Here is a 144,179-nt window from a genome sequence, read left to right on the forward strand (position 1 = left end):
TCGTAACTCTACTCTTAATTGTTGAGGAACCTTGAAACTTTTTTTCTATTGTGACTGCTCCAATTTACATTCCCACCAGTAATGAATGAGGGTTCCTTTTTCTCCACAACCTCTTCGACACTTGTTATTACTTGTGGTCATTCTAACATGTACAAAAAGGTATCTTATTGTCTGCTTATTGCAGCATTATTAACAGTGGCAAGACATGGACACAGCTAAAGTGTCATTTGTATATGATTAGATAAAGCAGATTTGGTACATATATAATGGAATACTACTCAGTCATAAGAAAAGATGAAATACTTCCATTTGCAACAACACAGATGGATCCTGAGAATATCATGCTAAGCAAAGTAAGTCAGATGGCAAAAGTCAAGGACTATATGATTTCACTCACATGTGGGATATAAAACTGAAAGTAACAAATGCACAAATGAGACAAATACTCACAGACGCAGACAACTGTCTGGTAGTTACTAGAAAGACAGAATGTGGGATGAGGTGGTAAATGGTAAGGGGGGTCAAATATACTGTAACCAAAAGAGATTTGACTTTGAGTGGTGAATATACAATGCAATATGCAGATGATATATTATAGAATTGTACACTTGAAGCCTATATAATCTTATTAACGAATGTTACCCCAATGAATTCAACACAAACTTTTTTAAAAAATCACATTTTTTTTCTTGGAAAGGGTCATTGAAAATTATTACAGTGGGAGCAGTGGGGAAAAACACAAGGAGGGGGTCATTAGACCTAGTGTTAAACCTCAAGATAAAATGATTCTCCGTGGAACAAAAATTGACAGGAGTTGACTCCATTTAGGAGGGAAGGAGTAAGAGATATCAAAAGAAAACTCTGAGCTTGAGTTTCCTGCTTCTAAAACTAAGATTAAAAATTGCTCTCTACTTATGTCACAGGTTGTTGTGGAGAACAAATGAATGAGTGAGATAATTCAATGTTACACTGCTGTGCACCACCTGTCCACATACCACATACCTCATGGATTGATCTTTGCCCAAAGGTGTCTTGGAGGTAGGAGATCTAAAAACTAGACCATGGGACAGGCCTTGTAAGAATGCCTGATGAAGTACAGTACTGCGAAAATGGGATGTGCCATTGAAATGGTATTAAAAACTGTCTTTAAAAGTCTGATCCGAGAGTTTGAAAGCTGTTCTTACTCTTGGGTAATTATTTTCAATATTGAAATTATAATCAACTTTATCAATTTATGAAGAGCTGTGCTGGAATTAAGGTTATGACTCCAGTCAGTTGTAAGACCTTACACGTGTGCTTTACTTTCTTAAAATGTTTTTTATATTTTTTCAAATGTAAAATGTACATAATGACACAGTCTTTCTCATGTTGTATGATTAAATTAGAATGCATTTAAATATTTGGCACAGTACTTAGCACTTAGCAGACCATAAATAGAGTTATTAGAAGTACTATTACTATTAAAGTTACTATTTTTTAAACTGATTGTCCCAGTAAAGATGGTAACTAGTATGTGAAATCACCGTGGGCTGAATTAAATAATTTGATCCTACAAATAATATATAGAGAGAAATTTCTCATAAGTGAGTCTTCACTCTTGTTCCACATTAGTCTTGCATTTATTTCAAGGGCAGGCAGATATAGGGCACGACTTTCTTTTTCTTTTTCTCTTTTTTTGGTGTTTTTTGCTTTATTTTGTTTAAAAGTTTTTAAAAATTATATTTAAATAGAAAATACATGCCGTATACATTTGACCCCTGAACAACATGGGTTTGTACTGGGCAGTTCCACATATATGGTACTTTAAAAAATAATAAATATGCTCTGTACTATACATGTATTTTCTGTACCTTATTCTCTTCTTCTTTTTCCCTCAGTATTTTCTGGAATTTCTTTTAATGTATTTAATTTTATACTCTGGTTTCTGTTCAGACTGTATAAATTTTTTGCCTTTTTAATTTATTTAATTTAATTTATTTTTATTGTATTTTCTGCTACAATTTTTCTGCCTTATATGCTATGCCCTCCAGCAATCACCACAATGTTGTCCATGTCTATGAATCTTATTTCCTATTTGCTTGATCCCTCCAGCTCCAAACCCCCACCACTCCACAGCTGGCATCCAGCTCTCTATCTAGGAATCTGTCTTTATTTTGCTTATTAGTTCAGTTTGTTCATTAGATTCCACATACGAGTGAAATCATATATTTGTTTTTCTCTGACTGGCTTATTTAAATTATCATAATGTTCTCTAGGTCTCTACGCTGTCACAAAGGGGAATTTTTTTTATAGCTGAGTACTATTCCATTGTGTAAATGTCCAATAGATGTCTTATCCACTCATCTACTGATGGACACTTGGGCTGCTTCCAGATCTTGGGTATTGTAAATAATGCTGCAATGAACATACAGATGCATATGTTCTTTCAAATTAGTGTTTTGTGTTTCTTCAGATATATTCCCAGAAGTGGGACCACTGGGTCAAAAGGCAGATACATTTTTAATTAGTTAATTTATATTGTTTATTCTATTACAGTTGTCCCAATTTTCCCCCCTTTGGATTTCCCTGAAATGGGCAATCAGGAGCCTTAGGAGGTGTTAGGGGTGTGCCCTTGGTGTATGGCCAGTAAAAGGGCAAATTCTACTCCTTGGTCTTATGTCCGTTTTGTGCATGCAAGTACAGGCTGTCTTTCAATGTTTCGTTAAATCCTTCACCATTAAAAAACTTTTTTTTTTAGTTTTATGATGAAAATATTTGCTGCAAATTTATTTTTTTCTTTTTATCATAGACTGTCAGGCTTGGATGATAGCTTAGAGGCCCACTCTTCAAATCCTTTAACACACCAGGCTGAAAATAGATTTCATTAATAAGGGAAAATTAAAAGTCACAAAAGTAGGGAATATTGATAGCAGAATCCAGATGGTTCATGTCATATGAAAATGTTTTTTTAATGTACCTGTAGGTTCTTAAACAGACCCATTGATTGTTTCAGTGACTGCAGTCACAGAAACAAATGCACAAGGATCTCCTTAGTGTGCATATCTATTGTATCTAGCATCCCTGAGAGAGTGTGTATTTGCCATGCTGTAATATACTCACAAACACAGACAAGGTCTTATGAGAAAAATATAATCTATAGCCAGAGTTTCTGCTGCCATTCAGACTTCCAAGTCATTAAAAAGGTGCAGCAAGAATTTTCTGCAGTCTTCTGCCAAACTGGCATAAGACTAGAGTTGCTAGTTTAATACAAATGCCCTAACTCTAGATGCTGCTCCTCAGAGGAGCTGGGAAGAGATTGATGAGGTGAGATCTAATCTCCAGTCATATGAAACAAATAGTGGCAAAATCAGCCCATTAACAGAACTATCAGGCTCATGAGAAATACTGTCCAATTCACCAATCTAAATAACTGTGGCCATGGCTGGGCAGATTTATAAACAACTACTAAAATCTCTCTGTGTTGCGTACTCTATCCAGCAGAGTCAGCCTGTTGTGGTTGATGGCGAGAATCAATGCACAGGTGACAACAATCCTGTGTGGAAAAAGGGAACATACATGACTACTCTCTTAAGGGGAGAGTGCCTATGGTGCCTCAGCCACTCCCTCAAGAGGGAAGGGCCCCGACCCTTGCCTAGACAGGCTTTTATTTTTTTCCTTGGGTCTTACATCAAAGAAAGATTTATTATCTATCACATAGAACATTATTGTCTACATTTCAGGTACAATCCAGGAAATAAAAATAACATGCAGAGGGGGATGGCAATGAGCTGATTAGCTCTGTCCTTGGGAGAGCTCACACAGACTGTGGAAGTTACCTTGAAGATAAACAATACATATTTGTTGCTTTAGACCAGGGTAAGGGAGTTTTAGCAAGAGCAAGCCATAACAATCTTTAAGTATTTTCTAGGCCTGATTCCCATGGGAAAACTCGGTTTGAATATCTGGCTCCTTCCCACCACTTCACATCTGTAGGTTTTCCATACATAGCTTAGTCACATTTGCCAGGCCAAGACAAACCAGTCCCCTACATCTCTCCTCCATGAAATATTCACCTGTTGTCCATTGCCAAACCCAATAAATCATCTCTTTGGCTGAGTCATCTAAACGTTTCCTTGGACAGCAGCAGATTTCAAATCCAACTTCAAGGCCAAGTTACAGGACAAATGTATCATTGGACAAATGTACTTTGATATGAGTGATGTTTTGTTTTTTTACTAGCCTATTAAAAAACGCATGCCCTACTGTTATGAAGTGCCAATAGCCCTTGGAAAACACATTTAAAAGAAGAATGAATTGGTTTCCCATGGCTCTGAAACCTGTGGATGGATTTTGTTGAAAAGATTTAGTGTTTTAAAGGCATGAAATAAAACTTTCTTCTCTCTTCAATGACTGCCTCCTTTCCATTTGTGTGTACACACAGGCATACGCTATCTTATCTCTAAATTGTATGCTGGAGATGGGGTTGACTCCAACAGGATCTATCCCTCAGATGATTTTGAGGCCTGCTTGGTGCTTCCTTTTCTCTTAGGGTCCCTACACTAAAAATAACTCTACAATTTATAGACTATAAATTACCTAAAGTTCCCACGACATTTTCCAGATTCTCTCAGCAATGTCTCTATACAAGTCTGACAGATTTCCAAATCCATCCTCTGTGAATGAGGCACATCTGCATCTCAGCACAATTTTTTCACATATCTGAACTGTGCAGTGTGTCAAGTACAAATTCTCATAGTTAGCAAGACTAAGAGTGGTCATTGGTAATGCAGGCAACATAAAGATTCCAGGCACTAATCATAACATTTTAACTTCAAACACATTAATTGGACCAAGTCATTTCTTATCACCTTTCTTATATAAATCATATCTACAATTATATGCAGATATTTAGGTAGAACTTTTGCAAAGCAATCTAAGTGAAGAATTTTGCCAGACTTTTTTTTAAATAAAAAAATTCCAATACTTTACTATGTTTCTCCCATTCCCAATTTGGAAATAATTTTTTAATGACTTTATGGAGTCTCTTAAAAATATCGTTATTTTTATTATATTTAGTAGCTCTTTCTTTATACTGATTCATCAGTTTAATATTTAGTTATAGATATAAGTGATATAAATTTTAAAAGTACAGAAATATGTGTTTAGGTTAAAGAAAAATGAATAGTTCATTTTTTCAAGCCTTCTGAAAAGCAATGTATGTCATTCAATTAGACAATATGTTTAAAGAGAGAATGGGAGTATTGGTTAATTCAGCAAATTGATCTAACAATGAATAAGGTAACTTTTGTTGTATTTCTTTTTTTAAGAGACTGTAGTACACTTCATTATATTCAATTACTGCAATAGATTCATAAACTTTTAGAAATTCTCACTTATGTGTGACAAGCTAAATGTTTCAACATTGACAAATGTACATCCACAGCAATGATACTTCATTTATTTTGCAATATGGAATAAAACACATGTCTTTTTTATTGTTGATCAAGTACAGTTGTCTCCATTTCCCCCCCACCAATCTCCCCCACCTCATCCATCATCACCTCCCAACTTCAATCCTATCCTCCTTTGGCTTATAACACACTGCTAAACAAGACACTGGGGATCATGGGAATGCGAGAAGCTGAAAAAAAAAAGAAACATTGTCAATTCCACTACCTGTTCTTTTCAGAAATGATAGATCAAGCAGAAAGTCAATGAAGATGTGTGCTTGTTACATACCTTTGGATTGGCTCAAAACTGGAAACAACACAGATGTCTTTCAATGGGTGACTAGTTGAAGAAATGAGTGTGTCCATATCATATACTGCTACTCAACAATAAGGAGAATAATGAAACTTATAAAAGAGCAAAAGGAGTTTTGCAAATGTTCCTTTTAAAAATAAATTATTTGCTTTTAATTATAAATGCTGTATAAGACAGTTTCTTCTGTTTCAAAACCAAGAAATATAATAACAAATTTTAAGTATGTGATTTGTCCAAGATATTTGTAAAAAAAGACAGACTGATTTTTTCAGTGTTAAAAAATAGCATTCCCTAACCTTTTAAAAAAAGGTTTAAAGGTATGACACAATGAGACAGAGAGAGAGAGAGAGAGAGAGAGAGAGACTTATAGCTGCTTGAAATAGCCTCTGATAATTCTTCTGATGTACTTTTCCTTTCTGGTACTCATACCATCACAAAATAGTTGAAGGTTAAAATTCATAATGAACTCTTTAATGGAGGCAAAGAAAGTGTGTATTAAAAACATGCTAAGTGAAATAAGCCAGGTGGTGAAAGACAAATACCATATGATCTCACTTTTAAGTGGAACTTAATCAACAAAACAAATAAGCAAGCAAAATATAACCAGAGACACTGAAATTAAGAACAATCTGACAATAGCCAGAGGGGAGGGGAGAGGAAACAATGGGGAGATGGGTTTTCAGGAACTACTATAAAGGATACATGGATGAAACCAAAGGGGAGGGTGGAAGCAAGGGAGGGAGGTGGGTTTGGATGGGGTGGGGAGAAAATACAGACAACTGTAATTGAACAACTAAAAAATAATTTAAATAAATCTATTCAGAAAAAAAAGAAACTTACAGTAACCAGAGGGGAGGGGAGAGAGAGATAATGGGGAGGGAAATGGGGGAAGGTTTTCAGGAACAACTAAAAAGGACACATGGATAAAACCAAGAGGGGGTGGGATCAGGGGAGGCAGGTGGGGATGGCTTGGGTTTTGCGGGACTGGTCGGGGGTAAATGCAGATAACTGTACTTGAACAACAACACAAACATATATATAAACATTACCCTGAACAATTATGTATATCAAAATATACTAACTTTAAAAAGATACCAAAAGGAGAGGAAAAACCTGAATTACCAAAAAGAACATAAAAATTTTTATTAAAAAAATAGAATTAATAAAATTATCAATCACACACACAAAATATACACACACAGCAGAACTATGTATTGACTCACAAAGGGGAAAAACAATTGTAACACATACACACACATAATCTGTTGATACATGACATAACTTGAATGAATCTCCAGGAATTTATGCTGATAGAAAAGCTGATCCCACAGATTACATACTATATAATTGTATTTATATAATATTTGAAGTGAGAAAATTATAGAAATGGATAACAAATTAGTGGTTCTCAACATTCAGGATGTGAAGTGGGAAAGCACAAGGGAGGTTGATGTGGTTGTAAAAGAGCACAGGGGATCCTTTTAGAGAGATGTGTGTTTCATAGGTAAACTTGTGAGTACACAAACCTACACTTGTGATAATATTTCATAGAACTCAATGTACACACATACAAATGGCAAAATAAATACAATAAAATGGGAAATATTAAAAAGATTAGTAGATTTAATCACTGTCAATATTCTGGTTATCATATTGTACTATCAGGTAAAGAGTACCCAGGATGTCTCTGTCTTGCTTTTTACAACCACATGTAAAACTATAATTTAAAAATAAGAAGTTCATTACAATTATTTTGAGCTTTGTTTGGGATGAAGTTAAATTAGGTGAAAATAGGTTTATCATTCTTTTTTCTTTCTTTTTTATTACTGTTTAGTTATAGTTATCCAGCCTTTTTTCCTATTGCTCACCCCTATCCCACACCCCCTACTTCCACAGTCAATTCCCTTCCGTTATTGTTAATGCCCATGAGTCCTCTATTTATGTTCCTTTGATTTCCCCTTCTTTAAATTTTGTTTGGTGGATCTTTGGATCTAATTTTGCCCCATTATTTCTGAATATTCTGACTACTGCTTTGGGTATTACATGGGTTTTCCACTTTGACTAGTGGGAACATGCACTATTGTGGTCTCTGTGTGAGTTCTGGAGGTAGTTGTTCCTGTTCCCCTGAATGGTTTTATCTCTGGCCTCTGGTCATTTCTCACACATATGTTCTGATGATCCTCAAGTGAAGACTGAAGTGTTCCTCTGTGGTTGTAGTTCCTGCAAGCTAGCTGCCTTCTGAAGTAGCCTTTACCAAAAGTGGGGCACTGGGAAGGGTACCTCAGAGGGCAATACACTAAGCAGGGGTGTCCAAAATTTTGGCATCTCTGAGCAACACTGGTAGAAGAATAATTGTCTTGGGCCACACATTAAATACATTGCGACATGTCATCACAAAAAAATGTCATAGTGTTTTAAGTAAATTTACAGTTTTGTATTGAGCCACATTCAAAGCTATCCTAAGTTGCATTCAGCCTATGGGCCATAGGTTGGACACCCCCATAGGAGTTTAAGCATGAATAGTAGATATTCATGAATAGTCCCTGTTCTTAAAAGTCCTGAAGACATTTTCAACCCTGAGAATCTTTCAATAGTTGTCTCTTCTCCTGAGCCCTGCTTCTCATCATATTGTCAGCCCTGAACAATAAAAAAAGATAGAAACATTTCAAATAAACAACCTCACCTTACATATATAAGAACTGGAAGGAAAACAATGAACAAAATCCAGAGTGAGAATAAGGAAGGAAATAATCAAGATCAGAGAAGAATTAAATGACATAGGGACTAAAAGAACAATTTAAAGGATCATCAAATTTAGGAACTGGTTCTTTGAACAGATAAACAAAAAAAATGAGCCTTTATCAGATTCACCAAGAAAGAAGGGAGAGGACTCAAATAAATAAAATCGGAAGTGAAAGAAAAGAAATTACAACTGAAACAAAAAAATATAAAGCAGTTTAAGAAATTATATGAACAACTATATGCCAAGATTTAAAAACCTGGGTGAAATGGACAAATTTCCAAAAGCATATAATCTTCTAAAACTGAATCAAGAAGCAGAAAGCCTGAACAGGCAAATAACAGATGATGAAGTTGAAGGAGTAACGTCAAAAACGCCTGACACACAAAAGCCCTGGTTCAGATGGTTTCACAGGAGAATTCTATAAGGCATATAAAGGTGAGCTAACCCCTATCTTTCTCAGACTATTCCAAGAAATCCAATAAGAGGGAAGATTACCAATTATTTATTTAACTTTTGTTAAGTTTATACAAAAATTATTTATTTAGTTTTAGAGAGAGTGGAAGAGAAGGTGAGAGGGAGAGAAACATAAATGTGTGGTTGCCTCTTGCACAACCTCCACAGGGGACCCGGCCTGTAATCCACACGTATTCCCTGACTGGGAATCTAACCAGTGACTATTTGGATTGTAGGCCATCACTCAACCAACTGAGCCACACAAGCTGGGGTGACTAGTAAACTCTATTTATGATGCTAGGAACTTCATAAAGTTCATAGACATCATCCTAATCCCCAAACCAGACAAAGGCACAACAAGAAGGAAAACTATGGACCAATATCTCTTATGAACATAGATGCTAAAATCTGCAACAAAATATAGGCAAACCACATACAGCAATACATCAAAGAGATCATACACCATGATCAAGTGTGATGCATCCCAGAGATGCAAGGATGGTTCAATATTCACAAGTCAGTGAATGTAATATATCACATAAAAGCAAAGACAAAAATCATGTGATAACATTGAAAGATGCGAAATAAGCATTTGATAAAGTACAACACCCATTTATGATAAAAACACTCAGTACAGTGGGAATAGAGGAAGCATACCTAAACATAATAAAGGTCATGCATGAAAAACCTACAGCTAACATAGTTAACCTATAGTTAACAGGCAAAAACTAAAATCTTTCCCAGTAAGATTAGGAACCAGACAAGGATGTCTGCTTTTACCACTTCTATTCAACATAGTATTGGAAATCCTAGCCACAGTGATTGGACAAGAAGAAGAAACAAAAGGCATCCAAATTGGAAAAGAGGATGTAAAACTATTGTTGTTTGTAAATGATATGATAGTGCACATAGAAAACACTATAGACTCCACCAGAAGACTACTCAACCTAAGAAGTGAAATTGGCAGGTAGCAGGATACAGAGTCAATACTAAGAGATTGAAGGCAATTTTATACATAACAATGAAATATCAGAAAAAGAAATCAGGAAAAAAATCCCATTTGATATAGCAACAAGATAAATAAAGTATCCAGAAATAAACCTAACCAAGGAGGTCAAAGACCTAGATGCAAAAAATTACAGAACACTGTAGAAAGAATTTAAGAAAGACAAATAAATGGAAGCATATACTATGTTCATGCTTAGTATATGCTATGTTAATTACTGGTATTAACATACCAGTAATATTGTCACAGATGTACAACAAACATTTCAACATTTTTAAGGAATCATAAATGACCCCAAATAGCTGCAGTAATTTTTAGAAAGAAGAACAAAATAGGAGGGATCACTATACCTGACATCAAACTATACTACTAGGCCATGGTAATTGAAACAGTCTGCTACTGGCATATGAACACACACATAGATCAATGGAACAGAACAGAGAGCAACATCAGAATAGAGAACAAGTTTCTATTGTCAATTAATATTTGACAAAAGGAGCAGAAGAAGATGGAGATGAAATAGTCTCTTCAACAAATGGTGTTGGGAGCTCTGGACAGCTCCATGATTACTTTCAGTTTTTTCTGTATTTCAAAGTCTCTGGTTCTATTGTGCTGGCTTGTTTGTTGTGTTGATTAGATTCCACTTATATATAGGTCAGACCATATGGTATTTGTCTTTCACTGCCTGGCATTTAACTTAGCATAATTTTGTGTCAAGATTCTTAGGGCATAATTCCAACCATAGAATAGTAGTCAAAATGCTGTTCCATTTTCAGTTTTCTAAAGACTGTTCCGTTTTCAATTTTCTGAGGAAATTCCATACTGTTTTCCACAGTGGCTGCACCAGTGTGTTCCAACCAACAGTGTAGTAGGGTTACCTTTTCTTCCTAGCCTCATCAACACATGTTGTTTGTTGATTTGGTTATGATGGCCACTCTGACCAGTGTGAAGTGGTATCTCATTGTGGTTTTAATTTACATCTCTCTGATGGCTATTGATGCTGAGCATCCTTTCATATGTTTTGAGCCATTTGTATGTCCTCCTTGGAGAAGTCTCTTTTCTAGCCCTTTGTCCATTTTTTTTAGATTGGGTTTTGTGTCTTTCCAGAGCAGATTCATGCCAAGTCTGTTGTCAATTAATATTAAAACAGGGTCCAGAAGCATAAAATGGAATAAAAATAGCTTCTTCAATAAATGGTGTTGGGAGATCTGGACAGCTCCATGAGTGACAATGAAACTTGACCAACAAATTACACCATACACAAAAAATAAACTTAAGGAGGTAGAAAGACTTATATATAGGTTGTTACATCATAAAGGTCCTAGTGGAGAACATATTCCAGAAAATCTCAGATATTCTACTCATAAATATTTTTCATAGATGTGTCCCCTAGAGCAAGGGACATAAAGAAAGAATAAACAAATGAACTTCATCAAAATCAAAGTTTTCTGCATGGCTAAAGAAAACATCAGCCCTGGCTTGTGTAGCTCAGTGGATTGAGTACAGGTCTGGGAACCAAACAACCATGGTTTGATTCCCAGTGAGGGCACATGCCTAGGTTGCAGGCCAATTCCGAGAAGGGGACACACAAGAGGCAACCATACATTGATGTTTCACTCTCTCTCTCTCCCTCCCTTCCCCTCTAAAGAAAAATAAATAAAATCTTGTTAAAAATCTATCAAAATTATTTTTTAAAAAGGAAAGAAACATCAGCAAATTTGAGAACTAAACCAATCTTATAGGAAACTGCATTTGCAAATGTTACCTCAGACCAGGGCTTGATTTCCAAATATATAAAAGAACTGCCTTTTGACTTCATAATTCCACTGCTTTGCTTATATCTAAGAATCCTGAAACACCTATTCAAAAGAACTGATACATCTCAATGTTTGTAGCAATACAATTTATAATAGCAAAGTGCTGGACACAGCCTAAATGCCCATTAGTAAGTGAGTGGATCAAAAAAGTTTGGTACATTTACACAATGGAATGCTACACAGCAGAAAGAAGGAATTTATATCCTTCCATATGACATTGATGCAACTGGAGAGCATTATGATAAGTGAAGTAAGCCTGTTGGTGAGACAAATACCGTATGATCACCCCTATAAGTGGAACCTAATCAACAAAACAAAAAAAAGCCAGCAAAATAGAACCAGAGATATAGAAATAAAGAGCGAACTGACAGTGACACAAGAGGTGGGGAATGGGGATAATGGTGCACACACGGGGGAGGATTATCAAGAAACATATATAAAGGACCCACGGACAAAGTCCACTAGGGGTGGTTGGATTGAATGTTGGTGATAGAAGTGAATAGTGTGGTGGAGAGTAATGAGGACTTAATGGGGACAACTGTACTTAAACAGCAATGAAAAAAATCCTGTACAATGACTGTATTTCTGCCAATCTCTCTTTTTATGTCAATCAAGATTTGCTTTACATATTTAGGTGGTCCTGTGTTGAGTGCATAAATGTTTACTAGAGTTATATCCTCTTGGTTTGTCCCCTTTATCATTATGTAGTGTCCTTCTTTGTCTTTTAATAAAGCCTTGCTGTTGTTTTTTTTTTCAGAAAATGTGGAAGAAGTTTAATGTAATTATTTTTAAATTACTCCTCATTAGGCAACTTTTATTTTATTTTTTAAAAATATATTTTATTGATTATGTCATTACAGTTGTTCTATTGCCCACTTCATTCTCCTCCACCCTGCACATCCCCTCCCCCATCATTCCCCCCTTTAGTTTATGACCACGTGTCTCAAGTTCTTTAGATTCTATATTTCCCATACTATTCTTGCCTTCCCTTCTATCTATTTTCTACCTACTGCCTATGCTACTTGTTTTCTGTACCTTCCCCCATCTTCTCTTCCTCCCACTCCCCTGTTGCTAACCTTCCATGCACTCTTCATTTCTATGGTTCCACTCCTGATGTAGCTGTCCTCTTAGTTTGCTTTTGTTTTAAGTGTGGTTGTTAATAACTGTGACTTTGCTGTCCTTTCACTGTTCATATTTTTTATCTTCTTTTTCTTGGATAAGTCCATTTAACATTTCACATAATAAGGGCTTGGTGATGATGAACTCCTTGAACTTGATCTTATCTGAGAAGCACTTTATCTGTCCTTCCATTCTAAATGAATGCTTCACTGGATAGAGCAATCTTGGATGTAGGTCTTTGGATACTTCTTTCCAGCCCCTTCTTGCCTGTAAGGTCTCTTTTGAGAAATGCATTAACAGTCTGATGGGAACTCCTTTGTAGGTGACTGTCCCTTTATCTCTTGCTGCTTCTAGAATTCTCTCCTTCATTTTAACCTTGGCTAGTGTAACGATGATGTGTCTTGGTGTGTTCCTTCTTAGGTCCAACTTCTTTGGGACTCTCTGAGCTTCCTGGATTTCCTGGAAGTCTATTTCCTTTGTCAGACTGGGGGAGTTCTCCTTTATTATTTGTTCAAATAAATTTTTCCACTCATGGCTGTTCTTCTTCCCCTTCTGGTACTCCTATAATTCGGATATTGGAACGTTTAAAGATGTCCCGGAGGTTCCTAAGCCTCTCCTCATTTTTTGAATTCTTGTTTCTTCATATTTTTCTGTTTGGTCATTTTTTTTCTTCTGTCTGGTCCACTCCCTTGTTACATAAAAGAGAAAAGGAAAATTTTACAGAACAAATGCTTAAGCAAAAAAAAATATTCAATAATGAGAATATATTTGAAAAAAGATTTCTGTAAACTATTAACCATGTTTTAATGAAATAAATATGCATTTAAATAAGATATCTTATTTTTGTTAAATTTAATTCTAGTGCTGCTGAGATGTATGAACTTGGCATTGTTGTAGAGGTTAGCTAGTGACAATCAAAACTCATGATATTTTTGAAATGTAAACTAGTCATGCAGTTTATTTGTATTGTTGTTCAAGTACAGTTGTCTCCGTTTTCCCTCTACCACTCCCCACCCCTTATAACCTTGGTTTTAAAGTCTATTTTGTCAGATGTAAGTATTGGTACCCCAGCTTCTTTTTTTGCCATTTTCATGAAATATCTTTTCCAAACCTGTATTTACAGTTTGTGTATATCTTTTGATCTGAGTCGGGTCTCTTTGGGACAGCATATATATAGATTTTCTTATCCATTCAGCTACCTGATGTATTTTGGTAGTAGCATTTCATTCATTTACATTAAGGTGATTATTGATATGTATTTATTGCCATCTTATTTTTAAACTATGTTCCTCTGTTTTTCTTCATCTTTTTCTTCTTATTAAATCAGGCCCTTTAACATTTGTTGCATCACTAAATTGATATTAACAAACTTCTTTAACTTTTTCTTGTCTGGGAATCTATTTCTCTTTCAATTTTAAATGATCATCTTGTTTTTAAATTTTTTAAATTTAATTATTGTTCAAGTACAGTTTTCTGTTTTTTACTCCCATCCAAGCCACCCCCCTCCCAGTGCTCTCCACCTCCCTTCCATTTCCACCCATTAGTTTTTGTCCATGTGTCCTTTATACTTGTTCCTGTGAATCCTTCCCATTTTCCCATGAAATTCCCTCCCCTCTCCCCTCTGGTCCGTCACCTTGCTTTTTAAAGCAGCCTTGGTTGTAGGTCCTTGCTTTTCATTTCTTCAATATTCCATGTCAATATCTTTTTGCCTTAAATGTTTCTGTTGAGAAATCAGATGACATTCTAATTGCAGCTCAGTTGTGGATAACTACCTTTTCTCTTGTAGCTTTTAGGATTTCTTCTTGTCTTTAAGATTTGGCATTTTACTTATGATGTGTCTTATGTTAACCTCTTTGGGTGCTTCCTGTTTGGGATTCTCTGAGCTATCTGGACTTGTTTATCTTTTTCGTTAACAAAGCTAGGAAAGTTTTCAGTTGTTATTTCTTCAAATAGATTTTTGATTCTTGCTCACTCTCTTTTCCTTCTGTTATACCCATAGTGAGGATGTTATGATTCATGTTTTCCCAAATGCTTCTCAAGTTGTCTTAATTCTTTTTAATTCCTTTTTCTTTTTGCTGTTCTGATTGAGTGTTATGATTTTTTTACCTTGTCTTCCAAATTGCTGATGCAATCCTCTGCTTTATCTAACCTTCTGTTTATTCCTTTCATTGTTTATTTAAGATACTGCATTTTTTATTTCTGACTGATCCTTTTTATTGTTTTTATGGTTTTTCATGCTGTTCAGTATCCTTATTTATTATTCTAACCTCTGTATCTTATGAATTGCTTGTTCCCCTTTCATTTAGTTCTTCCAAAGGATTATTTTCTTTTATGTTTTTTTTTTTAATTTGGGGTCTGTGTATCTCTCTTTTCATTTGCCTGCCTCTTTGTATCTGGTCCTATGTATTAGATCTGCAAAAGCTCTGGTGCAACCCTGTCAGACACTGCCTTTGACTGGTCCTGTGCAACCTGTTTGGAACTATCAGTGATCCACAGCTTTCACCTCCCTCTTCTAGGTCCAGGTATATATAGAAAGAACCAAGATGCATACCAGGGCCTACTTTTACCAATACCTGGCCAGGGAGGGTCGGCTAAAGTCTCAGAGCTCCCAGAAATCACCTTAGCTGTTAAACTTAATCATTGATTTCAACCTCCGTGTGTTCTTCTCAGCCACTGGGCTCAAGGTCCACAGGATTGGGCAGAGTAATTCCTGCAGGCAGGGCTATTGTTTCTCAGGCTGATGCATTTTGGAGGGGGGGTGTTTCCCCTGAGAAAGATGGCTAGTGCAGTGTGGGGAATGAGTTAGCACAGGGGTCCTGGCAGCCGTTCCTTCAGATATCTCCTCAGGGCCATCAGCCCCAGACTTTCCTCAGACATCTCTAGTTCACCCTGTCATCCCTCCTCCCCAGTCTGGGGTAAGTGGCTGAAAATGAGATTTCATGCATTGGCTTTTAAAGAAGTTCTCTGCATCTCCAGTCACCCTTTCCTGGTGGACAGAAACCCTGCTGCTTTATGCAGCTTGTTGTTTGGGTTTCTTTCCTGACCCTGGTGCTGTAGGTGGAGCAGCTCAGCTTGGGGTTTAGAGCCTACGGTTTTCAGGATGGACTCTACCAGCCACTGAAATATCCCTCCAGAACTCGTGCCATCAGTGGGAGCCCAGCCAACCCTTTTGTGCCTTGATCATACTTCCTACCAGTGTCAGTGTGGTGAAGTAGTTTCTTCTGTCTCTTTTTGGTTATGAGTCTTCTCTCCAGCTAGTGTTCAGTTGGTCATTCAGGTTGACTTTTCTACAGTTTAGTTGTCATTCCAATCTTGTCCTTAAAGAAGGTTTGTGCAGTTTCCACTTACTCCTTTTCCATTTTAGATCCTCTATATCTGTTTTTATGCCAATGCCTTGCTATTCCAATTAGTATGGCCTCATAATATAGTTTGATATTAGGTAACATGACTACAACTTTGTTCTTTATTCTCTTTTTTTTATATATATCTTCTTTAATTTTTCTTACTAACGCTTAATAGGTTTTTCTTTTTTATATATAATTTTTATTTAACTCTTGTTCAAGTACAGGTTTCTGTCTTATATTCCCAACCCTGCCCGCCCCCCACCCCATGCTCCCCGCCTCCCTCCCCTTTCCACTCCCCACCCTTAGTTATTGTCCATGTGTCTTTTATACTTGTTCATGTGAGTCTATTCCCTTTTCCCCTATGATTCTCTCCCCTCTCCCCTCTGGGCCCTGACAGCCTGTTCCATATTTGAGTGTCATTGGTCGTATTTTGCTTGCTTGTTTGGTTTGTTTAGATTCCTGTTAACGGTGAGATCATATGATATTTGTCTTTCACCGCCTGGCTTATTTCGCTCAGCATAATGCTTTCCAGTTCCATCCATGATGTTGCAAAGGGTAGTAGTTCCTTCTTCCTTTCTGCAGCATAGAATTCCATTGTGTAAATGTACCATAGTTTTTTGATCCAGTCATTTACCGATGGGCATCTAGGTTGCTTCCAACTCTTGGCTATCGTAAATTGTGCTGCTATGAACATCGGGGTGCATAGGTTCTTTTGGATTGGTGTTTCAGGGTTCNTGCGATCGTCTGGTTCGCAGGCCCGCGCTCAATCCACTGAGCTACGCCAGCCAGGGCTTGTAGTTACATATAAATTTTTGAAATATTTGTTTTAGTTCTATGAAATATATCTTTGATATCTTGATATGAATTGCATTGAATCTATAGATTACTTTAGGTAGTATGGACATTTTAATTATGTTAATTCTTCCTATGCACAAAAACAGCATATGCTTACAATACTGTATTTTCTTCTATTTATTTATTTAGTGTCTTACAATTTTTCATGTACAATTCTTTTACATCCTTGTTCAACTTTATTCCTAGATATTTTATTTTATTTTTTAAATATCATATTAAATGGACTGTCCTCTAAGTTTCCTTTCCGAAAGTTCATTATTAATGTATAAAATGCAACTGATTTCCTGGTATTTATTTTGTGTTCTGCTACTTTACTAAATTCACTTATCAGTTGCAGTAGTTTTATGGTGGAATCTTTAGGGTTCTCTATGTACAGTATCAGATCATTTGCAAGTAATGACAGTTTTACTTCTTCCTTTTTAATTAGATTCCTTTTATTTCTTCTTCTTTTCTGATTGCCGTAGCTAGGGCTTCTAGCAGTGTTTTGAATATAAGTGGTACAATCTGATATCCCTCTCTTGTTATAGATCTTGGGAAACATTCTTAATTTTTGTGCATTGAATATCATGTGGGTTGTAGGTTTGTCATATTGGCCTTTATTACATTGAAGTATGATCCCTCTATTCCCACTTTGCTGATATTTTTATCATTATTTGTGCTGGATTTTAATAAATGCTTTTTCTGCTTCTATTGAAATGGTCATGTGATTTTTATTCATTTTTTATCGTCACCAGAGGACATTTTCTCATTGCTTTTGAAGAGTGAGGGGAAGGAAAGGAGGAAGGGTATATCGATATCTATATGTTTATATATAGAGAGATATGTATAGATGTGCCCATAAATAGAGATAGATAGATAGAGAGAGAGATAGATATAGAGATAGCAATAGAGATTGAGAGGGAAAGAGAGGCAGAGAGAGAAAGAGAGAGAGAGAGAGAGAGGGAGGAGAGAGATGATGTGTGAAATATCAATTTGTTGCCTTTTCATATGCACCGTAACTGGGGATTGAGCCTGAAATCTGGGTATGTGTCCTGTCTGAGAATTGAACCTGTGACCCTTCTATGAGACAACAGTCCAACCCCCAGAGCCATACCAATCAAGGCTAACTTCACTTTTTTATGTGATGTATCACATATGTTAATTTGTGGACATTGTATCAACATTGCAACCCACTTGATCATGGTGTATAATCTTTTTAATGTACTGCTGGATTTTAGCATTCATGTTCATCAAGGATATTGACCTATAATTTTCTTTCTTTGTAGTGTCTTTATCTGGTCTTGGAATTAAAATAATGCTGGCCTAATAAAGTGAGCTTGGGAAACTTTTCCTTTCTTGAAATTTTTCCAATAGTTTGAGAAAGATATGTGTTAGTTTTTCTTAGAATGTTTTGTAACATTCACCTGTGAAGCCATCTAATGCAGGACTGTGTTTTGGGGGAGTTTGTTTATTACCCCTTCAATGACATTATTTCTAATCTGTTATTCAGATTCTCTAATTCTTCCTGATTTAGTTTTGGAAAGATATGTGTTTTTATGAGTTCATTTTATCCAGATTGTTGAATTTGTTGGCCTGTAGGTGTTTGTAATATTTTCTTCAATTCTTTGTATTACTTTTGTATTAATTGTTATCTCTATTTAATTTCTGATTTTAATTATTTGTGTCCTCTCTCTTTCTCTTTTGATGAGTGTGGTTAAAGTTTTGTCAACCTTGTTTTTCAAAAGAAGCAGCTCTTGGTTTTTTTATCTTGTTTTGTTTTCTAGACACTATTTCATTTAATTGTTTTCTGATTTTATGATTTCTTCTTGTACTCTGGATTTTCTTTTCTTTGATTCTTTCATTGTAAAGTTAGATAGTTTATTTAAAATTATTCTTGTTAATTGAGATAGGCTTGTAATGATAAGAATTTCCCCCTGAGACTGCTTTTGCTCTGTCAAATAGATTTTGGGTTATTGGGTTCTCATTTCTCTCATTTTATTTTCTTTGAAACTATTTTATTTTACTTTTTTAGTCTCATTGCTAACCAATTCATTGTTTAGTAACATGCAATTTGGCCTCTATGTCTTCCTTATGTCTAAGGAAGTTTTTCATTCAAATACGTTCTCAATCTCTTGCTCTCTCTCTTCTCCTTCTGGTGCCTCTATGATGTGGATGTTGTTACACTTCATGTTGTCCCAAAGAACCATTAACCTATATTTTTTAAAAATATTTTTTTATTTCAGTGTCTTTGGTCATATTTTGCTTGCTTGTTTGTTTTGTCATTTATATTCCTGTTAACGGTGATATCATATGGTATTTGTCTTTCACTGTCTGGCTTATTTTGCTCAGCATAATGTTTTTCATAGTGGTTGTACCAGTTGGAAATCCCACCAACAGTGAACTAGAGTTCCCTTTTCCCTACAACCTCTCCAGCACTTGCTGTAGAGGGGAGAGAATCACAGGTGAAAGGGGGAAGGACTCACATGAACCAGTATAAAGGACACATGGACAATAACTAAGGTGGGGGGGGCGGAAATGGGAGGGAGATGGGGAGCACTGGGAGGGCAGGGCTGGGAATACAAGACAGAAAACTGTACTTGAACAATAATTTTTAAAAAAGAATAAAAAGAACAAGTTATTAAATTTTCCAGATTTTTGCAAGCCAGTTAGTTGTTAAACACAGCCATTGTTAAAAAATTAAATTATATAAACTCAGTTAAATATATTAGGTTAGAGACAAATGTAATAAATACTCAAACTCATCAAAAAATAAAATATAATACTTTTTTATTTTACTGCTTGATTGGGTATTTTCTGGTACTTTGTCTTCCAAATTTTTTTTTTATTTTATTTATTGTTGTTCAGTTACAGTTGTCCAGTCTTTTCCCCCATTGCCATCCCCTGCTCCTTTCTCCCCACTACCACAGTCAATCACCCCCATTGTCCATGCCCATTAGTTTTCTATTTTTATTCCTTTGTCCCTTCATTTTTTGATCCTCTGTTTCATTCAGCCTGTCATTTATTCTTTTAAATATATTCTTCATTTCTAGCATTTTATTTTTCATTTCTGACTGGTTCTTTTTTATGGTTTCTGTGCCCTTTCCCATGCTGTTGTAATTCTAAGTTCCTTGTACATTTCTATAGCCATTTTTGAACTTGACGTCTGATACATCACTTGCCTCTATTTTATTTAGCTCATTTTTATGTGGAGATTTTTTTCTGTTTTTTTATTTGTTCTTTTATTTCCTGTTCTTTTATTTATTTCTTATATGTTTCTCTGTTTCACCATTTTGCCTGCCTCTTTGTGTATATTTTTATATATTATGTAGATCTGCTATGACTTCTAGTCTTTGAAAGTTTGTCTTATCTAATTGGTGCTTTGTGTAATCCAGTTTTTTAGTCTCCTTGATCACATGATCTGGGTTCTCTAGGAATTTTTTTTGGGGGGGGGTTATGTGGAACCATCTGCATGGGATCAACCCTCAGGCTGCTGACAGTGGTGATCAAAGTATACCATTGTGTTTGAGCTGCTGTGCAAGTTCTGGCCACATGAAGTAAAATTTGCCTCAAGAGGGTCTGGTGTCTGCCAAGATTTCCCTTTTGGATATGCCACTTTTGAAGCTAATTGGATCTTGTTCTATGTTTCTAAAGCATGCTACTGGGTGTTTTTCTGGGGATCTTGGGAGAGACCTTGGTTCAGGCCAGTATCAGAAGCTGCTTGTGACTGGTCTTGGGGAACCTGTTGGGAACTAAAAAGCCAAATACAGTTTGGGCTGTCTCTGCAGGTCCTGGGTATGCATGGGGAAGACCAAGCTGCACACCAAGTGTGGCTTTTCCTAACACTTGGTGGTGGATTACAGGAAGTATTTGATCACCTGCCAAATAAGCATTTGATCACCTGCCAAATAAGTTTTCCACTCGTGGCTGTTCCTCTTCCCCTTTGGTACTCCTATAATTTGAATGTTGGAATGTTTAAAGATGTCCTGGATGTTCCTTGGTGAATGATAGGTGATCACCAAGGAGTTTGGCAGGTGATCAAATGCTTATTTGGCAGGTGATCAAATGCTTCCTGTAATCCACCACTACCTGCATCACCTGCTGGTTACCAGTTAGGCTCAGTCATTGAAAGAACCTCTGATGGTACTCAAGTTACTTGAGATCAGTTATAAGTGAGTCACCAGGGAGTAGTTACCGGTGTCCACCAGATCCATACGGGTTCAAACTTGATGTTGATGCTGAGTCTGAAGCCACTCAGCAAAAGTACTAGGATGCACAAAGTCTAGTATACCTTTTTGGTTGTACAGTGTATAAGGGAGTCATCATGGTGAGGTCAGCAGGGTTTATCAGGCCTAAACAGACCAAGATTTGGGCTTATGAATTGAGAGCTCTTCACCCATTGGATATGAAAGGAAAAAAGTGGCCTGCATCTTAGAACCACCCAATTCAGTCTGTTCCATATTCTGTCTGTAGTCTAATCACAGCAGGGTGGGATTGCTGGAATTTGAGAGGATTGGGTTAGTGGATCTCTAGTGAAGGAGAGGTACCAGCCAGACTTGTGGATAGGGGTAATTGTTCTGTCACTTTAGAGCCACATGACTTAGTCTGTCCAGATTTTTCCCAGACCACGGTGGGCAGAACCAACAGGAGTCTGGAGGGTTAAGTCACAGGATCCTGGAGAGTGGGACTAGCAAATGTCTCTTGAGAGGAAGGCACCAGTCAGTTTCACAGTGTGGGGAATGACCCCTACTACAAAGCCACACAGCTTAGTCACTGACATCTCCAGAGTTTTCCAAGACCTCTGCACTTTGTCCCAGGCAGCTGACTACTTACCAGGGTGCAAGATCTGCAGGGTGGGGCAACAATTAAGTATAAAGGGTGGAGCTATTGCACTGACCCAAGCTGAAGCTTTGTTGAGGGAAGTGCTCCCTGCAAGAAAGATGGGGTCCATTGTATGGGAGAAGGATTCAGCATGGGCATCTTGGAAGTTGTACCTTCAGTTCTTTTAAAACAGTAAAAAACCCCAGTGGCTGGAAATGAAATTTTGTTCATTGTCCCTTTAAAGGGGCACCTGTGACTTTAGCAGACTTCTGACTGTCTTTGGAAGACATAATCTCAGGTGATTTTTCCATCCAAATGTTATGTAGGTGCCTCTTCATAACTCTGGTGTTCTGGACTGAGGAGCCTGTCTTGGGATAGAAACCCTACACTTCTCAACAGTGACTTTTACAGCTGAAATATACCCCTGGAATCTCAGCCACTGTGAATCCAGCCCTTTTTTCTGTCACTGCCATCCTTACCAAGCATGATGTGGCTTTTTCTATAAATCTTGGTTGTGGTACTTCAGTTGGTTATCCAGGTTAATTGTTCTATAATTTAATTATAATTATGGATTGGTTTTGGAAGGAGGTAGGTGTTGCATCCACTTATTTTACCAGCATTTACAGTCCACTTGTTCCTTATTTTTTGTTATTTCTTTTCTTTTATCTACTATGTATTGGATTTACTCTTTTTTTTCTAGTTTCCTCAGGTAGTAAGATAGAAAATTAAATTTAGAAGTTTATTTTTATCATTTTAAAAAATGCATTTATTTATTGATTTATTTACTTATTTAATTATTTATTGGTGTTCAAGTACAGTTGTCTCCATTTTCCCACAACACATAACACCCTGCCGGACACATCCCCACCTCCCACCTCATATCCCACATGCCTGTGGTCTTGTCCTTGTGTCTTTTATACATATTACTTGATGAACACTCTCACTCCCCGCCCTCATTATCCACTTCTGCCTCCCCTCTGCTTACTGTCATTTTGCTCTTTATTCAATGCCTCTAGTTATATATGCTAGCTTCTTTGTTTTGTTTATTAGGTTCCACTTAAAGGTTAGATCATACAGTATTTGTCTTTCATCTCCTGGCTTATTTTACTTAGCATATTGCTCTCCAGATCCATCCATGATGTCATGAAGGGTAGGACCTCCTTCTTTCTTTCTGCTGTATTTTATTCCATTGCGTAAATGTACTATAATTTTTGATCCATCCACTTACTGATGAGCACTTAGGTTGCTTCCAATACTTGGCTATTGTACATTATGCTACTATGGACATTGGGATGCATAGATTCTTTTGACTTGCTATTTCAGGACTTTTGGGACATAATCCCAGCAGTGGAATTTCCAGGTCAAAAGGCAGTTCTATTTTTAGTTGTCTGATCAAATTCCATAAAAAATGCTTCAGTTTTCCACAGTGGATGCACCAGTCTGTATCCCCACCAACAGTGTAGTAGGATTCCCTATTGTCCACAACCTTGCTAGCACTTCTAGTTTGTTGATTTATGATGGCTATTCTGGCTGGTGTGAAGTGGTATCTCATTGCAGTTTTAACTTACATCTCTCTGATGGCTAGTCATGCTGAGCATCTTTTCATATGTCTCTGGGCCCTCTGTATGTCCTCCTTAGAGAAATGTCTGTTCAAGTCCTTTGCCCATTTTAAATTTTTTTGGCTTCCTAGAGTGTAGCCCTGTGAGTTCTTTATATATTTTGGATATCAAACCCTTGTCTGAAGATTCATTGGCATACATGTTTTCCCATATGGTTGGTTATCTTTTCATTTTAATGCTGTTTTCTTTAGTCATGCAGAAGCTTTTTAATTTGATGAGGTACCATTTGTTTATTTGTTTCTTTATGTCCCTTGCTGTAGGGGACATATCAGTGAAGACGGTGCTGTGCAGAATGTCTGAATTGTTCCTGCTGATGTTTTCCTCTAGGACTTCTATGGTATCATGACTTATATCTAAGTTTTTTATTCATCATGAATTTATTTTGTGTATGGTGTAAGTAGATGACTGAGTTTCATTCTTTTCTATGTAGCTGTCCAGATCTCCCACACCATTTGTTGAAGAGGCTCTTTTTGCTCCATTTTATGTTTCTTCCCCCTTTGTCAAATATTAATTGACCAGAGAAGCTTGGGTTTATTTTGGGGCTCTCTATTCTGTTCCATTGGTCTACATGTCTGTTCTTATGGCAATAACAAGCTGTTTTGATTACAGTGGCCTTATAATGCAGTTTTATATCAGGTATTGTGATCCCTCCTATTTTATTCTTCTTTCTCAAAATTGCTGCAGCTATTTGGTGTTGTTTATAGATTCATATAAATTTGTGATGTTTGTTATACATCTTTGAAATTATGTCATTGGTACTTTAATAGGGATTGCTTTGAATCTATAAATCGCTTTGGGTAGTATGGACATTTTGATTATGTTAACTCTTCCAGCCCATGATCATAGTAAATGCTTCCATTTGTTTGTGTCTTCCTTAATTTCTTTCTTCACTGTTGTGTAGTTTTCTGAGTACAGGTATTTTACATCCTTGGTTAGGTTTATTCCTAGGTAAGTTATATTTTTTGTTGTTATATCAAATGGGATTTTTCTGGTTTTTGTTTCTGATATTTCATTGTTGGTGTACAAATATGCCTTCAATTTCTGAATATTGGCTTTGTATCTTACTGTTTTGCCAAATTCATTTATTAGGTTGAGTATTTTTCATGGAATCTATGGGATTTTTTATGTACCCTATCATGATGTCTGCAGACAATTACAGGTTTTCTTCCTCCTTTCCAATTGGATGCACTTTATTTCTTTTTCTTGTCTGACTGCTGTGGCTAGGACTTCCAATACTATGTTGAATAAGAGTGGTGAAAGTGGGCATTCTTGTCTTGTTCCTGATCTTAGTGGGAAAGGTCTAAGTTTTTGCCCGTTGAGTATGATGTTGGCTGTAGATCTCTGATATATGGACTCTATTATGTTGAAAAATGCTCCCTCTATTCCCAATTTGCTAAGAGTTTTTATCACAAATAGGTGCTGTACCTTATCAAATGCTTTTTCCTCATCTATTGATATGATCATGTGATTATTGTCTTTCATTTTGTTTATGTGGTGTATTATATTTATGAATATTGTGAATATTGTACCATCCTTGCATCCCTGGGATGAATCCAAGTTGATCATGTTGTGTGATCTTCTTAATGTATTGCTGGATGCAGTTTGTCAATATTTTGTTGAGGATTTTAGCATCTATGTCCGTCAACAATACTGGCCTGAAGTTTTCTTTCTTTGTTGTATCTTTATCTGTTTTGGGGATTAGGATATGCTGGCTTCACAAAAAGAGTTTGGGAGTCTCCCATAATTTTGGATTTTTTGGAATAGTCTGTGAAGAATAGGGGTTAGCTCGTCCTTAAATGCTTTGTAGAATTCTCCTGTGAAACCATCTGGTCCAGGGCTTATGTGCTTCAGGAGATTTTTGATTACTGCTTCAATTTCACTTGCTGTTATTGGTCTATTCAGGCTCTCTGCTTCTTCTTCATTGAGTTTTAGAAGATTATATTTTTGTAGAAACTTCTCCATCTCACCTAAGTTTTCAAATTTCTTGGCATACAGTTCTTTGTAATAATTTCACAATCTTTTGTATTTCTGTGGTGCCAGTCGTAATTTCTCTTCTTTCATTTCTGATTGTGTTTATTTGGGTTCTCTCTCTTTTTTTCTTGTTGAGCCTGCTTAAAGGCTTGTCTATTTTGTTTATCTTTTAAAAAAAGCAGCTTCTGGATTCATTGATTCTTAGAATTATGCTTTTAGTCTCTATGTAATTTAATTCGGCTCTGATTTGGGTTATTTACTTCTTTCCACTAACTCTGGTCTGTCTATTGTTTTTCCTCAAGTTCTTGTAGGTATAGGGTTAGGTTCGTTATTTGAAATGTTTTTATCTTTGTTAGGTAACCCTGTATTGCTATGATCTCCCCTCTCAGGACTGCCTTCAGTGTGTCCCATAAGTTTTGGGTTGTTGTGAGTTCATTTTCATTATTTTCTAAAAACTTACTGATTTCTTTCTTAATCTCATTATTGACCTATTAATTGTTTGATAGCATTCAATTCAATCTCCATGACTTTGAGTATTTTGTTTTTTTTCCATGAGATTGTTTTCTAGTTTCAGTTCTTTGCAGTCAGACAAAATGCTTGTTATGAATTCAATTTTCTTGAATTTGTTGAGGGTTATTTTGTGTTCTATCATATTGTCTATCTTTGAAAATATTCCATGTGCATTTGAAAGAATGTATATTTTGCTTCTTTGGTATGAAAGCCTCTCTCTATATATCTTTTAAGGCGATTTGACCTGGAGTTTATTCAATGCTGCAATCTCCTTTTTGATATTTTGTTTGAAGTGTCTATTCAGTTTTGTCTGTGGGGTGTTAAAATCTGCTACTATAATTGTGTTGCTCTCAATACCTCTCTTGAAGTCTTCCAAGATTTTCTGGATGTATTTGGTTGCTCCTATGTTGGGTGCATATATATTTCCAATGTTTAAGTTTTCTTTATGGATTTTTCCCTTGAGTATTATGAAATTACCTTCTGGGTCTTTTTATTAATGGATCTTCTTTTGAAGTCTACTTTGTCTGATGTGAGTGTTGCTACCCCAGCTTCTTTTTGGGGGGTCCATTTTCTTGGAATATCTTTTTCCAGCCCTTTACTTTCAGTCTGTGTAGGACTTTTGTCCTGAGGTGGATCCCTTATAGGTAGCATATGTGAGTGTCATGATTACTTATCCATTTAGCTATTGTATGTTTTTTTGATTGGGAATTTAATTCATATAGGTTTAAGGTTAGTTATTATTGATAGGTACTTATTAATTGTCATTTTTCATACCTGTGTTCCTCTCTTTCTCCCTTTATATTTCCTGTTCTTAAAGCAGACCCTTTAGCATCTCTTACAAAGTTGGTTTGGAGGAGGTATATTCTTTGAGGCTGCTTCCTTCTGGGAAACTCCTTATTTGGCTTTCCATTTTAATTGAGAGCCCTGCTGGATAAAGTGGTCTTTGTTTCAGGCCTCTGGTTATCATTACTTGGAATATTTCTGAACATTCCCTTCTGGCTTGGAGCATTTCCATTGAGAAGTCAGCTGCTAGTCTTACAGGGCTCCCTTGTATGGTTATTCCTGTTTCTCCCTTGCTGCCTTTAAGATTCTCTCTTTGTCTTGAAATTTTGCCATTTTAATTATGATGTTTCTTGAAGTGGGCCTTTGGATTCCTCTTCATTGGGACTTTCTGTGTTTCCTGGACTTGTGTGACTTTTTCTATCATTAAATTAGGGAAGTTTTCCATCATTATTTTTCAAACAGGTTTTCTATCCCTTGCTCTTCTTCTTCTCCTTCTGGTATCTTTATTATATGGATACTATTATGTTTTATATTGTTCTGCATTCCCCTTTATCCCTTTTTGTTTTTTCTGAGCTTTTTTTTTGCTGTTTCTCTCTGTGTTTTTTTACCTTTCCTTGAGCTTTATGGTTGAATTTTCTGCTTCATCTAATCTGCTTTTGATTCCTTGTACTGTTGTCTTCAATTCAGAAATTGTATTCTTGACTTCATATTTGCCCTTGTTTATAATTTCTATTTCCTTTTTCATGTTGATATAGTTTTCAGTGAGTTCATTGTAGTTTCCCTTTTATTTTCGGTAGTTCACACTGAGTTCATTGAGCTTCCTTATAAGCATTGCTTTGAACTCAATATCTGATAGTTTACTTGTGTTTATTTCATTAAGTATTCTTTCTGAGGCTTCCTCCTTTCCTTCAGATTAGGCTCTGTTTATTCGTCTTCATATTGTTTGTGAGACTCTCCTTGTAAGCCCCTGCTTCTTAAATTGATCTGTTCTGACTCCATTAGTTTATGGTGTGAATTTCTATGGTGGAAGACCTGTGAGATTTAGTGGTGCAGTCTCCTTGATTTCCTGAGCTCAGTGGTCTCAGGCTGTCATTTATGTTGGCTCTCTGTATGTCTTTGGGTTTTGATTGCTGTTGGGTCTTTCTTTGATGGGTTTTTTCTTCCAGCTGGTTAAGTGAGCATCACTCCATTTGCCACATCTTGTATTGTGTTGTGCAGGTGTGGACAGGTTTTGCTGAAGCTGGTCCTTCTGTCTGTAGAGGGTTTGAGGCTCTCTCTCTCATTCAGTTGTTTGTTCTAGGTAATTTCCCCACCATTTAGTTGTATGTCCAGATTGGTCCTGCATGGACCTGCATGGAGATTAGTGTGGCTTCCACTCTCTCCTTCTCCTTCTTCTGTTGTTATCTGTTGGTTCATTTGCTGGTGAGTTTCCCCTTCCAGCAGGTATGTTGGTGTTCAGAGCTCCCACCTACTCATTTTTTTTTGTTATCTGTTGTAGGGGGGAGGTAAAATGATTTAAGACCGAAGGAATGTATTCTATGATATTTAAACCACCAACCCATAGAGAAGAGATAGGAGATCCTTTGGATAGGTACAGAGTTAACTGTGATATTTCACCAAACTAGCCACTTTTTAGAAATGGTGCGAAAAATATAACACTCTTGCTAGGGATGGGGGAAGGATTGTGAGTTGGATCTAGAAAGCAGTAAGCTTATGGGAGGTCAGATTATAAGGTAAATTGAGAGTAAAGATAGAAAATTGGTGTAGTGTGTGATAGAGTTAGCCACAACAATAATAAAGTTCTGGAAACACTGAACGGGTGCTGTGCAGTGTTTACAATTGTATGGAATAGCAATTATTTACAATAGTAATGGAGCAACAATCGTATGACAGAATCTACATTATCTGAATACTAGGAAGTACAGGACTTAGAGCAGTGTGCTACTGGAATTCAAGTGAAATGAAAGATGGAAAATTAAAGTATGCTATGAAAGAGCGAACAAGGGAAGCCAGTCAAATAGTGCAATTTAACAGGCCAAGTGAAGAAGACTAAACAGAAAGAAGACAAATAGAAAAATACTAATAAAATAAAAGATGTAAGAATAATGAAAACTAATAATAGAAATATACAATAAAGTGCAAATTTTCTGGAGTAGCAGAGTGAAATTTGTCTCACTGTCTCAGTTGTTGGGATGAGTTCTCTTTGGGTCTATCTCTGGTAGTTTCACAGCTCCAGATTTTATTGTCTCATTTGTGTGAAGTTTTTTAAAAAAGGAAGGAAGGAAGAAGGAATAAAAAAAGACAGAAGGGAAGAAAGGAAGAAGAGATAAAATAGAGAAAGAAGAAAAAAAAGAAAGAAGAAATCAAAATAAAAAAGAAGCTTCTTGCTAGTTTTAAACAAGCCAAGCCAGTTCTTTTGGTCTTCCTGCTTGCATCAGGCTGAGGGAGAATTGGTTTAGTTTTTCTCCCTTTCTGTGATTTTGCAGGGATGAGGGTCAGTTCTGAGATGCACTCTTCAGAGTTGCCCAGCCTCTAGCCCAGTTCCTCAGTTTGCTACCAGGCCCACAGTACCCTTTTGTGCCCAGCCTACACCTTCATTCTACCAGTTGTGCTGTCTTTAAGGTTAGGGCCAACTCACACACCACTGTCTTGTTCTTTGCTGTCCTAGATGCTAGGGACTCTCAGAGTCTCTTCAGGGTAGCTCTGCACCCCCACTGAATTAAGTCTTTATGGAGATTGCTGACTTCCACAGTCCTGTTGCTCTCCTCTGGGGTGGCATCTCTGCCTTCCTCTTAGAGAGCCAATGGGTCCTGCAGGGCACGGGTGCCACGATGGATGCCACAGCGGATGCAGGCGCTCGTCTCCTCTGCTGCTGTGCCTGGGATAGTGGGGTTGGGTGTGAGGTGCCTCTAGGCAGCAGGGTGAGGTGCGCTTCATCTCAGTGCTGCAGGCATGAGTGCTAAGCCTCTGCTGCTGGGTGGGATTGGTAGTCACTGGCCCACAGTTTGGTTGCGCACCTTCCCAGGGCTTGGGTGTGAGTGCATGTCCTCTGCTGCTGTTGTTGCAGTGGCCTCAGAGGTGGGGTCAAGCACATCCCACCCTCAGGGCTGTGGGCACAAGCAATCATCCTCTGCTCCTGCAGGTGGAGTGCTGTTGCTGGGTGGTGGTGTTGGGTGAGCACCTGCTCCACTGCTGTGTTGGTGAGTTGGGGGTCAGCTGGGTCCCTGGGTCATCACTGAGTTGTGGGCAAGTTTGGGCACCCTCCACCACTGTGGCTAGGAGTAGGGGAGGGGCACAGTTGTGGTCCTGGCAGTAGAGGTGGGCTGTGGAGACTGCACAGGTGCCATTTGGGGAGTTGGGGGTGGCTGCTATGGGAGAATTCCCTAAACAGCTACTGAGTGCCTCTTTTTTTCCTCTTTTTCTTTTTGAAAAACTCCCATTCAAGCCTGCCTCTCCAAACAAGCGCCTGGCCTCTCACATAGCCCAACACTCCAACCAGACCTAGGACTACCTGGGTCAGGGTCTGTCATGGCCCAACTCTCCCCAGCCTGTGCCCACAGTCCCAGTGAGTGCACAGTGCCCCTGTGTGTTTGCCACTTCGTTCTTATTCCCCCTACCCAGCTCCCCACCCCCCAACTTCAAGCATCCAGGTCCCTCCTGGTGCTGCTCAAACCTTGTTTGGCAGGGAAGGGAGCCCTTGACCCGGCTTTCTCCCAAGAATCCTGCTACAGTGGGTGTGCTACAGACACAGTGGGTGCCAGGCCTTGGGGCTGCAGCCACCCTGGTCCCCAAGCTGGTCCCAGGAACCTTATTTTCCCAAAGCACTGTTCAGTCCTTTTGATCTAGGGCATTATTCAATGCCACAATATCCTTGTTGACATTTTGTTTGGAAAATCTATCTTGTTTTGACAGGGTGGTGTTAAAATCTCCTAGTATAAGTGTGCTGCTGTCTATATCTTTCTTGAAGATCCTCCTAGATTTTCCTTATATGTTTGGTTCCTCCTATGTGGGGTGCATATATACTTACAATGTTTATGTCTTCTTAATGGATTTTTCCTTTGAGTATTAATGAAGTGTCCTTCAGTGTCTCTTTTTATGTCTTTTGTTTCTGAGTGTGTTTTTTCAGATATAAGTATTGCCACTCAACTTTCTTTTACTGTCCATTTGTGTGAAATAATTTTATGAACCCTTCACTATCCATCTATGTAGATTTTGTTTCCCTGAGGTGGGTCTTTTGTAAGCAGCATATGTGCATGTCATGTTTTCTTATTCATTCAGCTACCCTATGTATTTTTGACTGGAGCATTTAATCCATTAACATTTAAGGTTATCATTGATAATACTTATTTATTTCACTTTATCTCCTTTGTACCTGTGTTACTCTTTCTCTCACTCTTTTTCTTCCTCTTCTTAAAGCAGTCCCTTTAGCATATCTCACAGTGCTGGTTTGGTGGAGGTATATACTTTCAGCCTTCTTTTGTCTGGGAAAATCCTTATTTCACTTTCCATTTTCATTGAGAACACTGTTGGGTAGAGTAATCTTGGTTGCAGGCTTTTGCTTTTTGTTACTTAGACTATTTCTTGATATTCTCTCCTGGCTCATAGTTTTTCTGTTGAGAAAACAACTGCTACCCTTATCAGATCTCCTTTTTGTATTACTTCTTGTTTCTCCTTTGTTGTGTTAATATTCTCTCTTAACTTTATATCTTGGCATTTTAATTATGATGTGTCTTGGAGTAGGCTTCTTTGGGTTCGTCTTGATTGCAACCCTCTGTGCTGTCTGAAGTTGCTCCTTGTTTTTTTTATGCAAGGTGTTTCCCCTCTCCAAGTTTTGAAAATTTTCTGTCATTTTTTTAAACAGGGTTTCTATCCCTTGTTCCTTTTCTTCTCCTTCTGGTATTCCTATGATTCAAATGTTGTGTTTCATGTTGTCTTGCAGTTCCCTTAAACTATCTGCATATTCTTGAGTCTTTTTTTGTACAACTGCTCTACCTGGGTATTTCTTTCTACCTTGTCTTACAGCTCTCTAATTCGGTCCTCTGCTTCATCTAGTCTGCTTGTAATTCTTTCTATTGTGTGTGTGTGTGTGTTTTAATTTCAGAGATTGTAGTCTTTATTTCTTTTTGGTTCTTTTTTTATAGTTCCTACTTCTTTTTTTCATAGTGTTGTAGTTCTCACTCAGTTCCTTGTAGTTGTCTGTGAGTTCCTTGAGCATCTTTATAACAATTCTTTTGAATTCTATGTCTGATAGCTTGCTTACCTCCATTCATTCATCTGTTTTAATGGAGAGTCTTCTATTCTTTTTAATTGCAGGTTCTTTCCTTGTCTCCCCATTTCAGGTGACCCTTTTTTGTTTGTTTCTACAATCCCCAATGCTTGACTTGGTCAACTGAGTTCATAGGGTGAACTTTTTGAGTGGTATGAGTTCTATGGAACTCAGTGGTGTGGTCTCTTTGATCTCCTGTCTGGATGCTCTAGATTTGCCTTTTCTTCCATTCGTGTGGGCTCTCTTGTTGTACTTGAGTTTTACCTGTTAGTTGCTTCATTGTTGGTGGGTTCTCTCCTCCAGTGGGTTTACTGGTATTCACAACTCCCGGTTCCTTGCACAATGTCTGAGAGCCTTTTTTTCTGAGCAAATTCCACTTGGTTACAGGTGGCCATTCTTATCAAGTGCCCAGATTTTTACACAGCTTTACTCTCTGACAATACCTAGACATTCTGGGCCAGGGTCAGCCATGATCCTTATCTTCTATGTAATCGGGGGCTGGGCTAAGGCAAAGGGGATTAAGATTCGTGGGAGCAAATTTTATGGGATTTAAAATACGTACAAGTACGAAAGGGATAGTAAATCCTTTGGAGAAGTACAGCAATAACTGTGGTATTTCACTCAACCAGCCACTTTTCATAAACAGTGAAAAAGAGATAAGATTCTTATTAGAGGGGCAAAAGAATATGAGCTGACTCCAAAAAGCAGATCATTTATGCAAGGCCAGTTAGTGAGATATAGTGAGAGTAAGGGATAGAAACTTGGCATAGTCTGCAAGAGAATAAAGTTAACCATAACAGTAATAAAGCTCAGGAAGATAATGAAATGGACCAAGACGAGAAAAGGGTGCTGTGTGGGCATTGGAACAACAGTAATATGACAAGAAATATATGATCTGAATAGAAAGAATAGAAAGTAAAAGACCAAGAATAGAATGTTATTTGGCATATGAGTGAAGTAAAAGAAATTAGAATGCAATATGAAAATGATAACAAAGAAAACCAAACAATGAAATCAAACAAAACAAAGTAAACTAAATGGAAGAGAAATAAAAATAGAATAACAATAAAAATAATTCTAATAACAAAAAGTAAAAATAAAAAGTAAAGAATAAAATGCAAGTTCTCTAGGATAGCAAAGTGAACTTTGTCTCAGTTGTTGGCATTGGCCTTCTGATCTCTGTCTCCATCTGCCTTGGTCTTTTTATAGTTGCAGGTCTTATTGTCTTAGATTTGGAAGAAAAAAAAAGCCTCTTGATGACTTTAAACCCACCAAGTGGATTCTTTTAGTCTTCCTGGATACTGCAGGTAGACAGGGGTTGAATTTGTGGTGTTTTTTTTTTTTTTAACCTTCCCTGGGGTTCTGCTTTGGTGGCTCAGTCTGGACTACAATATTCACAGGTGTCCATCCTCCAGCCCAAAACCTCAGAGTGCTGCACAGTCTGCACTGTCCATATGCACCAGGCCAGTGTCTTTACTCCACCTTATTGTGCCTCTCTTTAATTAGTTTGTGAGGTGCACTGAGTAGGAACAACTTACACCCTTCCTCCTTCTGCTTTACTGACCTGGGCTCTGATTGTGCTAAGTTCCTTCAGTGTAGTTAAGTTGTCTTATTAAATTAAGCCTCTCTGAGAACTGGTACATCTCTGAGCCTCAGCTGCACCTCTTTGTTTAGTCTATGAGACCCCCTGATTTGGAGAAAATAATGCCCCTCCTCCTCCCTCTTAGCAGATCTGGGCCTTGGCAATTGAAAATTCCTTGCACAGTGGCTGAGAGCCTTTTTTTCTGAGCAAATTCCACTTGGTTAAAGACGACCATTCTTATTAAGTGCCTGGCTTTTTACACAGTAAAAACTCTATGACAAATACCTAGACTATCTCAGCCAGGGTCAGTCATTATCCAACTCTTCTGCCATCTCCAGGTGTCACCCAGCTCCCCAATTTCTCTGGTACTGTCCCAGCCCTCGACAACAGTCCTAGCCAGGGAACACCACATCTGTGGGTATCCCATTGTGTCTTTATTTTCCCAGCAACTTCAAGCATCCAGGTCTTTCCTGGTACTGGACTGGCTTTCCTGCTCTACCAGAGGAGGGAGCTGTGAAGTTACAATCTCTGATCAGGCTCTCCTCTAAATTTCCTGCAGGACTCATGCAATCCCTGGCACCCAACCTGGGGGCCACAGCAGTAGTGAGTGGTCTTGGCATAGGTCCCAGGGACCTACCCATAGGCCTATGCAATCTTTTTACTATCTGTTTTTAATGTCCTCTTTAATCTTTGGCTTCCAAACTTTGTATAAACTGGGATTGTGTGGGCTATTCACTCTGTTCTTTAGAAGATTTGGCTAGCTGTACCAGTTGGGTGCACAAGCAAGTGGGTTCAGCTCCCACCTACTTCACTAACATCTTCTGTCACACCTGTTAACAGTGTTCTTGAAAGGGTGCAGCCCTTTTCTTTTTCATGACCTTGGTGGGAAAGTTTTACTGTTTGCCTATTGCATATGATGTTAGCAGTATGTTTCTTATATATGACCTTTATTATGTTGAGGTATGCTTCTTCTGCTCCCATTTTGCTTTTATCATAAATGAGTGTTGTACCTTATCAAATGCTTTTCTGCATCTATTGACATGATCATTTTATTTTTGTCTTTCCTCTTGTTTCTGTGATTTATTACATTTATTGATTTGCAAATATTGTATCATCCTTGCATCCTGGGGATGAATCTCATTTGATCATGGTGGATAATCTTTTTGACATATTGATGGATGCAGTTTGCCAATATTATGTTGAGCATTTTAATGTTTATGTACATCAGTGATGTTGGCCTGTAGCTTTCTTTCTTTGTTGAGTCTTTATCTGGTTTTGGGATTAAGATATCAGTCTCATAAAAAGAGTTTTGGAGTACTCTCTCTTCTTGCGTTTTTTGGCATAGCTTGATGAGGATAGGAGATAGCTCTTCCTTAAATGTTTTGTGAAATTTCCCTGTGAAATCGTCTGGTTTAGGGCTTTTGTGTGCTGGGAGTTTTTTGATTAGTGTGTCAATTTCATCAGTGTTATTGGTCTGTTCAGGCTTTCTGCCTCTTCATTCCATTTTGGAAGATTATATTTTTTTCTAGAAATTTGTCCACTTCACCTTGATTTTAAAGTTCTGTCATATGGTTTTTAGTAATAATATCTTACAATCTTTTGTATTTCTGTAGTTTTAGTTGTATTCTCTCCTCTTTCAATTCTATCTTTGTTCTGCCTTCTCTTTTTTCTTGATGAGTATGCTTAAAGGCTTGTCAGTTTTGTTTACCAAGAACCAGCTCCTGGATTTTTTGATCTTTAGAATTGTGCTTTTAGTCTCCATGTCATTTATTTCTGCTCTGATCTTGCTTATTTTTCTTCCTTCTACTTGCTCTGTGCTGTGTTCGTTGTTATTCCTCCAGTTCTTATATGTGTGGGGTTAGGTTATTTATTTGAAATGATTCTATCCTTTGGGGTAGGCCTGTATCACTATCAACTTCCCTCTCAGGACTGTCTTCACTGTCTCCTATAAGTTTTGCATTGTTGTGTATTCATTTTCATTTGTTTTCAGAAAATTTTTGATTTCTTCTTTGTTTTCATTATTAACCCATTCATTGTTTTATAGCACACTATTCAATATCCATGAATTTGAGTGTTTTTAGTTTTTTTTCCTTGAGGTTGGTTTCTAGTTGCAGGCCCTTATTGTCAGAGAAAATGTTTGACATGATTTCAAATTTCTTGAATTTATTAAGTTTTTTTTGTGTCCTATCATGTATTTTATCTTTGAAAATGTTCCGTGTGTATTTGAAAATAATGTGTGTTTTGCTTCTTTTGGATGAAAGTTGAGTCCATGTGATCTAGGGCATTGTTCAATGACACGATAATGTTGTTGATATTTTGTTTGGAAGATTTATCCATTTTGACAGTGGATATTAAAATCCTCTAGTTTGAGTGTCTTGCTGTCTATATCTTTTTTGAAGTTCTTCAAGGATTTCCTTATGTGTTTGGGTGCTCCTATGTTGGGTGCATATATATTTACAATGTTTATGTGTTCTTTGTGGATTGTTCCTTTGAATTATGAAACGACCTTTTCTACCTTTTTATGGCCTTTGTTTTTAAGTCTGTTTTGTTTGATATAAGTATTGCTACACTGGATTTTTTATTTCATTTTCCATTTGTGTATAATATTTTTTCCATCCTTTTGCTTTCATTTTTCCTACAAAAAGACCTGTGTAGGTCTTTTTCCCTGAAGTAAGTCTCTTGCAGGAAGCACATGTGTGGGTCATGTTTTCATATTCATTCAACTACTGTTTGTCTTCTGATTAGAGTATTTAATCTATTTATATTTAAGATTATTATTCATAGGTATGCATTCATTATCACTTTACTCCCTTTGTGCTTGTGTTCTGCTCATTGTTACTTTTTTTTCTTCTTAAAGAAGTTTTGTTAGCATCTATTGCTGTGCTGGTTTGGTGATGGTGTATTCTTTTAGTCTTATTTTCTCTGGGAAACTCCTTATTTCATGTTTATTTTAATTGAGAGCCTTACTAGTTAGAGTAGTCTTGATTCCTGGTCTTTGCTTTTCATTACTTGGAATATTTTTTGCCATTCCCTCTAGCTTGTAGTTTTCTGTTGAGAAGTCAGCTTGTAGCCTTATCAGGGCTCCCTTTTGTGTTATTTCCTGTTTCTCAGTTGTTGCCTTTAAGATATTATCCTTGTTTTTGAATTTTGCCATTTTAAGTATGATGTGTCTTGGCGTGGGACTCTTAATGTTCTTCTTGATTCAGACCTTTTCTTCTTCCTGTATATGTGTGACTTTTTCTCTCATCAAATTAGGGCTGCTTTCCTTCCTTCCTTTTTCAAACAGGTTTTCTATTCCTTGCTCCTCCTCTTCTCCTCTGGTATCCCTATTATATGTATAACATTTTGTTTCATATTGTTCTGTATTTCTCTTAACTACTGTTTGTTCCTTTTGAGTCTTTTTTCCTCTTCTTGCTCTTTCTGGGAGTTTTTTACTACCTTTGTCATCCAGCTAACTGATTTGATCTTCTGCTTCATGTAGGCTGCTTTTAATTCCTTCTACCATGTTCTTCAATTCAGAAATTGCATTCTGTATTTCCTCCTGGCTCTTGTTGATAGTTTCTTCATCTTTTTACATGCTGGTGTAATTCAGAATAAGTTCCTTGGAGCCTCCATGTAGTTTTTGGTAATTCTCACTGGGCTCATTGAGTTTCCTTATTACCATTGTTTATAGTCAATATCTGATAGTTACTTGCTTCTATTTCATTTAGCATTTTTCTGAAAATTACTCCTTTCCCTTCATTAGGGAGTTTCTTTGTCTTCCCATTATTTTTGAAACTCTTCTTGCTTTCCTCTGCTTCTTAAATTGATCTGCTTTGATTCCTTGAGTTTGTGGTATGAATTTTAATGGCAGGAGACATGTGAGATTCAGTGGTGCACTCTCCTTGACTTCCTGAATTTGATGTTCTTGGGATTCCCTTTATACTTTTTATGTTGGCTCTCTGAATGTAATTGTGTTTTGATTATTGTTGAGTCATTCTTTGGCAAATATTTCTCTTCAGCTGGTTGACCGAGGGTCACTCTACCCACCATCTCTTATATACTGTTGTGCAGGTACTCCCAGAACAAAACAACAAAGCTAAGGGACACACACAGTATCTGCAAAAATATCTGGCCCCCACAATCTCAGTATCAACAGAAAATGAATCTGTATTAATAAAAATGTAAAGAGAATAAGAATCTTACAAGAAAGGAGAGAATAAACTATAGTATAAATTCTAGTGTCTTAATATGTGCAAACTTGCCAGGCAATAAATGAATGTTAAAAAGCTATAGAGGACAGAAAATATTGCTAATCATGGAGAAGACCATAGTAAATTTTGTTTTTGTAGCCTCTAGTATTTAGCACTGTTTTTTTTTCTTTCTGCATTCACCTCTGGCTGTGGCAGATGTTGACCCTCTCTCACCTTAGGCAGCCTGCTCTGAGACTACCAGGGATCTATTGTCTGTGGCTGTGCCCTTCTGTGTCCTCAATTAAGTCATTAATTTAGTCACTCTGCACTCAGCAGTCAGGCTTAAGCCCCATATGGTAGGTTAGAATCCCTCCTGGTATTGGAGCTATTGTTTCCCTTCACGCTGCTGCTGCTTGGAGGGGAGTGATTTGCCTGAGCAGAATGGCTGCTGACATATGGGGGATGACTAAGCACCAGGATTTTAGTGGCTACTCTCAGTTTTCTCCCCAAAGTCTCTGTCCAGAGTCTCTCCCCAAATGTCTCTACTTGACACTGTCTTCCCTTTTACCAGGGACCTATTTTCTTTGGCTGTCTTCTTTAGTTGTTAATCTAGTCAGTCTGCACTCAGAAATCAGGCTTAAGCCCCATAGGATGGAGCAGAATCCCTTCTGGGGTTGGGACTCCTTTTGTTCCCTCAGGCTGCTGCTGTTGCTGAGAGGGGAGTAGTCTGCCTGAGCAGGATTGCTTCAGCCATGTGAGGGATGACTCAGCACCAGTATCCTAGTGGCTACTCTCTCAGTTCTTTCCCCAAAGTTTTGGTCCCCAATTCTCCTCAGGTGTCTCTAGCCCACTATTTCCCTGACTTTGACAGAGCCCAGGGTAACTGGCTGCAAAGGACAATTTGTGTGTTGGCCCTTTAAATGGCTCTGTGTATTTCTAGCTATCTGACTCTGGCAAAGAGCAATCCTGATGTTTTTTCCCACAGGCTGTTTTATGTGTACTTTTTGGTCTCCAGTGTTCCATGCTGGGAATCTCAGATTAGGGTTTAGACCCCACACTTCTTAGGGAGAGCCAATCATTTACTTAATCATCCCTGTGACACTGCCACTTGTGGGCACTCAGTCAGCCTTCTTAAGTCTCCACTACACTTCTCACCAGTAAGTTAGCGCTGACCATGATTCTTCTGTATGTCCGTGGTTATAAGGCTTCTGTCTAGCTATTTTTGAGTTGTGTGCTCTGGGTGATTTCTCCACAATTTAGTTGTAATTCCACATTGGTCCTGGGAAGAGGTTACTGTGGTTTCCATGTACTCCTTCATCTTCTTGCCTCTGCTCTGTTCATAGTGATTTGTTACAACTCTTTGTATTTCTGAGGTTTTCATTGTAACGTCTCCTGTTTTTTCCTGATTTTACTTATTTCAATTCTTTCTCTCTTTCTCTCTTTTCATGAGTCTGGTTAAAGGCTTGTCAATTTTGTTTATTTTTCAAAAAACAAGCTTCTAGATTTCTTGATCCTTTGAATTGTTCTTTTGGTCTCTATGTCACTTAATTCTGCCCTGATCTTGATTGCTTCCTTCCTTGTACTTGCTGTTCCTCTAGTTTTTGTAGATGTTGGGTTAGGTCATTTATTTGAAATGTTTCTATCTTTTTAGGTAGATCGGTAGGGCTATAAACTTCCCTTTCAGGTCTGCCTTTGCTGTATCCCATAGGCTTTGAGCTGTTGTGTGTTCATTTTCATTGTTTCGACAAACTTTGGTTTCTACATTGATGTCTTTTGTTAACCCATTCATTATTCAATAGCATGTTAATCAGTTGTCATAATTTTTAATGTTTCTGAGTTTTTTCCTTGAAGTTGGCTTCTAGTTCAAGACATTGTAATCTAAGAAGGTGGTTTATATGATTTTAATTTTCTTGATTTTGCCGAGGCTTGTTTTTTGATAGACTACAATGTGGTCTATCTTTAAAAATGTCCATGTGTGTTTGAGAAGAATGTATATTTTGCTTCTTTGGGGTGAAAGGTTCTATTTACCCCAAAGTGTGTATCAATTAAGTCCATTTGTCTAAAATGTTTTTAAATTTCATGATATCCTTGTTGAAGCTTTGCTTGGATGGTCTATCAATCATTGACAATGGGGAGTTAAAATCCTCTATTAAGAGTGTGTTGCAGGAGCTGGAAGAAAATGGTAGCGGAGTAGGGCAGAGCAACTCCAGTTCTCGTACCCTGGGAGAAAATCCTGGCAGATCTACTGAGGAATAGCGCAGTCAATTCCCCAACCAACAATTTCCCAGCATTTATGAAAATCAAAGACCAGAGATAGTGACGGACCAGACAGCTACAGGTCGGTGGGGTCTCAGGGACGTGAGTAAGGTCGGCGGCAGCCCTGTTGCTGGTGCATAATGGCCCTGGGCCATGGCTGCCACAGTGGTTGGGGCCCAGAGGCTTCCATGTGTGCCCAGCGACAAGGGTGTGTGCCATGGAGGACTTATCAGAAGCCCAGCACCCCTGAGTAAAGTCAAGGGTGGCGGCGGCGGGCCATCAACCCTTGGCCAGCTTGTAAAGACCTCAGAGCCATGGCTGCCGCAGCGGTCAGGGCCAAGAGGCATCCATCTACATACACCCAGCGACAGGCGCGTCTGCCACAGAGGACTCATTGGGAGTCTGGATCCTTTGAGTAAAGATAAAAGCGGCAACGGCAGGGCCGGCTGCCCTAGGCCAGCCCATAACACCTCGGAGCCGCCACTGCCACTACCTTAGGAGTGTAGAGGTTTCTGTCTGCGGCCAGTGCCATGGAGGACACATAGGGAGCCTGGCACCCAGTGGAGCCTTGGGTCGGCTGCAGGGTTTTGGAAGAGAGCTGGCTCCCTCCCTCCCCATCTAGGTGGGGCTGGGTGGCAGAGGCATGTCTGCTTAGGTTTGCAGGGAGGTGGCAAGGACAGGGGGGCCATGTTCAGTTGCGATCTCTGCAGTTGCCAGCCCACCAGCCCACCAGCCCAGGAATGGGTCAAGGAATGGGTCAAGATTGAAATTAGGGAAGGAATGAAAAAGTTTCTGGAAACAAATGAAAATGAACTCACAACAACCCATAACTTATGGGACACAGTGAAGGCAGTCCTGAGAGGGAAGTTCATAGCAATACAGGTTTAACTAAAGAAGATAGAAACATTTCAAACAAACAACCTAACCCTACACCTGCAAGAATTTGAAGAAAAACAACAAAGACAGCACACAGCAAGTAGAAGGAAGGAAATACCCAAGATCAGAGCAGAATTAAATGACATAGAGACTAAAAACACAATTCTAAGGATCAATGAATCCAAGAATTGGGTTTTTGAAAAGATAAACAAAATAGACAAGCCTTTAAGTAGGCTCATTAAGAAAAGAAGAGAGAGGACCCAAATAAACACAATAAGAAGTGAAAGTGGAGAAATTACAACTGATATCACAGAAATAGAAAGGATTGTAAGAAATTACTATAAACAACTGTATGCCAAGAAATTTGAAATGCTAGGTAAAATGGACAAATTTCTAGAAAAATAGAATCTTCCAAAACTCAATGAAGAAGAAGGAGAAAGCCTGGACAGACCAATAACAGCAGAGGAAATTGAAGCAGTGATCAAAAAACTCCCATCACACAAAAGCCCTGGACCAGATGGTTTCACAGGAGAATTCTACAAAGCATTTAAGGAAGAGCTAATCCCTATTCCTCACAGACTATTTCAAAGAATCCAAAATGAAGGAAAACTCCCAAACTCTTTTTATGAAGCCAGCATCATCCTAATTCCAAAACCAGATAGAGACACAACAAAGAAAGAAAACTTTAGGCCAATATCGCTGATGAACGTAGATCCTAAAATCCTCTACAAAATATTGGCAAATTGCATCCAACAATACATCAAAAAGATTATACACCATGACCAAGCGTGATTCATCCCAGGGATGCAAGGATGGTTCAGTATCTGCAAATCAGTAAATGTAATACACCACATAAACAAAAGCACACACAAAAACCACATGGTCATATCAATAGATGTGGGAAAAGGTTTTGTAAGGTCCAACACCCGTTTATGATAAAGGTACTCAGGAAAGTGGGAATAGAGGGAGCATTCCTCAATATAATAAAGGCCATATATGAAAGACCTACAGGCAACATCATACTCAATGGGCAAAAACTAAAATCTTTCCACTAAGATCAGGAACAAGACAATGTTGTCCACTTTCACCACTTCTATTTAATATAGTATTGGAAGTTTTAGTCTCAGTGATCAGGCAAGAAAAAGAAATAAAAGGCATTCAAATCGGAAAGGAGGAAAGAAAACTGTCATTGTTTGCAGATGACATGATAGTGTACATGGAAAATCCTATAGCCGCTACCAAAAAAACTGCTCAAGCTAATAAATGAATTTGGCAAAACAGCGGGATACAAAGTCAATATCCAGAAATTAAAGGAATTTTTTATACCAACAATGAATTAGCAGAAGCAGATATCAAGAAAAAATCCCATTCAATATAGCAAAAACAAAAATAAAATATCTGGGAATAAATCTAACCAAGGAGGTTAAAGACCTGTATGCAGAAAACTACACAACACTGAAGACAGAAATCAAGGAAGACACAAACAAATGGAAACATATACCGTGTTCATGGACTGGAAGAATTAACACCATCAAAATGTCCATACTACCCAAAGCAATTTACAGATTCAATGCAATTGCTTTTAAAATACCAATGGCATATTTCACAGACATAGATCAAACACTTCAAAAATTTATATGGAACCATAAACAACCCTGAATAGCAGCTGCAATGTTGAGAAAGAAGAACAAAGTAGGAGGGATCACAATACCTGATATCAAACTGTATTACAAGGCCACTGTAATCAAGACAGCCTGGTACTGGCATAAAAACCAGCGAATAGACTAATGGAACAGAACAGAGAGCCCAGAAATAAACCCAACTCTCAATAGTCAATTAATATTCGACAACGGGGGCAGGAACATAAAATGGAGTAATGATAGCCTCTTCAGCAAGTGGTGTTGGAAGAACTGGATAGCTACTTGCAAAAAAATGAAACTCATGCACAAATTTACACCATACACCAAAATCAATTCAAGGTGGATAAAAGCCTTAAATGTAAGCGGTGACACCATTAAAGTCCTAGAGGAGAACATTGGCAGGAAAATATCAGATATTTCATGCAGCAACATTTTTACTGATATGTCCCCCAGAGCAAGGAATATAAAGGAAAGAATAAACAAATGGGATCTCATCAAAATAAAAAGCTTCTGTGCAGCTAAAGAAAACAGCATTAAAATAAAAAGACAACTAACTGTATGGGAAAACATATTTGCCAATGATAGCTCAGACAAAGTTTTAATCTCCCAAATATACAAATAACTCACATGACTTCACTCTAAGAAGACAACTAACCCAATTAAAAAATGGGGAAAGGACTTGAACAGGCACTTGTCCAAGGAGGACATACAGAGGATCCAGAGACACATGAAAAGATGCTCAATATCACTTTGTCTCAGAGAGATGCAAATTAAAACCACAATGAGATACCACTTTACACAAGTGAGAATGGCTATCATAAACAAAGCAATAAAAAACAAATGTTGGAGAGAGTGTGGGGAAAAGGGGACTCTGGTCCACTTTTGGTGGGATTGCAGACTGGTACAACCATTATGGAAAATAATATGGAATTACCTCAGAAAAGTATAATTAGACCTGCCTTTTGACCCAGCAATTCCACTGCTAGGATTGTATCCTAAGAACCCTAAAACACCAATCCCAAAGAACCTATGCACCCCAATGTTCATAGCAGCACAATTTACAATAGCCAAGAGTTGGAAGCAACCTAAGTGCCTATCAGTAAATGAATGGATCACAAAACTATGTTACATTTGTACAATGGAATTCTATGCAGCAGAAAGAAAGAAGGAGCTCCTACCTTTTGCAACAGTATGGATGGAACTAGAAAGCATTGTGCTGAGTGAAATAAGCCAGGTGTTGAAGGACAAATACCATATGATCTCACCTTTAACAGGAAGCTAAACAAGAAAACAAACAAGCAAGCAAAATATAACCAAAGACACTGAAATAGAGAACAGGCTGACAGTGACCAGAGGTAAGAGGGCAGGGAATTTCAGGGGAAATAGGGAAGGGTTTTAGAGGAACAAGAATAAAGGATACATGGACAACAACTGAGAAGGGTGGAACTGGAAGGGAGGGGAGTAGCATGGGGGTTGGGATAGGATGGGAGTAATTGACAGAAAACTGTACTTGAAAAATGATTAAATAAATTAAAAAAAGAAAAAATATTTTCCTCAAGAGAAAAGAAATAAAATAAAATAAAAAATTGAAAAATCAAATAAAATATAATAACTGTACCATTAATCTAATTAAAAGTGCATACCCAGAATTGAGGTTGGGGTGAGAGTGTCTGAGTGTGCAGTTCCCAAATTGTATAGGGATAAAAATCATTGGAGCAATTCAAATCTCTTTGTGTAAAAAGCTAAGATATTTCCACTAATGCCACCCTCAAATAGTTAGGAGTTTTGCTGAGCAATTTGTATATATCAAAATATTCTGATTTTGTTAATTGTGATCTATATTTAATTTCTTTTGAACTTGTTTGTAATTTCAACCAATAGTGCAAGGGAAGAAATAACTTTTACTGTTTAGTATTCTTGTGCTTTTAGTAGAAATATAAGCAATACTCATGTGATGCTCATAACAACTGTTTTTTAATTATTTGGTATTGATTATGCTATTACAGTTTTCCCCTTTTTCCCCCCTTTATACCCCTTCCACCCTTCCCTCCCAACCCTCCAGCATTCACCCTCCCCCCTTAGTTCATGTCTTTGGGTTGTACATATAAGTTTTTTGAGTCCTCTGTTTCCTATACCATTTTTATCTTTCCCCATCTATTTTATGCATACTAATTATGCTTCTTATTCCCTGTACCTTTTACCCTCTATTCCTCCCTCTCTCCTTACCACTGAACTCCCTCTGTGTGATGTCCATTTCTCTGATTCTTTTCCTGTTCTGGTTGTTTGTTTAGTTTTTGATTTTCTTTTTCTTTCAGTTTCATTTGTTAATAGTTGTGAGTTTGTTGTCATTTTATTTATTATTATTATTTTTAAGATTTTATTTATTTATCTTAGAGGGGCAGGGAAGGAGGGAGAGAAATATCAATGTATGGTTGCCTCTCGTGCGCCCCCTGCTGGGCACTGGGAACTGGCCTGCAACCCAGTCATGTGCCCTGACTGGGAATTGAACCGCCATCCTGTGGTTCGTAGGCCCCCGCTTAATCCACTGAGCTACATCAGCCAGGGCTTGTTGTCATTTTATTGTTCATATTTTTTATCTTTTTTTCCTTAGATAAGTCTCTTTAATGTTTCATATAATAAGGGCTTGGCATAATGCCTTCTAGTTCCATCCATGCTATCTCAAAGGGTAGAAGCTCTTTCTTTCTTTCTGCCACATATAAAGCATTATGTTAAGCAAAATAAGCCAGGAAGTAAAAGACAGATACCATATGATCTCACCTTTAACAGAAACCTAAACAACAAAACAAACAAGCAAAATATAACCAAAGACACTGAAGTAGAGAATAGGCTGACAGTGACCAAAGGGGAGAAGGGAGGGAATTTCAGGGGAAATGGGGAAGGGTTTACAGGAACAAGTGTAAAGGACACATGGAAAATAACAAGGGGGGTTGGAAATGAGAGAGAAGTGGGGAGGGCTAAGGGGTGGGCTGAGATGGGGGTAAAAGACAACTGTACTTGAGCAACAATAAAAATAAAAATAAAATATATAAACATAAAAAATAAAATAAAACCAAGAAGATTAAAAATAATAAAAATAAAAATAAGGGTTTGGTGATAATAAACTCCTTTAACTTGACCTTATCTGGGAAGCACTTTATCTGCTCTTCCATTCTAAATGATAGCTTTGTGGGATAGTGTAATCTTGGATATAGGTCCTTGCCATTCATGACTTGGAATACTTCTTCCCAATCCCTTCTTGTCCATAAGGTTTCTTTTGAGAAATCAGCTTATCAGCCTTATGGGAACTCCTTTGAAGGTGACTGTCTCCTTTTCTCTTGCTGCTTTTAGGATTTTCTCTTTGTCTTTAATCTTGGGCAACTTCATGATGATGTGCCTTTGTGTGTTCCTCTTTGAGTCCAACTTCTTTGGGACTCTCTGGAATTCCTGGACTTCCTGGAAGTCTAGTTCCTTCACCAGATTGGGGACATTTTTCTTCATTATTTGTTTAAATAAGTTTACAATTTCTTGCTCTTGTTCTTTTCCTTCTTGAATCCCTATCATTTGGATATTGGAATGTTTCAGGTGGTCCCAGAGAATCCTCAGCCTCTCTTCATTTTTTTGGATTCTTCTTTCTTTGTTCTGATCCAGGTGCATGTTTATTTATTTCTTTTGTTCCAAATTGTTGTTTTGAATCCTGGTTTCCTTCTTGTCACTATTGGTTCCCTGAATATTTTGCTGTATTTCATTTTGGGTACCTTTCATTTGTTCTTTCATTTTTCTGACCAAGCTCAGTAAGTTCTGTGAGCATTTTGATTACCAGTGTTACTGAGCAGATACACACAGAGGGAAGGCAATATTTAGCCCACCCAGGGATGCCAAAAACTATTACTGAACAGAGGAGGCCGAGAACTGTATACTAATGCTGAAAGGACCTCCCAGGTTCGTTATGTCTGCTGCCCTATAGGAAAGACATCTCTCAATGCCAGAGATTTGTGAAAAGGAAAGGAAATATTTAGGGTTGGATGGGATGGGAGTAATAGACAGAAAACTGTACTTGAAAAATAATTAAATAAAAAAAATTGAAGAAAAAAAAAGAAAGGAAATATTTATTTAATGTTATACAGACTTAAAATAGTGACCCAATGTCCCCATTAAATATTAAAGTCCTTTTGAATATCCACAAATGCCCACAGTGCTTCCTTATCTCCCTGCCCTAATTTGGGGTACCATAACTCAGGAAAAGAAATACACATTTGTTTTTCCAGGTTGCTGGCACTGTCAGCTATGTCACCATCCAGGCAGAATCTCTAATTAATCCAAAGCCATGTGGCACATTCTCATGGCCTACTGGCAAAGAATTCTTTCACCCTTCTTCCAGGCAAAGTCTCTCATACTTCCTAGGTCACGTGGCCAAAGGAAGCACCCCAAAGCCATGTGATCCTCTTCTACCAGAGCTTCAGGGGTCTGCACTCTTGCCAAAACTGCATGGTTCTTTCCTCCACTAGAGCTGCAGGGAGGGCAGGGGTTCCCACTCTTCCAGAAGCATGGCTCTCTATCTTCATGCATGCCTGCAGAGGTCTCCACTCTGGCAAAGCCACATGGCTCTCTCCTCAATGGCTGCAAAGTCTGCGTTTAAATCCCCATGCCCATCTTTCTCTGCAGCCCCATTTCCAACTCCAACCACAATCGGCTACACTTGCCAGCATTCCCATATCCTTCCAGCTTTATTGGGTTGCCATAGTGAGTCTGAGCAGGTGTGTACCCATGTCGTGGAGCCAATCATCTCCAATCTCTCATACAGGCACTGCAACTTGGGGGACTTGCCCCTCAGTTACCTCTTTGGTGGAAGTCACTTCCATCCTTCTGGCTCAGAGCATGGCTGCAGCTATTTAACATATCTATGCAACCAGTTAAAAGTTATAGATATGTTAAATGACCATGCCAGAGGTTAGCTGCAAAGCCATTGCTGTATAAAACAACTCTCAATGGCCCTGCTTTATTTGTCCCTTCCCCAACTCACATCTGTTGGGGGGAAGAGGTGAGGACATCTTAGTATTTCCTGGACACCTTGAGTTCTGGACCCCATTCCAAATCCCTTTTTGCGCCACCCCCCCCCCCCCTTGGTTTCACCCTGTTACTCCAGGGCTTTAAATTCTCCACCGGATAGGTTGGCAATGTCTTCATTGGTTAGTTCTGAGGTTTTGCTGTGTTCTTCCATTTGGATCATATTTCTTTGTCTTGGAGCACCTGATGAGTTATAAGGGTTGGGGCCTCAGGTATTAACCCAGGCAAGGCAACCATCTTTGCCGTGCTGTCTGTATGGGAGGGGCCTGAGAGGGAACAATGAAGCTTGCCTGCTTGTCTCTAGTGCACTTTCCAACATACCCTCATGTCAGACTGGAAGTATCTCTCACCACAGCAACCCCAACCTTAGCGCACACTCAGCAAGCACTTAGTCTCAGTTTTCCCCTTAAGTCAGTCTCTCCTGTGCAGCTCGAAGTTCAGCAGTCAGCCCTGCCCCTCAGTCACCTTGCCTTGGTTTTCCTGAGTCAGCCCTGTAGTTCACCTTACCTGTCTGGTTGTTCTGATTGTGTTTTTCTTTAATTTCTTGGTTTTTGGAGTTCCACGCAGTTTCATTTTCTGGTGCTTTTGGTTGTTTATTGATTTTAGATTGGTATCCTTCTTTTGGTTGTGCTAGGAAGCAAAGGGTTTCTACCTATGCCTCCATCTTGGCCAGAACTCATAACAACTCTTTTTTTAATTGTTGTTTAAGTACAGTTGTCCCCATTTTCACCCCACCATGCCCACCCACCTCACTCATCCCCACCTTCCACTCTCGAATCTACCCCCTTTGGCTTTGTCCATGTGTCCTTCCTACATGTCCCTTGACAACCCTTCCTCTCCCCTCTGGTTACTGTCACTTTGTTCTGAATTTCAAGATCTCTGGTTACATTTTGCTTGTTTGTTTGTTTTGTTGATTAGGTTCCACTTATAGCTGAGATATTCATGCTTCTTGACTTTAAATCCTGTCAAGTTTCCATTTCACCTACACATTCTGCTAGAAATTATTACTCATAACAAATGTTCAGTTTCTCTTTAGTTCTCTTTCTCTTAGTTATATAAACAAGTTTTTCTTAGTTTTATTGTTTATTGGCTAACAAATATTTATCTCTTCAATGCATGCTTAAGCTGAGTTTCTCATTCCTCTTGTATTGTGCCTCCCTAAATCCAACATAATATCATGAGGACTTGAAGAATCATGCCCTGAGCCTGTCTTCCTTTGTCCCTTTACAGGGGTTTGAAATCAGGTGGCCTAGACTCAGAGCCAGCCTAGCTATGTACTAGCTGTATAACCTTGAGTCATCTACAAACTACTTCTTGTCTCAACTCGTTCAACTGCAAAGAATATGATAATGGTGGCTATCTACCAAGTTTTGGTGGAGAATCATTGAGATTTGTCGTGTAAAGCTCTTAGCACAGTATCCACAATGATACAGACTCTAAAAATTGCTGTCTCTTTTGTTACTATTATTGTTGTCATTAATGGAAATAAATATAACTTTTTATAAAAGTTCTTTCAGATTTTTACTCTGGTATAAGTAAATTCTAGAGAGATAGAAGTTTGCTGTGGACAAAGGGCTCAGAGAAGCTGAACCTGGGTCAGCCAGTATCCAATCACCAAGGTGACCAGTAATCCATCCCTTGAAATGTGCCATTTAAATTTAGGTGAATATGTGTAAATACAGTACAGAAAAAAGAATTCAAAGTATCTGTTGTTACTTATATGTTAATTACATGTTGAAGATGATAATATTTTAGATATTAGACCAAATAAAAATACATTATCACAATTAATTTTACTTGTTTATTTTTACTTTTTTAATATGACTACCAGTAAACTTAGAATTACATATGTGGTCTCCAGTTTTCATTACATATGAAAAGCACTAGTCTAGTGTTCATTTCCTCATTAAATGACTCTAATGCAGGGTCAATTTTGTGCTATACACTAGAGATAAAGACCTTACATTATTTTCAGAACTTCAAGTGAGTTTCTAGAAAATCATATGGTTTTTATGAGTATTTAATGAAACAACTTATATTTACCTACACAGGGATGAGAATATAAAATTCCATAAATATTAGCTAATATTATTACTATTACTATCTCTGTATAAAATACAAAGCTGTATAATTCTTTGTGCTTTAGAAGTAGTGGGGATCACTACTCATAGAACTGATGTGTTTTTGGACTGAGAGGTATGTGCTTTAGTTAAGGAGAATGGCTCTACAATTGGATGGTCCTGGAGGCAGCATGGGCTGCAGTAGGGCTGTGAAGAATCAGCCTGGTCCATGTATCCAGAATTCTCACCCTGTGTGATCCCATGTAATTTGGCAGTGTGGGGGCAAGTTTATGGATGAGAGATTTGTGGATTGCTGACTTGAGTAGCAGAGAGAATGGAGGTTTGTGTAAGGACTGATTTCCTTGAGAACTGCTTGGCTTCTCTGCCCTGTATCTCACTCCCCACTGAGGTTTCCAGGAACCAAAGTGTCTCCTTATGTAGTTCAGATCACTGTGATTTATTTGAGGTACTCCTGTCAAACACACTCAAGTTAACCAGCTTTCCACCATGGCTTCTTCCTTCCCTCCCCCTTCAGTTTCTTTTCATCTCAGTATTCAATGCTAAGTACTAGATTTGGAAGGGAAATTTGCTTGCTTTGCCTCTTCTTGGCCATTGTCTGTTAGTTCCCACAAATAAAGCCTAAACTTACAGCAGTGTAATTTGTGAAGACCAGTATAAAATGAGGTATGCAACTGAGGTGTCTATTTCCACGCCAACTGTACAAATGGTAGAACCCAGATTCTTGCAATTGCAAAGACCAAATATGCCAAAGCAATTCAAAGAAAATGGTTTATGAATCTCTGGAAAGCTAGAATTGGAAATGTGATGTGGGATTTATCTGTCCCTCACCTCCACACAGTCCCGGAATCCCCAATGACCACCAAGGCTGCCTATTCCTAGAGTTGGTTAATTATTCAAATGCCACTAAAAGTAACTAGATAAATCTTGAGCTCCAAACAGATTTCCAGATTTTCCCAAGATTTATTTGTGTGTTTTTTCTTCGGACAATGTAAACTTCATAACACTATCTGGATTTCTGAAAAACAGTTCCTATTCCCATTGCTCTGGGCAGTCTCCTTTCCCAGAATGGGAATGTGGGCACTGTATCCAGCCATGTGACAAAACTGCATGGAATTCACGCTTCACTGGTGGAACGTTGTGCCTTCTGATGTCAAAAGCACCTGACCCCAAGATGCTAGTATGCTTTCTCAATCTCACTCATTTGCCTCAGTTATATTTCATGACTGCACAAAGTTTTTTTGCACACGTGATTGGAAAAACATTCTTTCCAGCATTGAAATATGAAAGAAACAAATAAGTATACCAAACAAGCATTTGATTTATGTTTAATGTACACATACATTTAATATACACACACAAACATAGACATATGCATATATGTGCAAACATGCCTTTATAAGCACACACATCCACACATAGATACCAACATGTGTGTACTGTTTATGTATGCATACACACATGCATGTCCATATGCACACACACATGCACACACATGCCCTGATTATTTCAGAATCTCTACAGACACTGGCAATAGCTGAGGAATATTGAAACCTTTATGAAATGTAAATAAACTCCAACATCTATGATATGACCATTTGGCTTTGAGAGCTGGGCACTAACTATCCAACAACTTCAGAGTCAGCTTATCATACAGATATTTGTCACATTGAGTTAAGAATGTTCCCAGATAGAATGAAACACTGCCTCTTGCTGGTCCAGGTCCTTGGATGTTTGAGTGGAGGAGGCAAATTCCAACTCTTCTTGTGTCAGGTGCAGAGCTGACTCTCAAATAAACTTAGCCACTCTTTATTATTAAGTGCACTTTTATTTCAGACTTGCAATATATGGCTACTCAAATGCTACCCCTCAAAGTAAACACATTTGAGAAGAGATTGTCATGGAGGAAGAGGCAGAGATCTAAGAAAGTGTTCCCAGTTTCCTTCCTGTCTCAGATGTCAAAATGACAAGTCCCAAAATCAAAAACTTTGTGTTCAATGTAGAAAAATATTAATACTAAAAGTAAGTTCAAGGATAAGAAAAAAAGACATGTTCCAAACAAATGATATTTGGAAAAACTGGAAATGATAATTGGAGATAACTTAGAGTTTGTCCAGCTCACCAATCACTGCCGTCTGGAATGGATACCTTCCAATGGCTCAAACAACAAACAGTTGTTCATTGCTGCAGGAAGATTGTTATTCTCTTGCTGAGAGAGGCATCATGTTTATAAGTTTTATTTTTCCCTTCAGTCTTGCCCAAACAGTCATCCCATGGAGATTAGGTAAATGCAACTTTAATAATAATGGAAAAACAATGTTCCCTAAGAATTGACTGAGATTGCTGTGACTACATCCAGCTCTTCAAAGAGACAAACATGCTCCTAAATGAACAACTACTCTAGGGTTTCTGCAAAACTACTAATTTGTATGTCACAATCCAGTGACTGAGTTTAATACACAACAGTTCAGATTTTGGTCCACTGATAACTGCACTTTATAATGAAGTAGAGCAGACAGAGGTCTGACAGTCTTGGAATAGAGTATATACACTTCCCAGAGAACAATCAGCATCTGAATATAGACTTTTATTTGGGGCCAATTCTCTCTTTGGCAATTGCCCCTCTGAGTGTATTAGAGAAGACAGAACAACAGTGTCAGTATGACTTGCATAAATGTGTTGTGTGGGTACATACATTAAAAAGACTCAAGCTGAATCATTTGCCTGTCTCAGCTTAAAGCAGCCCAGTGCAAAACAAATGTTACAGATATGAAATCAACAAAAAATGTATGCATAATAACTGTCAGATTACTTCATTTCTCCTAAAGCAAATTCAGTTTTAGGCCAGGTGGAAGGAATTTCCATTTTTATTGTTATTGGCAGAGACATATTTTTCTCAATGATTGCACTTCCCTGACTCTTGAGATTAGGCCATATGACTAAATTTGGCCAATAAACAACAAGTAAAAGTGACATGCACCATTTACTAGCTGAAGCAGTGTAAAGTTTCATCTCCACCCTCCAGCTCTCTCTTCTCTGCTCAGCAAGTTTCAAAACCACATTTTCAAGGTGGTGTCACTCCACAGAGAAGCAGCTTACCAGATCCACAGCCAATTTTGTGTAAGCAATTCAGTGGAGGACAGACAAAATTTTCCATAATTGGTGCTGGTACAATTGGACATGTATCATCAACAAATGAATCTCAATCTAAACCTCATACTTTTTACATAAAAAGGGGTATCATGGACTTACACACAGAAGGTAAAACTATAAATACAAAAATTTTAGGAAAAAGACCTAGGAGAAACCTGGATCCCAGGCTAGTTTAAGAATTTTTAGACTTGACACTGAAACCACAACCCATGAAAGGAAAAAATGATAAAATGTGCATCATTTAAAAATTTGAAGTTTGCTCAGTGAAAGCTCCTGTGAAGATAATGAAAAGGAAAGTTTCTGACTGGGAGAAAATATTTGAAAACAATATATCTGACAAAAACCTAGGTTCTAAAACATATAAAACATATAAAGTTTCAAAATTTAACAGTAAAAAAAAACTTGTAGCTTGGTGCAGAAGTAGCCATCCTGAGTACATTGCTTTCAGGGAAAGCTGAACAGAAGCCCTTCAAGGCCTTCCAAGTAGGGCCATCTATCAGAAAGAAGCTAGATATAACCCTGGCCAGGAGGTTCAGTTGGTTGGAACATCCTCCAGTGCATCAAAAGGTTATGGGTTCTACCCCCTGTCAGACATGTGATCCTAGAACCTGGCGCATACAGGAGGCAGTGAATTGCAGCCTTAATGTTTATGTTTCCCTTTTCCCCTTTACTCTCCTTCTCCCTTCTTGTGGATGTATCCCTTGGGTGAGGATTAAGAGAAGAAAGAAAAGAAGAAAGAAGGAAAGATAGAAAGAGAGAGAGAGAGACAGAGAGAGAAAGAAAGAAAGAAAGAAAGAAAGAAAGAAAGAAAGAAAAGAAAGAAAGATAGAAAGAAAGAAAGAGAGAGAAAGAAAGAGAGAGAGAGAATGAAAGAGGCTAGATATATAGAGAGACTGGCTTTAAATGCAGCAGGATGGGGGCTGAGGCCAGAGAAAGTCCAAATGAAATGGTGGGAAACAGGACCTTGAAACAATTCCAGAGTCCAGAGGGGATAATAACAGTAACTCTTCATGGAGTGTTTAGCCATGAGTGGGGAATGGTCAGAGTTTAGCATGCTGGCATTAGACATCAATAGACCTGGCACAAGCACCAACATTCTGGCCTGCTGAGACCATTCCATTTACAACAGATGTTGCGTGTCTCACTAGTTATTGGTTTGATTAGTCAGCATCACTACAGTATGATGCTTGAGGACCCTCATTTTGGAATTACATAACTTGGTTTCCAGTTCTTGCTTTGCTAGTTACAAAAGAAAAGACTATTTTAAGTAAGTTACTGAATTTCTTATTCTTAGTTTTCTTGCTCATGCAATAAAGGTAATGTTAACCTACATTCCTATATTATAATATTGTTTTCAGGATTACACAGATCATGAGTAAAGGGCTTCTAAGAGTGTCAGGAACAGAGTAAGTAATAATTATTTATATTTATTACTACAATTACCACTATGTTGTTTTTGTTATTATTATTAATTATGCATGCTAATCCTCCAAATATAAGGCCTCTCTAGAGAGGTGAGCTTTCCCAGATCAGGTCAATAATCCTGCTCATCTCCCTGGATCACAGGTGGCAAATACAAGAGAGTGTTGAATCCGGATGAATCCAGCTGAATCTGGCCCTCCACCTTGTTTTATCTGGACTGGTACCTTGTTTCTACCCAGCAGTAGTGCCGAGCCCCTTGCTCCTAGTTAAGGAGTAGTTACATTTATACAGTCCTAAAATTACATTTCATCCTTTGAAGGCAACTATGAAGCTGATGTGCACCCCCCCCCCCCGCCTCGAAAATGAGTTTGACATCCCTGCCCTAGATAGATCAGGAATCTGGAAAGCCAGGCTTCAATTAACACATGTTTTAGAGCACTTTCCAAGCTCTCTAATGCAGGGTCAGGACAGCCAGATCTATGTGTTCCTAATGTAAACTATTCTTCAGCCTTTTTATGTGCCTTGGGACAAGTCAAGTCCTTCATCCCCCTTTCCTTCTTTTGCCCCTTCCTCATTCTTTGGAAGTGAGATGCCATAAAGAGAAATCCCCTAGGGTACACTGAGTCATGAAAGCAAGAAAAGGCATTTCATAGCCCTGAAGGATATTATTTGATTTTTTTCCAGGACCATATTTTTTTCTCCACTTTATTTTGTCTCCTGGTTAAAGGATTTTTAAAAATTACACAAAAGATTCCATGTATCTTTTGGAAGGTAAAATAAAACCAGCTGAGCCTAATCAACTCTCAGAGGTGCCATAAATACCTACCAGGCTATAAAAACACGCTCTCTGTGTTAGGGGAAAGAAGTGAGAGCTACAATGAGAATACAGCCACCAATCCTAGGATAAATACTTCTTAAACCTGCCTTGTGCTCATGCCTGTCAGAGCTTAGTGGCCAAGCTGAGGATTAAAAAAAGAATCTTAAATGAGGATTCTGCAGGAATCTGTGCCTTGATCCAGATGCTCCCTGTGGAATGGATCTGCCCAGCACACACAGTGAAGAGAAATGGACAGCCCATGGAAGGCAGATTGCCCAGCATAGGAGTGTTCAGATAATGATGTCATCTCCTTTTCTGATAAAACGATACAGGTCTTAACTATATATCTAGCTCTCTCTGCACTGAGTTCAGCCCATTGGGATGACTCACAGGTCCCTGTTTGTGCCATAAAGCTTTGCTCCTCAGGGTCTGCATGCAGGCTTCCTGCCTTTGGAGTGCTCCCGTAGCTGAGCACTCTGGCTCCTCAGATATCAGTGGATAACTAAGAGGAAATATCAGGCACACTGTAAATTTCCAGTGAAATCTGCATCCTCCCTCTCCTTCCAGAGGTGATTTCTACCCTCTCCTACCCTGTGGAAAGGGCCAGAATTTTATGTTTTTTCCATTTTTATTTCCTCTTTTACTTTGTTGTATTTAAATTGTATCTTCTTCTACTTGGATATTATGTATTACTGACATGGGGCTGGTGAGGATGTCAGAACAGTGAGGAGGGTAGATAAAAACTAGTCTGGTGACTTGGATTTTCTTAAAGAGGTGGACATACCTAAACAAACCTGAAGAGGCTTGGCTTCCCCCAGGGTACACTTGAAGTAAAATGTCTGTGCCTATACACTTTGTCCCTGCTGTGAGCCACAGCATATAGCCCTAGCCACATATGTTGTCAGCCGTTGTCAGAGAACAAAGAGGCATTTTTATATAGGGCTCATTTTTATATATAGTCTTATTTAGGCTCAAATTCATTCTCTTGCTATACTGATGATCTTGTTATCTGCTGTGACCCTACTCGCAATATGTCAGGGTGCTGTGAAATTCAACTCAGGAAACACCCTAGCTAACAGAAGTTCCAAGGGAAGAGACTCTTCCACACCTCTGCCTCAGTCCTGCGTGTGTCACTTCTCAGCTGTGTCACACCAGGCTAGTGGCTGGGATGTCAGAGGAGCTGTTGTTGCAATAGGGACATGATGACATACCTGGAGAAAGATAGAAAAGTGAAAATAGGTAACTTCCTCTGAGTAGCTTCCCTTCCTTCCTCCTTGGCCCTTGAAGTCAAAGCCATTTTTTTAAGTTACAGAGATTGATCTATGAAGTCACAGGTTAAATATGTCTGAATCAAAGCTGTGCGTATGTGTGTGGGTATTGAAGGTAAATACAGAATCCTAAGTTATCTTTTTACTCCTTTTCTAAAAATGCTCCCACAGACACTTTCATTTTAAGTGGTTTACTGTTAAATGACGTGAATAGATAGAAGTAGCAAAAATAACAGGATTGGGAAGGGACAAAGGATACTAACCTTCCAAGATCACTCTGGAACTCGCCTCATACTTTTACTCTCAGCTGTCATTCCTAACATTGGGGATCATCAAACCTCACTCCCACCCCCACTAATTTTTGTCCTGTTAATAGGTTTAACCCTTATACCAGGAACTTCAGAAGATGAGACAATGGAAGGCACTGCTTTCTTTGAGGGCTAACTCGTAGTTTGGAGGCCCTTGTTGTCAGTCATTGTGCATATCTCTGGGTTTAAGTGGCTCACAAGACTCCTCTTGGGAGTCTTTCCTCACACCCCTCATGCATTCCCACTCTACCTAGAGGCAGTCGTTCCCCAGTCCTACAACTCATCAGAGAATTTGATATAAAGTAGGATTTAGAGGCAAGAGTAGGAATCTGGCCAGGAAGCACAGAGTGATGGTTTCCATAAAGGGTTTGTCTTCAGAGCATCAGAGGGAAGAACACCTAGAGCTTCATCATACTTCCAACAAGAGGGACTCAGCTGGGTTGAGGATCCCTCAGAATCAGGACCAACAGTAACACAAATCTTGTTCCACTGTGGTCACAACAAAATAGGTGCTTTATATGCACAGGGAAGGGTTCTCAGCTGTTTCAGGGTTCTCTTAACTCACCTGTAAGTGTCTCAGCTTCCATGTCTATACAATGGCCAAAACAATCTGTTCATATTGTTGCCCCATCATCCATACCCTGGAATTGGGCCATGGTCAATTCCTTCAGCCCCACAAATTTTGTTGCCAGGTGCAGCATAGAGATAAGTGTGACAAAGAGCCATGTCAGAACATAATGACAGTGTAATAGTAATAATATTGAACAAAATATTAATAATCACATCTATAAAGATATGTAATTATTACTTTTGAGAGGTTACCACATATCAGCCACAGGAGTTTGTGCTTCATTTGCACTACCTTAGTACTTATAACAACCCTACAAGGAGTACTTACTATTACTTTAATCATTTTACAGATGAGAGAACTGATATTTTAGTGATGGGCACAATGAACAACAGCTATAAATATCATTATCTCATCATCATAATAACTCTCATCATTACCATTATATCCTCCTCCACCTTCTTTCTTCTCCTTCCTTCCCCATGCTTCCTATCTTCTTTTTATTTCCTGTTTCCAGTGTACCTTGAAAATATCCAAGCTGATTCAGATATTGAAGCCAGAGAAGTTGCTGATATCCTGCATGGTATATTTAGTGCAATAATGGAGCAAGAGTTAAAGGTGGAGATTTTAGCAGCTACAGAGTTAGAGAGAAACTTATCAAACTGGAAAGCATAAAGAACATGCCTGAAGTAAAGTGCCACACAATTAACCCTTTCCTCTTGGAGTGGCCCATTTAAAGGAGTAAACATGGAAGTGTGGTGGCTATAATAACTATGTCTTTTGAACAACTTAATTCAGATAACTGGATAGTTTTGAAATTTCTTTTTTTTTTTTTTGAAGGGAAGCCAAAGCCCAGTTCTGATTTCAGTTCAATGTGTGTTATTCTTTTAAAAAAAAAAAACATTTTATTTATTTTCTTTAGAGGGGAAGGGAAGGAGAGAGGAAGAGAAACATCAATGTATGGTTGCTTCTCGTGCATCCCCTGCAGGGAACTGGCCCCTGGGGGGAACTGGCCTGCAACCCAGGCATGTGCCCTGACTGGGAATCTAACCACAATCGTCTGGTTCGCAGGCTTGTGCTCAATCCACTGAGCTACACCAGCCAGGGCTCTGAAATTTCTTTGGAAAGAGTTAGTAGGGGGTGAGAGGTAGAGTGCAGGAGTCCCACCTTGATTGCTACTTGCTTTCATCTAATGTAATACATCCATACTGTTCATGTGATTCTGTGGGCTCGATCTCTCAATATACATTTGGGGTTGAATTTGGCCACACCCTGAGATGTTCTAACTGCCCCCTGCTGAAAGTTCTGTGGGCATCACTGGAAGATATATACATCTGTTAGTCAAGCATTCTTAGGTCTGCCATTTACCAGCAATGTGATCTTGGGCAGATAATCTTACCTCCCTAATTTCTAGATGGAAACATTAAGATAAGGTTATTTTAAATGAGCAGAGGAGAGGTGCCACTTTATTCCTCTTGTGTCTGAGGCTGTTGTCACTATTCACTGCAATTTTTTTTTCTATTGAGTTCTGCCAAGGCCTTAGGAGCCCCCCTCAATACAGCCATCCACTGGCAGTTTGAGTGAAGTTGGGAAACAAGATACAACTTCTGGGACATTCACTGTCTACCCCAGGCTTGGTAAGTTAAAAATAATTGGGAGTCTAACTGCTATGCCATAGCTTGCTAGTTGGGTGGTTTTTTCACATTAGGAAAAGCAATATTAGAAGATCAAGGGCTACTGTCCTTAACCAGTGACCACTCATATACCAGGTATATCACTTTGAGAGGAGCATACCATTGTTCCTGCCTACAGGAACAATGTTATATTCAGTGGCAAAGGGATACTGCACAAGGTGAAGCAGACCTTAAGGATGGATAGCTCCATATCTCTGCCCAAGGAAAACTGATTTTCAAAAGAGGGTAAAAAATTTCATAACTATAAATAGTTTTGAAAACAATGAAGATATTTGTGTAGATCCATTAAGATGAGGCTGGTAGTTCTGAGAAACTCATAGCAACAAGTGGAAAAACAGGGATTAACACAGGTAATCTGCAAAATACACCTTAGACAAATCTTTTTTTTATTTTTAAAGATTTTCTTTATTTATCTTTAGAGGGGAAGGGAAGGAGAGAAGAGAAGGAGAGAAATATCAGTGTATGGTTGCCTATCGTGAGTCCCCTAGCGGAGAACTGGCCTGCAACCCAGGCATGTGCCCTGACTTGGAATCGAACCGTGATCATGTGGTTCGCAGGCCTGCACTCAATCCACTGAGCTACACCAGCCAGGGCCACTTTAGACAAATCTTAACATTATGGTTAAACTTAGGTGTCAGTAAGGGGTTCACAGATGCTAGAATGCTAGGCTGTGCCCAGCCAGGTTCCTCAAAGTAGCACATGGAACAGACTTATAAACATAACCCAAGTCATATACAGATACATCAGAAAGTTGAAGAAGCTTCGCTGGCACAAGAAACTTAAGCACAACCACTTACTAATTTCCAATTCAACAATAAGCAATGCAGATACAGGAGAGACTCCTGTAAAGTCAAGCTTGAAAATAGTCTCATTTATTTTTGGTAGTCTGGAAGACCATGTGCATCTTGGAGGCTATGTCCTCTCAGCAGTAACTGAAGATGAAAATTTCACTGTCTCTGCCAGCCTTTGGAGCAAGATTGTAAATTCCTTGCACCATGAAAGCAAACCAAATCAAGCATATACCCATGGATAAAGGTGAAAAGTTAATAGCTAAATGAGCTTAAACATGATTTTGGAGACTAAGTGGATTATGCTGACCCAGGAGTGACCTGGGTGGCTAGGCTAAGTTATTAGAAACTAGAGGGAAAATGTGAGGAAAGACAACATAAGCTGTATACTGTGGGGACTGAGAGCAGAATAGCTATTTCAGATTTAATTCAGACACGAAATGAATAAACAAATGACAAAGAAAAGAAAAACAAGACCAAGGATGTGTAAGCTGAAAGAGGAATCTGTTGGAGTTCCCACAATATATTATATAAAATGTCAAGCTGGATACAAAAATTATGAGACATGCAGAGAAACTAGAACATGTGACTCATACACAGTAGAAAACATAGGCAGGATAGATTATCTTGTAAGGAACATAAATGTTGAACTTAAGATAGGAAACAATAAAGCACGTATTATAATGTGTTTAAAGAACTAAAAGGAGTCATGTTGAAATAAACAAAGAAAGTATAATTAAAATGAAAATTTACCAGAGAAGCTCATTGATACTTTTGAGCTAGGACAATAAAAGTAAGTGAATTAAAGTGTAGATTAATAAAAAATTATGTAGTCTAAGGAACAGAGAGGAAAAGAGTAAAGAAAAATAAACAAATTCTTGACACATGACACCATTATGTACATCTTATGTGTATAATAGAATTATCAGAAAGAAGGAAAAGAAAAAATTGTAATCATGACAAAAAATTTGCCAAATTTTTAAAAACATTTTATTTATTTACTTTTATTTATTTTTATTCATGCATGAGTTTTTAAAATTATTTTATTGTTGTTCAATTACAGTTTTACTTATTTTTTAAAAAATTTTATTGATTTATTTTTAGATAGAGGAGAAAGGGAGGGAGAAAGAGAAGAAGAGAAATATCAATGTGTGGTTGCCTGTCATGCATCCCCCTACAGGGGTTCTGGCCCACAAGCCAGGCATGTGCCCTGATTGGGAACTGAACCAGTGAGCCTTTGGTTCATAGGCCAGTGCTCAATTTACTGAGCCACACTAGCCAGGGCTAAACTCCCCAAATTTGATGAAAAATATTAACACACCCAAGAAAATCAACAAACATCAAGTTGGATAAACATAGACATAGCAGACATACTCAGACATATCCTAGTTGAGATTTTGAAAGCCAAAGATAAAGAAAAAAACCCTCAAGGGCAGTAAGAGAGAAATGATTCATCATGTACAATGATACCCAAGTAGTAATAACAGCTGATTCCTTATCAGAAATGATGGAAGGCATATAACCATGGAATGACCTATTTGAAGTGTGGAAAGCACAAAAGAAATTGTCAACCAAGAATTTGATATTCAACAAAACTAAGAACTATCATTGAAAAATGATTTCAAAATAAAGATATTTCCAAGTGAACAACAATAACAACAAAAAACAGTTAATCATTGCTAGAAGAATTGCCTTAAATGTAATATTATAGTAATTCTTCTTCTTCCAAAAAGTGACACTGGACACTCAATAGATTCCATATTGTAAAAAACAACAATAAAATCAATGCTGGTAAAGATAACTATAAAGACACTACAATGACACATTTTCTTAATTGATTTTTTAAATAAGCATAAAACAGTTCATATAAAGTGTGTCCAGAAGGTATCCAGCCACATACTATGAAAAATAGAGACATTTATTGAAGAAGATACAAGATACAAGAAACATTGTACATAGGACAATGATGCCTCAGTCCTCTTCAAAGTAGCCATCTTGGGACCTCACAGAATCCCCCAAGTTGCCATCAGCTGCCTTGTCATATTATCCTGGATCTCATTGATGGTCTTAAATATCTTCCCTTTGAAAGATGATTTTAGTTTTTGGAAAAGCCAGAAGTAGCAGGGCACAAAATCTGGGCTGTAGGAGGTAACCTGGGTGATTTAGTGTTTTGCCCAAAACTCTGCATGAGATGTGATGCATATGTAGGAGCATTGCCATAAAGAATTCGCAAATCATTAGTTGCCCATAGCTGTGGCCTTCTGAATCATCCAGATAGCTTCCAAAGAGTAATGTTCAAGCTTACTGTGATATTTGATGTAGATTTGTTGCTCTACTTGCTCAATCATTTTGAATGTGACAGCCACACAGTACACATGCTCACTCCACATCACCTACTATCCCCACTGACTAGTACAGTGACTTTGTCATTGTTGACACATACACATTCCAGGCCACTCTCGTTTGCTGCCAAGCTATATTGATATTTCACAAACCATTCTTGTTATATTAACAATGGCTGGACTTTTTCTGGATATAACTCATTGTATATGTTGTGCCTATACTATAGAAAAATGTAATATACTAACAAAAATAGCACAAAGAAGACAGGCAGGAAAAATATTGGAGTAAGAAAATTATACCAAATGGTAATTCAAATTCACAGAAACAATGAAAGAGAACCAGAAATAATTTTTTTTAATTAATAGAACAAAGTTTATAAATATACATGCTTTCCTTTTCTTCTCTCAGCTGCTTTAAATGCATAGCATTATATATAGTACTAAGATAGAAGATTATTGTTGTATTTGTCACCTATGTATACGTGAGATGCATAATAATCATAGCACAAAAATATAGAAGGAAATGCTATTTAGAAATAAAGTTGGAATTCAGTTAGTCTATTTTTCAAAGTGGATTATGATAAGATATACACTGCAAATCCTATATCAACAATTAAGAAAATAACTCAAAGATAAAGTAAAATATTTTCAAGGAATTAAATAGTTATACTAAATAATACCAAAAAAGGCATTAAATGACAAACAGATAAACTAAAAAACCATGAACATATATAAAATAAAAAGGGGATAATGGGGGTAAAGGGGAAGGGTTTTCAGGAACATCTGTAAAGGATACATGAACAAAACCAAAGGGGGTAGGATTGAGGGTGGGAGGTGGGGATAGCTGGTGTGGGGGCAGTTCTGTGTGGGAGAAATGGAGACAATTGTACTTGAACAACAATAAAAAATTAAAATTAAAATTAAAAAATAAAAGGCACCCATGCAAAAAAAGCAAAATAGCATAGGTGAATCCAACATATCATTAATATAATATTAAAAGATATCAGATAAACAATCCAATAAAAAGGAAGAGATTGGCCCTGGCTGGTGTAGCTCAGTGGATTGAATGCTGGCCTGTAAACCAAAGGGTTGCTGGTTCCATTCCTAGTCAAGGCACATGACTGGGTTGTGGGCTGGATCCCCAGTTGGGGGCATATGAGAGGCAACCACATGTTGATGTTTCTCTCCCTCTCTCTTTCCCTTCCCCTTTCTCTAAAAATAAATTAAAATCTTAAAAAAAAGCAAAGAGATTATCAGGATGGATTTTTATTTTGTTATTTTATTCAGTTATTGTTATTGAATATATTGGAGTAGTAGTTCTTAATAAAATCACACAGTTTTCAAGCATACAACTCAGTAAAACTCCATCTTCATACTGTATCATGTATTTATCATCCAAACTAAAGTCTCTTTCTGTCATTTGTATCCCCTTTGCCCTCTTCCACACCCCCCCTCCCTTCTCTCTGGCTATCATCATACTGTTGTCCGTGACTATGACTTCATATTTTGGAAATTAACCCCTTATCTGATATATCATTCATGAATATGTTCTCCCATTCCGTGGGTTGCCTTTTCATTTTATTGATGGTTTCTTTTGCTGTGTAAAAGCTTTTTGGTTTGATGTAGTCCCATTTGTTTATTTTTCCCTTTGTTTCCCTTGCCCAAGGAGATATCTTGCTATGAGAGATTGGTCTGAGATTTTATTGCCTGTTTTCTTCTAGGATTGTTATGCTTTTAAAATTGCTTTTTGGTTACATTTGCCCCATCTTTTCCCCCATTAATCACCCCTACCCCATTTCTCCACTCATATTGTCAATCCCCCAGCATTATTTATGCCCATGAGTCCTCTATTCATGTTACTTTGCTTGCCCCTTACCCTTCTCTCTCCCATTTTCCACCTGCTTCCTCCCCTTCTGTAACTGTCAGGTCAAAAGCAAAGCAAAACAAAACAAAATCCATCCAGCCTCACTCACAACATCATGGATTTTTTTGACCTACATTTAAGTCTCTTATCCATTTTGAGTTTAATCTTGTGTATGGTGAAATTTGCTGGTCTAGTTCTATTTTTTTAATGTACCTGTCCAATTTTCCCATCACCATTTATTGAAGAAACTTCTTACTCCATTATGCGTTCTTGCATTCTTTGTCAAATATTAAATGACCACAAAGAAGTGTCATTATTTATTGGCTTTCTGTTCTATTGATGCATATGTCTATTCTTATGACAGCACCAGGCTGTTCTGATTACAATGTCACTTCAGTATATAGTTTTATATTAGATAGTGTGATACCTCCACTTGTTCTTCTTTCTCAAGTTTGCTGAGGCTATTCGGGGTCCTTTGTAGTTCCATGTAACTTAAAATCTTTTTTTTTTACCATGTAACTTTTTAAAATTGCCACGACTGGTGGCTAAATCAGTTGGTTCCTGAGGGAAAGTGACTGGGGACTGAGAAATAAAGAGACAGAGTCAAAGTGGGGTCCAGTGGAGTCCCTTCTCTGGGATGCAGAGGGTTTATTGGTGAAGTCAAGCTGTGTATATTGAGCCAGCTTTGAAGCAGGGAGTGACAAAGACAAACTGTGAGGCTAGGTACATTTATTTTTAAGAACATTTGCTGCTCCTTCTTGGTACAGTGACACAGTAAGCAGCCAAATCATTCTTTTCTTACAACAATCTATCAGGCAGTCTTGTGTGGCCTAGGGCAGCTGTGCTGAACCGAGGCCTGCTTCCAACTTCCTTGGCACACATTATCCTGCTTTGCTCTCCACATCTCTCCCTTTTCTTTTTTCTAATTGCACCTGATGCAGCTTACTTGTATACGGAATAGTTGAGCTTGCAGTTTTGTGCAGACTAGGGAAGCAATGACAGCTAACATGGCTACAAACAGGATGCCATGTAGCACGGCTACATAAAGATACCATGAGGAGCAGCTTGCTGATTGACCAAGCCTTGTGCTTGCTTGGTCAGTTTCTTCAATTGTCCCCCTGTCAGAGGTTCAGCCCCACAGGTGCTATGGGCCAGCAGCCTCTACATCCTCCCCCCTCGGTTGACTGGGGCTTATCCTGAGCCATTTCATCTTTCTCTCCAGGGTATCCAGGAGTGAAGGCTCCTGGGTTCCATCACAGATGCAGACCAGCCTCTCTGGGACCCAAACAGGTCAGGATAGAGATCTAGGGAATAAACACACATATCCCCTTCCCCTTGTTAATATAGGGTCAGGACCCTGCCACTGACTTGTGACAAGATCCTTCCAATTGGAAGAAACTAGATCCTTGGTAGCTGGAAATGACTGGTGTTTTTCTGAAGGAGTAATCCCTTGCTCATCACAATTAAAAAAAATTAAGAGTCTATAAGGCTAGTCCTAGCTGTCTAGACTATTAGTATAGTCTCCACCTTTTTGTTTTTCAACATAGGTTTTAAGGGATCTGTTAACTCGCTCTACAATGGCTTGTCCCTGAGAATTGTGATGCCAGTGACATAAGTGATCTGAAAGTATGTACAAAACTGTTGAAACACCCTGCTGCAATACCCAGGTGCATTATCAGTTTTGAGCTGTGTAGAGCATCCCTTAACAAAGAACATCTGGAGACAGTGAGAGATGACATTTTTAACACTTTCTCCAGTGTGACAGGAAGCCCATGTGAAATGAGAAAAGGTATAGATGGTTATGTGAACTCATGCCAATTGGCCAAATGCAGGGATTCATGTAATGTCCATTTGCCACAGATGGTTGGGTCAGTCCATGAGGACTGACCCTGACGACAGATGAGAGGAAGTACACAATGCAGTGAGGGCACTTTTTGATAATTTGTCAAGTCTATTCCCTAGTAATAGAGAACATTTTTTGAAGGGTTGTGGCATTGACATAAAATTGGACATGCATATCTGTGGCTTGTTGCAAAGGGGTATGCACCACAGTGGAGACTAACAGGTCAGCATTATGATTGCCCTCTTCTAAGGGTCCAGGTAATTGACTATGAGAGCAAATATGTTCAATAAAAAAAAGAAGAAAGGCTTTCTTGTGGACTGAAAGATGGGACAATTCTTCATAGAAAATGTGTCCAAGGATTGCTGACTCTATATGTCATACAGTCAAGGACTGCTGACTCTATATGTCATACAGTATGGATGACATAGTGACTGTCACTATAAATATTCATGGGTTCTGCAACAAAATGAGTTAAGGCCATACAGACAGCATAGAGTTCAACACACTGAGCAGATGAATAGGGGGTAGTTTCAATCCAAGTTTGCTGAGGGCTATAAACCCCAGCTTTTCCTGAACTTGACCCATCAATGAATACTACCATTGCCCCTGAAATAACAGTCAAAATTACAATCCTTGGAAAGATAAAGGGGTGTCTCTGAGAAAACTGAAGGAGTTTATCAGCAGGGTAATAACTATGTATTTGACAAGGATAAGCAGCTAGGGCTATTTGCCAATAATCTGTGGTTTTCCATAGCTGTAGTTGTTGGGCAGCAGAATAAGGGACTACAATTTTATTTGGCTCCAGCCCTTACAATTGTTTGCATCATTGTCATCCTTTACTGATTAACCAGCAGACAGCTTCAGGGTAAGGGGGTAAAGATTTTGTGGGAAGGTGGGAGGCATAGAGCCATTCTAGAACACCCTGGGTTTGCCAAATAGCCCCAGTGGGAAGATAAAGTGTGGGTAAGATAAGGACCTAAACTTCTTGAGTCAGGTAAATCTTGGTGACGTGAGAGTCTTGAATAGCTTGCTCTACTAATTGTAGAGCCTGTAGGGCAGTTTTGTCAAATTGCCGTGGGGAGGAAGGGTCAGGGCTTCCTTTAAGAACATCAAGCAGTGGATTGAGGTGTCCTGTAGTTAATTTTAATGTTGGTCAGATTCAATTAATATCACCTGGTAATTTTTTGAAGTCATTGAGGTTTTTGAGAGAATCTCATCTGATTTGTAGCTTTTGGGGATGAATGTATCATCGTTCAATAATATAACCTGTATGGGACAATGGGTATTGTTTCTGCACCTTTTCCAGGGCTATCTTTAAGACCCACTTTTCTAGATGTAGAACTACTTCTTGGAACAAGGAGAGGAGTTAACTCCTCACTTTGATGAGACAGTAAAATATCATCCATATAGTGGATAATATAAGCCTTGGGGTATTTGTCATGAATAGGTTGGAGGGCTCATGCCACAAACTTTTGGCAAAGAGCTGGACCGCTGGCCATGCCTTGGGGTAGTACCCTCCAACAGTAATGCTGCATGGGCACCTGTTGATCGATGGGAGGAACAGAAAAGGCAAACCACTGACAGTCTTCAGGTGGAAGCAGGAGAGTAAAAAACACATCCTGGTGATCAATGATTAAAAGACGATAGTCCCAAGGGATTGCTGTAGAAGAGGGTAAACCAGGCTGTAAAGGGCCCATAATTTGCATGGTGTCACTGACCTTGCACAAATCCTGCAACAGTAACCACTTTCTTGATTTCTTTTTTATGACAAACATAGGAGTATCCCAAGGACTCACAGTAGGCTGAATATGGTGGGCTTTTAGTTGTGCTTGTACTAATTGTTGAGCTGCTATTAATTTCTCCCCCATGAGGGGCCACTTGTCCACCCACACACAGGTGTCTGACAAGCAGGTAATAGGGTCAGCCATGGTTGCTAGAGGAGGAGCTTTTACCAGGGCCCCTACCCTAAATTTGAATGTTGAGTTTGCATCCCTAGTCCCAGATGTTTTGGGTGAGTGGCTGCCTCAATAGACATTGTCCTACCTTGGTTGTTAACTCCAAGCCCTTGATGAGGCAGCAATCCTTGATTAAACATAATCTGTACACAAAATTGCTGCAGCTATTCAGGGTTGTTTGTGGCTCCATATAAATTTTTGAAATGTTTGTTTTATATCTGTAAAATATGTAGTTGATATTCTAATAGGTATTGCATTGAATCTATACATTTCTTTGAGTACTATAGACTTTTTGATGATGTTAATTCTTCAAATCCTTGAACATAGTACATGTTTCCATTTGTTTGTGTCTTCCTTAATTTCTTTTTTTTTTGTGTAGTTTTCTAAGTACAGGTTTTTTACTTTCTTGGCTAAGTTTATTCCTAGGAATTTTATTTTTCTTTTTGCTAGAGCTAATGGGATTTTTTTCCTGATTTCTGTTTCTGATATTTCATTGTTGGTATACCAAAATGCCTTCAATTTCTGAACATTGACTTTCTATCCTTCTGTTTTGCCAAATTCACTTATTAGGTTGAGCGGGTTTTTTTGGTGGAGTTTATAGGACTTTCTATTACACTATCATGTCATCTGCAAACAACAATTTTACTTCCTCTTTTCCAATTTGGATGGTTTTTATTTCTTTTCATTGTCAGATTGCTGTGGATAGAACTTCCAAACTATGTTGAATAGGAGTGGTGAAAGTGGGCATCTTTGTCTTGTTCCTGATTTTAGTGGGAAAGATTTTTGTTATTGCCCATTGAGTATAATGTTGGCTGTAGGTCTCTCATATATGGCCTTTATTATGTTGAGTTATGCTCCTTCTATTCCCGATTTGCTGAGTGTTTTTATCATAAGTGGGTGCTATACCTTATCAAATGCTTTTTCCTGCATCTATTGATATGATCATGTGATTATTGTTTTCATTTTTATGTGATGTATTATCTTTATTGATTTGAGAATATTGTACCATCCTTGCATCCCTGGTATGAATCACACTTGGTCGTGGTGTATGATCTTTTTGGTGTATTGTTGGTTGCAGTTTGCCAATATTTTGTTGAGTATTTTACCATTTATTTCCATCACCAATATTGGCCTGAAGTTTTCTTTGTTGTGTCTTTATCTGATTTTGTGATTAGGAAGAGTGCAGGTGTCTTCCCTCTTCTTGTATTTTTTGGAATAATCTGGGAAGAATAAGGGTTAGCTCTTCCTTAAATATTTTGTGAAATTTTCCTGTGACACTGTTTTGACCAGGGCTTTTGTGTGCTGGGAACTTTTGATTATTGCTTCAATTTCCCCAAGTGTTATTCATCTGTTAAGGCTTTTTGCTTCTGTTTCATTGAGCTTTGGAAGATTATGTTTTTCTAGAAAAGTTCCCATTTCTCCTAGGTTTATTAAATTTTTTGGCATGTACTTGTTCATAGTAATTTCTTACAGTATTTTGTATTTCTGTGGTGTTAGTTGTAACCTCTCCAATTTCATTTCTGGTTTTACCTAATCCCTTTTTTCTTCATAAGTCTGCTTAAAACGTGTTTTATATCGTTCATGTTTTCAAAGAACCAGCTCCTGGGTTTACTAATCCTTTGAATTGTTCTTTTAGAGTCCATGCCATTTAATTCTGCTCTGATCTTGGTTATTTTCTTTTTTCTACTTGCTTTGGGCTTTCTTGTTGTTCCTCCAGTTCTTGTAGATGTATGGTTAGGTTTTTTATTTGAAATCTTTCTATCTTATTTAGGTAGGCCTGTATTGATAAGAACTTCCCTCTCAGGACTGTCTTCATTGTCTCTGATAAGTTTTGGACTGTTCTATGTTCATTTTAATTTTTTTCTGGAAAGTTTTTTATTTCTTCCTTGATCTCACTATTGACCCATTAATTTTTTAATAGCATGTTATCCAATATACATGAATTTAAGTGTATTTGACTTTTTTCCTTCAGGTTGGTTTCCAGTTTCGGTCCCTGTGGTCAGAGAAAATGCTTGATATAATTTCACCTTTTTTGAATTTGTTGAGGCTTGTTTTGTGTCCTATCATGTGGTCTATAATTTAAAAAGTTCCATGTGCTTTTGAAAAGAATGTGTATTTTGCTTCTTTCAAATGAAAGGTTCTGTATATATCAGTTAAGTCCATTTCATCTAGGGCATTGTTCAATGCCACAATATCCTTGCTGATATTTTGTTTGCAAGATTTTTGACAGTGGGCTTTAAAAATCTCCTATCATAAGGGTGTGACTGCCTGTCTTTTTTGAAGTTCTCCAAGATTTTTCTTAAATGTTTGGGTGCTCCTATGTTGGGTGCATATATATTTGTAATGTTTATGACTTCTTGATGGATTCTTCCCTTGAGTATTATGAAGTAACTTTCTGGGTCTCTTTTTATGGCCTTTGTTTTGAAGTCTCTTTTGTCTGATATAAGTATAGCTACAGTAGCTTTTTTTCATGTCCACTTGCTTGGAATATGTTTTTCCAATCCTTCATTTTCAGCCTGGGTAGGTCTTTTGTTCTGAGGTGGGTCTCTCGTAGGTAGCATGTGTGTGGGTCATGTTTTCTTATCCATTCAACTATTCTATGTCTTTTGATTGGAGCATTTAATTCATTTACATTTAAGGTGATATTGATAGGTCATTATGTATTGCCATTTTATCCCCTTTCTACCTGTATTCCTCTCTCTCTCTCTGTCTCTCACTCTTTTTCTTCCTCTTGTTAAAATAGTCTCTAGCATATCTGGCAGAGCTGGTTTGGAGGAGGCATATTCTTTCAGCCTTCTTTTGTCTGGAGAACTCATTTATTTCACCTTCCATTTTAGTTGAGAATCTTGCTGCATAGAGCAGTCTTGGTTGCAGGCCTTTGCTCTTTATTACTTGGAATATTTCTTGCCATTCCCTCTGGCTTGTAGTGTTTCCATTGAGAAGTCAGCTGGTAGTCTTATTGGGGCTCTCCATATGTTACTTTGTATTTATCCCTTGCTGCTTTTAATATTCTTTATTTGTCTTTAAATTTTGCCATTTTAATTATGATATCTCATGGAGTGGGCCTCTTTGGGTTCCTTTTGATTGGGACCCTCTGTATTTTCTGGATTTATATGACTCTTTCTCTGATCAAATTAAGGAAGTTTTCTGTCATTATTTCTTCAAACAGGTTTTTTATCCCTTGCTCCTCTTCTTCTCTTTCTGGTATCTCTATTATATGGAAATTTTTACATTTCATGTTGTGCTGCAGTTCCCTTAATGCTTGTTCATTGTTTTGGGTTTTTTTTCCTCCTGTTGCTCAGTCAGGGAGGTTTTTTAAATTTATTTTTCACCCTGTCCTCCTGATTGCTGATTCAGTCCTCTTTTTTATCTAGCCTGATTTTGATTCCTTCTACTGCATTCTTCAATTCAGAAATTGTATTCTTCATTTCTTCTTGGCTCTTGTTTAATAACTTCTATGCTTATTTTCATACTGATATAGTTTGCATTGAGTTCTTCCTTGTTTCCTTGTAGTTTGGGGGAATTCTCTCTGAGTTCATTGAGCTTCCTAATAATCACTGTTTTAAACTCAATATCTGATAGTTGACTTGCTTCTATTTCACTTAGCCCTCTTTCTGAGGATTCCTCATTTTCTTCTTATTGGGTGTTGTTTCTTAGTCTTACTATTATTTGTGACACTCTTCATGTTTGTTTCTGGTTCTTAAACTGATCTGTTTTGAGTCCCTAAGTTTGTGGTTTGAACTTTTCTAGTAGGAGATCTTTGAGATTCAGTGGCGCAGTGTGCTCCATATCCTGAACTTGACGGCAGGATGCCATTTATGGCATCTATGTTGGCTTTCTGAATGTAATTGGTTTTTAACTGTGGTTGGGTCATTCTTTGGTGGGTCCTTTTGTCAATGTGGTTTACTGAGGTCCATTCCTCCTACCATGTCTTGTATGTTGTTGTTGCAGGTTCAGTCAGGCTGCGCTGAAGGTGATTCTACTGTTTGTCTGAGGTTATAAGTTTTGTCTCTCGCTATTTTTTCGTTGTTTTTTTTCTGGGTGGTTTGTTCTCAATTTAATTGTAACTCTAGATTAACCCTGGGAGGAGGTTACTGTTCCTTCCATGAACTCCTCTGCCATCTTGCCTCCTTTTGTTACCATTTTAAAAGTATCATTCATTAAAGAGGACCCTGGTTCACTGTTGGTGGGATTGCAGACTGGTACAACCACTATGGAAAGCAGTATGGAATTTTCTAAGAAAACTAAAAGTGAACAGGCCTTTTGACCCAGCAATTCCACTGTTAGGAGTATATCCTACGAACCCTGAAACACCAATCCAAAAGAACATATGCACCCCAATGTTCATAGCAGCACAATTTACAATAGGCAAGAGTTGGAAGCAACTTAGATGCCCATCAGTAAATGAATTAATCAAAAAACTATGGTACATTTACACATTGGAATTCTATGCAGCAGAAAGAAGGAAGGAGCTCCTACCCTTTGCAACATCATGGATGGAACTGAAAAGCTTTATGCTGAGTGAAATAAGCCAGGTGGTAAAAGACAAATACCATATGATCTCACCTTTAACAGGAATCTAAACAGCAAAACAAACAAGCAAGCAAAATATGACCAAAGACACTCAAATACAGAACAGGCTGACAGGGACCAGAGGGGAGAGTGGAGAGAATCACAGGGGAAAAGGGAAAGGATTCACATGAACAAGTATAAAGGACACATGGACAATAACTAAAGTGGGGGGTGTAAATGGGAGGGAGGTGGGGAACACTGGGGGGTGGTGGGTGGGGCTGGGTATATAAGACAGAAAACTGTACTTGAACAATAATTAAAAAGAAAAAAGTATCATTCATTTTGTTAATGTAATGTATCATATTTATTGATTTGAAAATATTGTACCAACCTTGCATCCTGGAATAAATCCCTGTTGGTCATGGTGTGTGATCTTTTTAATATGTTGCTGGATTCGGTTTGCTACTATTTTGTTTTTTTATTTTAGCATGTAATTTCTTTACAAATATTGCCTTATAATTTTCTTTCTTTGTAGTATGTTTATCTGGGTTTGGAATTAGGATAATGCTGGCCTCATAAAGTGAGCATGTCAGTGTTTACCTCTCTTGGTACTTTTGGAATAGTTTAAGAAGGATAGGTGGTAATTCTTGAATGTTTAGGAAAATTTGCCTGTAAAATTATCTGATCCAACTTTATTTGCTGGGATTTTAAAGAAAGTACTGCATTAATTTATTAATTATAATTGGTCTATTCATATTTTCTGATTCCTTCTGATTCCGTTGGTAGATATTGCCCCATTTTCCCAAATTTTCCAATTTGTTGGCAAATAGTTATTCATAGTATTTTCTTATAATCATTTTATTTCTTTGGTGACAAACATTGTTATTTTTATTTCTTTTTTAAAATTTTAATTGTTGTTCAAGTACAGTTTTCTGCCTTTTATGCCCATCCCAGCCCACCCCCAGCCCTCCCTCCCTCCCTCCCTTTTCTACCCTGTCCCTTGTTATTATCCATGTGTCCTTTATACTTGTTCCTGCAAACTATTCATCTTTTTCCGTGAAATTCCCTCCTCTCTCCCCTCCAATCACTGTAAGCCTGTTCTCAATTTCAGTGTCTTTGGTTATATTTTGCTTGCTTGTTTGTTTTGTTGATTATGTTCCTGTTAAAGGTGAGATCATATGATATTTGTCTTTCACTGACTGTCTTATTTCACTAATATGTCTTCTAGAGCAAGGCACATAAAAGAAAGAATAAACAAATGAGATCTCATCGAAATTAAAAGCTTCTGTAAGGCTAAAGAAAACAAGATTAAAATAAAGAGAACCAACCATGTAGGAAACATATTTGCCAATGATACCTCAGACAAGGATTTAATCTCCAAAATACATAAAAAATTCACATGACTCCACTCTGAGAAGACAAGCAACCCAGTTAAAAATGGGCAAAGGACTTGAACAGACACTTCATCAAGGAGGACATACATAGGATCCGGAGATACATGAAAAGATGCTCAGTATAGCTAGCTATCAGAGATATGTAAATTAAAACCACAGTGAGATACCACTTTACACCAGTCAGAATGGCCTTCATAAACAAAGCAACAAACAAGTGTGGGAGAGGTTGTGGAGAAAAGGGAAACTTAGTGCACTGTTGGTGAGATTGCAGACTGGTACAACCACTATAGAGAACAGTATGGACTTTTCTCAGAAAACTAAAAATAGATCTGCCCTTTGACCCAGCAGTCCCACTGCTAGGATTATATCCTAAGAACCCTGAAACACCAATCCAAAAGAACTTATGCACCCCAATGTTCAAAGCATCACAATTTACAATAGCCAAGTGTTGGAAACAGCCTAGGTGTCCATCAAAAAACTACGGTCCATTTACACAATGGAATTCTATGCAGCAGAAAGGAAAAAGGAGCTCCTCCCCTTTGCAAGAGCATGGATGGAACTAGAAAGCGTTATGTACTTTTCTTTCATTCCTGATTTTATTTATTTGGGTTTTCTCTTTTTTTCTTGATGAGTCTGATTAAAAGTTTTTCAACCTTGTTTATCTTTTCAAAGAACAAGGTCTTGGTTTCATTGATCATTTGTATTTTTTTCTCTATGTTATTTATTTCTCCTCTAATGTTAATTATTTCTTTCCTTCTGTGCACTATGGGTTTTGCTTGTTGTTCTTTTTCTAATAATTTTAAGTTTCACTGTAGATTTGTCTTGCCCCTTAAGATAGGTTTGAAATTCTTTGAATTTCCCTTTTATTAGTGCTCTGCTGTTTCCCATTGATTTTGGTTGTTGCATGTTTATTATCATTTATCTCTAGGTAGATTTTTATTTCTTCCTTGATCTCATTGTTAAGTCATTCATTGTTTAACAACTTATAATTTAGCATCCACACCTTTGTGAGTTTTTCAGTTTTTTCCTTGTGATTCATATCTAGTTGTATACCATTATGATTAGAGAAGATGCTTGATATGATTTCAATCTTAAATTCATTGAGATTTTTTTATGTCCTAACACATTGTCTATTCTAGAAAACATTCCATGTGCATTTGGAAATAAGGTGTGTTCTGTTTCTTTGCGGTCACTTTTATATCCATTAAACCCATCTAATGCAGTTGTCATTTATGCCCACTGTTTCTTTTTTGATTTTCCATCTGGAAGATATATCCACTGATGTCAACAGTGTGATAAATCCCCTACTATGACTGTTAATGTATTTCATCTTTATGTATTACTGTTGATATCTCCCTTTATATTCATCAGGATTTGCTCTACATATCTAGGAATTTTTATGTTGCCAAGGATTATATTCTTTTCTTGGATTGCTCCCTTTACTGTTATGTATTGTCCTCCTTTGTCTCTTACTATACCCCTTTTTTTAAAGTCCATGTTCTCAGATATATTTATGGCTATTTCAGCTTTTATTTTGTTTTTATTTGTGTAAAATATGTATTTTCTATCCCTTTACTTTCTGTGTCTGTGCATCTTTTGGTTTGAAGTGGGTGTGTTGTATACAACATGTACCACACTTTTGGACTATAAGACAAACTTTTTACCACACTTTTTTTGTTTCAAAAATTTCTTTTCTATTTTTCTACTCTAAAACCTAGGTGTGTCTTCAGTACACACCATAAGATGCACCTAGGCTGGAGAGGAGGAAAATAGAAAAAAAAGCTTTGTATATTTATTTATCTTTTAGAGGGGAAAGGAAGAAGAGAGGGAGAGAAATATCAATGTATGGTTGCCTCTCACGTGTCCCCTTCTGGGAACTGGCCTGCAACCCAGGCATGTGCCTTTACAGGGAATCAAACTGTGATCCTCTGATTTGCAGGTCCATGCTCAATCCACTCAGCTACACTAAGCAGGAGAAAAAAATTTTGAAGCAAAAAATATGGTAGAAAATTGTGTCTTATAGCCTGAAAAATATGGTATATACACACGAATATTTCACACACATGTACACATATGGATATACACTCACGTACACACGTGTACATATGCACACATGTGTGTGTGCACATGTGTATATGTGTATGAAATATGTTTTCTTTTTCAATTCAGCTGCTCAATATCTTTTGATTAGAACATTTAATCTGTTAGTATTTAAAGTTGGTATTGACTACATTGGCTAGTGTAGCTCAATGAACTGTGTACAGGCCTGTGAACCAAAGTGTTACCAGTTTGATTTCTAGTCAGGGCACGTGCCTAGGTTGTGGGACAGGTGTCCAGTGTAGATGCATTAGAGGCAACCACACATTGATGTTTCTCTTTCCCTTCCCCTTTCTCTAAAAAAAAAATAAAGAAAATCTTAAAAAATAAAGTTATCATTGTTTGGTACTTATTTATCGCCATTTTATTTTATGTGCATATTCCTCTATCATGCACACATACATGACACATACATGCCACAGACGTGTTATATGACACACCCCACACATGCATATATATGATTGAGGAATATGGGTATAAAATAGATATACATATATAAATTTCTTCTTCATGAAGGAGCACCTTTTCCCTATCTTGGTAGTTAAGTTGGTTGGAGCATTGTCCTATGTACAAAATTTTTATGAGTTGTATCCCTGTTTTGGTACATAGAGAACACAACTATTAATATGTCTCTCTCACACTGGGTTTCTTTCTCTTTTTCTCTATCTCTAAAATTAATAAAACTTATCTTTGGGTAAGTACAAAAAAACAAACAAAAAAAGAAGGCCCTTTAATATTTCTTTCAATACCAATTTGGTGATAATGACATTTGTAAGTTTTATTTTTTTATTTTTATTTTATTTTTGTCTGAGATCTCCTTCAATTTTTAAATGATAGCCTTGGTGCATAAAGCTCTCTTGCTTTTCATTACTTAGAACATTTCATGACAATCCTGGCTTGAGGTGTTTCTATAGAGAAAGCAACTGATAGTCTTGTTGGAGATCTTATTTAGGTAACTAAGTGTCTTTCTCTTGCTACTTATTTTTAACCTTTACCATTTTAATTATGATGTATCTTGGTTTAGGCTTCTTTGAGTTCATCTTGATTAGGACTCTCTGAGATTCCTAAACTTGTGTGACTTTTTCTTCACCAAGGTAAGAAATTTTCAGCCAATACTTCACACACATTCTCGATCCTTTGCTCACCCTCTTCTCTTTCTGGTATGTCTATGATGCAAATGTTGTTACACTGATGTTATCCTAGACTTTTCTCATTTTTAATTCTATTTTATTGTTCTTCTTGGAGGATTACTTTAATCATGCCCCTAAATTGCTGATTTGATCCTCTGCTTCATCTAACCTGCTGCTGTTTTGTGTGTGTGTGTGTGTATTCTTCACTTCAGATATGGTATTCTTCATTTCTGATTGTTTTTAGTGGTTTATATGTCCTTTTGAATGCCTTCTATTTCTTCTTCTTAAAGTTTTTACTAAAATCATCTATTCTTTTCCTTAGGTGCTCGAACGTCCTTATAAGCCTTGTTTTAATCTCTGCATCTGGTATCTTGGTTGCTTCCATTTTATTTAATTCTTTTACTCAGCATTTCTGTTGTTCTTATATTTGGGGCATATTCCTTTGTCTCTCCATTTTGTCTGCTTTTTTTGTGTTTGCCTCTGAATATTAGGTAGAACTGCTATAAATCCCAAGCTTATTGCAGTGGCTTTCTGATGTGGATACCTTGTTGGTACCAGTGGTGCACTTTTCTAGTTCACCTGATATACACACTCTAGAAATTATTGTTGTATGGATTATGTGTCCCTCCTCTTGAATACTCTTTGCCCATCCATGGGTACAGTTAACCCTCAGACTGGCTGCCTAACCTTCAGACCTCATTCACTGTGTATTAAATTACTGTGTTCTTGTTTAGGGGGCAGTGCCAAGGCAGAGTTGTTTCCAGCAGGGTCTTGTGGCTTCCAGAGTCCCCTTTGGTTGCCATTTGTGTGTTTGGTTGGGTCAAGCTCTTGTGTGGTTTGAAGCCCACCCCTGTTTCTACAGGCTCTGGGCTCACATGGCTGGTGTTCTGGTGTACATCATTGTCAAATGTTGAGTAACTGGTCTTTGGTTACTTGTCTAGAGCTACTACTATTTAATGTTTGTGGCTTCATATAGTAGACCTGGTTATTCATGGAAGGGGCCAGCCTGTTTACAAGGACTGTATTCTTGCAGCTCTGAGCTGGGGGAAGATCGCTAAAAGGTCCAAGGCTCCCTGAAGCTGCTGTCTACCTGTTGACTACTGTGCTACCCACTGAGGTGGCCTGGACTTTTTTCAGAGTCTTATGAAGAAAGCCTGTCAATTGGCTCCAAGCTTGCTGCACTCTACTGACCCTTCCACACAGTTCAAGCCCAGGAAGGTAAAAAGCTACCAGGTGAGGAAAACAAGACTAGTGGCTATCTTACTTGGAGGCAAACTCATTCAGACATTTGGTGAGGAGAACATGGTCTCCACTGCAGAACCGTACTACTCAGTCTGCTAGAGTCTCCAAATCTAGCTCCCCTAAGAGGAGCAAATCATAGGTACAGGTTAAGTGCAGCTAGCCCTCTCCTCTGCAGGAAAAAGCTCAATAGGACAGGACTACCAGGACTTTGGCAAAGAGATCAAGAAAGCCTTCCATCGGGATTTTCAGCAGCTGGACCATGGGAGGGGTGTGAGCTGCATTCCTAATTCTATCTTTGTTACCATGCCTGCTCAAGCACCAGACTGGAGCCTTTGAGGGAGATGCGGTCCAAAGGTCCTAGTTCTGAGGGCCATCCCCCCATCATCCCAGAAGTGAGCTCAACAGAATGGGCCAGTTGGGTTTACAAATAAAGTCAAGACAATCTCCTATTGCATGTAGCTCTGGCCCTTGGAAGGGGAGAAGCCTTCTTGCCTCCCTGTAGCTCCACGGTTACGCTGCCAGAGACCCTCAGGGGAGGCTCTGATGGAGATATGCTCTAAAGGTCCCATCTCTGGGGGATAGACTGGGTTTTTTAAAAAAATATTTATTTCATTCTAGAGAGAGGGGAAGGAAGGGAGAAAGAGAGAGAGAGAGAGAGAGAGAAACATCAATGTGTGGTTGCCTCCCATGCAGCCGCTATGGGGACCTGGCCTGCAAACCAAACATGTTCCCTGACTGAGAATTGAACTGGCAGCCATTTAGTTCACAGGCCAGTGCTCAATGCACTGAGCAACAACAGCCAGTCCAGACTGAATTTTTAAAAAAGATCCAACCATAGGCTGTCTATAAGTGACACTTTAGATTTAACAATACAGATAAGTCGAAAGTAAAAGGACAAAAGATAATATACCACGCAATGAGCAACCATAAAAGAAACAGAGTGGCTATCATAATGTCAAACATAAAAATTAAAAAAAAGTTACTCACTATAAAGAGGAGCATTTATACTGTTAAAAGGACCAGTCCTTCAGGAAGATATGACAAGTATAGACATATAGGAAATGATAAGATAGCCACAAGATACACAAAGCAAATTTGACAGGATTTAAGGGGAAGTGGACAATTCAACCATAACAGTAAGGAACTTGAATGCCCATTTTTGAATAATCAGTAAAACAACTAGTCAATGATAAACGAGAATATAAATGACTTACATAACTATAAATGACTTAAACAACTATATAGAAATACTCTAGCCAGTGGAAGCAGAATATAGTTTCTTCTCAAGTGCACATGAAATATTCTCCCCTATGTAACTATATTTGAGGCCATAAAACCAACCTCATTAAATTTTTTAAAAACCCTGTATTCCTACAATGTATGTTTTAGACTAAAGTGGAATGAAATTAGAAATAAAAATAGGAGGAAATTTGGGGATTTTTTAATATGTAAGATTAAACAACACACTGCTAAATAACCAATGGATCAAAGAAGTCAAAAGGGAAATAAAAAATACTTTGAAATGAATACAAATAAAAACAGCATACCAAAAGTTGGGAATACAGTGCTTAAAGAGAAGTTTACAGCTGTAAATGTCTACATTAAAAAATGAAGATAAGTTCAGAAATTGTATTCTTCATTTCCTCTTGGCCTTTGCTCATAGTTTCTATTTCTTTTTTCATGTTGATATAGTTTGCGGAGAGTTCACTGTAGCTCCCCTCTAGTTTCTGATACCTCATTGTGAGCGCCTTGAATTTCCTGATAACCAGTGCTTTGAATTCAATATCTAATAGTATAATAAATGGGATCTCATCAAAATAAAAAGCTTATGTGCAGCTAAAGAAAACAGTATTAAAATAAAAAGACAACCAACTGTATGGGAAAACATATTTGCCAATGATACCTCAGACAAAGGTTTAATCTCTAAAATATACAAAGAACTCACACAACTTCTCACTAAGAAGACAACTAACCCAATTAAAAATGGGGAAAGGACTTGAACAGACACTTCTCTAAGGAGGACATACAGAGGATCTAGAGACACATGAAAAGATGCTCAATATCGCTTGCTATCAGAGAGATGCAAATTAAAACCACAATGAGATACCACTTTACACCAGTGAGAATGGTTATCATAAACAGAGCAATAAACAATAAATGTTGGAGAGGGTGTAGGGAAAGGGGGACTATAGTCCATTATTGGTGGGATTGCAGACTGATACAACCACTATGGAAAACAGTATGGAATTTTCTAAGAAAACTAAAATTGGACCTGCTTTTTGACCCAGCAGTTTTCACTGCTGGGATTGTATCCTAAGAATCCTAAAACACCAATTCCAAAGAACATATGCACCTCAATGTTCAAAGCAGCACAATTTACAATAGCCAAGAGTTGGAAGCAACCTAGGTGCCCATCAGTAAATGAATGGATCAAAAAACTCTGGTACATATGCAAAATGGAATTCTATGCAGCAGAAAGAAAGAAGGAGCTCTTACACTTTGCAACAACATGGATGGAACTGGAAAGCATTATGCTGAGTGAAATAAGCTAGGTGTTGAAGGACAAATACCATATGATCTCACCTTTAACAGGAAGCTAAACAACAAAACAAACAAGCAATCAAAATTTAACCAAAGACACTGAAATAGAGAACAGGGGGACAGCAACCAGAGTGGAGAGGGGAGGGAATTTCAGGGGAAATAGGGGAGGAATTTAGAGGAACAAATATAGAGGATACATGGACAACGACTAAGAAGGGTGGAGATAGGAGGGAGGGGGGAGCACGGGAGGCTGGGTTGGGATGGGAGTAATAGACAGAAAACTGTACTTGAAAAATAATTCAATAAATTAAAAAAAAATAAAAAATGAAGATAAATTTTAAATCAATAGCCTAACTTTTCATCCTAAGAAAATGTTAAAAAAGAAAAAAATAGCTCTCGCTGAGTGGCTAAGTTGGTTGGAGCAACATCCCAGACACCAACAGATTGTGGGTTTGATCCTCATTCAGGGCACATATGTAGATTGAGGGTTTGATCCCTGGTTGGAGCATACACAAAATTGTGGGTTCAGTCCTCAGACGGGGCCCATATGGGGAGCAACTGACCAATGCTCCTCTCTCACATTGATGTTGCTCTCTCTCTCTTTTCCTAGCCCCCCTCTAAAATCAATAAGCATGTTCTCCAATGAGGATTGAGAAAAGAAAAAAAACCTCAAATCAAGCAGAAGGAAGAAGCTGATAAAAATTGAAGTATAAATAAATGGAAGAGAGTAGAAAAGAAATAGAGAAAATAAACAGGACCAAAAGTTAGTTTGTAAAGAAATTGACATTTTACCTAAACTAAAGAATAAAAAAAACAGGCAAATTACTAAAATCAGGACTGAATGTGGAACATTACTACTGACCTTATAGGAAAAAAAAAATTATAAGAGAATTCTAAGAGCAATTGTATGCCANTGGATCAAAGAAGTCAAAAGGGAAATAAAAAAAGGAAGGAGCTGATAAAAATTGAAGTATAAATAAATGGAAGAGAGTAGAAAAGAAATAGAGAAAATAAACAGGACCAAAAGTTAGTTTGTAAAGAAATTGACATTTTACCTAAACTAAAGAATAAAAAAAACAGGCAAATTACTAAAATCAGGACTGAATGTGGAACATTACTACTGACCTTATAGGAAAAAAAAAATTATAAGAGAATTCTAAGAGCAATTGTATGCCAACAAATTGGATAACCTGAATGAATTAGACAGGATCCCTCATTTAAACCCAGGACACTTACACATCCAAATTTGGAAATGCCATGTAAGTCAGACGTGTGCTTATGTGGAATCCTGAAGTCTAGTTCTGCTCATAGATCCCTCTCGTCATGCCTAAGTCTCCCACTGAAAACCTATGCCTGATAGCTTGCCTTGTTCTTGACAATTCACGCAAAGGATGGTTCCAGGACACTAAACTCTAGGCTTTCCTTGATTCTGATAACAGGCAGGGTTTTGGGGGGGTTTTTTTGTTTGTTTTTTTTGTTTTGTTTTTTTTTGTCTGTCTTTTGGAGTAGCTTCTGTTAGGGTAGGTGGGGATAGGAGGAAGCTCCGGCTGGACTTTGCTAAGATGGACATCCTCACAGTAACCTGAGTCCGAGGAAGAGACTACCAATGCTGTATTGCTGGTGTGTTCAGAGAGCACCAATCCCAAGCTCCCACAGGGAGCCAATGAAGAAAATAAAACCCCAGGACATTCCCTGCTTGGGTATGACTTCTCCTGATCTCATCCTGCAGACTGGGGGAACCTTGCCTGGGTGCACAAACCCCAGTAAAGCTCTTTATTGCCTACTTTATGGCTGGTTGGCATTTCTTTCTCAGCAGAGCCAAAGAAAACCTCTCATTTGGTGCCAAAACCCGGGAGGGGTTGTTATCTGCTGAAGACCACTCCTCTCTCTACTCCCTGAGAAAGCTTCACGGCCACCCCACCAGTCCGAACAAAGAACCAGGGTAAGCGTCGCTGTCCTTAAGTTTCTGGTCCCCGAACACTGATTCCGGCCCCCCCTCTGCTGGAGACACTGCTCTCCACCAAATCACAGCACTGCGTCTGGGTACCCCTTCCTGCAGAGGCTGCTCTCCCTCTGCTGAGAGGCTCTAGGCACCGGAGGAGACATCCCTGGGCCTAGATCCTCATTTTTACCAACTGGATCAGCAGATTGGGTTGGGGGATGCCAATTCCCATCTGCTGCTCCTTGGGAGGCCAGGAATGGAGCGGCAGGAGTCCAAGCCAGATCCTAAATCACCTCTAGGGTGCCTTCTGAAAAATTTGAAAGTAATTGATCTTGACCTCAAGCAAAAATGGCTGATTTTTCTATCCACTATTGCCTGGCCATTATATCAGCTCAATAATCATGAAACCTGGCCTCCTAAAGGCACTTTTAATTTCATTACCCTTACTAACCCAAATAATTTTTGCAGACGAACTGTAAAATGGTTTGAGGTCCCCTACATTCAGAGCTTTTGGGCCTTGTGCTCCTACCCAGCTCCCTGGCAAGTTCTCCTTGCCCGAGGGAAACCTGACCCCAACTTTGTCTCCTAAACCTATTGCCCCAGAACCTCCTTTTCTGACTCTCCTGAAGACCTTGCTACCCCTCCTCCTCCTTATCAGCTCTCTGCTAGCAGCCACTGTAGCCCCCAGCCCTCCCTTCTCAACCAGTTCCTCCCCCTTCCCCTGAAGGCCTTGCTGCTCCTCCTTCTTCTCCTCCTTATCAGTCCCTGCCATCAGCTACTTCAGTCCTGGCTCCCCCCTCTCAACCAGATTCTCTCCCTCCCTCTGAAGACCTTTCTTCCCCGTCAGCTCACGGACTCGCTCCCACCTGAATCTAGAGCCCCTAGACTCCCACATTTGCCCCCTCCGGGAAGTGGCAGGAGCAGATGGTGTAGTTCGGGTCCATGTTCCTTTTTCACTAGCTGACCTCTCTTCAATTGAAAAATGCATAGGCTCATTCTCCACTAACTCTACCAATTTTACCAAGGAATTCCAGTACCTAGCCCAGGCTTATGACCTCACATGGCATGATCTGCACATCATTTTAACTTCCACTATGACCCCGGACAAGCGCAACTGCATCCAGACTGCAGCTAGGACTCATGCAGACCAAACCCACACCACCAATCCTCTAATGCCAGTACAGGCTGAAGATGTGGCAGAGGCAGAACCAGGCTGAAGCTACCAGGTAGGACAGGTGGGTTGGAGATGCTGCGACCAAATGGTTGAGTGCCTGATAGCAGGTATGCACCAATCTGCCCAGAAAGCAGTCAATTATGATAAGCTCATAGACATCACCCAAAGCCCCAGAAAAAATCCGGTGCTGTTTCTCAACAGACTGAACAAGGCAATGGTGCTCTATACCTGACTTGACCTGACTTCTAACACTAGGGCCATGGTCTTAGCTACTCACTTTTATCTCCCAGTCAACCTCAGATACTAGAAGGAAACTGAAAAAGGCTGAGGATGGCCCCCAAACCCCCATCCGAGATCTGGTAAATAAGGCATTTAAGGTTTTCGATAACTGGGAAGCAGAGGCTGAGGCTGCCCACCAGGCTCGCCCACAGCAAAAAGTAGCCCTGCAAACCCAGGCCATACTAGCGGCCCTGCGGCCAGCGACAAACACCGGTGCAGGGTGAAGCCTAAGTCCGGGCCAAAGAACACCCCACTGGGGGGCCTGTTTCAAGTGTGGCAAAGAAGGACACTGGGTTCGCCAGTGTCCTCAACCCCGCCACCAAGGAAGTCTTGCCCCGATTGACAGCAGCTTGGCCACTGGAGGGATGCCTGTACCCTTAGAGGCTCGTCCCCAGTGTCTCCACATGGGGGACCAGCTGATCAAGGTGCGGACTCTTCCCTGGTCGCTTCGGGACTTCTCGGACTCCTAGGTGACTGAAGCGGCCGGGACTCGAAGACCCCTATCACCCTCACTGAGCCCAGGATAACGCTACAGGTAGTGAGTAAGTCCATCTCTTTCCTAGCGGACATGGGAGCTACCTTCTCTGTTTTATCATCTTTTTCAGGACCTCTTAATCCTTCCCAGATCTTGGTCATGGGGGTTGATGGGACCCCATCTAGCCTGTGGTGAACCCCCCTGCTTAGCTGCAGTCTGGATGGCTTTCCCTTTTCCCATTCATTCTTGTCATACCCTCCTGCCTTATTCTGCTCCTAGGACGGGATGTTCTGCAATTATTAGGCACCACTCTTCAGATCATGCAAACCTAATCCGTATAATATTCTCTCTCACATTCCTCCTAATACAACCCACTTCTCAGTTCTAGACCTCAAACACACCTTCTTCACTATCCCACTACGCCCAGAGTCCCAGTTTCTTTTTGCCTTCACATGAACAGACCCTGACACTGCTCTATCACAACAGCTCATGTGGACAGTGTTGCCACAAGGGTTTAGAGATAGTCCCCATTTATTTGGTCAGGCTTCAGCTTGAGACTTAGCTTCCTGTGACCTAGGTTCCAGCATAGTCCTCCAATATGTAGATGACCTCCTTCTCTGTAGCCCCACTTTGCAAGATTCCAGACAACATACTGCAGATCTCCTTAACTTCCTTGCCCCAAAAGGATACTGAGTCTCCCCTGACAAGGCTCAGTTGTTAAACCAACAAGTCATCTACTTAGGTCTCACCCTTTCGCCTACCTCAAGTAGTCTCACAGTGGACCGCACTCAGCTCCTCTGTAATCTCCAACCACCTATGGCAGGAGATCAAATTCTATCTTTCTTAGGGCTAGTTGGATTTTTCAGACACTGGGTCCCCATCTTTGCCCTACTCGCCAAGCCACTGTATGAAGCAGCCAAAGACACTCCTGCTGGCTCCCTCACATCCCCCAAGCTAGTGCAAAAAGCTTTTACTGTCCTGCGGGACATGCTATTACAGGCCCCCTCCCTGAGTCTTCCCAATCCCTCCTGTCCTTTCCATCTGTTTACAGACGAGAGACAGAGAATTGCGGTGGGAGTCTTAGCTCAACCGGTAGGCCCAACATACCACCCAGTTGCCTACTTATCAAAACAGCTTGACCCTACCCTACGTGGATGGCAGCCATGCCTCCGGCCATTGAGAAGCATGGCTGAACTTGGGAAATAAGCCCTCAAACTCACTCTATGCCAACCTGTTACTGTATTTTCCTCTCATCGCCTTACAGACCTGCTATCCCACCAAGCTCTCTCTCTCTCTTTTGAGCCCTTCCTGTCTATAGGAATTCCACCTCTTGTTCATCGAGGGGACAGCCCTGTCTCTCCAGCTCTCACTGTGCCTCAACCCAGCTGCCCTCCTTCCAACCCCCACTACAGACATAGAGCCAGCCCACTCCTGCCCAGAAGTACTAGACTTCCTGGGTCAGCCTCTAGACCTTATATCTGACAAGCCTCTCCCCGAGGAAGATCTCACTCTGTTTGTAGATGGAAGTTCAGTGCTTGGAACTTATGGCCGAAGACGAGCAGGTAAATTTGACTGAAACCCTTGAAGCCAATAAGCTTCCTGAAGGTACCACCTCTCAGAAAGCTGAACTCGTAGCTCTCACCTGGGCACTTACCCTAGCCCAGGTTAAGAAGGTTACTATCTACACAGACTCCAAATATGCTTTCTTGATTGTTCATAGCCACTCAGCTTTGTGGAAGGAAAGGGGCTTCCTCACTACTAAAGGTTCACCTGTTGTTAATGCCTCCCTCATTGCCAAACTCCTCCAGGCCACAGACCTACCCACTGCCATAGCGGTGGTCCACTGTAAGGGTAGCCAGGCCTCACAGGACACTTTCCCGTGGCAATGCCCGGACAGATGCTGCAGCTCGAGAACTCACCACACAAGCCCTGCCACACCCCATCCTCTTTCTGACCATTGATATTCACCCCACTTATAACCCCCGAGAATACTCCACTCTTCTCCAGCAGGGAGGGCACCCAGGAAATGAGGGATGGGTCTTCCTCAATGGAAAAATATCCTTACCCCAAGAATAGGCCACTGCACTTCTCTCTGAAATTCACCTATCTTTACACATTGGCCCCAAAGCTCTGATGAGGTTTCTAGACCCCTTGTTTATTCATCCCACTCCTTTCCAAGCCATCGAGGAAGTCCACTCTAACCCTTTTGAACTACTGTATGGCTGCCCTTTCCTTATTAACCATAACCTGCCAGTATATACTCCTCCTCTGGCCTCCTATCTGCCCTATCTCTCTCTCCTCAGGCATCTTCTCCGTGAACATGCAGACAGTTCTTCCTCCTGTGGAGGGTGTCAGAGACAGGCCCAGTCACTCTCCTACAGCCTGGAGAAAACAGAGTGCCCCTTTTTCTTGGTCAAACCTCATACGCCAAGGAATTCAGCTCTTCAATATCACTGACATAGGAAACATCATCGACTGTTTCCTATGTGCTTTTCTTGACCACTCCCCCATTGTGGCAGTTCCCATACCCACTCCCTTCAAGGTCACGAACTCCCTGACACCTTTTTTCCTAAAGGATGTACCTCTTTTTCAAAACATAATGAACAGTCCCAAAGTATGTTACACTACTGCAGGCGCTTCCTCATGCAACCAGACAGTGCATATATTGGGAACCACTACTAGCCCCCAAGGTACATTTTTCTGGTGCAATGGAACATTGCTGTGGACCATTAACTCCTCCTCAGCCTTCCCCTGCTTCCTGACTGTGCTGACCCCACAGCTTACGCCAAGACCCCACCACTCTTGAAATAACCCTGTAGTGACGTTCCCTATTTTTTACCACCCTGGCCCAGGTCCTAGGGCCAGTCACAATAATCTGCATACTATTAATGCTTGGCCCCCATTTCCTGAGATTCCTCCAAGAAAGAATCCGTGAGGCTTCCAGAATTACTTTTAATCAGATGTTGCTGCAGACACAAACATACTTGCCCCTCCCTGGCGAACTAGAAACAGCTGACCTCTAGACCCTCCTCTCTACACCCATCTGACAGCAGGAAGTAGCCAGATGAACATGACGCCCCTTATCCTATCAAAGAGTTCGATATGTTAGGGTGGATGGGGATAGGAGGAAGATCCAGCTGGACTTTGCTAAGACGGACATCCTCACAGTAACCTGAATCCGAGGAAGAGACCACCAATGCTGTATTGCTGCTTTGGTCAGAGGGCACCAGTCCCCGGCTCCCACAGGGAGCCGATGAAAATAAAACTTCATGACATTCCCTGCTTGGGTGCGACTTCTCCCGGCCTCATCCTGCAGACCGGGGGAATCTTGCCTGGGTGCACAAACCCCAGTAAAGCTCTTTATTGCCTACTTTATGGCTGATTGCCATTTCTTTCTTGGCAGGGCCTAAGAAAACCTCTCAGCTTCTTCTTATGAGAGTTCTTCATACTGACAGCCTAACAACGGTCCCACTGGTTGATCTCCTCTCCTCAGGGGTTCCAATATTTCTGCCCCTTTCTGACAGACTCATCTGCACCTAGTTCCTACCCACCCAGTGGGTTTCTGGTTAAAGCCTCACTGTCACTGTCTGCTATTTTAGCTTTTCATTCCTGTTGGGAACCGCCCTGCCTTGTTACAGGAATTGTAACTGCCTCCCATGGCTAAGTGAGCTACCTCTGGGATGCAAGCCACAGGAGACAAAGCTTGTCTCTGGCAGCAAGTGCTGCTTCTGCTTCTTCCCCTGCCCCCCCAAAGCATGGTCGATGTCCATGGCAGGCACGACCCCTCAGAGAGGGGCAACCTAAGCCAGACACAATCACTTGGGAGGCCATCATGGAAGGGCGGGGGGGGGGTGCTGTGGCAAAGAGGGAGCAATGGACCCTTCCCCCAAGCTATATGACATAGTCCGAGTCCCCATGTCCTCTGTGAGAAGCGCCGCCTGGCTCTAATCCACTTAAGCCTAAAAACCTATGATGGGGAAGGCGGTGCAGCCCTGTGCTGGAAAGGGCAGGTATCTGGGAGTAAATCAGGCATAAGAAAGAATATGTAAAAATCCGGTGGAACCTACTTTGTTTAGAATGATCTCATTTACATGATAAAGGTCCAAGCAGGAAGTTGGTTCCTCAAAGTTTAATGGCTCATTAGCTATCTGACCCTGACTGAGAATAAGCCCTCACAGTTCTTGGAATGCTATCTATTGTTTGATCCTTACCTGTATTCTTGTGAGAACAAACCCAATAAAAGCCCCTTGAGCTGGGGGGACTCTTGGCCCTTTCCCTTTGAGGGATCGCCACCTTTCCTCCCCAAGTAGATTATGTCTTGGTAGTGTCACTTTCATCTGTGGTGGATGGGGGGATTTTGCAGGCAAAGTTGCCCCCACACATTCTGTTACCGAACAAGTGTCCAAGGGGGGGGGGCAATACTTGACCCACCAAGGAATGCCAAAAACTGCTTCAGAAAACAGGGGCCCCTCCCAAGGACGGTATACTAATATCTATTGGGCTCTTCTGTCGGCCGCCAATTGGAAAGACATCTCTCAATGCCAGAGATTTGTGAAAAGGAAACAAAATGTTTATTTAATGCTATGTAGGCCTAGTGCCTTCATTAAAATATCAAAGTCTTTAAGGGTTTACACCTACACACACCCACACACAGCACTCCCTTCTCCCACTGTCCCAACTCCGGGTACCGTAAATCAGGAAAAGATCACACGTCCGTTTTTCAGGTCGCTGGCACTGTGGGCTGTGTTGCCTATCTAGGCAGTGTTGGGAACAAGAACAATGGCCTCAGCCCCAAGGAACCTGAAACCCTAGCAGACACCCTGTAAGTTGATTGCCATCTGTTTAGTTTCAAAATTTCCCTTTCAGTTGAGTCAGACCCCACCCTTTTTCTCATGTGTGGACCCTGTAAGCCAATAATCTGCCTCTGTGCAAAAACGCCTGCTTGATGACCTGTATATAAGGACTTAGCTGTAAGCGCTAGGCACGAATCCCGGACGAGCCCCCAGTGGGCACAGTGTCTCTGGAGGGGTCGCCCCTGCGCAGGTAAACTTGGCCAATAAATTAACATCTTTGAATCCCTGAAAGTCTCCGACATTTGTTCTCGTGGTTGGTGGATCTAACATTTGGAGGTCCCACCGAGATATTCCTCCTCGGAGACCAGATGGGTGACTTCAGCTGAGTAAGTAATTGGTTAGGATCCTCTTAGTGTTTGTCCTCCGGAGTTAAAAGACCCTGTGGTGTGAGACAGGACGCTGTCTAAGACCACCCAGGGATTGTCAGGGATGGGACGCCGCTCTCTGAAATTTGGTATTGACGACTTAGATTGGGACCGGTCCCATTAGGTTTCTATTTCCTTGCGCTGCGCCGTGCTGCGAGTATGCTTGGTGTGTCTGCAAGTGTGTATGTCTAGGGACTCGGATAACCTGTGTGTTCGTACCGTCCTGTGGGTGCCGGGTCTTTGTTTGTCTTGTTTAGTGTATTGGTTTGGCCTCTGAGGTCTCTAAGGTCTTTCGGATGGGTGAGCGAGAATCTGTGCCCAGTTCTCCGCTTGATTGCCTGTTGAAAAATTTTTCTGATTTTCAGAGGGGAGCCCAAGGATATGGTGGCTCGCCGCCGGACCCTGAATTCCTCCGAACCCTGAGTCAACTAGAATGACCCTCCTTCAATGTAGGATGGCCTACGGAGGGAACTTTTGAACTCCCAACCCTGTTTGCTGTCTGGGCTACCGTTTATAGAGTCCCCCACCCCGACCAATACCTGTACATAGATATCTGGGTGGATATCACTACTGAGCGGCCTGGATATATTAGGAAATTTTTAAAAGGAAATCAGCGGGGCAGACAAGCAGTTTGTCTCGTTGCCCGAGGGAACAAAGAAAAGGGGAAGGAGGGGCAGGGCGGAACTGCTAGTGCCGCCCAGAGACAGCCCTGGAATCAGACAGGGCTTTACCCTGTTTTGCAAGAACTGCCGGAGGACAATCTCGATTCAGATCCCGTGAACGCTCCTCCACCTTACCCACGCAAACAGGAACCTGATTCCTTGCATTGGGATGTTGGCGAATCCATGAGCCGGTCACACAGTGGAGGGGGGGGGGCTGGGGGAGCACTCTGCCGCTTTGTTCCCATCAGAGGGATCCTCTTCTTTGCCTTTCGCGGGAACCCCCAACATCTTGCCCCTCCGAGAGGCACCGCCCCTACCAGACGCTCCACTGTGAGCTCCTCCTCGATTTGTCTACGTCCCTTTTTCCACCAGTGATTTATATAATTGGAAACATCAGAATCCCCCGTTCTCTGAGAAACCCCAAGGGCTAATCTCCCTCCTCGAAACTATATTTAGAACTCATCAACCCACCTGGGATGATTGCCAGCAGATTCTGCAGACTCTTTTCACTTCGGAGGAGAGAGATAGGATTATTAGGGAGGCTGCAAAGGCAGTCCTGGGTGAGGAAAGGGACACCGTGGTGGGAAGGAGGGAAATGGAGGGCATCCTCCCTTCCCAGCCTCCTAATTGGGACCCCAACACTACGGGGGGGGGGAGATTCGCTCATTCAGTATCACCGGGCTCTACTCAGAGGGCTGAAGGCAGCAGCTAGAAAGCTGACCAATTTGAGTAAAGTCAGTGAGGTCATCCAGGGGCGGGAGGAGTCCCCAGCAGCCTTCCTAGAAAGACTCATGGAGGCCTACAGGATATATACCCCTCTAGATCCTGAGGCAGAGAAGAACAGAAGGCTAGTGAATATAGCTTTTGTGACTCAGGCAGCATCAGATATCAGAAAAAAGCTTCAGAATATAGAAGGGTTTGAGGGAGAGAATAGGAGCAAGTTATTGGAAATAGCACAGAAAGTGTATGTTAATAGGGATGATCCGGAGGTTGGCAGAGCAAAGGAAGTTGCCAAGATTTTGATTGCTGCTCAGAAGCCTCCTCCCAAAGGAAAAGGGGGACAACGAAAGGGCCAGGGACGGCGAACAGACATAGACAAGGACCAATGTGCCTTTTGCAAGGAGAAGGGACACTGGAAGCGAGACTGCCCGAAGCTGAGGGCTATGAAGGCAGACAGTCAGGGACAAAAACAAGGCCCTGAAGTCTTGCTCCAAACCTTAGAGTGACGGGGCCAGGGCTCCATTCCCGTTGGCTCCCAGGAGCCCATGGTCACCTTAACAGTCGAAGGTAAGCCAATAGACTTCCTGGTCGACACGGGAGCCACTTTTTCAGTCCTGAAACAACCTCAGGGGCAAATTCAGAAGGCAACCACCAAAATAGTTGGGGCGACTGGCAAAGCAGAAGCCTATCCATGGACTACCGCTAGAATTACTAATTTGGGCCGAGGCACCATCACCCACTCCTTCCTAGTTATCCCAGACTGCCCTTACCCACTGCTTGGGAGAGATTTGTTGCAGAAGCTTCAGGCCACCATTACCTTCAGATGTGAGGAGAGCCCTTCGAGGAACAAGGGCAAGGAGGCAGAGGTCAGCTTGGAGATAACTGTCCCACTATCTGAAGAATACCTACTTGCCGTTATACAAGGAGGTAAGGAGGAAGGAGCAGGGGTCCCTGATGCCCTACTCACCAAGATACCTGGAGTATGGGCAGAGACCAATCCACCAGGGTTGGCCATCCACCAGCCGCCTGCCCTGGTGCAGCTGCTGAGCACTGCCTGCCCAGTTAAAATTAGGCAATACCCAGTCCCATCCCGAGCCAAACAGGGCATTGCACAACACTTGCAACGCCTGCTGGAGGCAGGCATACTCCGAGAGTGTCAATCCGCATGGAATACCCTACTACTCCCTGTCCAGAAACCAGGGACTCAGGACTACCGCCCGGTGCAGGACTTGCGGGAGGTGAATGACTATTCACCCCACGGTGCTCAACCCGTACACCCTGCTGAGCTCATTGCCCCCGACCCATACCTATTATTCAGTTCTAGACTTGAAGGATGCCTTCTTTTGTATTCCCCTGGCGCCCCAGAGCCAAGAGATCTTTGCCTTTGAATGGAACGACCCAGAAAATGGACTGGTGGGGCAGTTCACTTGGATTAGGCTACCACAAGGGTTTAAGAACACCCCCACCATTTTCAATGAGGCCCTCGGCAAGGATCTGCAGAGTTTTCACTCCTCCCACCTGTCGATCGTACTGCTCCAGTATGTAGATGATATTCTCATAGCAGCCAAGGATAAAAGAGAATGTGAAGAGGCCACCATAGATCTGTTACAGGATCTCGAGCGGATGCGGTATCCCGTCTCAGCTAGGAAGGCCCAGATTGTGACTCAGACTGTAAGTTATTTGGGGTATAACTTGCAGGGGGGACAGAGGACTCTGTCCAGCCAGCGGATCCAGGCAGTTCTGTAGATTCCTGAGCCCTCCACCAAAAGGCAAGTATGAGAATTCTTGGGCGCAGTAGGATACTGCCGGTTGTGGATACTAGGCTTTGCAGAACTAGCTAGACCCCTGCATGAACTAACCAGAGGAAAAGAAGAGCAGTTCACATGGACAGATAAGGAGAGGCAAGCGTTCCAAGCACTTAAGGAGGCCCTAGTGACTGCCCCAGCCTTAGCCCTGCCGGACCTGGCTAAGCCCTTTCAGCTGTTTGTAGCAGAAAAGGGAGGGGTAGCCCTAGGGGTGCTGAGCCAGGAGCTTGGGCCTCGGAAGAGGCCCGTCACCTATTTGTCTAAAAAGCTTGACCCCGTGGCCTCAGGATGGCCAACATGTCTGAGGGCACTTGCTGCCACCTCAACCCTGGTCAAGGAGGCCAGTAAGTTGACTCTGGGACAGGACATACAGGTGATTGGGGAACATTACGTAGAGCAAGTGCTACAAGCGCCCCCAGATAGGTGGCTAACTAATGCACGGCTAACGCAGTATCAGGCCCAACTACTAAACCCTCTGTCCGTTCAGTTCCTTAAAACAGCTGCCCTGAACCCGGCGACCCTGCTGCCAGTACCGGATTCCACTTTAGTCCACGATTGCAAGCGAATCCTTGACACAGTGCTGGCTCCCGCCCAGACTTAAGAGATCAGGCATATAAAAAGGCAGACCTGACCCTCTTTACTGATGGGAGCAGTTTTATCAAGGATGGACAGTGGTACGCGGGGGCAGCAGTGACCACAGGAGATAAGGTCCTGTGGCAAAGGGCACTGCCTGCAGGGACCTCTGCACAGAGGGCAGAGCTGATAGGGCTGACTGAGGCCTTACGGATAGCTGAAGGAAAAGTGACCAACATCTACACTGACAGCCGTTATGCATTTGCCACAGCCCACATCCATGGGACCATATATAAGGAGAGAGGCCTCCTAACAGCAGGAGGAAAGGACATTAAGAACCGCATCGAAATTCTTGCCCTCCTAGACGCCATTTGGTTACCCACCAAAGTTGCCATCATTCATTGCAAAGGACATCAAAAGGGGAATTCCCCTGTTATAAAAGGTAATTGCCTGGTGGACTTGGCTGCGAAAGAAACAGCTACCAGACAACAAGAAAACCTCCTTCCCCTACTGCCTCAGCCAATGCTACCTCCGGATCCTAAGTATTCCCCTGAGGAAGAGCAGGAAGGGATACAACTAAAAGGGCAGAAAAATCAGCAGGGGTGGATAGAACTTCCCGACTCCAGACTCTACCTGCCACAAGGAGTAATAAGAGGGATAGTAAAGGATATTCATATTAGTACCCACCTAGGGCAAAATAAGCTAGAACAGCTTGTCAAGAAATACTATTTAGGGCCCAACGTTAGGGACATTATTCACTCCATTGTCTCTAGATGTAGCATTTGTGCTAGGGTAAATGCGCAGAATAAGAAATTGCCTCCCCTTGTAAGGTATCGGGGAAAAGCTCCTGGAGAGTTATGGGAAATAGATTTCACAGAGATGACTCCTGGGAAATCAGGTTATAAGTATCTATTAGTATTAGTAGACACCTTCTCGACATGGGTAGAAGCATTCCCCACATGAGGAGAGACTGTCTCCACCGTTTGCAAAGTTTTATTGAGGGAAATCATACCCAGATATGGCATTCCCATAGCCCTGGGATCAGACAATGGACCTGCATTTGTCTCAAAGATATCTCAAGAATTAGCTACAAAGTTAAATATCAATTGGAAATTGCATTGCATCTCTAGGCCCCAAAGTTCAGGACAAGTAGAAAGGATGAACAGGACTTTGAAAGAAACCATCATGAAATTAAGGGAAGAGACCGGCAAAAACTGGGTTGAGCTACTCCCTTTCGCCCTTTTTAAAACAAGGTGTACTCCTTACCTTAAAAAATGGGCCCCTTATGAAATTTTATTTGGACAACCAATACCTCTTGTGCCTCGGTTAACTAGAGAAGAGATAGAAGTTTCTAACCACAACTTCCTCAAGTCCTTACAGGCACTACAGCACATCCGGAGCAAGGTGCGAGTCCTTCAGAAGACAGCTCTATCAGATGCTGATCGTGGCACCCGAATACCTGAACCACCACAACCTGGACAGTGGGTGTGGATCCTCAATCACAGGCGGGGTAACCTGGAACCGAGATGGAATGGACCATTCCAGGTACTCTTAAGCATGACAACGGCTATTAAAGTGGCAGAGAAACCCTACTGGATCCATCTCTCCCATGTGAAACCAGCCAAACCCCCTGACAAGGATCCCCGAAGATGGCAAGTCAAAAGAAAACCAGGGGAACACTTGGAGTTGACTTTTTCTGCCAACTAAGACTACTGATTCTTTGTTCCCTGTTTGGTCAAAATATGGGGTTAAAAGGAGGAGAATGGGTACTAATTCGAACAGCAGATGGAAGTGCTATTGCTAAAAATTTTACTTGGGATGCGGGCCCAATAACCCTACAAGCTGATTTTTCTAAATTTTTTGGAGACACTCTTAAAGATTCCTCAGTTTCCGATAGGTTAGGGACTTCAAACCTTTATGTATCCACTGGGATAGTTGGAGGAGGGGCTCCCCCCAAACCCATACCAGTGGATGAAGAAGAATTTTTAAATAAACAATTAAGTAGAATGGGAGCCTACGGGTGCCCACAACTGGAGAGAAAGAGCCCGTGGCTGTGGATGGGAAGGAGATTTTTACTGCAAAAGTTGGGGTTGTGAGACCTTAGTCAGCAAGGGAGGATGGGTCCCAGGAGGAGGAAAAGATCCCCATATTAACTTAGATAGGGAAAGTAAATGGGGGAAACCTCAAGACTGCGGAAAAAATAAGTGTAACCCAACAGTCATTACTATTAAGAACCCACAAGACCCTGAATGGATTAAAGGGAGAACTTGGGGTTTAAGATATATGTTACTGGACAGGATCCAGGAACGCTGTTTACTATAAAGAAGCTCCCTACGAAAACTGAGTCACTCCTAAAGGGGGCAGGAGGTGGTCTCCCACCAAAGCCACCACAGCCCACTACAAGGGGGCCACCACGACCCACCACAAGTTCTCCCAGTCAGAGCTGGTCGCCTGTAACCCCCGTTGAAAAGTCAGAAGAATTAGAAGACCAGAGCCCTAAGCCACCATTCTACACTCCTAATCCACTGTTAGAAAGACCGCATAATCCACTGTTAGAAAGACCGCATCACCAAGAAATCTATGCCTTAGATTTATTGGATAAAGTTTTCCCATTCTTCAACAATACTCAGCCAGAAATTACAGAGTCCTGCTGGCTATGTTTAAGTCCCCGGCCGCCTTTTTATATAGGATTAGGAGCCAACACCTCCAGAGGAGGAGAATTAGCCCCTAAGACAGTCACTCTTACAAATGACATAGACGGAGATCAAGACCAGATGAAGGACTGTGTTACTGAAGGGTCCCTCACCCTTGCGGAGTTCCATGGGAGAGGAACCTGTTACCTCCAAGCAAATTCCACTCTAGACAAAAATCCAAACTATAGTGACTACTGTCTAAATCAAGAGGCCCTGCAAACAACCTCAGGGAACCCCTTCATAACCAAAGCTTCTGAGGGGTTATGGTTTGTCTGTACCCAAGGCATTTTTAAATGCATTGTCCCCACTCACCCTGAGATCTGTGTTAGTGCTTATATTATTCCTCAAGTATATTTGTATGGAGGAAATCCTGAGTTTCTAGTTGCCTCCCCTAAGCGCACCAGATGAGCCCCATTGCTTATCCCAATTGTAGCCACTATAGGGATTGTAGGTTCCGCTGCTGTAGGGGCGGGGGCTTTCATACAAGGGGAGCTCAACCTCAGGCAATTATCCCAAACTTTCTCAAAGGACATATCCCTCCTACAAGATCAAATAATATATCTAGAGCACCAAGTAGACTCCCTTGCTGAAGTAGCCTTACAGAATAGGAGAGGACTAGACCTCCTCCTCCTCCAGCAAGGTGGGTTATGTGCTGCATTAGGAGAAGAATGTTGTTTTTATGCTAACCACTCTGGAATAATTAAAGAAAATATCAAAACACTCACCAAAAGGTTAAAAGATAGAAATAGAGAAGAAGAAAGTTCTAATTGGTATGAATCTATGTTCAAAACGTCCCCTTGGCTAACCACCCTTATATCGGCCATTGCTGGACCACTCCTAGTACTCTTATTAGTGGTCACAATAGGACCTATTAAATAAACTACTTACTTTCATCAAGGAGAGAATAGAAATAGTTAAGCTAATGGTACTCTCCCAACCCTACACCATTCTCCTGAGTGATGAAAATCAAAGGTTTGACATACCCCCCAAAAGAAAACGGGGGAATGTTGGGAACAAGAACAATGGCCTCAGCCCCAAGGAGCCTGAAACCCTAGCAGACACCCTGTAAGTTGATTGCCATCTGTTTAGTTTCAAAATTTCCCTTTCAGTTGAGTCAGACCCCACCCTTTTTCTCATGTGTGGACCCTGTAAGCCAATAATCTGCCTCTGTGCAAAAACGCCTGCTTGATGACCTGTATATAAGGACTTAGCTGTAAGCGCTAGGTGCAAATCCCGGACGAGCCCCCAGTGGGCACAGTGTCTCTGGAGGGATCACCCCTGCGCAGGTTAAACTTGGCCAATATATTAACATCTTTGAATCCCTGAAAGTCTCCGACATTTGTTCTCGTGGTTGGTGGATCTAACAGCAGGATCTCCAATTAATCCAAAGTCATGCGGCACCTTCCACTGGCAAGAGTTCTTTGTACCAAGTTCCAGTCAAAGTCTCTCCTGCTTTCCAGGCCACTTGGCCAAAAGGAGCACCTCAGAGCTGCGTGGGCCTCTCCTACCAAAGCCGCACTCCAAAAACACGTCTTTCTTCTTCACCTGGCCGCAGGGATCTCCATTCTGGCAAAGCTGCGTGGTCTTCCCTTTCACCTGGCCAAGAGGGGGTCTGCACTCTGCTGACACCATGTGGCTCTCTCTCCTAATGGCTATAGGGGTCTATGTTGAATTCACCAACCGCGAGAACAAATGTCAGAGACTTTCGGGGTTCCAAAGATGTTACTTTATTGGCCAAGTTTAACCTGCGCAGGGGCGAACTCTCCAAAGTGTCCGGAGACACGGTGCCCGCAAGGGCTGCAAATGAGAGTCGCGCCAAACGCTTACAGGCTTAGGGTTTTATAGAGGCACACAAGCAAGCTGGATACAGAAGCAGATGTGGCGGTTAGTGGTTGGCTCAGGGGCACAATAGGGTTACTGATTATTGGTGAGTTAACTCGTGCACTGGCTTGTGCTCCTTTACTTGATTGGTCAGTTGAGCTCGTGCACAGGGGCAAAATTTCCCTCCCTAGTGACTGTCCAGATGGCTATCTGCCTGACTAACCTTGTTGCTCTTATACCACATCCTGGAACACACCCTGCTCTTCGGGTGTGTCCCGGAGCCTCTTTGTGTTAGTTAGTAAAACACCTTTTGCTTCCTTACAGCTATGTTCTGGCTAGTTCTCCTTTGCCCTCAACAGTCTACATCTTTCCAAAACAGCGTGGCTCTCCCCCTCACCTGGCCAAGAGGGGGTCCTCACTCTGCTAAAGCCACATGGCTCTCAAGCAGGCATTCTCTCAGAGAAGCAGCCCCCAGTTCCATCCTGGGTAGCAGCCACTCACTTCTCCCTGGCCCAAAACTTGGCCACAGCTATTTAACATATCTATGAAACCAGTTAGAGGTTATAGATATGTTAAATGATCATTCCAGAGGTTAGCTGCAAAACTGTTGCTATGCAAAACAGCTCTCAATGGCCCTGCTCCATTCATCCCTTCCCCCAACTGACACTTGTGTGTGTGTGGGGGGTGAGGACATCTTAATATTCCCTCCAATATTCCTGTACACTTTGAGTTCTGGACACCATTCCAAATCTTTTCTGGGCTCCCCCTTGGCTGCACCCTGTATCAATTCCACTTTCCATTCCATGTTCCAACTAATTCATTTGTGCTCACTACTCTCAGAGATGATCCTGTAATCTCTGTGATTCAGTAAAATGGAGACAACTGTACTTGACCAACTGTACTTGACCAACTGTACCAATAAAAATACACGTTACCTACCTTAAAAAAAAACTCCAAATTAACAGGTTTGCTTTGTGGACTTGATCCATTTGCTTATGCTTCTTGTGTCACAGGAGCAGAAAAAGTTTACCCTCTTTAGTAAGAAATCTGTTTTGGAAATCATGAGACATACACAGGTCCCTTTCCCTTCTAGGTACTAGGTAATCTTTTATTTTTCTATTACATATGGGTATGTTTTGCTTCTCTACACCTCCCTAAACTCCTGGGAGGCAGCATATGTGCTCTCCAATCCAGCTGTACAGGAATCCCATTCAGTGAATGAGTTGGAACTTGCTAAGCATCTCCCACTGATCCCAGCTTAGAGATGCACCAGAGATCTGGGAGGTTCTTGCCCTACAATAGAAACCTTTAAGGGATTGATAGAGGGATGGAAGCAGATAGCATGCTAAGAAAGCATATGCATCAGAAGGGTACAAAAAATGTCTCCCTGGGGCTTATGCACAGCAAATGCATGTGTTCCTGGCTTGGGCAAGCAGCTGTACTCAAAAGTGGTGGAACAAGAAGAACAGAAACAACTCTAAAAGGAGTCTGCAGGAAGCTCATCTAACCCAGTGGGTGTGGCAACCATGCTGCTCAGGTGCTTTCCACACTCCTTTCTGTTTCCTGACCCTGGGCTGGCTTTTCAAGGATACTTACAGGGGTTCTGCCTGCCTTTATTTCCATACAGATGTGTCTCTTTGTTTGCTTTTCTAAGGTTAGGAGCATCTTTGGGTATTATTGGGAAAGTGTATTTTTTTTGTTTTGTTTTTAATAGTCAGCTTATACCAACTATCCCAGGATGAGAGGGGAAACCAACAACAGATCTCCCTGGGCACTGAGCACAGTTAAGGACATCCCAGCTTTCCAGAACCTTCTTTAGGCCAGGTTTCTCAACCTCAGCAACATTGACATTTGGGGCTGGATATTTCTTTGTTGTGAGAGGGCTGTCCTGTGCACTGGAGGATTCTGAGCAGTCTTTTAATCATTGCTTTCCAGTAACATCCACCCTACCCATTTGTGAGAACCAAAAATGTCTCCAGACACTAACAAATGTCCCTTGGGGGACAAGACTGCTCTCAGTTGTGGACAAATGTGGTTTTAGCATCAGACTCAAGTTCAAGTCCTTTAACACTTGTCACCAGTGGCATGGCCCTGAACCTAAGTCTTCTCTGCAGAGTGGGAAGGAGACACATACCTCCCCGTGTTGCCTAGGGGTAAAAATAAGTGAATATATTTGAAGCATTTCTTTCATGAGGACACTCAGGGTATCTGCCTGCTGCATCTTGTCCAACCCTAGGCTGCCACTACCACATCATCTTCACCCATTACACCTGCCCTGCTATGAACTGCCTTTTATAGGCAGCTCTGGACATTGACTTGGAATCTCAGAGTAATGGAGAATACAAACTGGAAAAAGTTACTTAGGGTTCATCTCCTACAACTTGTTCATTGTTTAGGTGGACAGACAGTGACCTGAAGAGGGAACAAATTGACCAAACCTACAGGAGAGTGCAGGACAGAGAAAGGATTCTCAATAGCCTCCTACATTTTGAATTATCTTTCCCTTTTATACCTTTCTTGGTTTTTTTATACCCATTATCCCACTGGATTTTTCCAATAGCCCTTAGCCATATACTGCGCAAGAACAGGTATGAACAGTCTCATTTTGTAGGGGAAGAAACTGAGGCCCAGAGAGATCAGGTAATCATTTAAAATCACACGACTGGTTTAGACAAAACCCATCTGTACTAGGCCCTAATTCTATGCACTTCCTGGTGTTCCTGCATATTGAAAGAAGGATCAGAAGCCTGTGGCAGAGCCTATAGGAATGACATATTGGATCAGACAGACCTTACCATAAAAGCAGCTCTGCAGAGGCTGCTCATTAAAAACACCAAAGTAGCTTCAAATAAACAAACACATGAAACAAATGCCAAAGCCTCATCCCTGATATGGGTCACCCATATATGAGAAAGTTCTACTATGAGTGCATAGAGGTACAGCCAAACCGGGGGCCATTGGTGAAGATATCCCCAAATGCATGTGGACACTGTTTCTTTCCCTGGAATAGAGAGCTCTGTAGTGGACTGCCATTGTAACAGGGCACAGCCAAGAGGGGGGCCCCAGAAAAAGGATTTGGAGTGAGGTCCAGAGCTCAGGGTATCCAGGAAATATTAAGATGTCCTCACCCCATCCCCTGGGTGTCAGTTGGGGGAAGGGACAAATGGAGCAGGGCCACTGAGAGTTATTTTGCATAGCAACAGTTTCACAGCTAACCTCTGGAATCGTCAATTAACATATCTATAACTTGAACTGGTTTCAAAGATATGTTAAATAGCTGTGGCCATGCTCTGAGACAGGGGGATGGAAGTGGCTTCTACCCAGGATGTAACTGGGGCTGGTCCCCTGAGTTACAGGGCTGTGTGAGAGCTTGGAGTTGGTTGGCTCCACACCATGGGGCCACACTTGGCCAGACTCACTGTGGCAGCCCAGTAAACTTGTAATAATATGGGAGTCCTGGCAGGTATAACCAATTGTGAGAGGAGTCGGAAATGGGGCTGCAAAGGAGGACTGGCACAGGGATTTAAATGTAGACACGGCAGTCATTGGGGAGAGAGCCATGTGGATTTAGCAGAGTGAGGACTCCCCTCTTGCCCAGGTGAAAGGGAGAGCCATGCAGTTTTGGTGGAGTTAAGACCCCCTCTTGCCCAGGTGAAGAGTACCACTCAACTTTGCCAGAATGGGGACCCCTGCAGCCAGGTGAAGAAGAAAGCCACACACTTTTGGTCAGAGGGCAGACCCCTGCAGCTCTGGTAGAATAGGACCATGTGGCTTTGGGGTGTTCCCTTTGGCTGCGTGGTCTGGGAAGCAGGAGAGACTTTGACTGGAACTTGGTACAAAGAACTGTTGTCAGTGGAAGGTGCCACGTGACTTTGGATTAATTGGAGATCCTGCCAGGATGTCAACACAGCTGATGGTGCCAGCAGCCTGAAACACAGATGTGTGCTTCTTTTCCTGAGATACGGTACCCTGAATTAAGGCAGGGGAAGAAGGGAGCACTGTGGGTGTCTGTGGTTATCCTAAAATACTTTGATATTTTTATGGGGACATCGGGTCACTACTTTAAGTCTGTACAGCTTTAAATAAACCTTTCCTTTCCTTTTCACAAATCTCTGGCATTGAGAGATGTCTTTCCTTTGGCGGCAGACAGACGAACCCAGTAGGTATTAGTATACCATCCTTGGGAGGGGCCCTTGTTTTCTGTAGCAGTTTTTGGCATCCCTTGGTGGGCTGAATATTGTCCGCCCTTGTACCTCTGCTCTGTAACACCCTCACTGCACTATATGTAAAAGCTACCTCCACACTGCAGAAGTGATGGCAGTGACAGTGATTCTGAAGCACTGGAACTTTCCTCTAACACAATTATTAGATACACAACCTAGTGAAGGTCAGAAAAAGTAATTTTCTTGTCCCAAACATTACTTGTAATAAAGTGAATCATTGTACAATCAATAAATTATCTTTTTTATTTGTTGGCTTGTATTTTTCTTGTAGGATGCAGTAGTGTTTTTTAAAAATTCTCTATCTTTATTGAAGGTTTGATTTGAAATTATAGCAAGAATCCCTTGATCCCTCAGAATGCACAATGTTCCCATGTGATCTAGGTTACCTTCATATCATTTTTGTGAGCTCATTAATTTTTATTTGCAGATAACACACACTATTATATTAGTTCCAGGTATACAATGTAAGGATTACACATTTATATAAGTTGCATAGTGATTACCTTAATAAGTCTAGTACCCATTTGATGCCACACATAATTGATTGCAATATAATTGACTACATTCCCTATGCTGTGCTCTCCATCCCCATGACTATTTTTATAACTGGTAATTTGTACTACTTAAGCCCTTCACCTTTTTACCCACCCTCCAGTCCTTCAATCTGGCAACAATCAATTTCTTTTTTTTTATATTTTAATTGTTGTTCAAGTACAGTTTTCTGCCTTTTACTCCCATCTCAGCCCACCCCAGCCCTCCCTACCTCCTTCCCATTTCCATGCACCCCACCTTGTTATCGTCCATGTGTTTCTGCAAACCCTTTCCCTCAGCAACAATCAATTTCTTCTCTGTATCTATAAATCAGTTTCTGTTTCATTTGTTTATTTATTTATTTTTTAGATTTCAGATATAAGTTAAATCATATGGTATTTGTCTTTCTTTATCTGACTTATTTCACTTAGTGTAATATCTTCCAAGTTTTAAACAATGACAAGATTTCATGATTGAGTAATATTATATCATATGTGTATCTATATATACACTATATCTTCTTCATGCATTCATCTACTGTTGGCCACTTAGGTTGCTTCCATATCTTGGCTATTATAAATTATGGGGCAATGAATAGAGGGGTGCATATATCTTTTCAAATTAGAGTTTTAGGTATCTTCAGATAAATACCCAGAAGTGAAACTCCTGGTTCATATCGTAGTTTTATCAATGGTTTTCTTTGCTGTGAAAAAAATGTTTAGTTTGATACAGTCTCATTGGTTTATCTTTTCTTTTGTTTCCCTTGCCCTAGAAGATATATCAGAAAAAAATATTATGAGGGAAATGTCAGAGAGTTTACTGCCTGTATGTTGCAGACGACTCTGCCTGGTTTTAGGAATGGTATCTGTACCCCTATGACTAAGGATGAGGGACAACATCTGGAATGTGAGCTGCAGGAGACAAAGCTTGTCTCTGGTAGCAAATGCTGCCTCAGTTTCCTCTCCCTGCCCCCGAAGCCTGGTTGGAAGTCAATGATGGGTAAGATCCCTCATAGCAGGGGGCAACCTAACCCAGACTCAATCACTTGGGAGGCCTTCATGGAAGGGCTTGGGGGGCTGCAACAAACAGCAATGGACTCTTGCTCCTGGACTTTGATATAGCCGGTGTCCCCATGTTCTCTGGGAGAAGTGCTTCCTGGCTCTAATCCCCTTAAGTCTAAATACCTGTTGGGGAGAGGTGCAGCTCCTGGGGAAAAATCTGGCATCACAAAGACTTCCTGATAAACCTGTGAAATCTGCTCTGCTAAGAGTGCTTTCATTCATATGTTAAGGGTTCAAGTGGGAAACCCTAAAACTCTTCCTGACAGACTCTGTAGCCCCTATTTCTTTGAAATGTTATCTACTGTTTGATCCTTGCTGCCCTGTATTCCTGTGTATTACAATCCAATAAAAGGCTCTGGAGAAGGGGTCTCAAGGCCTTTTTCTCCTCAGAGAACCAGACTGCTTCTGTCCTTTTTCCCCTGAGAAACTGGCCACCTGCCCATGGCCTTTTCCCTCTAGGAAAATGGCCACTTCTCCTCCCTAAGCAGATCACATCATGTCTCAATCATATTTACACATCTTGACTGTGGCACCTGTGGGGACTCACAAGTAAACTCATCCCCACACCTGTATTTCCTTTAGGAGTTTTATGATTTTGAGTCTTACACTTAAGTCTTTAATTCATTTTGAATCTATACTTGTGTATGGCATATGAAGGTGATCCACTTTCATTCTTTTGCTTGTATCTGTTTAGTTTTCCCAACATCATTTATTAAGGATATGGTCTTTACCCTATTGTATATTCTTGCCTCCCTTGCCAAAGATTAATTGACCACATAGTTGTGGATTTATTTCTGGGCTTTATGTTCTATTACACAGATTTCTATGTCTGTTTTTTAAAATTTTATTTTAATCATTGTTCAAGTAAAGTTTTCTGTCTTTATGTGTCTGGTTTTATGCTAACACCATGCTGCTTTGTATTATAGTTTGATAGCAGGTAGTTTTGTTCTCTTCCTCCAATTTTGTTCCCTTTTCTCAAGATTGCTTTGGCTATTTTGGGTCTTTTGTAGTTCAATATAAATTTTAGGAATTTTTTGTTCTAGTTCTGTGAAAAATGCCATTGGGTTTTTATAGGGATTACATCAAATCTCTGAATTGCTTTGGTAGTATAGACATTTTAATGGTATGAATTATTACCCATGAGCGTGGTATATACTTTCATTTATATCTTCCTTAATTTCTTTCTTAGATTTATTCATAGCTACTTTATTTTTTTCAATGCAGTTGTAATTAGGATTGCAGTCTTAATTATTCTTTATGACAGTTTTTTTTAAAGTTTCTACCAGTGATTTTTTTTAAAGATTCTATTTATTTATTTATCTTTAGAGGGGAAGGAGAGGGAGAGAAACATCAATGTATGGTTGCCTTTTGTGTGTCCCCTGCTGGGATCTGGCCTGCAGGGAACTGGCCTGCAACCCAGGCATGTGCCCTGGCTGGGAATCGAACCTCAATCCTCTGGTTCGCAGGCCTGCGCTCAATCCACTGAGCTACACCAGCCAGAGCTATGACAGTTTTTTTTAGTGTTTAAAAATTCAACAGATTTCTGAATATAAATTTTGTGTTCTGTTACATAACTCATTTCATTTTAGTTCTAATAGTTTTTTGGGGGAATCTTTAGGGTTCTTTATACACAGCATTGTGTGATCTGCATCTAATGAATATAATAACAGTTTTACATCTTCCTTTCCAATTTGAATACTTCTATTCATTTTTTATTGTCTGATTGCTGTGGCTAGGTCTTCCAATACTATGATGCATAGAAATTGTTAAAGTGGACATTTTTATCCTGTTTTTGATCTTAAAGAAAAAGCTTTTAGCTTTTTACCATTGAGTATATTGTTAGCTGTGGTTTTGTCATATATGGCCTTTATTATATCTATTGCCACTTTGCTAAGAGTTTTTATTTATCATAGTGAACATAAGATTTTGTGAAATCCTTTTCTACATTTTTGATAATATAATTTTTATTCTTTATTTTATCTATATGTTATTATATCATATTAATTGATTTGTGGGTATTGAACCAACCTTACATCCCCAGAATAAATTCCACATGATCATGGTGCATGATCTTTCTAAAATACTGTTGAATTCAGTTTACTAATATTCTGTTGAGGATTTTTACACCTATGTTTATCAAAGATATTGCAGTATAATTTTTTTATAGTGTCTTGGTTTGGTTTTGGATTCAAGATAATGCTTGCCTCATAAAATACATTTTGGAGTCTTACCTCTTCATTTTTTTGAAATAGTTTAAGAATAGTATTAATTCTTTGAATATTTGGTAAAATTAATCTATTTTTTTGTTTTTTTAAATATATTTTATTCAGTATACCATTACAGTTGTTCTATTCCCCCCCTTCATTCTCCTCCACCCTGCACACCGCCTCCCCCACCATTCCCCCCTTAGGTTTATGACCACATATCTCAAGTTCTTTAGATTCTATATTTCCTCTACTATTCTTGCCCTCCCCCCTATCTATTTTTTACCTACCATCTATGCTACTTATTTTCTGTATCTTCTCGGCCCTTCTCCTCCTCCAACTCCCCTGTTGCTAGACCTCCATGTGTTCTTCATTTCTATGGTTCCACTCCTGATCTAGCTGTCCTCTTGGTTTGCTTTTGTTTTAAGTGTGGTTATTAATAACTGTGAGTTTGCTGTCCTTTCACTGTTCATATTTTTCATCTTCTTTTTCTTATATTAGTCCCTTTAGCATTTCATATAATAAGGGCTTGGTGATGATGAACTCCTTGAACTTGACCTTATCTGAGAAGCACTTTATCTGCCCTTCCATTCTAAATGAGAGTTTTTCTGGATAGAGCAGTCTTGGCTGTAGGTCTTTGGATTTCATAACTTGGAATACTTCCTTCCAGTTCCTTCTTGCCTGTAAGCTCTCTTTTGAGAAATGCATTGACAGTTTAACTCCTTTGTAGGTAACTGTCCCCTTATCTCTTGCTGCTTCTAGGATTCTCTCCTTCATTTTAATCTTGGCTAATGTAATTATGATGTGCCTTGGTGTGTTCCTTCTTGGGTCCAACAGCTTTGGGACTCTATGAGCTTCCTGGACTTCCTGGACATCTATTTCCTTTGCCAGATTGGGGAAGTTCTCCTTTATTATTTGTTCAAATAAGTTTCCACTCGTGGCTGTTTCTTTTCCCCCTCTGGTACCCCTATAATTTTGATGTTGGAACATTTAAAGATGTCCTGGAGGTTCCTAAGCCTCTCCTCATTTTTTTGAATTCTTGTAACTTCACTTTTTCCTGTTTGGTCATTTCTTCCTTCCTTCTGGTTCACCCCCTGGATTTGAGTCCCAGTTTCCTTTCCATCGCTATTGGTTTCCTGTGCATTTCCCTTTATTTCAATTAGTTTAGCCTTCATATGTTCCTCTAATTTGTGGCTAAAATCAACCAGTTCTGTGAGTATCCTGATCACAAGTGTCTTGAATTGTGCATCTGAGAGGTTCACTATTTCCTGGTTGCTTAGAATTATTGGCTCTGGGGCTTTGAGTTCTTCTTGAGCCATATTTTGGACTGTTCATGCCTATTACGTATGACGAGCAGAGCCCTAGGTGTTCACCAGGGCGGGGCAACTTAGTCACTGGGTTATGACACTGTCTGTGTGGGCGGGGCCAAAGGAAAGGGATGACGGGGGGGGGGGGGGGGCCCCTCCCCGCCCCCCCCCCCCCCCGCCTCCCGCCACCACTGCGGGCTGCTCAATCTGTCCCACTGCACGCAAATGTGCCACAGGGGTCTACCCGCTGCTGGGTTCGTTGCTGGGGGCTGGGTCGTCGGTCTCACTGCTCATTCCCCTGCTGGTTGCGCGAATGTGTGACCACAGCCAGCCCGCCGTCCAGAGCCCTCACTGGGTCAACCCAACGCGGGGCTCCCTGCGCCCTGGGTAGGGGGATATTTCCTGCCCCACCCTGCTCCACTGCTGGCTCCTCCCCTGTTACTGGTCCAGTTGAATGATTCCTTGTTGTTGGACTTCTGTATAGTTCAATTTTCTGTTCTTTGGCTGCATCTTTGTTCTTCAAACCTTTGTTGTATTCAAACTTGGTTGTGGGAGAAGGCACAGTGTTTCCATCTATGCCTCCATCTTGGTGGAAGTCCTCTAAAATTAATCTTTAAAGCCTTCTTATCAGGACTTCTGTTTGTTGGAAGTTTTTCCATTACTGATTTCATTTTATTAATACATAACAGTCTGCTTGAATTTTCTGTTTCTTCTTGATTCAGTAATGGAAGATTGTTCTCCCAAGTTGTCCAATTTACTTGCATATAATTTTTCACTGTATTTTCTTATAATACTTTGTTTTTGTATGGTTCTGGTTGTCGCGTCTCTTTCACTTTTTTTTTTAATGATTTTGGACTCCTGTCCATTTATTTCTTGATGAGTCTGGCTGAAGTTTCATCAATTTTATTTATCTTTTCTCAGAATCATGTCATGGTTTCATTGATCTTTTCTACTACTTTCAGTCTCTTGTTCATTTATTGTTACCCTGATATTTAGTATTACTTTTTCTACTCACTTGGGGCTTTCCCCCCCTAGTTCCTTTAGCTGTAAAATTAAAATTTTTATTTGATATATTTCTTGCTTCTTGCAGTAGGCCTATAGTGCTTGAAATTTCCTTTCTAGAACTTTTTTGGAGATGTCCTGTAGATTGTGGTTTTATTTTCATTTTTTCAAAATATATTTTGATTTCTCTTGTAACTCGGTGTTAAAACAATCACTGTTCAGCCTCCACATGTTTGTGTGTTTTCCAGTTCTCTTTCTATAATTAATTTCTATTTTTATATTATTGTGATTAGAGAAGATTCTTCATGTCATTTCATTCTTAAATTTATTAAGACTTGCTTTGTGGCCTAAATGTAGTCTCTATCATGGAAAATGTTCTATGTGCCCTTGAAAATAATGTATATTCTGTTACTTTTGGATGATATTTCCCCAAAATATGTCCAGTTTATCTACTCTAATACATTATTTAAGGTTAGTGTTTCCTTATTGACTTTTGGTCTGCATGATCTATCCATTGATGTCAGTGGGGTGCTAAAGTTCCTTTGATTATTGTATGACTGTCAATTCCTCATTTTATTTCTGTCAATATTTGCTTTATGTATGTGGCTGCTTATTGGGTACATAAATGCTTATAAAAGTTATATGTTCTATGGGGGCTGGGCCTACACCACACAGAATGGTCTCCTAGATTTAAGGGTGAGAATAAAGACAGACTGGAGGATTCAGAGGAAGATGGTGGTGGAGTAGGACAAAGGATTTCGCTTCCCTCCACACACCGGAGAGAAATCGTGCTGACCTGCAGAGGAGTGCAATAGATAGCCAACAGGGACCCAGCATACAGGAAGGAAAGACTCCAGAAAGTGTAGCTGGCACTGAATGACCAGAGGTTGAGGAAAGGAGATGACCACAGGTCAACAAGGTATGAGGGAACAGCGCAAAGGCTGCAGGCCCTCCGCTGGGCCACACCAGAGCCCTAACCCCACCGCTCCGGTCTCTGAGAGTCGAGGGCAGGCAACAACAACCCTGGGAGAGAACTAGTCACTGGCACCCTCCCTATCTGGCAGGGCACAGATTGGAAAACACCAGGAGAGATCGGTTTTGCCTGTAGTGGTAGAGAGAGAAGTGGACATTGGGAAGCAAACCAGAGAGCTCTGATAACCCATGAAGTCAGGCTGCGGTTGTCAGCTTGGGGAACTGAGTTGTCCATGCGTTCCTTGAGGCACGGGGTCAGATCCAGGTCTGCCACAGACCCTGGGAATCTCGGGCTACTAGCAAGGCCCATGGAAGAGAGCCAGTCACCAGCTCCCTACACCCAGCAGGTGCAGACTGAAAAACTCGGGAGTCAGGCCATGATTGCTGGCTCGGAAGAACTGTGAGTTGCCCTGTGTGTTCAGCCACAGCACTGGGAAAGGTCTGTGCCCAAGCCTGCGAGATCAGGAAAGCCTGACTGGAAGCGTGCGACCTCACAGCAGGCCACGGCAGAGCGGCCTGGGGAAAAATCTGCTCTCAGTGGGTGCTGGACAGCGGCACCAGGCTGGATATTGGGAGGGCGCCAGAGAGACAAGGAGAGGTCACCGAGACGCGAGAAAGGCCACACTAATAATAGCCCCTCAGGCTGCTTCAGCTAGTGAGACCAGAAGAAAAGGTTTGACCAGCTGGAAACCAACAAGAGGAGTAGGTGGAAGTGGAGGACACCAAAATACCTGCAGGACACTGCACCACTGAATTTCACAGGCATCCTACCACAGAAGTTCACACCATAAACCCAGGGAAGCAGAAGAGATCAATATAAGAAGCTGAGGCCAATAAGAAGAGCGTCACAAACAATGGGAAGACAAAGAAACAATCTCCAAATGAAAGAAAAGGAAGAAGTCTCAGAAAAAATGTGAGATGAAATAGAGGCAAGTCAACTATCAGATATGGAATTCAAAGCACTGGTTATCAGGAAATTCAAAAAGCTTACAACGAGCTACCAGAAACTACAGGGGAGCTACAATGAACTCTCTGAAAATTATACCAATATGAAAAAGGAAATAGAAACCATAAGCAAAGGCCAAGAGGAAATGAAGAATACACTTTCTGAACTGAAGAACACAGTAGAAGGTATGAAGAGAAGGATTGATGAGGCAGGAAGACCGCATAAGTGAGATCAAAGACAGGGTAGAAAGAATCTCCGAGACAGGCCAAGTAATGGAAAAGAGAATCAAAAAAAAAATGAGGAGAGTTTAAGAGAAATGCAAGACAAGTGAGAAACATAAGACAAGACAACGTGAAACATAATAATATCCGAATAACAGGAATACCAGAAGGAGAAGAAGAACAACAAGGGATAGAAAACTTACTTGAAAGAGTAATAACGGAAAATTTTCCTAAGTTGAGCAGAGATAAAGTCACACGAATCCAGGAATCACAGAGAGTCCCAAGCAGGTGGAACACAAAGAGGCCTACTGCAAGACACATCATCATTGAAATGGCAAAACTCCAAGACAAAGAGAGAGTCCTAAAGGCAGCAATGGAGAAAAAGGAAGTAACATACAAGGGAGTCCCAATAAGGTTGGCTACTGACTTCTCAATGGAAACATTCCAAGCAAGAAGAGAATGGCAGGAAATATTTCAAGTAATGAGAAACAGAGGCCTACAACCAAGGCTACTGTACCCAGCAAAGCTCTCAATCAAGATAGAAGGCCAAATAAAGAGCTTCCAAGACAAAAGAAGTCTAAAAGAATATGCCTCCACCAAACCAGCTCTACAAGAATTCCTAAAAGGGCTGTTTTAAGGAAAGGAAGGAAAAGAGAGAGATGGAGAGGAACACAGGTACATAAATGGCAATGAATAAGTACCTATCAAAAATAACATTAAACATAAATGGACTAAATGACATAGAATAGCTGAATGGATAAGAAAGCATGACCCACACATATGCTACTTCCAAGAGACCCACCTCAGGTCAAAAGACCATCACAGACTAAAAGTGAAAGGATGGAAACAAATTTTCGAAGCAAATGGAAAAGAAAAAAAAAAAGCTGGGGTAGCAATTCTCATATCAGACAAAATAGACTTCAAAAACAGGGCCATAAAGAGAGACCCAGAAGGTCATTTCATAATACTCAAGGGAAGAATCCACCAAGAAGTCATTAACATCATAAATATATATGCACCCAACATAGGAGCACCCAAATATATATGGAAAATTCTAGAGGACCTCAAGAAAGATATTAACAGCAACACAATTATAGTAGGGGATTTTAACACCCCACGGTCAAAAATGGACAGATCTTCCAAACAAAATATCAACAAAGATATTGCAGCATTAAACGACACCCTAGATGAAGTGGACCTAATTGATATATATAGAGCCCTCCATCCCAAAAAAGGTAAACACACATTCTTTTCAAATGCACATGGAACATTTTCAAAGATAGACCACATGTAAGGACACAAAAGGATTCCCAACAAATTCAGGAAAATAGAAATCATACCAAGCATTTTCTTTGATCACAATGGACTAAAATTGGAAACCAACCCCACAGGAAAAAACCCAAAACATTCAAAACATGGAGATTGAATGGTATGCTATTAAACAACAAATGGCTCAAGACTGAAATTAAGGAAGAAATCAAAAAGCTTCTGGAAACAAATGAAAATGAACTCACAACAACCCAAAACTTATGGGATACAGTGAAGGCAGTCCTGAGAGGGAACTTCATAGCAATACAGCCTTACCGAAAGAACATAGAAACATTTCAAGCAAACAACCTAACCCAACACCTGCAAGAACTTGAGGAAGAAGAACAAAGACAGCCCAGAGCAAGTATAAGGAAGGAAAATAACCAAGATCAGAGAAGAATTAAATGATGGAGAAACTAAAAGCACAATTCTAAGGATCAATGAAGCTAGGAGTTGGTTTTTTTAAACATAAGCAAAATAGACAAGGCTTTAAGTAGGCTCATTAAGAAAAGAAGAAAGAGGACCCAAATAATCACAATCAAAAATCACAAAGGAGAGATTAAAACTGATACCACAGAAATAGAAGAGATTGTAAGAGATTACAATGCAGAACTGTATGCCAAAAAATTTGAAAACCTAGGTGAAATGGACAAATTTCTAGAAAAATATAATCTCCCAAAACTCAATGAAAAAGTAGAATGCCTGAACAGGTCAATAACAGCAGCGGAAATTGAAGAAGTAATCAAAAAACTCCCATCGCACAAAAGCCCTGGACCAGATGGTTCTACAGGAGAATTCTACAAAGCTTTTAAGGAAGAGCTAACCCCTATTCTTCACAGACTATTCCAAAAAATCCAAAAGGAGGGAAAACTCCCCAACTCTTTTTATGAAGCCAGCATCATCCTAATTCCAAAACCAGATAGAGACACAACAAACAAAGAAAACTATAGGCCAATATCACTGATGAACATAGACGCTAAAATCTTCAATAAAATATTGGCAAATCGCATCCAACAATACATCAAAAAGATCATACACCATGACCAAGTGGGATCATCCCAGGGATGCAAGGATGGTTCAATATTCATAAATGAATAAATGTAATACATCACATAAACAAAAGCAAAGACAAAAACTACATGATCATATCAATAGATGCATAAAAAGCTTTTGATAAGGTACAACACCCATTTATGATAAAGCTACTCAGAAAAATGGGTATAGAGGGAACATTCCTCATCATTCCTTTCATATATGGCCTATAATAAAGGCCATATATGAAAAGCCTTCAGCCAACATCATACTCAATGGGCAAAAACTAAAATCTTTTCCACTAAGATCAGGAAGAAGACAAGGTTGGCCACTTTCACCACTTCTATTCAATATAGTATTAGAAGTTCTAGCCACAGCAATCAGACAAGAAAAGGAAATAAAAGGCATCCAAATTGTAAAGGAGGAAACAAAACTGGCATTGTTTACAGATGACATGATATTGTACATGGAAAAGCTATAGCCTGTACCAAAAAAACTGCTCAAATTAATAAATGAATTTGGCAAAACAGCAGGATACAAAGTCAATATCCAGAAATCAAAGACATTTTTGTACATCAACAATGAAACAGCAGAAGCATAAATCAAGAAAAATATCCCATTTGATATAGCAAAAAGAAAAATAAAATATCTGGGAATAAACCTAACCAAGGAGGAAAAAGACCTGTATGCGGAAACTACACAACACTGAAGACAGAAATCAAGGAAGACACAAATAAATGGAAACATATATCGTGTTCATAGATTGAAAGAATTAACATCATCAAAATGTCCATACTACCCAAAGCAAATTACAGATTCAATGCAATACCTATTAAAGTACCAATGACATATTTCAAAGATATAGAACAAACACTTCAAAAATTCATATGGAACCACAAATGACCCTGAATAGCAGCTGCAATGTTGAGAAAGAACAAAGTAGGAGGGATCGCAATACCTGATATCAAACTGTATTACAAGGCCACTGTAATCAAAACAGCTGGTACTGGCATAAAAACAGACACATAGATCAATGGAATAAAACAGAGAGCCCAGAAATAAACCCAACTTTCTACAGTTAATTAATATTCGACAAAGGGGGCAATAACACAATGTGGAGTAAAGACAGCCTTTCCAAGAAATGGTGTTGGGAGGACAGCTATATGTAAAAAAAAGAAACTCGAGCATCAACTTACACCATACATCAAAATAAATTCAAGGGGGATAAAAGACTTAAATATAAACAATTAAACCATTAAAGCCCTAGAGGAGAACATTGGCAGGAAAATCTCAGATATTCCACGCTGCAATATTTTTACTGATACGTCCCCTAGAGCAAGGGACATAAAGGAAAGAATAAACAAATGGTATCTCATCACAATTAAAAGCTGCATGGCTAAGGAAAACAGTATCAAGATAAAAAGAGAAGCAACAGCTTGGGAAAACATATTTTCCAATGATACCTCAGACAAATGTTGAATCTCCAAAATATATAAAGAACTCACTCGACTCCACTCAAAGAAGAGGAGCAACCCAATTAAAAAATGGGCAAAGGACTTGAACAAACATCTCTCCAAGGAGGACATACAGAGGATCCAAAGACACATAAAAAGATGCTCAATATCACTTGCTATCAGAGAGATGCAAATTAAAATTACAATGAGGTACCACTTTACACCAGTCAGAATGGCTATCATAGACAAAGAAACAAACAACAAGTGCTGGAGAGGTTGTGGGGTAAAGGGGACCCTAGTTCACTGTTGGTGGGATTGCAGACTGGTACAACCAGTATGGAAAACAGTATGGAATTTTCTAAGAAAACTAAAAATGAACGTGCCTTTTGACACAGCAATTCCACTGCTGGGACTATATCCTAAGAATCCTGAAACACCTGTCCAAAAGAACCTCTGCAGCCCAATGTTCATAGCAGAATAATTTACAATAGGCAAGAGTTGGAAGCAACCTAGATGCCCATCAGTAAATGACTGGATCAAAAGCCTATGGTACATTTACACAATGGAATTCTATGCCGCAGAAAGGAAGAAGGAGCTCCTACCCTTTGCAACATCATGGATGAAACTGGAAAGCATTATGCTGAGCGAAATAAACCAGGCCATGAAAAAGAAATACCATATGATATCACTGTTAACAGGAATCTAAACAACAAAACAAACAAGCAAGCAAAATATGACCAAGGACACTCAAATATGGAACAGGCTGACAGAGTCCAGAGGGGAGAGGGAGAGAATCATAGGGGAAAAGGGGATGGACTCACATGAATAAGTATAAAGGACACTTGGACAATAACTAAGGTGGGGGGTGGAAATGGGAGGGAGCTGGGGAGCAGTTGGTGGGGTAGGGCTGAGAATATAAGACAGAAAACTGTACTTCAACAAGAATTAAATAAAAATTAAAATTAAAAATATTATATCTTCTTATATTAACCCCCTTATTATTATGAAATGCCCTTCTTTGTCTCTTTTTACAGCTTTTGTTATAAACTTTATTTTTTCTGATATAAGTACCGCTGCCCAGGGTTTTAAACTTATGTTTGCATGAAACATATGTGTCCATACCTTTACTTTCATTATGTCTTTCAATCTGAAGTGTGTGTCTTGCATGGGTCTTATTTGTTAATCCTTTCATCCACCCTATATCTTTTGATTAATGTCTAGTTCATTTACATTTAATGTAATTATTGAAAGATATGTGTCTATTGCCATTTTTAAATTGTTTTCTGATTGTTTTTGTAGTTTTATGTTCCTTCTTCTCTTGCTATATTATCCTATATGTTGCTGACTTTAAAAAGTTTTATGTTTAATTCCTCTGTCTTTATTTCTTATATATCTCTTATAGATTTTTGGTAGCTGCCATTTGTGTGGAATTTGCAGACTTCTGAGAAAGTCTACATACCAAGTTATGTTTATAGAAGTCCATTTTAAGTTGATGGCTACTTAACTTTAAACACATTCTCACCCCTCTACATTTATGTTTTGTCATTATTTTTTTTGTATGTGTGTTTGCATCTTTTAATTTGTACTAGCTTTATAATCAGTTGACCCACTGTTTTACCACATGTTTGCCTTTGTTAGTAATTTTTTTCTTTCCTATATATTCTCATTTATATGTTTAATCTTTTCTACTTAAAAAAGTCTCTTTAACATTCTTGTTTAGTGCTGATGAACCCCTTTAGCTTTTTTTAGCTAAAGAACTCCTTTAGCTGAGAAACTGTATCTCACCTTCATTTCTTAGTGGTAGCCTTTCTGGATAGAGTAAACATGCAGGTTTTTACCTTGTATATGTAAATATTTCATGTCAATCCCTTCTGGCTTGAAAGTGTATGTTGAAAAATCAGCTGGTGGTCATATGGAAACTCCCTTGTAGGTAACTAACTTGTTTTCTCTTACTCATTTTAAGATTTTTTTGTTTGTTTTTAAGTTTTGGCATTTTAACTATGTTATGCCTGGTGTGGGTCTCTTTAGGTTCAACTTTGAAACTCTGTGCCCCCTGTACTTGCACGTCTATTTTCTTCACCAGTTGTTAGAAAGTTTTTCAGTCATTATTTCTTCAAATAGGTTTTCCTCCCCTTCCTCTCTCTTTTCTTCTACTGGTACCCCTATGATGTGAGTGTTGGTGTGCTTAATATTGTCTCAGAGGTTTATTAAACTGTTCCCATTTTATTTTTTTGTTTTTTTCTCTTATGATTGGGTGTTTTCTGCTATACAGTTATTTTGTTTTCTTGGTTTATCTAATCTGTTATTTATATCTTGTAGTGTATCTTCATCTTAGTTATTGCATTTTTAAGTTATAATTGCTTCTTTTTTGTTTTCTTTCTCCATTTTTGTTTACTATCTCTTTGGTAATGTTTTTACTGAGTTCTTTTTACTCCCAAGTTCATTGAGCATCCTTATAAACAGTGTTTTGAACTATTTATTTCATTGATTATTTGTCCCTATTACACTTAGTTCTTTTTCTGGATTTTGCCCTGTTCTTTCACTTAGTACATATTTATTTTTGTCTCTTTATTTTTTCTTACTCCCTGTGTTTGCATTTCTGTATTATGTAGATCTCCTATATCTCCTTGTCATAACAGTATGTATTTATGTAGAAGGTCTCCCTTTGGACTTAATAGTTCAGTTTCTCTGGTCACCTAAACTAGGAACTTTAGGGGTATTCCTTATATAGGTTGTGTATGCCATCCTAATGTAGTTCATCTTGATTGCTGCTGGCATACAAGTCTGAGGGATTAACCCTTAGGGTGACTGATTATGAGGTCTCTCCAGGACTGTGGTGGACAAGCTGCTTTTCTGGGGCTGACTTCACAGAGTACAGATTCTTTACATGTCTTTGGTGCTGGACAATTTGCACTTTGGGTTTGTTGGTTTTGAAGTTGGTTTGGTAGTGCTCCATTCAATTCTGAAGCCATCCACTGGGTTTACTGGGTTTGGAACCTCTAAGGGGCTCTGGTGTAGACCATGATCACCTGTTGCCTGTGCTGGGCCTTGAGCCGCTTGGAAAAAGTTGCAAACTAACTTGCAATTGGTTGCCATTTATCCTGGTCTTGAAGGTGCTTGGGAGATGCTACACAGTGAGCTAAGTTTATCTCTTGTTCTGGGCTTAGAACCCTTTGGTAGGTAGTAAAATGTGAGCTGAGATCAGCCACTACTTGTGTTGGGTTAGTGGCAGCTTAACTAAACCTACATTATAGGCCAAGACTGGTTGCCAATTAAGTCAGGTTTGGGGCCATCTGTTGGAAGTTACATGGCAAATTGAGATTGTTAATCACTTTTTCTGGGCTTTCTGCTTGTTGCCTGCCAGGCGCTACAAAGTATGTCTAGGCTGGCTAATGTTTGTGTAAGGTTTTTGGACCTTTGAGAAAGTCTGTAGCATGAGCCAAGGATAGCCACCACTTATGTGGGATTTGCAGACTTCTGAGAAAGTCTGTAAGAAAAGACTATAGTATCTACCAGTTGTGTGTGGTTTATGGTCCTTTGAGTGAATCTGTAGCTGAAACTAACAAACGCAACTCTGTGGAGAGACTTCAGGAATAGGCTTGGCTGGATGAGCAGGTTAGGTGGGTTAGAGTGAATGATGTCAGCCAGATTAATAGAGAGCACAGCTTTAGTATCTTTTTGCACTCAGTTGGCTAGATGAAAAGAGGGCTCAACAAAGGGACCATGACATCCTCCAGGGCTTATGTCCATGGAGAATGTTACCCTGATGCATGCCCCACCTCGGCCCTGAAGTTAGTCGATTTAGTGTCTCCTTTCATGTCTTTGGCACTTTTTGAGCTTATGACCCTCCAGGAAAGCTTGTAGGTAGTTGGTCTGTGCACAGGCCCTTTGAGAAACAGTGCCTCAGTATTTGGCAGCTCTTTGTCTTCCTCAGATGCACTCCCCACTGTTTTTCACAGCCAAATGTTATGTAGATTCCTTTTACTGGCACTGCTATTCCAAACTGGGGAACCCAGTGTGGAGCTGAGACCTGCTTACTCCTCATATGTGACCTCTGCAATCAAGAGATCCTTCTCATTTGTTAATCACCACACAGTGGGTGAGGTACCTGTCTGGTACAAGTTTCTGCCCTTCCTACTAGTCTCAATGTGATTTCTTCTTAACATCCTTAGTTATAGAAATTCTGTTCAGCTTGTCTTCAGGTGGTACTCAGTGATGGATTTTCTATTATTTAGTAGTAATTTTTAAGTAATTTTGGGAGGAGGTAAGTACAGTGTTCACCTATGTTGCCATCTTGATGGGAAATCTGGATGCAGTAGTAGTCTTTAATAGTAAAACAGTAAAAACAGTAGGGTTTTGTGTTCCAGGTTCTGGGCTCCTTTTCCTTAGTCAGTGTCTTTGTTTTTTGCATTTGGATATATTGGGGTCAGGAGGCCATATCCACCCAAGAAAATCAGTTGCTGTTGAGTTGAATGCCTCTCCATTGGGTGCATCATATTGCTCCTACCCAGTGGTTTCCAATTTGGTCTGTGAAAGCATTTTTATCAGTAGTTGCTTATCCAGAAAAAATATGTCTCAATGCCTATAGAGGGGGAAGAAATGGAAGCTTTTGTACTCCAAGGATAAAAGATAAGCATAGAAAAGTCTGGGAGACAGTTGGATTCCAAAATTTTGGAAGATAGAGAAGTTGTAGGATCAAAATAGCACGGCCAAAAACTTAGATGTCAGCATGCTGAGCCCTATAGTCTTATGAACTGTAAGGAAGAAGAAGGCTGAATTTGGCCTGGCAGCTAAATAGTAAAGATTGACATATACAAGAGGTCTAGAAAATGGGTATCTCAATGGTAGAGGGCATATGTATGAATGATTGACTGGAAACAAGAGATCCATTCCTAAATAATGACAGAGAGAGAAGAACATTCATACCAATCAAATGATTGTGTTCTCACAGGTTTAATTTTACATAGAAAATTGTACAAAAATGATGGTTTTTTTCTGATTGTCAGAGAACAATTCTTTTAGTTTACAACATAAAACCATAATACCACTCCCATGATTTTACCAACATGTATTATTTCATTTGAGGTCAAATATAGTTGGCATCCTTGCAATTTGTGAGTACTTGTCATCTTCATGGGGGAAGAAATTGGATTCTTAGAATGGTTATATAGCTATGTAGAATTCTCATTTTTATTATTTTTCAAGTGAGAATTTTGACACTCAGACAAAAACATGAATCCAAGATGGCAGAGGAGTAAGTGCAAGCTATACTAAACTCTCAGGACCAATTTTGAGTTAAAACTAAATTATAGAGAAATCATACAAAATAATCAACTGCACAACAGCTGGACAGAAGCTTTATAAACATGTACAGACATAAGAAACCACTCACCACAATGTGAATGGTATAGAGGGCACAGGAGATGTGAGAGGTCTCATTGTTCTCACAAAGGTGGCAGCTGAAGTGCTGGAGGAAATTTCAGTGGCCTGGGTTCTCTCTGAGAAGTGTGGAGTCTAGATCTCAGGCTGTGCTCCCCAGCCTACAGCACCAGAATGAGAAAGGAACCCGGATATCATCCAGCTGTGAAAAGTGGCAGGATTTCTGTGGGCCAGGAATAGACAGCTAAAGACACAGAGAATCTCTTAAAGGTCAAAGGAAAACAATAATGTTTGACTCACTTACCTTGGGCTCTAGCAAAGTGGGGCAGAGTGGACTAGAGTCCCTTGAAGAGAGTTTGGGGATGGTAGCTTTGGGAAAAGAATTGAGGGAACAGCTGCCAGGAGGCCTGATGCTGAATCATCCCCCATACTGCTGGGGCAATCTTGTTCAGGAAGAGTACTGCCTTACAAGTAGCATTAGCCTGAGGGGAAGTAATAGCCCCATCTTCAGGAATTACTCTGCCCCACCCTGTGGTGCTTAAGCCTGACTGCTGATTACAGGTTGACTAGAATAACAACTGAAGGAGACATCCACAGACTCTGGATCACAGACTCTGGATCACTGATAGTCTAAAACAGACTGCCACAGGCCATATTAGGACACCTTCTGGCACCACCAGGAACAGATCCAGAAATATATAACAATACAACTATAAAACAACATACAAGAGGTGGTGGACAGAGTTACTGTTGGTCAGCTAGCTGGAGGAAAGAAACACTAAAGAACAGTCTGAAAACAACCAAAGTCCAATTATAATCAGGGAGCCACTTAAATGGCATAAAAGGCATCCCAATACCACCAAACAGGATATCAAGGAGAATGCACCACTGAATCTCACTGAAAAGTGTCTTACCATATCAAGTCACACCATAAAGACAGGGAATTAAATCAGATCAATTTAAGAAGTAGAAACAAAGAAGAGTTATCTAAATTGAAGAGATAAAGAAACAACCTCAAATCAAAAGGAAAGGAGAAATAACAAGAAATAGTGTTAAATGGAACTGAAGCAAGCAAACTACTAGACATTGAATTCAGATTATGGTTATAAGGATGCTCAATGAGCTCTAGGATAACTATGAAGAACTTGAGGGGAGCTACAAAGAACTTACTGCACAAGCATGTAAAAAGATATAAAAACTATCAATAAGAGCCAGGAGGAAATAAAAATAAAATTTCTGAAATTAAGAACATGGGTAAAGGAATTAAAAGCAGGCTAGATGAAGCATGGAATTGAATCAGTGAGGTGGAGGACAACATAGAAAAAAATACCCAGAAAGAGCAACAAAACAAAACAAAAAAGATACCAAAGAATGAAAAGGGTTTAAGGGGGCAGCAGGACAATATGAAATGTAATAATATCCATTTCATAGGACTACTAGAAGAGGAAGAATAGGAGCAAGGGATAAAAACCTGTTTGAAACCAAAAAACTACTCAACCTAATAAATGAATTTGACAAAACAGCAGGATACAAAATTAATATTCAGAAATCAAAGCCGGTTTTGTACAGAAACAATAAAATATCAGAAACAGAAATCAGGAAAAAAAGCTTATTTGCTATAGCAACAAGAAAAATAAAGTACTTGATAATTTCACCTTTAACAGGAACCTAATCAACAAAAGAAAAAAAAAGCAAGCAAAATATAACCAGAGACATTGAAATTAAGGACAATCTAATAGTAACCAGAGGGGGAAGTGGGAGGGAATAATCGGGGAAAGGGTTTTCAGGAACTACTATAAAGGACACATGTACAAAACTAAGAGAGTGGGGGTGGAAGCAATGAAGAGAGGTAGATTTGGCTGGGGTGGGGGGAAGTGGTGGGAGGTAAATGCAGACAAGTGTAATTGAACAACAATAAAACAATTTGGAAATAAAAAGATAAAAAATGGTGAAAGTAGAAATAAAATAAAAAAGAAAGAAAATAAAGCATGTCGGAATAAGCCTAACCAAGGAGGTAAAAGATCTGTACTCAAAAAACAACACAACATTGAAGAAAGAAATTAAGGAAGGTAGAAACAAATGGAAGCATATACTATGTTCATGGATTAGAAGAATTAACATCATCAAAATGTCTATACTACCCAAAGCAATTTATCAATCCAATGTAATCCCTATTAAAATAGCAATGACATATTTCACAGATATAGAGCAAACATTTCAGAAATTTATATGGAACCATAAATGACCTAAACAGCCTCAGGAATTTTGAGAAAGAAAAACACAGTAGGCAAGATCACTATACCTGATATCAAACTATTTTACATGGCCATTGTAGTCAAAACAGTCTGGTACTGGTGTAAGAACAGACATGTAGATCAATGAAACAAAAGAGAGAGCCTAGAAATAAATCCATATGTCTGGTTGATTAATATTCAACAAAGGGAGTACAAGCATAAAATAGAGTAAAAATAGCCTCTTCAACAAATGATGTTGGGGGAGCTGGACAGATAAATGCAAAAAATATGAAAGTTGACCACCAACTTACACCATACACAAAAATAATCTCAAGATGTATAAGCAACTTAAGTGTAAGTCATGACACCATAAAAGTCCTTCAGGAGAACATAGGCAGGAAAATCTCAGATATTTCATGTGGCGATATTTTACCAATATGTCCCCTAGAACAAGGGACATAAAGAAAAGAGTAAACAATAGAGACCTCAACAAAATAAAAAAAAAAACTTTTGCACAACTAAAGAAAATATCAGCAAAATGAAAAGGGAACCAACTATATCGGAAAACTTATTTGCCAGTGGTACCTTGGACAAGGTTTTGATCTTCAAAATATATAAAGAACTCATATGACTCAACACCAGGAACCCAGTGATCCATTTAAAATATGGGCAAAGGTCCTGAACAGACACTTCTCCGAGGAGGACATCCAGAGGGTCCATTAGCATATGGAAGATTGTTCAACATCACTAGTCATCAGATATATGCAAATTAAAACCACAATGAGATGTTGCCTCACACTGGTCAAATTTCCATCATTAACAAGTCAATAAACAAGTTCTGGGGAGGATGTGGAGAATAGGGTATGTAGTACACTGTATGCAGAGTGATGTAGACTGGTGCAGCCATTGTGGAAAACAGTATGGAATTTCCTCAAAAAAACTAAAAATGGAACTGCCTTTTGACCCAATGATTCCACTTCTGGGATTATAAAGTAAGAATCCTGAAACGCCAATTTAAAAGAAGCTATATATTCCTACATTCCTAGCAGAGTTATTTACAAGAACCAAGTACTGGGAACAGCCTAAGTGACCCTCAGTAGATAAGTGAATAAAAAAACTGTGGTCCATTTAGACAATGGATAACTATGCAACAGAAAGAAAGGAGGAACTACTACCTTTCATGACAGCGTAGATGGTTCTAGAGAGCATTATGCTAATTGAAGTAAGCCAAGCAGTGAAGGACAAATGCCATATAATCTTCCCCCAAGAGGAACCTAATGAACAAAACAAGCAAGCAAAATATAACCACAGACATTGAAACAAGGAAAATATTGACAGCAACCAGAGAGGAGGTTAGTGATGTATAAGAAGGAAAGAAAGGGAAGGACCCAGTCAAAGAACAGGTATAAATGATACATGGGCAAAACATATGGATCCATGATCCATAACAGGGTGGAGATTGACCGTGGGAGTGGGAATTGAGGAAGCAGTGGAGAGTAACTGGGAAAAATTGGAACTGAAATAAAACAATAATAAAGTAAGTGACTTATCCCAAATCTGACAGCTTGTTAGTAATGAGATTTGAACCTAAATTCAAGCTCTTTCCCAACCTCTTTAACTACAACAGAAAATCAAAATCTTTATTGTAAGCTTTAGGGCTTGAGTCCCACCACGCTCTCTGATTTGCTCTGTGATCATGGGCTTTCATATCCATGATATGTGATATGGTAAAAAGAAAAATAGTAAGTTTCTTTGGGGTTAAACCTTTGGGGTTAACACACTTTTTAGGTGTGTGTTTTAGAAAGCTTTTAAGCTCACAAAACTTTCATTTCTTCAGCTGTAAAATGTACTATAACAAGACTAAATTTAAAAATTGCTTGTAAAAATTATAATGATTTCATAGTGGTAAGGACACAGTAGACACAGAAAATTATTTATCTTGCAACTGAAAGCTGCAAGCAAGAATTATTTTCTATATTCACTTTTGATATGACTGAAGAGCTCAGCCAGTAACAGCAGTTAAAGAAGAAAAGCCTGTAGATGCATGCAGGTCCCTGTGTCTCTGTAAACTGTTAACATTGTTAAGACTGACATGTCCTAAGGGGTATTCTCTAAGGTGAGAAAACCAATAGAATAATGAAATTCTAAAAACTTTGTTCCACATGCATTGGTTTACTATGTACAAACATGACTTCATTTGACTGAGGGTTAATAATGAACAGATGGGTTGGAAAGGCAAAGACTACAAAATGCTGTCTCCAAAACTGTAATATGTTCAGTAAACCCTGATTCCTGTTTTCTCTTTTTAGTGTCTGTACATGCTAGCTGAGACTGAGGAAGGTAGCTGGCAAGAAACAGAGTATGGTCAAAGAAGATATTTATGCTTCTATGACACTGAGCTGCACCCAGCAGGATAAAAATGAAGTGCATGAAAAGTTAAAGATGGTGAGACATGACCCTTGAAACCTATTTGTGAGGTATCTACATGGGCATACGTTTTCAAAAGTTATTCTCAAACTGCTGTAGAAATAACAAGTAAGAAGAAAGTGAACATCTACTGAACAGTATCTAGACATTTATTATACTAGATGTTAATTAAAAGCATATATATACTTTTTATAATAATATTTACTTTCCAAGATGATTATAAATTTATTTGTAATTATAAAACATTAAACAATTATTTGTTTTTTGGTTTCCTCTTTTTGGTTTGGTTTGGTTTGCACCAGAATATTGTTGAGGTTTTGGGTCAATCTCTTTGTCCAGAGTTTGGAAGAGTTTAGAGACTACAGAATAAGTAGAAATGACAAAATGCAGTCTGCAGCCCTCTTAAATTTTTATGAAATTAATTATGACTCAATTGCACAGAAATTCATATGAAGTTGCAATTTTATTTTAGGTAAAGATGGGGACAAAACAAAGACAACATAGTAGAAATTTTAATGTACAAGTTTAAATTTAAGTCATCAGCAGAAATTGTTGTGAAGCATATGGCTTCCAAGGACATGGAATTCCAAGGACAAGCGATTTAAGTAAAACCAAACTGACTTTAATTTACATTGTTTTATTTTATTAAAACTGACAGAAATCCTAGAATTGGAGAATAGTGTCCAGTGTTATTAGGAAATTGAAGATCAATGAATAAAAGAAAAAAACAGCAAGTGGGAGAATCAGCATTTGAATCCAATTGTTTTTAATTAGAAAAATTTTGGTTTATCACAACTACAAAAACTCCTACCCTACTGGCCTGGGAGTATGGCCACATTGCACAAGACTTGACCACATATGCATATTTTATTCCCATCACAGAAGTCACTGATCCTAATTTAATTTATCTCTTAACCTGCTTTTTCCCTAAAAGATTAAAAAAAAACCTATTTTTCTTTCTAAAAATTGACACCTAATTTAAAAAAACAAAATAAATATTAAGTTAAAATACAAAAATAAATTTTGAAATATCTTTCAGATACATTTCAACTCAGGGACATTATTGTAAATAAGAATTGAGACCATCATTATGGGCATCTTTTCATACAGGCACCAACTAGATACAGAGGTGTCTGTAAGATCAATATTAAAATTTGTTTTTTTGTTTGTTTGTATTTTATTTTCATTGTTGTTCAAGTACAGTTTTCTACCATTTACTCCCATCCTAGCCCACTGACCCAGCCCTCTCCACATCCCTCCTATTTTCATCCCACCATGTTTTTCTCCAAGTATCCTTTACACTTGTTCCTGTAAATCCTTCCCCTTTCCCCCTGAAATCCCCTCCCCTCTTCCCTCTGGTCACTGTCAGCCTGTTCAGTGTTTTAAATTATATTTTGATTCTTTGTTTGCTTTGCTGTTTAGGTTCCTGTAAAAGGTGAGAGTATATGGTATTTGTATTTCACCACCTGGCTTATTTCACTCAGCATAATGCTTTCCAGTTCAATTCATGCTGTTGCAAATGGTAGGAGCACCTTTTTCATTCTGCTGCATAGAATTCCATTGTGTATATGTACCATATTTTTTGATCCATTCATTTACTGCTGGGCACCTAGGTTGCTTCTAACTCTTGGCTATTGTAAATTGTGCTGCTATGAACATTGAGGTGCACAGGTTTTTTGGATTGGTGTTTCAGGGTTCTTAGGATACAATCCTAGCAATGGAATTGCTGGGTCAAAAGGCAGGTCCATTTTTAGTTTTCTGAGAAAACTCCGTACTGTTTTCCATAGTGGTTGTACCAGTCTGCAATCCCACCAATGATGGATTAGGGTCCCTTTTTCAAAGATATACTACATGATAGGACACAAAACAAGCCTCAACAAATTCAAGAAAATTGAAATCATACCAAGCATTTTCTGTAATTACAAGGGACTGAAACTGGAAACCAACCCCAAGAGAAAAGATCCAAAACATTCAAAATTATGGAGATTGAATAGTATGCTATTAAACAATGAATGGGTCAAGTGTGTAATTAGGGAAGAAATCAAAAAGTTTCTGGAAACAAATAAAAATGAACTCACAACAACCCAAAACTTATGAGACACAGTGAAGGCAGTACTGAGAGGGAATATCATAGCAATACAGGCCTACCTAAAAATGATAGAAACATTTCAAACAAACAACCTAACCCTACACCTACAAGAACTCAAGGGACAACAACAAAGGCAGCCCAGAGCAAGTAGAAGGAAGGAAATAACCAAGATCAGAGCAGAATTAAATGACAGAGACTAAAAGCACAATTCTAAGGATCAATGAATCTAGGAGTCAGTGTTTTGAAAACATAAAAAAAAAATTGTTAGCCTTTAAGGAGGCTCAATAAGAAAAGAAGAGAGAGGACTCAAATAAACACATGAAAGAGGAGAGATTACAACTGGCACCATAGAAATACAAATGATTGTAAGAAATTACTATGAAGAACTGTATGCCAAGAAATTTGAAAACCTAGGTGAAATGAACAAATTTCTAGAAAAATATGATCTTCCAAAACTCAATGAAGAAGAAGCGGAAAGCCTTGAATAGACCAATAACAACAAATGAAATTGAAGCAGTAATACAAAATCTCCCAAAGCACAAAAGTCGTGGACCAGATGGTTTCACAGGAGAATTCTACAAAGCATTTAAGAAGGAGCTAACCCCTATTCTTCACAAGCTATTCCAAAAAATCCATAATGATGGAAGACTCCCAAACTCTTTTTATGAAGCCAGCATCATCCTAATCCCAAAACCAGATGAAGACACAACAAACAAAGAAAACTTCAGGCCAATATTGCTGATGAACATTAATGCTAAAATCCTCAACAAAATATTGGCAAAGTGCATCCAATAATACATTAAAAAGATCATACACCATGAACAAGTGGGATTCATGGCAGGGATGCAAGGATGGTTTAATATTTGCAAACCAATAAATGTAATACATCACATAAAAAAAGCAAAGGCAAAGATCACATGATTATATCAATAGATACAGAAAAAGCATTTGATAAGTTACACTACCCATTTATAATAAAAAACACTCAGCAAAGTGGGAATAGAAGGAGCATTCCTCAATATAATAAAGGCCATATATGAGAGACCTACAGCCAACATCATACTCAATGGGGAAAAAGTAAAAGCTTTTCCACTAAGATCAGGAACAAGACAAGGTTGTCCACTTTCTCCAATTTTTTTTAATTAATATATTTTAATTGTTCAAGTACAGTTTTCTGTCTTTTACTCCCATTTCAATTCACCCCCCCAAGTGCTCTTCACCTCTCTCCCATTTCCACCCCCCTTAGTTTTTTCCATGTGTCCTTTATACTTGTTCCAGTAAACCCTTCTCTCCCTTTTCTTAAGCACACAGTTTTTAGTCTGGAAGAAGTCTTAGTTCTACACACACAGGATTTCTTCTGACAAATGATTGAGCAACCTCTCTCTGAAAACTTATAGTGATAGAAGATTCCTTTATGAAGTAAACTCGTAGAATTGTTGGACAATTCTAATCGTTCTCTTTTTAAAAAAGTCTTTGTTTCGAGCAAAATCTGTCTCCAATAAAATCTCTGCTTTTATCCTAGCTCTTTTCTCTTTCTCTTAAAGATCATGCTGATGTCATAAGGGCAGATAAGTTCTATCTCTGTTTCTGTTGATTTGGCAGTGGCTATCTGGAATGTGGTGATGAAAGTAAAGAGGCTACCTAGGGTACTTGAGAAAGAGAAATGGAATTCCTCAGCTACATCTTGCCACAAAGCTGGGGGAGGGCAGCACACAAAATGCCTGATCATAATCCAACCCTGTTCTGTTTTCTGAATATTTTATATTAACATCTTGATTCCTCTGTGTCTCCTTTCTGTTCATTTTTTAATTTTTTGTTTGTTTGTATGAACAATATAAATCTTAGAGCGGGGCTGACTAGTGCAGGTGAAATGTTGTTGCTTTATTTTCCTGTTTCTCAGGAGAGTTTTCATCCATAATATTTGACACCCATCTCTGCTTTGGTGGAGTCCCTTCACATAATTTAATTTTATCATCTTACATTCAGTTTTTCTATTTGGACCTCAGACATTATTTTGTAGTGTGTTCCATTGTCCACTTCATTCTCTGCTTCAACCTACCTTACTTAACTTTTCTGAAAATGTGATCAATCTAGTGTCAATTATCCAAGACACTGAGAAGTTGCCAGGTTTATCTTCCAGGCTTTTCATTAGCACCATGACTTTTACACAACTCTTGCTCTTAAATAGCTCCAATATTAGAGTCCAGCCAAAGTCTGTGTGAAGTATAACCCTTCCTATGGTATTTGATTTTTAATAATGGGCTCTGGAGGCCCTAATGTTATTTCAGATAGTGGCACAATAATTGAAAAGCAATGAGACTAGTGAGAAGACTGGGTCGGGTGGATTGCACAGGTAGTTAAAAGCAGAGCCAAGAGTGCTTATGTGAAAAGTTCCAAATACCAAAAGGATGCTAAAATGTATCTGTGAGCAGTGGGCAAACATTCCAGGCTCATGAGATAAGTCAGGGTGACCTAAATTGTCCCAAATGTCCTTTTGATTCTGCTCAGCTAGGTGCTCCTTCCTTTGTGGTACTCTCACCTCCTCACTGACAACTCCAAATATTTATATGTGAATGGGCAGGGTAGCTGGACACCTTAGGGTGCCCACCAAATCTACCAGCCAGACACTTGACCTAGGCACACTTCTGATCTTTAGCATGATGATGTTGTCATAGCCCACTGATATTTAATGTGATTACAGGGTAATTGAGCATGATTCCATGCCCAGCTGCAGTTCTGGAACAGGGAGGGAGTACTGGGTATTGCAGGATTTCCATTGTGTAGAACTTCTTTCAGTAATTATTATTTTCTCTTTAATTGAAATAGCTCTAAAATTATACCACTGCATTGTACAATTGGTTGAAATATTTTACTTTCAAATATTTGGTGCCACTTTAAGGAATGTCTCCATTTAGTCACAATCTCTCTGTTTTTAAAAAATATTTAAAAATCAATAATGGATGCTAAATCTTATCAAATATTTTCTTCACATCTACTGAAATAATTATATGGTTTCTCTTCCTCTTGAATTTTCTGTTGTGGTGTATTACATTGGCTTCTCTTCTATATTTAGTCTTCCTTAAAATATTATAAAAATGCATTAATTAGTCAAGGGCTTAGAGTCCTTTCTGGATCTTCTGACTCTGACTAATTGGTAAGGAAGAAAGATGGGGAGGGCAGGACACCAAACTCTTGTAGCTGATGACATTCCTTACCACACTCATATTCCATTGGTGAGAACTAGTCACATGATACCACCTAAGATGCAAGGGAGGCTGGGAAATAGAATGTAAATGTGTGAACGGGTGGAAAGAAAATGAAGTTTAGTAAATAGGACATAGTCTTTCCTAACTTTCATAGTATGTATTATTCTTTGAATAATATGCTAGATTTTATTTCTAGCATTCCACTTAGAGCACAGCATACTGATTTTAAACCAAAATTGACTAGTCATTTTTCTCGGTTTGTAATATCTTTGTAAAATTTTGTTGTTAGACATTAAATATAATGCTTCCCTTATGCCCCCCAATTTGTTGTTTAGTACTTGGAAACACTGTATGAAGTATCTAGATCGTTTGTTTCTGAACTATTCAATTTTTTCTATGTTGAAAATTTATATTCAATTTTTGATTATTATTTAAATATTTTATTTTATATAATTAGTAATTATTTAATAATTTTTCAAAAATTATTATTTACTCACTGAGCTCTAGTTAAACAAGTGAGTTTCAACCATTCCCACCAGTGTTTTTTAATGAAGCTCATATACAAATTTTAGTACATGGATTCATCCCCTAATCAACAGACCTGTTCTGCTTTATTTTCATAATTTTGGGGGGTGGGTTTCATAAATGAAAATGTAAGGTTCTTGCACAAGTAGACAATTTGTCTAGGCACAGATTCTTCTAATTCTTTTAGTATGACTTTTCCCTTTAAAAGTAAAGTCTTTTCAAGTGTCTTCTTTTTTGCCTTTAAATTTTCTAAATTAAAAAAAATTGTTTATGTTATTGTTGTTCAATTATAGTTGTCTGCATTTACCCCCCCCCCCCAACAGCGCTCCCCCAACCCCAGCCATCCCTACCTCCCTCTCTTGCTTCCACCCCATCCCTTGGTTTGGTCCATGTGTACATTATAGTTGTTCCTGAAAACCCTTTCCCCCTTCCTCTTTTTGTCTCTTCCTACCTCCTCTCTGATTACTGTCAGATTGTTCTTAATTTCAATGTCTTAGGTTATATTTTGCTTGCTTGCTTTTTTGTCTTGTTGATTAGGTTCCAGTTAAAGGTGAGATCATACGATATGTGTCTCTCACCTCCTGGCTTATTTCACTTAGCATAATGTCTTTGCTCAGAATTTCAAGAAGTTTGAAACCAGACTATCTTTTCATTAAATTAGAATTTCCTACCTTTCTATCCTCCTTTCACTTTTTTCTGCTTCCTTCTCTTTTGCTTTTTTTTTCTTTCTTTTATGCCTCTGGGATTCTCTATTCTTGAAATTTAAAAAATGAGTAAATGCTCAGGAACAGGATTATTTTAGTTGATTTTGCCAGTAATTAGTGAGGTTTTTCTAAGGTTTATTATTATTATTTTTAGTTTACGTAAGTTGTCTCAGTTTCTTATAGTGGTATCATATTAACTGCAGTTATTCTGTTTTCTCCTCATGGATTTCTTGTTAAATATATACTCAATCCTCTGAATATTTTTTCCATCTCTATCAATTGAATATAACAGAAAGTCTAAGTTAAACTTCCTTAAATAGTTAATAAAATACATTTTTCTGTTCTTTAAAATCTAGAGGGAATCCATGCTTTAGTCAAGGAATGAGAAGAGTTCTTGACAGTGTTTGTTTCTGTCAATTCCCAATGGCTCCAAAGTCCTTCTTGTGTTGTTTTCATCCCCAGGCTAATTTTTCCAATGATGTAAAAATGGTTTCTAACACCATTCAGGATTGTAGTCTTCCTTGATCTCATCCAGATAAAGTTCTTCCCACAATCACTAAATAGAAATCCTAGTCTTCCAGTCAGGTCACCCTGAATCAGTGTGGAAGTAATCACTGTGTTAGAAAAGATGTGGTTAGGAGTGGGTCCACACTATCTACACCAGTAGGTTGCCCTATGAATCATCCCCTTCAAAGCTTTCACATAGTTAGCCTAATATTTATATATTTATTCCTCTCTGAGTGTAGATACATTTCTCAAATTAATTCTCTCTTGGACTCATTAAGTGCTCTGTGACTATGGGGATAAAGGGAGTATATTATACTTCTTATTTTCACTTTAGTTTTTTTCTTTTTGTTTTAAAAATATGTGTTGAATTATTACTCCTTCAGGATTATTGGTATTGATTATATAGATTCAATACATTTTCAGATCTTGGTGACAATATGATTTAGTATTTAACTTTTTTCTAATTGGAGTGACAGTTTTTCTTACTCTTTATGGATGAATGCATTTTTTATTCTCAAGTTTCTTTCAGAGGCTAAGTGAAACCTTACACACATTTCAAAGAAACTTTATATTATTTTCTTTTTTAAATTTATTTAATTGTTGTGCAAGTACTTTATATTATTTTCAATAACTAATGCAGGCTAATATTTGATATAACTCTCTGGCCTGGTGAGTATTTAAGGTACTGGAGAAAGTTGATTATATCTGCCATTTAGCAGATCTAAATCTCTTCTTTTTCAGGCTATTTAGGGTAAGTATTTGGTTTTTCTTATTTCCTCACATCTCCACTACCATTACCATGCAGCATTTGAGCCTTTGTGGGAGGGTGGCTATGTGTCCTTGTGGCCCTGGGCAGAAATAAGACTCCATGTCTGCACATGGAGCTAAAATATTTTGGCAGTGACCCCTATCTTGCCAAATCCCTGGTTTTGCAACCAATGCCTCCTGGCCTTCAAGCCTGTAACAACACTCAGTATCACTGACCACAAAACCTGTTACTATTTCTTTTGAATGATATCCCAGCCCATGGCATCCTCCTCTTTTTAATCCAAGAATTTTAGTTGTCTTGGAGTTCCATTCATTCCACATGGCTCCTCCCCAGAAACTGTAGGAGATTCTGGAACCCTGTCTACTGTATGGTGGTCATGAGAAGGCATCAACATCACTGCTGGCTACTTATCTATGCAACTCTCTCTACTAGTGCTACATCATTTTTTCCACACCATTTTGACCATATATCCAGCCAAATGAAGAGTTTTCCATCCTGATACACTCAGGGAGGGGGCTCAACACCCTATTATTTTCAAACTTTCTCAAACTTATCTTAGTTTTTATAGCTCCTTTCCGCTGATTTGTATGATCCTCCTACACCATGGTGCATTTCTAAAACTCATCTGCCTCTAATACCGTCCAAGGAATGAATGCATATAATTCCACCTCTTTTTACTCTCTAGCGCCATGTGTCATCTGTCAATATCTCTCCTCTTCCTGATTATGATGTTTTCTAATTATTCTACTAGGTATGAATCTAAGTAAAGAATTACAAATAACCACAAAATACATATTGGGTTTATATCCTTAAACTGCTTGTTGAAAAGGAGGTCACTATGCTTTCTGGATTTCTGCTTAGGTGTACCATTTGTTCTAGAAGGAATCCTCATAGAGTAGATTTTCTGCCCCTTTTCCTTCTAGCCAACACTTGCTCCTCTGAGATGTGGTATTAGGAGTTCTCCCATGATGTCCCTCTTTTCAAGATTCAGTCCTCTGCTTTTCTCATTCCAGATACATCTGCTCTAACAGAAATTTCTGTGCATAGCTAGTACTCCATTTCATTGCCAATGCATTGCGTTCTATTCCATTTCCCTCTCTATAAAACACAAATGATAAAAATATTCTCTTATTAGTGATAAAACACATAAAGCCTAGCACCCAGTACACACACCAATAATGTAATTTTTACTTTTACTATGGGTATAGTGGTAGTAATAGCACTAATACTAGTAATAAAATCTATGGAAACCCCTCTAGTCTTACAAAAATCAAATTTATCACTAAGTAAGCTGGACAAAATTTTATTTCACTGAAAATGTTTCAGAAATAATCAGCTACTTCCTGAACAATGGTCTTCTTGAGAGTTAGGAAAATGGAGCATCCCAAATAAAGCTCTCCCCACAAACCAATTAGTTGGAAGTCATTAACTAGCGACTGAAGTGACTCTTAGGGGGACAGTTGACCCTCAACATGCGCTGGAATAACAGGACTCTTTTATGGCTGATAATTGGCTCTTGTCCAAGTGGCCCAGGGAGTGTATAACCCAAGCATTTGTTTTACGGTCCTTTTAAAAGAGGGCTCCAAATTTTGCTGGCCATCTTAAAGTCTAAAGTGTTACTTGTGGAGGGGACCACCCATGTAATGCTTAGGTGTTTCTCTTTAAGAAGCAGGAGCACATTCCGAAAGCTTCGCTAGGTATGTCTTGCCAGCCTAGTGTCTCTAAGCTGTTAATATAAACTATTACTTGGACACTGGACTCCACACTCATTTATTTAAGTAGGAATTATTAAAAATTTTCTATAAATAAAAGATCTTCAGTAAAAAAAATCAGATATTAAATTGGTGTTTTTTTTGAGCCTGTCTCTGAAACTGAAGATAAGGTTTCAGCATGGCAGTCACTGTTGATTACATCTCTAGTGCACCTTGTTGAAGAACGTTATTATGCTAGTGGAATGAGGACATTGTCAGGGCCCATGACTATGGCAATCCTGAGGCTATAATGATAAAAGGCAGTTGTCCCATGTTTGGTGGGCTCATGGCCTAGTTTTCTAAGAGAAAAATCTTATAAACCGAGAGTCATTAGAAATACAGGTTCAGTGGTCTGAACAAAGTGCTATGAAGCAGAGAAGAGAAGGCAACTGGTCCTGNCTATGCCTCCATCTTGGCGGAAGTCCGAGAAAAATCTTATAAACCGAGAGTCATTAGAAATACAGGTTCAGTGGTCTGAACAAAGTGCTATGAAGCAGAGAAGAGAAGGCAACTGGTCCTGGATAATAACCTTAGGGCATTTCCTAGAGATGGTGAGGTGTGCCTGGGCCCTGACAGATATATTAAATGCCACCAGGATAAGAATAACAAAATTTTGTGAAAAATAGAATCATTCAAGAAAACAAGTTTGTATTATAACAACAAAGGTAAAATGGTGTTGGCAAAATAATACAATTGCCCACTATATTTGCTTTAGTGACATGTTTATTAACAATAAACTTATTAAAGAAGTTGAATTCTCTCATATGTACTCAAAGTGGTATACAGTGTAGTTTCCTAAGAATCAAAATGAGAATGTCTTTAAAGTGTCTCCCAGATTGTTAGAGTAGAAGGGAGTAGGTATTCCTCATCACCTAACCAGGAGCACATTGAAGGCAATTCCCAGCTAAGGAGGAAAGTCACAACTTCTAGAGCTGTCTCCCAGCCAGAATGAGGCATAAGTGGGGCAGCCTGATATGACTACTCCCTGAAATAGTCACAGTTGTGTCAAGCAGCACAAGAAACGTAGAGATTGCTGTCTTAAGCAAAGTTTATTGAGACCCTAACCCAGAAAATTGGGGTCAAGTCCCAGTTCCTTCACTGTTACTCAGGATGACTCTTGCCAAGAGGGTGGACCTCTCCACCCGGTCTTTCCTTCACTTCTATTTTTTTAAATTTATTTCATTGCATTTTAAAAATTTATTTAATTATTGTTCAAGTCCAGTTTTCTGTCTTTTACTCCCATCCCAGCCCACCCCTGCAATGCTCCCCACCTCCCTCCAATTTCCACCCCACATAGTTTTTGTCCATGTGTCCTTTACACTTGTTCCTGTGAATTCTTCCCCCCCTTTCCCTGAAATTCCCTCCCCTCTCCCCTCTGCACACTGTCAGCCTGTTCTCTATTTCAGAGTCTTTGGTTATGTTTTGCTTGCTTGTTTCTTTTGTTGTTTAGCTTCCTGTTAAACGTGAGATCATATGGTATTTGTCTTTAACTGCATGGCTTATTTCACTCAGCATGATGCTTTCAAGTTTCATCCATGTTGTGGCAAAGGGCAGGGGCTCCTTCTTTCTTTCTGCTGCATAGAATTCCATTGTGTATATGTACCATAGATTTTGGATCCATTCATTTACTGCTGGGCTCCTAGGTTGCTTCCAATTCTTGGCTATTGTAAATTGTGCTGCTATGAGCATTGGGGTGCATACGTTTTTTTTGATTGGTGTTTCAGGGTTCTTAAGATATAATCCCAGCATTAGAATTGCTGGGTCAAAAGGCATATTCATTTTGAGTTTTCTGGGAAAATTCCATAATATTTTTCATAGCTGTTGTACCAGTCTGTAATCCTACCAACAGTGAACTAGGGCCCCCTTTTCCCCACGACCTCTCCAACACTTGTTTGTTGCTTTGTTTATGATGGCCATTCTGACTAGTGTAAAGTGGTATCTCATTGTGGTTTTAATTTGCATCTCTCTGATAGCTAGTGATATTGAGCATCTTTTCATGTGTGTCTGGATTCTCTGTATGTCCTCCTTGGAGAAGTATGCATTCAAGTTCTTTGCCCACTTGTTAATTGGGTTGCTTGTCTTCTTAGAGTGGAATCATGTAAGTTCTTTGCGTATTTTGGAGATTAAACCTTTGTCTGAGCTATCATTGGCAAATATGTTTTCCCATACAGTTGGTTGTCTTTTTATTTTAATACTGTTTTCTTTAGCTGTGCAGACACTTTTTATTATTTATTTATTTATTTAATTCTTGTTCAAGTACAGTTTTCTGTCTTATATTCCCAGCCCTGCCCCTGCCAGTGCTCCCCACCTCCCTCCCATTTCCACCCCCACCTTAGTTATTGTCCATGTGTCCTTTATAATTGTTCATGTGAATCCTTCCACGTTTACCCTGTGATTCTCTCCACTCTCCCCTCTGGTCCCTGTCAACCTGTTTTATTTTGATGAGGTCACATTTATTTATTCTTTCCTTTATGTCCCTCACTCTAGGGGATATACCAGTAAAAATGTTGCTGTGTGAAATACCTGACATTTTCTTGCCAATGTTCTCCTCTAGGAATTTAATGGTGTCATGGCTTATCTTTAAGTCTTTCCTCCAACTTGAATTTATTGTGGTGTATAGTGTAAGTTGGTGGTCGACTTTCATTTGTTTTGCACATAGCTCTCCAGTTCTCCCAACACCATTTGTTGAAGAGGCTATTTTTACTCCATTTTATGTTGCTGCTGCCTTTGTCAAATATTAATTGCTTCCAAAGACTTGGGTTAATTTCTTGGCTCTCTTGTCTTTTCTATTGGTCTATGTGGCTGCTTTTATGCCAGTACCAGGCTATTTTTATTGCAGCAGTCTTGTAATACAGTTTGGTAGCAGGTATTGTGATCCCTCCTACTTTGGTCTTCTTTCTCAAAATTGCAGCTGCTATTTGGGGTTGTTTATGGTTCCATATAAATTTCTGAAGTGTTTGTTCTATGCCTGTGAAATATGTCATTGGTACTTTAATAGGTATTGCATTGTATACATTGCTTTTGGTAGTATGGACATTTTGATGATAATTCTTCTGATGCATGAACACAGTATATGTTTCCATCTTTCTTGATTTCTTTTTTTATTTTTTAAATATATTTTATTGATTATGCCATTACAGTTGTTCTATTTCCCCCTTCATTCCCCCCACCCTGCACACCCCCTTCCCCACCATTCCCTCCCTTTAGTTTATGACCACATGTCTCAAGTTCTTTAGATTCTATATTTCCCATACTATTCTTGCCCCCCCTATCTATTTTCTACCTACCATCTATGCTACTTATTTTCTATACCTTCTCCCACCTTCTTCTCCTCCCACTCCCCTGTTGCTAACCCTCCATGTGATCTTCATTTCTATGGTTCCCTTCCTGATCTAGCTGTCCTCTAGTTTGCTTTTTTTTTTAGGTGTGGTTGTTAAATAACTGTGAGTTTGCTGTCCTTTCGCTGTTCATATTTTTCATCTTCTTTTTCTCAGATAAGTCCCTTTCACATTTCATATAAATAAGGGCTTGGTGATGATGAACTCCTTGAATTTGATCTTATCTGAGAAGCACTTTATCTGCCATTCCATTCTAAATGAAAGCTTTGCTGGATAGAGCAGTCTTGGCTATAGATCTTTGGATTTCATGACTTGGAATACTTCTTTCCAGTCCCTTCTTGCCTGTAAGGTCTCTTTTGAGAAATGCATTGACAGTCTGATGGGAACTCCTTTGTAGGTGACTGTCCCCTTATCTCTTGCTGCTTCTAGGATTCTGTCCTTCATTTTAATCTTGGCTAATGAAATTATGATATGCCTTGGTGTGTTCCTTCTTGGGTCCAACTTCTTTGGGACTCTGAGCTTCCTGGACTTCCTGGACATCTATTTCCTTTGCCAGATTGGGGAAGTTCTCCTTTATTATTTGTTCAAATAAGTTTTCCACTCATGGCTGTTCCTCTTCCCCTTCTGGTGCCCCTATAATTTTGATGTTGGAACATTTAAAGATGTCCTGGAGGTTCCTAAGCCTCTCCTCATTTTTTTGAATTCTTGTTACTTCATATTTTTCTGATTGGTCATTTTTTTCTTCCTTCTGGTCCACTCCCTTGATTTGAGTCCCAGTTTCCTTTCCATCGCTATTGGTTTCCTGTGCATTTCCCTTCATTTCAATTAGTTTAGCGTTCATATGTTCCTCTAATTTGTGACTAAAATCAACCAGTTCTGTGAGCATCCTGATCACCAGTATTTTCAACTGTACATCTGAGAGGTTTGCTATTTCTTGGTTGCTTAGAGTTATTGGCTCTGGGGCTTTGAGTTCTTGAGTTCTGGGGCTTTGAGTCCATATTTTGGACTGTTTGTGCCTGTTACATAAGAGGAGTGGAGCCCTAGGTGTTCACCAGGGCAGGGCAACTCAGGCGCTGGGTTGTTTTATGTCGGGGCAGGGTCAAAGAGAAGCAATGGCAGTCCCCTCTGCTGCTTCCTGCCACTGGGGCCTTCGTGGTCTGTCTCACTGCTTGCTCCTTTGCTGGCTTATCGGTTCGGTTGAATGGGTCATTGTTGTCAGACTTCTGTATAGTTCAATTTTCTGTGTTTTGGCTATGTTTTGTTTACTAAAACTTTTTTGTCTTTAAACTTGGTTGTGGGAGAAGGCACAGTGTTTCCATCTATGCCTCCATCTTGGTAGAAGTCTTCTTGATTTCTGTCTTCAGTAGTTATCTGAATACAGGTCTTTTACCTCCTTGGTTAGGTTTATTATCAGATATTGTATTTTTCTTTTTGCTATATCAAATATGATTTTTTCTTGATTTTCTCTTCTGCTTTTTCATTGTTAGTATACAAACATGCCTTTGATTTCTGGATATTGGCTTTGTATCCCACTCTTTTCCAAAATTTATTTATTAGGTTGAGCAGTTTTAGGGTAGAGTCTATAGAATTTTCCATGTACACTATGATGTCATCTGCAAATAATGACAGTTTTGTTTCCTCTTTTCTGATTGGAAGCCTTTTATTTCCTTTAATTGTCTAATTGCTGTGGATAGAACTTCCAATACTATATTGAATAGAAGTGGTAAAAGTGGGCAACCTTGTCTTGTTCCTGATCTTAGTGGAAAAGATTTTAGTTTTTGCCCATTGAGTATCATGTTGGCTATAGGTCTCTCATATATGGCCTTTATTATATTGAGGAATGCTCCCTCTATTCCCACTTTGCTGAGTGTTTTCTATCATAAATGGGTATTGTAACTTATAAAAAACTTTTTCCGCATCTGTTGATATGATCATGTGGTTTTTGTCTTTGCTTTTGTTTATGTGATGTATTGAATTTACTGATTTGTGGATATTGAACCATCTTTGCATCCCTGCCGTGAATTCCACTTGGTCTTGGTGTGTGATCTTTTTGATGTATTGTGGATGCGGTTTGCCAATATTTTATTGAAGATTTTAGCATCTATGTTCATCATCGATATTGGCCTGAAGTTTTCTTTGTTTGTTGTGTCTCTATCTGGCTTTGGAATTAGTATGATGCTGGCATCATAAAGAGTTGTTGAGTTTTCCTTCCTTTTGGATTTTTTGGAACAGTCTGTGAAAAATAGGGGTTAGCTCTTCCTTAAAAGCTTTGTAGAATTCTCCTGTGAAATCATCTGGTTCAGGGCTTTTGTGTGCGGGAGTCTTTTAATTACTGCTTCAATTTCATCTGCTGCTATTCGCCTGTTCAGGTTTTCTGATTCTTCTTCATTGAGTTTTGAAAGATCATATTTTTCTAGAAATTTGTTAATTTCACCTAGGTTTTCAAATTTTGGGGAATACAGTTTTTCATAGTAATTTCTTACAATCCCTTCTATTTCTGTGGTGTCAGTTGTAATTTCTCCTCTTTCATTTCTGACTGTGTTTGAGTCCTCTCTCTTCTTTTCTTGATGAGCCTGCTTAAAGGCTAATGAATTTTTTTTATGTTTTAAAAAAAACGGCTCCTAGATTCATTGATCCTTAGAATTGTGCTTTTAGTCTCTGTCATTTAATTCTGCTCTGATCTTAGTTATTTCCTTCCTTCTATTTGCTCTGGGCTGCCTTTGTTGTTGTTCCTCGAGTTCTTGTAGGCATAGGATTAGGTTGTTTGTTTGAAATGTTTCTATCTTTTTTTAGGTAGGCCTGCATTGCTATGAATCTCCCTCTCAGTACTGCCTTCGTTATGTCCCATAGGTTTTGTGTTGTTGTGAGTTCATTTTCATTTGTTTCCAGGAACTTTTTGATTTCTTCCATAATTTCATTCTTCACCCATTCCTTGTTTAAAAGCATGTTCTTCAATCTCCATGACTTTGGATGCTTTGTTTTTTTTCCTTTGGGATTGGTTTCCAATTTCAGTCACTTGTGGTCAGAAAAAATGGTTGGGATGATTTCCATTTTGTTGAATTTGTTGAGGTTTGTTTTGTGTCCTATCATGTGGTCTATCTTTGAAAATGTTCCATGTACATTTGAATAGAATGGGTATTTAAGTTCTTTGGGATGATGGGTTCTATATGTGTCTTTTAAGTCTATTTCGTCTAAGGCGTTGTTCAATGCCACAATATCTCTGTTGATATTTTTTTTGGTATATCTGTCAATTTTTGATAGTGGGGTGTTAAAACCCCCAATCATATTTGTCTTGCTGTCAATATCTTTCTTGAATTCCTCTGAGATTTTCTTTATATATTTGGGTGCTCCTATGTTGGGTGCATATATATTTATGCTGTTTATGTCTTCTTGGTGGATTCTTCTCTTGAGTTATTATGAAGTGACTTTCTGGGTCTCGCTTTATGGCCCCCGTTTTTTAAAGTCTATTTTGTTTGATATTACTATTGCTACCTTGGATTTGTTTTCCTGTTCGTTTGCTTGGATAGTTTGTTTCCTGCCCTTCACCTTTAGTCTGTGTAGGTCTTTTGTCCTGAAGTGGGTCTCTTGTAGGTAGCATGTGTGTTCATCTTGCTTACTTATCCATTCAGCTATTCTATGTCTTTTGATTGGAGCATTTAATCCATTTACATTTAAGGTTATTATGGATAGGTACTTATTCCTTGCCATTTTTGTACCTGAGTTCCTCTCTGTCTCTCTCTTTTCCTTTCTTTCCTTAAAGCAGTTCTTTTAGCATCTCTTGCAGAGCTTGTTTGGTAAAGGAATATTCTTTTAGACTTCTTCCATCTTGGAAGCTCTTTATTTGGCTTTCTGTCTTGATTGAGAGCCTTGCCGGGTAAAGTAGCCTTGGTTGTAGGCCTATGGTTCTCATTACTTGAAATATTTCCTGCCATTCTCTTCTTGCTTGGAGCATTTCCATTGAGAAGTCAGAAGCCAACCTTAATGAGGCTCCCTCGTATGTTACTTCTTCTTTCTCCCTTGCTGCCTTTAAGATTTTCTTTTTATCTTGGAATTTTGCCATTTTAATGATGAGGTATTTTGAAGTGGGTCTCTTTGGGTTCCTCTTGATTGGGACTCTGTGTTTTCTGGGTTTGTGTGACTTTGTCTCTCATCAAGTTAGAGAAGTTATTCCTCGTTACTTTTTTAAATAGGTTTTCTATTTCTTTTTCTTCTTCTTCTCCTTCTGGTATCTCTATTATTCGGATATTATATACATTTCATATTGTCTTGCATTTCTCTTAATTCCTTTTCATTCTTTCTGAGCCTCTTTTTCTATTCTTGGTCTTTCTGGTTGTTTTTTTCTTTTTCCTTCAATTTCTGATGCAATCTGCTTCATTGATCCTGCTTTTGATTCCTTCCACTGTGTTCTTCAGTTCAGAAATTGTATTCTTCATTTCCTCCTGGCCCTTGGTGATAGTTTCTATTTCCTTTTTCATGTTGATATAGTTTGCAGTGAGTTCATTGTAGTTCCCCTGTAGTTTCTGGTAGCTCATTGTGAGCTTTTTGAAGTTCCTGATAACCAGTGGTTTGAATTCAATATCTGAATGTTGACTTGCCTTTTTTTAAATCTAACATTCTTTGTGAGGCTTCTTTTTTTATTTGAGGATTGTTTCTTCATCTTCTCATTGTTTGTGAGACTCTTCTTGTTAGCATTTGCTTCTTAAATTGATTTGTTCTGGCTTCTTGGGTTTATGGTATGTGTGAACTTCTGTGGTATAATACCTGTGAGCTTTGGTGGTTTAATCTCCTTATCTCCCAAGCTCACTTGTCTTGGGCTGTCGTTTATGTTGGCTCTGTGTTTGTCTTTGGGTTTTGTTTGTTTTTAGGTCCTTTTTTTTTTTTTGTGGGTCCTTCCTACCAGCTGGTGAACTGATATTTCCTTTATCCACCACCTGTTTTAATTTGTTGTATTGGTGAGGGCAGGTTGTGTTGAAGGTAGTTCTTCCATGTGTACAGTTTTGAGAATTCTCTTTTGTTCTTGTTCAGTTGTTTTTACTGGGTAGGTTTCTCCACTATTTAGGGGTATTTCCAGATAAGTCTTGGACTGAGATTTGTGTGGTTTCTACTCCCTCCTTCACCTTGTTCTGTTGTTATTTGTCAGTGGTTCCTTTGTTGTTGAGTTTTCTCTTTCAGTGAGTATCCTGGTGTTCTCCTCTTCCACCTAGTTCTTTTTTTTTATTAGTTGGAGGGGGAGGCAAATTGGTTTATGACAACAGAAGAATATTTTATGATATTTACAGACACTTCTGGTAGAGAAGAGATAGGAGATCTTTAGGCTATATATAGTGTCAACCATAATCTTCAACCCAACTTGCCACTTTTAAGAAAAGATGGACACAAGATAAGTCTCTTGTTGGAGAGGGAAGGCTAGTGAGTTGGATCTAGAAAGCAGTGAGGTTGTGGGAGGTCAGATTCTGAGGTAAGGTGAGAGTAAAGTATAGTAAATAGATGTATGTGTGAGCAAATAGAGTTAATCACTACAGTAAAAGAATTCAGGAACCTGTAAAGTAGGCTACCATTGGGTAGATGTGTTGTGAAGTATTTACAGTTGTATAGAACAGCTATTATTTATAATAGCATTAGAGCCACAATCACATGACAGACTCTGTGTTATTTGGATAACATGAGTAGGGGGTACAGAACTTAGTTAGTGTGCTAAAGGTAAAAAAGTGGCCTGAAGTGTAGAAAATTGGCAATACACTGTGGAGGAGAGAAGAGAGGAAACCTGTCCAATGATACAATATAACCAGGCAAAGCAAAAAAGCCTATACAAAAAGAGGAGCAATACAAAGATATGATTAAAATATAAAAGAAGTGAGATTAATGGAAAAATATACAAATATGCAGCAACTTGTAGTTTCTCTGCTATAGAAAAATGAAGCTTGTCTCTCTGTTTCTACTGTTGGGATGTCCTGTCTTTAAGTCCAACTCTGTTCTTTTCGCAGTTCCAAGTTGTTTGTGTCACTTGTGGGTAAAAAAAAGAAAGGCAGGAGAAGGGAGGAAGAAGCCATATGTGTAGAAAGAAAGGAAGCAGGAATAAATCATGAAAGAAGAAACGAGAGGGAAAAGGTATTGAAAGATAAAACAATAATAAAATTAAAAAGATAAAAGATTACTTTAAAAAAGAGAGAAAAAAACATCTCTTGTTGGTTTCAAACTGGCCAAACCAGTTTTTCTGGTCTCGCTGGCTGCAGCAGGCTGAGGGGCAATTGATGTGGTCTTTCTGTGAGTGCTCTCCCAAAAGCTAATCTGTCACCTCTCCCCAGCACCCAGGAAGGGGATCCAGATCCTCTTCAGAGCACTCTTTCTGTGGGGGTAATTGGCGTGGGCTGGGGTGCAGGCGGGCGCTGGTCGAAGCACCGGCCATGCTTCCTGGGTCCCTTGGGTTAGTGCACCAACCTTTCCCAGTTCTGTGGGGGAACTCTAGGTCTTCTGCCCAACCTTGGGTTTATTGCCAGGCTGGGTGGGGAGCAGGCCAAGCGGCTGACCCAAGAGAATCCTTCCGTTTACTTTCCAGAAATTTCTCTTTAAGAATGCCTGCCAATCAGCACAGCCCAATTTCCCAGCCAGACCAGTTACTATCAGAGTCAGAGCCCAACACTGTGCCTCTCAATTCTCCCAAGCTGGCGACCACATACTCCTTGGTTGATCATGGTCCTTTGCCCTTATTACCCTGTCTACAACCTCAAGCAAACAGGTCTCTCCAGGTGCCCAACCTAGCTTGGCTAGAGAGGAAGGGAGCTGATGACCTGGCTCTCTCCCAAGGACTTTGTGGCAGGCCCGGAGCTCCCAAACAGTCTGTGGTAGACCCCCGGCTGAGGGGGTTGCGGGTCAAGGCTGCCACTGCTCCTCTTTGCTCTGGTCCCTGAGACCCTGCTGTCCTGCAGTCATGTCCTTACCATCTTTTTTTTTTTAAGTGTCTGCTACAATTTCTGCTCTCTTATTTTCATATATGCT

This window comes from Sturnira hondurensis, unplaced genomic scaffold (assembly GCF_014824575.4).
Source record: "Sturnira hondurensis isolate 20B ecotype Veracruz unplaced genomic scaffold, ASM1482457v3 Scaffold0016833, whole genome shotgun sequence".
Taxonomy (NCBI): Eukaryota; Metazoa; Chordata; class Mammalia; order Chiroptera; family Phyllostomidae; genus Sturnira; species Sturnira hondurensis.